This window comes from Pongo pygmaeus, chromosome 12 (genome assembly GCF_028885625.2).
Source record: "Pongo pygmaeus isolate AG05252 chromosome 12, NHGRI_mPonPyg2-v2.0_pri, whole genome shotgun sequence".
Taxonomy (NCBI): Eukaryota; Metazoa; Chordata; class Mammalia; order Primates; family Hominidae; genus Pongo; species Pongo pygmaeus.
This window is the reverse complement of record NC_072385.2, coordinates 105,138,561-105,282,739: the sequence shown is the minus strand read 5'-3', so window position 1 is coordinate 105,282,739 and position 144,179 is coordinate 105,138,561. Positions and strand designations below refer to the sequence as shown.

Here is a 144,179-nt window from a genome sequence, read left to right as displayed (position 1 = left end):
CTCCTTGATTCCTTCTCCAGCTTCTCCCAGCCAGGACCACTGCTTCCTTTCCAGCACTGCACATGAGAAATAATACTGCATATGAGAGTTTCTTTTTCCTTTTTTTTGTTTTTTTTAGATGGAGTCTTGCTCTGTCGCCCAGGCTGGAGTGCAGTGGTGCAATCTCAGCTCAGTGCAAACTCTACCTCCCAGGTTCAAAGATTCTCCTGCCTCAGCCTCCTGAGTAGCTGGGATTACAAGCATGCACCACCACACCTGGCTAATTTTTATGTTTTTTAAATTTATTTTTCATTTTTTGAGATGGAGTCTCACTCTTATTGCCCAGGCTGGAGTACAGTGATGCGATCTCAGCTTACTGCAACCTCTGCCTCCCAGCTTCAAGCGATTCTCCTGCCTCAGCCTCCTGAGTAGCTGGGATTACAGGTGCCCACCACCACATCTGGCTAATTTTTGTACTTTTTAGTGGAGACAGGGTTTCGCCATGTTGGCCAGGCTGGTCTCGAACTCCTGCCCTCAGGTGATCCACCCACCTCAGCCTCCCAAAGTGTTGGGATTACAGGTGTGAGCCACCATACCTGGCCTAATTTTTGTATTTTTAATAGAGAAGGGGTTTCACCATGCTGGCCAGGCTAGTCTCAAACTCCTGACCCCAAGTGATCTGCCCACCTTGGCCTCCCAAAGTGCTGGGATTATAGACGTGAGCCACTAAGCCCAGCCTCATACGAGATTTTCTTGTTTCGTGTGTCTTCCCTAACACTGGGTGGGTAGGTTTTTTACTGCTGTTCTTACAGGGAAATTGTGCTATGTTTATGGACTGATTGATTGATCCCACCTTTACTTCTGGACCAATGTCCAAAACAAACTTAAATGCTTTGTTCCCTCTAAAATATTGTGGCTATAAACTAGCCAACCGTGCCCACAAACAACTTTTCACTTAGCTTTCCAAAGATCAGGTGATTTACGTGTGTTTTGTGCCTACAAAATCTTAAAGGAAATAGAAAGAATTACAAAATCTTAAAGGAAATAGAAAGAATTGCAAAATCTCTCACCAGGTAGCTTAACAGAAGATTTCCTTTGTTCCTTGCCTGGAACAATCACCAGAATCTTATTGACATAAACTAAACATAGGCCCTTTTTGCCCTTTGCCAACTAAGGATCTATTTCTAAGTCTTTTTTTCCAGTAACCACTTGAAAACAACCTAGTAGATCAGAAACCTGTTCAGCTTCCACCCTGGCAATGAATGTGGGTCTACTCATGTGACTCACACATAGTAGGTAGAAACCGAGGGAAGAGTGAAGGCTCTGAATGAGTGGAATGCACTGATGTCCTGAATGGACTAGGGCTTTGATCTCGGCATGGTGAGTCCCAGAGCCTTCCCAGATCGGGCGGGGCAGGGTATATACCTACAGCCAAGGCAAGTTGGAGTTAAGAAGGTGTAATACGTATAAGGCTAGATAAAGTGGATCAAGCCACATGCCAAGGAGCAACATGAGTGGGTAGGGGACCAGGAAAGGTGGCTGGAGTTAAGGAGATGAAGGACAGGGCAGAGAGCCAGGGAGACCAAGAGGAAACACTTAGGGTTCAAGGCTGAAACCAGATCAGCACCATGAGAGGCATGTGAGTGAAGAAACCCTGAAGGGCCAGTCTACTTTCCTTCCCAGTGAGATTATCTTCTTGGAGTTTCTGTCAAAACCCTCTCCTTTTTTACCAAGATGATGGCATATCAGGAGGGCCTAGAGTTTCCAGACAAAACATAGGACATTTAGTTAAACTTGAATTTCAGATAACCAACCATTTTTTAGTATAAGTGTGTCCTATGCAATATTTGGGACTTACTTATACTAAAAAATTGTTTATCTGAAATTGACATATAACTGGTCATCCTGTCACCCTAAATCTGCCAACCTTAGGAAGGGCAGAGTTTCCTTATCGAAGAGTATGTTTGTCATGTTTGTCTAAGAATCTCAGCCTAACAGGAAGTTCCCACCCAATGGCTGGGCACAGTGCCTCACGCCTGTAATCCCAGCACTTTGGGAGGCCAAGGCAGGAGGATCACTTGAGGCCAGGAGTTCAAGACCAGCCTGGCCAAAATGGTGAAACCCCATCTCTACCAAAAATACAAAAATTAGCTGCGCATGGTGGTGCGCACCTATAGTCCCAGCTATTCGTGAGGCTGAGACACGAGAATCACTTAAACCTGGGAGGCAGAGCTTGCAGCAAGCTGAGATCGCACCACTACACTCCAGCCTGGATGACAAAGTGAGACTCCATCTCAAAAACAAACAGACAAACAAACAAAACAACAACAACAAAAAAAACAGCTCAAACAGCAAGGTACAGATGTAGACAGAGTGAGACCAGGAGGAAGCAAAAGAGAAGATTTGAGGAGAGCAAGCAGGAGCATTGGGAGATTGGAGAGAGAACAGCAAATGTGGGAAAAGGGAATATCAAATGAAATTAAAGATATAGAGCAAGAGCAGAAAACTCCAAATGATATCAGCCTTACAGGGTATCAAGTTACTTGCAGAGGGAAGTAGTAAGCCCAGGCTTAGACTCCGGGCAAAATAAGTGGACTCCTTCTCGAAGAAGAGGGAGCCAGAAAAATGAGCAAAGTCAAACAGGACAGCCCAAGATCAAGAAGAGAAGGTTAGGTCCAGATTCAGCACGGCTTGGAGATTAGGTAGACAAGCTCCAGAACAAGCTTGCCTGTCCCCAGTACACTGTTTTCTGGCTGTGTAATCCTGGACAAGCTATTTGACCTTTCAGTTCTCAGCTGTCAAATGGGTATTTAAAAACAGAGCCTGTTTTATACCCTAACTCTTGCACATGTATCCCTATAGATTTGTTTTACCTTTTCTAAAATTTTCCATAAATGGAATCAGAATAGGCACTCTTTGATGTTTGGCTTAACATTTTTGAGATTCATCTACATTGTGAGTCTTTTTCATTGTGTTTTTGGTTGCTGAGTAGTATTCCATTGTACAGATATACCTCAGTTTATTTTGTTCACCTATTGTTAGACATTTTGGTAGTTTCCAGTGTTGGACTATTGTGAACAAAAATGCTATCAACATTGTATACAGTCTTTGTGTTAGATATATGTTTCATTTCTATTAGGTACACATCTATGAATAACACTGCTAAGTCATATGACAAGAATATATTTAACTCTAAGAGAAACTGCCACACTGTTTTACAATGTGGTTGTGACATTTTGCATACCCATCAACAGGGTATGAGGGTTCCAGTTCTCCCACATCCTCACCAACACTTGTTATAGTTAGTCTTTTTAATTTCAAAAGCACAGGATTAACAGTCAGACAGCCTTTAAATTCTAGTTCAGCGACTTGCTAACTCCATGACCATAGATAAGTCCATCTGATCTTAATGAGTCCAGTTTCCTCATTTTTAAAATAACAATTTTCAAGCAAGGGAATTTTATGCAACAAGTAAAAATGAAAACTGTTCAATTCAATTAACATATCTAATTACATCCACATTATATGTATTCAGTACCTATTATATATATTCCACATATATTCAGTTCATCTCCATTCCTTTGTCTGAAGTTCTAATATAAAAGCCTCATCAAGATGTTTTTGTACAAAAACTGCCTGAAATAAAATGCAGGCTGATGCTGCGGGGCTCACTGCAGTGTTGCCCAGCCTCAGGTGGAGCCATTAGTTCTTCCTGCACACCTGTCCCCAGGTAGAAAGGAGAGGCACTTAACCTCCAGATCAAGGTTTTTACATTCACCTGGAACCTGGCATCCAAGCACTGGAGAATAGGAAACTCACGGGACTTAGAGTCACAAGTAAATGTCTTAAACCTTCTGAGCACATATAAAACGGGGCTAATGATATCCCATAGGATTATTGTTGAAAAAAAAAATCAACATTTGACAAACTACAAGTGATTGTTTTTACTTCCACTAGAGAGAAAAAACAATATACCCAGGTAGGGATCATCTTAAAACCAATTAAAGGGCAAATGTATGTTCTTCTGAACTTTTGCAGCCCAGTTGCAGTGATGAGTTTTCATGAACACAGGCAGTTGAGGGGCCTTCATCCCAGCATCTCTGCTGGGCACAGGCGAGAGGAAACAGGCCACCAGAGGCAAGGCCTGGGAGAGGCAGGAGGGATGTTGATCCCTGGCAATTTTGATTCATTTGGTCTGAAATGAGCCCCAGGAATCCCCTTTTGTTGAACCAGGTCAGGTGTGGGGGCTCATGCCTGTAATCCCAGCACTTTAGGAGGCCGAGGCGGGCAGATTGCTTGAGCCTAGACATTCGAGACCAGCCTGGGTAATATGGTGAAACCCTGTATCTGTTATAAAAAAAAATTAAAAAATAAACTTTTTAATGAAGTGTTTTAAACAGTAAGGAAATTTAAAATAAAAAATAAAACCAAGCTTCCCAACTAATTCAGGTTTGGAAACTACAGACCAGTAGTTCTCAACACGTGTTCCTTAAGCCACCAGCGTTAGCATCTTGCAGGAATTTATGCAAACCCTAAGGTTTCATCCTAGGCCTATTCAATCAGAAGAGAAATTCTGGGGCTGAGACCCAGCAATCTGGTTTTTTTTTTTTTTTGGAGGCAGAGTCTTGCTGTGTCACCCAGGCTGGCATGATCTCAGCTCATTTGCAACCTCCACCTCCCGAATTCAAGTGATTCTCCTGCCTCAGCCCCCTGAGTAGCTGGAATTACAGGCTTAAGCCAGCACGCCCAACTAATTTTTTGTATTTTTGGTAGAGAAGGGATCTCCCCATGTTGCCCAGGCTGGTCACAAACCTCTGAACTCAGGCAATCCACCCACCTCTGCCTCCCAAAGTGCTAGGATTGCAGGTAGGAGCCACCACGCCCAGCCCCAGCAATCTGGATTTTAAAAGCCTCTAGGCAGCCAGGCACATTGGCTCATACCTGTAATCCCAGCACTTTGGGAGGCGGAGGCGGAGGTGGGCAGATCACTTGAGGTCAGGAGTTTGAGACCAGCCTGGCCAGCATGGTGGAACCTGGTCTCTAATAAAAATACAAAAATCTGCTGGGCACGATAGTGCGCACCTGTAATCCCAGCTTCTTGGGAAGCTGATGCAGGAGAATCACTTGAACCCAGGAGGTGGAGGTTGCAGTGGGCCAAGATCATGCCACTGCACTCCAGCCTGGGTGACACAGTGAGACTCTGTCTCAAAAAAAAAAAAAAAAAAAAATTGGAAGGAAACACACCAAATCAGAGGTGAAAGGGTGGACTAATTCTTAAAATCACAGTACTATTCTATTCAAGTGTCTAACCCAACCCCTTCCTCCAGGATAGTCATGGTAAGGGAAAAGGCCAGGGGTCAGGTACAGAAAGCAGATAGTGTTGCAGGTTTGACCACTGGCCCAGGAAAGGAAGGGTTGGACTGACTTTTCCAAACTGTGTTCCGGATGTTAACATGTGGACCAAGGTCAAAAAAGCTTGCAAAACTCTGCTTTCAATAGCTTTCCCTTGGAAACACACACTGCATTTCTTTAAGATGCAGAGAAATGTTGTAATAAAGGAACCTGTTGAACTTCATTGGGTCCAGTATTTCCCATCTTTATTGAGCACAGACCCTTCTTGACACAGAGCATCCTGCAGAGATGCTCTGTTCTGCATTCTGCATTCTACAGAGACATTCTGTTCTGCAGAATGTCAGCTTGGGAAACACAGCCTACAAAAATCATCTGTCTGGAACTTCCCTGGCCTCTCACTGCCGTCCACTGACCGGCCTGCCTTCCTCCATGGACTCGGGCCAACTTAAACACTTAAACCTAGTTCTGTTTTGGACAGGAAGCCTAGAAACAGCCTCTGCTCTATGCAAGGCTCAGTATCAGGCTCCACTGTTGGTATTCTTGGTCTCTTGCCTAGACTCCCTCTGGTTTTTTTGCCCAGTCTCTGTGGCCAGATATGAGTCCCTGACCATTTTTCCTGGAGAATTCTGAGCCTGGCTTCTTAAAACCCAGACTTTGGACCTGATCTGCTTCTTCCAGGCCTGCCGGTTGGCACACCTCTACCTGCTGCTCCCTCCATCTCTGGGTGTGACCTCTGATCTACTGGTTTCCAGTACCTGTGCCCCTCCCATCTAGAAACAGCCCTGCCCCTCCCCTGGGCATAATATCTCATCACTCCAATGCCAGCTTAGCTCTCTGCACACTTTGTTGGTTAATCTTCACATGTTTTTCTAAAGAGTTGCATTTTTTTGATAATAAAATAAGCAATGACAAATTGCTAGTAATAAATCTGTCAGGGCTTGGGTGGAGTCCGCTGGATGGCAACACTGTGTCCAAGGCAGGCGTCAACTCCAGTGTGTACAATGTGGTCAAAAGAATTGGAGGCAGACTATTTACATGCTGGTCCTAGACCTGTGACCTTTAACCTCTCTGAGCCTCAGTTTTCCCATCTGTAAAGTGAGAATACTACCTGTCCCTGGCTACCTTAAAAGGAGGCATTCAGAGGATTAAGATGAAATAAAGTATTAAGGGCTTTTTGAAAGTGCACATTGCCAAAACAAAGCAAGGTGCTTATTATCAGTGCTTTATGACTTTGTATCTTTCTGTCCACATCACAGAGTCAGGATGGGGCCAGAGTGAAGCAGTTGTTGATTTATTTTGAGACATAAATAAATGTTTTTCAAAGGTTGACTCTACAAGTTTAAGCTATGAAGTGATGGTGACATCACTGGCCACACCCCCATCCATTCCAGTGAATTGAGTTCGTGTGAGTGAAGTGACCCATTCAGTGTCTGCTTCGGCACAGAAGCATGGCCATAAACCAGCCGGGGTTGACCACTGTGCCCAGGGAGGTTTGAGTTCCCTCTCTGGATGAGATCAGCACCATGCCTAGGGCAGGAGTCTTTCTCCAGCCCCCCACCAGAGTACAAGCTGAAGACCTGGTGACGAGACTGCAGAGGGAGAGGGATGTAGCACCCCCTCAGCGTCAACACTGGGCAGAGAGAGTAACAGCATTTGCTCTGGAGTCAGAAGACTGATTTGAGCTGCAGCCCTGCCACTCACTAGCTGTGAGACCTCAGACACAGGACTTAGTTTCTCGGGCCCTTATACTTCTTTCAAATGGTGATAATGGTGCCTACTTCATAGGCTGAAGTGATAGCAGTATTAAAACTGCCAAAGCACTGTATGAATGCAAGCTGGAGGTGGTGGAGGTGGTGCCGGTGAAGCTGCAGAAGTGGTAGAGGCAGCAGTAGTAAAATGTAGGTGGAGATGGAGGTGTTGTTGGTAGTTATGTATAACTAGGATTCCAGAAGAGAATAAGTGAGTCTGTCCCAAATCACCAGAATTAATATCCAAGCTAGACAAGAACCTTGGACCTCAAAGAGCCCAGAAGATGGCAAAGACCCCTAGCAAAATGATCATTGGCCTCCTATGCCCGTGGGACTCTATTGCCCACCTCCCTGGAATTCAAGAAGGCTTTAATTACAATGAGTGCACAGTACAGGCTGCAGGAAAACCTCTTTACTGTAGAAATGTCCCAGGCCACCAGCAGAGGGAGGAGAGCAAATGCTGGCTTTTTCTTTTTGTCTGGTGCTGGGTCACTGGACTACAGAGCTCAAGAGGCTACAGACAAGGCTGGGATCTAAACTTGAGTTCCAACCTACAATCTTCCACTTCCTGGTGAAGTCACCTTCAGCCTTTCTAGCAGCTTCTCAAGTGAGGCCCATGAGGGACTTTAACAAGATCCTCAGGAGATTAATATGCACATTAAAATTTAAGAGGCACTAATATCAGGTGCTGTGTCTGCGCTTAAAGTCCCTCATTGGTCTCTGGTGTTCTTTTTTCCACAGTATTCAATTGAATATTCATTCCTGTTCATTCAACAGATACTTACTATGCACCTGCCTCGTGCTAGACACCGGAGATACGGCAGTAAATAACACTGACAGTCTAGGTCCTCATACAGCTTATGGCAATGTTGTCAAAAGAAGTGAAAACCAAGATCATGGTCCCAGCCATCCCATTACTGGGTATATACCCAAAGGACTATAAATCATGCTGCTATAAAGACACACGCACACGTATGTTTATTGCAGCATTATTCACAATAGCAAAGACTTGGAACCAACCCAAATGTCCAACAATGATAGACTGGATTAAGAAAATGTGGCACATATACACCATGGAATACTATGCAGCCATAAAAAATGATGAGTTCATGTCCTTTGTAGGGACATGGATGAAATTGGAAATCATCATTCTCAGTAAACTATCGCAAGAACAAAAAACCAAACACCGCATATTCTCACTCATAGGTGGGAATTGAACAATGAGAACACATGGACACAGGAAGGGGAACATCACACTTCGGGGACTGTTGTGGGGTGGGGGGAGGGGGGAGGGATAGCATTGGGAGATATACCTAATGCTAGATGACGAGTTGGTGGGTGCAGCGCACCAGCATGGCACATGTATACATATGTAACTTACCTGCACGTTGCGCACATGTACCATAGAGCCTAAAGTATTATAATAATAATAATAATAATAATAATAATAATAAAAAGAAAAAAAAACAAACAAAAAAAAGAAGTGAAAACCAAGATCATGGTCATAGCCTATTTGCTGGGGCGGATGCTTACCTGGCTGAACTCGGAGATGCCCAGAGTACTGGACATTCATCATGACACCTTCCCCTGAAGACACCTCACCTTGTTGAATAGCAGGGCACAGAAAGCTGTTTAGTTTACAGGTACTGGAATACAGTGAGGGCACAGTATGCGGAGCTGAATTGCTGTAAGGAACATGGCTGTGCTTTGGTCAAGGACAGGCCGAGGTATACATCCAGAGTGACTCAGCAAGTTTACAGTGCAGGCGTATAACTCCACCTGTTATCACAGCCATGTAGCCATAACACAGGAAGGCTTATCATTTGGGTCTAAGCCACTATTGTAAAGGTATAATTGTCCTGCTGACACTGTACAGGTGTGCTCGAATCCAGAGAAAGAGAGAGAGAGACAGAGCTGTCCGTCTTTGCAGATGAACAGAGGGGAGCCAGGACACAGCTCAGCCTGCTCGTGCCCAGAGAAAGAGTTAAGCTGCTGACCCTGAAGGCAAATGAGAGCCGGCTGTGCAGCTCAGTGTGGGAGTGGCCACAGCAAGCAGCCTAGACAGAGCGGACAGTGTAAGAGAACTGCTGATGAGAGATGCTGAATAAAGCCACATCTCATTTACCTGCTGTCTCTCGATGTTCTTTCAGCCACTGCCCCCCGCCGCCCCATTGTTCTTCCAGCACCCTCCCTCACTTTGCCCCATCCACCCACTCCCCTCAGATCTCAGCTGGGGCTGGAACCTGACAATTCCTGAGCTGGGACCTCTCTTCCTGGCCACCCTCCCCTCCTCCTGGTCCTCTCTCTTCTCTACTTTTCCTCTCCCATCCTCTTCTTTCTCCTCTTCCAGAATTGTCTGACCCCAAAGACGGCTCCTATATTCTTTCCTACCATTTTTTTCTCCTGTTTCTTCCAGAAATCTCCACATGTATTTTACCAGTCTGTGTAGCAAAAACAACTGGGCATGCTACAGCTCTCAAAAGTTTCTGTTTAAAGCCAGGATGACACACACACGTGACATACCCCTCACACACAGCACTTAGGAACAGCTATAGCTTTGCAACGTTGACTCTTCCTTTTGAACACTCTTTGGCTCAAATGCATAGTTGGGGCAAGCCAATCATCCGCCCACAGGCGCCAGGACGCTGGGAGGCCTCCAGCTGCTCCGCTCCAGGAAGATTAAGTACAGCTGCGATGCTCTGCTGTGCCAGGCAACCCTGAAGTTGAATTACATTTTGAAGGTCCAGAGGCCCTCCCCTTGCTCTGGCAGATTCTGCCAACAGCAGCAAATGCAGCTCAAACTCCCGTGGGGACAGGGGGAGAACACGGAGCAAGCAGGGCTGTTTGAAGCAGCAGAATCCAATTCATGTCTTGGCTATGAGGCAGAAATTTCAGAAATGTATTCCTACAGAGTGGAATAAATCACTGAGTTGTCTTGAACTTGTGGTACAGAGTGGATGGGCTGCCTGAGTGCCTGAGCCCACACTCCACCTCGGCTCCTCCCAACATGAAACCAGAGCTCTAGCTGTTTGTCCACGATCAATGTTGTGGATGAAGCCCAGATCCCAACCTCTCCTGTAATTGTGATGGATATTGTGTGACCAGACTGTGCCCAGAGGACTGAACTTGATCTCCAGGATAGAATATCTGACATAGATTCTCTCTTACTAAAAGGAAAGAAACAAAATTGCCTCTAGCTTTCCAAGTGAAAGAAACTTAGCTGGACTCCCTCTTTCCAAGCCCCCATTTACAACAAAGCTAACATGAACAGACTAATAACGTGTGCACCTCAAGGCATTTGGGTTTTTAAGTTCTGGGGTACAAGTGCAGGTTTGTTACACAGGAAAACGTGTGCCATGGTGGTTTGCTGCACAGATCAACCCATCACCTAAGTATTAAGGCCAGCAGGCATTAGCTATTTTTCCTGATGCTCTCCCTCCCCGATTCCCCACACAGGCCCCAATGTGTGTTGTTCCCCTCCGTGTCTACATGTTCTCATTGTTCAGCTTCCACTTATAAATGAAAACATGCGGTGTTTGGTTTTCTGTTCCTGCATTAGTTGGCTGAGGATAATGGTTTCCAGCTCCGTCTATGTCCCTGCAAAAGACATGATCTCATTCCTTTTTATGGCTGCATAGTATTCCATGGTGTCTATGTACCACATTTTCTTTATCCAGTCTATCATGGATGGGCATTTGGGTTGATTCCATTTCTCTGCTATTGTGAATAGTGCTGCAGTGAACGCACATGTGCATGTGTCTTTATAATCTGCTCCCTCTTCCCAGTCCACATGCATCATAGGGGGCAGGAGTCCCTCTCTTACTTTGAAAACCCAAATGCCAGAGGCTCTGTATTGCATGATTCTAGCCCTATAATGCATGTGGACTGGAAAGAGGGAGCAGAGGGAACGAGAGAGGACTGACATTGACTCCCAGTCTTCTCCATCATGCCGTAGGTGCTTGATCTCCTTCATCCTCATTACTGAAATAATATTTGTAAGACATGATGATCCCATTTTATAGATGAGGAAACTGAAGCTGAGCAAGATGAAGAGACATTCTCTTGAAAGAGCTGAGTTTACACAGCAAAGTCAGGATTCAGAGCCTAGTTGGCCTGATTCCAAAGTGCTTTCCACTATAACTCACCATGTTCGAGAGAAGCCAACAAAGTTTCAGAAACCTCCTCCAGGGAGAGCATGGGCAGGGCCATGGACAGGGGAGGTAGACTTGTAATTAAAGCTTGGAAAATCCATGACATCTTTGGAAACTATCTGATAATTCACCCCACGTTGTTTCCCAGCAATGGAATTGGGGCTCCGGCATTGGCAGTCCTGCCTCCTGCAGGCCCTGACACCTTTCACCATCCTGAGCCAATTCTGGATAAGAGTGTGGCCAGTCGTGGATGCCGGAGTTACCGTTCCAGCCACACATCTATTGCAACAGATGCCACATGTCCACCAACTGTCTTTACACCATCCTGGTTATCACCCTAGTTCCTGGGTAGCTCCTTTTTTGAGGCCTGGAGCTGCTGCATATTTGGCTGGTCTCTAATCTGAAGCCTTGCCCTCACCTCCCTCAGCTCCAAGTCTGATGGGCTTTCAGGTGGTTACCTGCCTACCCTTGTTTCTGACCAATGCAAGAGACTCTCTTTCCTGTGTCCCACAGCTGGACCCTGAAAAGCCCACATCATTTTTCAAACTGATGTAGACATAGTGATTTTTTGGCCACCTCCCTCAGAGTCCAGCTCCACATATGGGTCACCCCTCCTCCCCCAGTGCCTTCTTCCTGTTGCCCTCCTATTTCCAACCTCATCCCTGCCTCCACTGCCACAATGCCTTTCAGCCAAGCCTGTCTGAGCCATTCCTGTTCACAGGTACAGACACAGTGACTATGACGTGCTAACAGAGGACTGATGCATTATTTAGCGTAAATGTGCAAAATAGACATGTAGAACAGAACATTCCCTGCCCGACAGTAGGAATGCAGTTACAGGATTTAGTCACAGCACTGGAACAATTTATGATTTCTCATCAATAACTTTTCATGAAAATGACTTATTGACTTTAACAGGACACGTCTAACTCAGGCATTCCTGACACACGTCACCTCAATCTCTCATTCATCTTCCCATTGCTGGAATGACATAGCTCTAGGAGGCAAAGATGTGAAATGAAAGCCTGAATCAAGTGGACAGTGCTTGTATCATAACATCCAACTGCACCATCTTGGAAGGATGTGCTGTCCCACATGACCACGGCGAGCCAGTGGTGGAAAATGAGTTATAAGAGATGTGAGAGCCTGGGCACAGTAGCTCACGCCTGTAATCCTAGCACTTTGGGAGGCCAAGGCGGGTGGATCACGAGGTCAGGAGTTCAAGACCAGCCTGGCCAACATGGTGAAACCCCGTCTCTATTAAAAATACAAAAATTAGCCAGGCGTGGTGGTGCATGCCTGTAATCCCAACTACTCGGAAGGCTGAGGCAGGAGAATTGCTTGAACCCATGAGGCGGAGGTTGCAGTGAGCCGAGATTGCGCCACTGCACTCCAGCCTGGGCGACAGAGCAAGACTCCATCTCAAAAAAAAAAAAAAAAAAAAAAAAAGAGGCATGAGAGGTGCCCAGTACACTGTGAAATATGGAGAACCTGAATTGCTCATTGAACATGTTTGCTCATGCAAGGCAGCTGTGAAGGGCATTACCCAATAACCAGGCAGGAATCTATAACTCCCTGTCAGCAGGGTGGCCTGGAATCTTTAACATGTACCCAAGAGCATAAAAGAAAGCTGGCCAAGAGACCAGTATCTATGCTGGCCCAGCCTGCACTTTAGACATTGATGCGCCTGACCAGGCCTGCCTGTCCCAGCTGTTTCTCTATGTCCCATCCCCTCAGTTTCCCTACCTGTTGTCTGTCCTTTGCTGCCCATGGCTTCTCCTTCTGAATGAGCTTTTTCTTCCCAGGAATCAGGGTGCCGTGGAAGGAGGCCTTCATGCTCCCAAAGCCAGCACCCCAGATAGGCAGGGACATACCTCACCAACCTCCTCATGGCCCTCACACAGCCCAGAGAGTCTGCCAATTCTTGCTTACTGCCCTTTTCAACTTTCACCTGGGCACCTACAAGAGCAGTGTTTCTACGAATCACCTGGAAAGCTTGTTAAAACACAGATGGCAGGCCTCCATCTAATTTAGCAGGACTGGAGGGAGTCTATGAATTTGCATTTCTAACAAGTTCCCAGGTGATGCTGATGCCACTGGTGCTGGGACCACACTAGGAGAATCACGTGTGCAAGACAATGACTGAGAGTGCATTGAATCGGTGGAGGGGACTCCTTCACCATCCTACAAAACTTGACTGACATGAGCCCAAGAAGGAGCCAGACAGGAAAATGCATCAACAACCCTGCTATCTCATCTAATACAAGGCATCATTCACCCTGAGCAGAGGCCTGGCTATAATATTGCCCTTGCGTTCCTGTGTTGGGGCAATCAACAATTAAATGAGACCTTTATGGCACTTTAATAATACACCATGTAGGATGGGCCCAAGACAAACTTCCTATGAAATCCATGCAGCAGCAGATTCCAGGTTCTTGGCCTCCTGTGGATTACAAGGCTGGTGATTGCTGGGGGCCTGCTAGGGGCAGCCCCACCTGGGGAAGACATGCCCTGAATTTCCTTTTGGGGACTCTCCGGGAGTTGCTGTTTCCTCCTGAAGCAGGCCTCCAGGCCTCCGTTTGTTTACAAAGCAAAAGGATTTCACCATGTTGGCCAGGCTGGTCTCAAACTCCTGACCTCAAGTGATCTGCCTGCCTCGGCCTCCCAAAGTGCTGGGATTATAGGCATGAGCCACTGTGTCCAGCTGAAAAAGTGGACTTTTATGTTATTTTAAAACCACTATTATTTTGGATTTTCTCACACACACACTACTGAGACTAATTCCAATTCAAGGCCAAACTAGGACTTTGAACTTCATTCTATAGGCAATAAGGAGCCTATAAAATAGACAGTTTATAAGCTGTGGAGTAACTTGTGGAAGAGAAAAAGGAAGAAGGAATAGAAATGACCCAAGACTGAAGGAGACTGTGGAAGCATCTTTCCATTGATAGGCATGAGCAACTCTGATTTGGGGAGAAGGGTGATGAGCCTGGTTTTAGATGAGCCTGGTGGCGCATGCCTGTAATCCCAGCTACTTAGGAGGCTGAGGCACGAGAATCCCTTGAGCCCAGGAGGCAGAGGTTGCAGTGAGCCAAGATCATGCCACTGCACTCCAGCCTGGGTGACAGAGCAAGACTCCATCTCAAAAAAATAAGACAAAAAGCCACGTTTTCTCAGTATCTTTGAAGCAACTGCAATGCATCTGTGTCAGAGAATCCAAAGGGAGGTGGAGGCGCAGAAACAAATCTTAAGAGAAAGGTAAGAACTGGAGCTACACATCTGGAATCACTCATGTGAAAATAATAGTTAACATGCTAGGACATAGATGAACTTTAGGACATTATGCTAAGTGAAATAACCAGTCACAAAAGAACAAATGCTGTAGGAGTCCACTTTTATAAGGTGCCTAGTATAGTCAAACTCATAGAGACAACAGTAGAGTGGTGGTTGCCAGGGGTTGAGAGAAGAGGAGATGGATGGTGGTGGTGGCTGCACAATCATCTGAATGTACTTAATACCACTGAACTGTACATTTTTAAATAATTAAGATGGGTCAGATATGGTGGCTTACACCTGTAATCCCAGCACTTTGGGAGGCCAAGGCAGGCAGATCACTTGAGGTCAGGGGTTCAAGACCAGCCTAAACAACATGGTAAAACCCCGTCTCTACAAAAATTACAAGAAAAAATTAGCCAGGCATGGTGGCACATGCTTGTAATCCCAGCTACTCAGGATGCTGAGGCACAAGAATTGCTTGAACCTGGGAGGCAGAGGTTGCAGTGAGCCAAGGTCGAACCACCGCACTCCAGCCTGGGAGACAGAGCAAGAAATTCTGTCCCCTCCCCACAAAAATTGATTTAAGATGATAAAAAATACATACATACATAAATGAAGGAAATATTTAGTAGCTTAACAAAAGCAGTAGCAAAATCCCCAAAAGTAGATGACGCATCCTGGAAAAGAGGGAAGAGAGAGCCAGAAGGACTCACATTTGAAGGACAGCAGAAGGAAGCAATTCCAAAGAAAGAGAGACAGGTGGTCTGAGAGGCAGAAAGAAAGGGAGGAAAGATCTCATGTCACAAAAGCCAGGGAGGGAAAGAATTTGTGACACCATTAGCAAATTTTTGGAAAGTAGCAATGCCAGAGGGTGGAGGAAGGGGTTTATTCAACAAATTCTAGCCAAATTGTTTTGATAACAAAGGAACCTCTGAGTTAGCACTGAGTGCAAGGCTGAAACTGCAGGTGGTGACCATCTAAATTGGATTTTTTTCAAAGCTGGTCAAAGAAAATGTCATGTACAAGACTGGGCCTGCATGAAGAGCAACCCAGGCATCTATTTCATTGTCATCATTTTCAAAGTAAAAGGCTGCCTGCACGAAGCACAATGGAAAATCCATCAAATTAGAAGTGAGTTTCTGGGCTGCGGTAGAAACTCAGCGATGTGGAATAAAAAGTACTTGCAGCATGCTGGGGGAGATGCCAACGAACAGGGAGGTAAAAGATGGTCCCAGAGAGAAAGGACTCTGGAAAAGAAGCCTCATTGTCTGAAAACAGCTTCCTCCACTTTGAATTTGCATGGGGAGGTGACATTTAACACATGATGAATGTATGGTCACTTTAAGGACTAACTGAGGCATGTAGAAAAAAAAACTCAGCTTAACATCTGGAAACAGAATTCCTCTTAGAGATGAAAATGTTTTGCCATAGCATAATACCTTTAGAAGCCTTGAGATGGAAGGTAAGTCTGGGAGCTTAGGCTCTCAGTAGGCAAGCTAGCAAAAGAGAAAGCTCAGTGGAGCTGCATCAGTGCAGGAGTAAGAGGGCAGAGAGGGAGCAAGCCACTCTGCAGAGGCACCAAACAACTTCTAAGAACAGAAGCTTCTTAGAGGCCGTTGTCTGTGATGTTAATGAAAATATACACCCATTGTCTCCTCAAATTTTAGCAAAGTGGGGAGGTTTGGGGGAAAAGGAAGGAACAAATATGACTTCCGTGTTGGCACAACATCAGGGTAGCAATAAAGGCAGAGGCCCAAGGCAAGTGCAGGGGAGAGGAGCTCATTGGAGAAAGGAAGCTGGAACCAGATGTGACTGTGAAAATGACACCAAGAAGACCCCAAGCAGCATCTGGGGTATATTACCCTTAAAGGATCAGCTTAGCTGTGTTGGGGTTTGGGATTGATGTAATCACCCATCTCTTCAGCAAGATATCAGTCCTGTCTCCTGCAATCCCACATAACAAACTGTGAGGGTGCAGGGGTGGTCCACAGTGTCAAGTAAAGCTGAGAGATCAAAGGAAAGGGGAACTAAGGAAAGATCATCAAGCTTGCAAAACAGCAAGTCATCAACAACAGTGGAGGGGAAATTTTCAGCAGGAGTGGGGCCAGTGTTGCTATATGCAGTGGTGTGGATTATGCACTGCACGAAGTCAGCACTCTACAGGGCACGTGATATGGTTTGGCTGTGTCCCCACCCAAATCTCACCTTGAATTGTAATAATCCCCACATGTCAAGGGTGGGGCCAGTTGGAGATAATTGAATCATGGGGGCTGTTTCCCCTATACTGTTCTCGTGGCAGTGAATAAGTCTCACAAGATCTGATGGTTTTATAAGTGGGAGTTCCCCATGGATGAAGCTGGAGGCCATCATCCTCACCAAACTAACACAGGAACAGAAAACCAAACACTGCACGTTCTTACCCATAAGTGGGAGCTGAACAATGAGAACACATGGACACAGGGAGGGGAACAACACACACCAGGGCCTGTCAGTGGGGCGAGGGGAGGAAGAGCATCAGGACAAATAGCTAATGCATGCCAGGCTTAATACCTGGGTGATGGGTTGATAGGTACAGCAAACCACCATAGCACACATTTATCTAGGTAACAAACCTGCACATTCTGCACATGTATCCTGGAACTTAAAGTAAAATAAAACTTAAAAAAAAAAAAATGGGAGTTCCCCTGCACATATTCTCTTGCCTGCCGCCATGTAAGTTGTCCCTTTGCTCTTCCTTTGTCTTCCACCATGATTGTGAGGCCTCCCCAGCCACATGGAACTGTGAGTCCATTAAACCTCTTTCCTTTATAAATTACCCAGTCTCGGATATGTCTTTATTATCAGCATGAGAATGGACTAATACAGCATGGCTCCCTTCACAGACTGGAGATTTATGACAATTTTCCAGCCAAAGGGAGAAAAGCATCTTGAGGAATGAGTCCCTTTTCATAACTGGCACAAAGATGCCTTACGGGCTAGCAGCAGCTTTGATGGGGAGAGAAGGCATATGACAAGAAGGTTATAAATGAGTGGCTAGGGAAGAAATGAAAGCTGTGTATTTCCAGTTCCTATATGGGGATACGTATTATTTATCAATTGCTGCATAACAAACTACTTCAAAATTTAGCAGCTTAAAACAACAGCACATCTCACCTCACCGTTCTGGGGGTCAGGAATCTAGGAGTGGTTAAACTGAGTGATTCTGGCTCAGGGTTTCTGATAACATGGCCGTCAAGCTGTTGGCTGGGGCTTCCGTCATCTCAAGACTCAACTGGGGTTGAAAAATCCACTTCCGAGCTTACTCTTTGGGAAGTTGGCAGGTGTCAGCCCTCACAGGCTATTGTACTGAGGATCTCAGTTTCTCACCACGCTATGTGGGCCTCTCCGTAAAGTTGCCCACAACATGGCAGCTTGCTTGCCCCAGTGTGAATGATCTGAGAAAGAGAAAGAAGAGGAGGGCAGGGGAGGAGAGGGAAGGGGAAGGAAGGGGAGGGAAGGGGAGGGAAGGGAAAAGGAAAGGAGTGGATATCTGATACAGAAGCCACAGTCTTTTTATAACCTAATCTCAGAAATGGTGTCCATCCCTTTTGCTGTATTCTATTTGTTAGAATACGTGAATAGCTCAAGGGGAGGGCCTTACACAAGGCCATGAACACCAGGAGGTGGGGGGCATTGGGGGCCATCCTACAGGCTGTGTCATCAGGATATATAGGCTCAACCACTCTTTCAAAAGGCAAAATCTTTCTCTCATCCTGGGGGTGAAATCATCAAGATGCAAACAAAATTCAGGAAAAGTGGGAGGTTACTATGAATCCAAATGTCAAAGTCAAGGGTAGAGACTGACATGAGATCAAAGCAAAAACATGCAAAAGACTTAGCATCTGAATTAGAGAGCCATGGCTAATGCTCACTGTAAACCAGGACCAAGGTGTGCTCCAGTTAGTGACATGGTGGCTGAATTGAGCCAGATGGCAGGAAAAATGGCCACTGGCTGCCCCTCAGGGAAGGCCTCATCATTGGCTGCACAAGGCTTTAGCTTTGGTGCCCCAAGTGAGTTGCCTGCACCTACCTTATGTGAGTATGAAGAAAGCTCATGAAGGCTGAGAGGTTTCTAACCCAGAGTGAACAGCCTATGCAAAAACATAAAGAGGTATTCAAGGGAAACAAAGAACTTCACAGGTGGACACTGCTTCTGCTTTCTGTGTGGACAGAGCCTATCACGCAGAGATGTGGAGGTAAGAACACACCAGATCAGCCAGTAACAGGTAGGACCTGTTCCCAGCACTTCCAACATCCAGAGCCATCCAGGCCTCCCAAAGGGCTGGGCTTGAGGCTGCAAATTATTCCTAGATATACAAGTCCTGTATGGAGAGCTGCCCCCTTGGCCCTCCCTGACTCACCCACCATGAGACTCTATGCTTTCTTTTAAATTTCTGGAGCACAGAGAAGCACAGAGATGAAAAGAGTTATTTTCAACTTGGAACATATCATGATATGACAGCCAACTCTTCTGTATTCTTTTAGAGGCTCCTGGAATTTCTGAACTGCTCCTGAGTTGATTCAACTTCATAAATATTTATTGAAGGCCTGTTATCATGATGGGTCAGCTCTAGGCCATGGTTACTTCAGATGAAGTGAGCCAGGAAAAAGGAGAACTAGGAGGTAGACCAAGCTGGTGAGTATAGTGGCAGGAAGTTGCCATGCCCGAGATTGTAGCTGGGGGCCAGTTCATCAGGGAGGTTACCATGAATCCAAATGTCAAAGTCAAGGGTAGAGACTGACATGAGATCAAAGCAAAAACATGCAAAAGATTTAGCATCTGAATTAGAGAGCCATGGCTAATGCTCATCAGTTCCAAGAGAAAAGGGAAAACACTGCCTAGCCCTGGCCAGAGGGTAGCAGCCTGAAGCCAGCATCCAGTCCTGAGAGTGGGGGTGATGTGTCACTTGTTCAGCATCCTATCCCCAATACCCAGCACACTGATAAATTTAGGTGCTCAAGCCAGGCAGGAGAACACAGGGGTGTGGTCAGTGGTCATCCATGTAGGCTCCCATAAATCAGGATTTGGGATCCAATTTGGGATGAGCATCAGGAAACAAACAGGGAATGGAATGGTTTCCAGACACAGAGACTGGGAAAGGCAACTCAGGATCCAGAACAGATGAGTAGGGACACCTAACAGCCCGAGTTATGAATGCTGATGCCAGGGCATTCCGAGGATTAATAATAGAAGTATGAATGGCTCATGCCTGTAATCCTCAACTTTGGAAGGCTGAGGTAGGAGGGTCACTAGAGCCCAGGAGTCTGAGACCAGCCTGGGCAACATAGCAAGACCCCTTCTCTATAAAAAATTTTTAAAAATTAGCTGGGCATGTTGGCATGTACCTGTAGTCCCAAACACTCAAGAGGCTGAGGTGGGAGGATCACTTGAGCCCAGGAATTTGAGGCTGCAGTGAGCTATGATTGCACCACTGCACTCCAGCATAGGCAACACAGCAAGACCCTGTCTCTAAAAAGATTTTAAAATAGGAAATAAATAATAAATTCCAGGATGAATCATTTTAAGCAGCCTTTCTGCTTCTGCTAGACTGAGGACGAAAGCCACGTCTGTCTTGCTCATTGGGTGTCCCCTGGCCTAGCACAGGGCCTGGTATGAAATGGGTGCTCAGTAAATGTGTGTGGAGAGAGCATCTACTCCCAGAGAAGAGTGGGAATCTGCAGGGGATGGAGCACAGACTTAGGACTCAGAAGTCTTCAAGGTCAGTGCTAAAGTAAAGATTGTTTTTTTCTTCCAGGTTATAGGAAATCAAGGTGGGGGAGCCCAGATTTCAGATTTCAAAGAGTGACCAATATGATGCCAATCTATTCCATGTTCCTCACTCTGTCACCCTCCTGGGCCTCCTTCAGAGTAAAGCATAGGATAGAAATGACAACAGCCATTCACTTTTCTCAGGACCTAATCCCCAGATTGTGAATATACGTAGGCAGAAACCAAGCTAACAACTTCAACGTGGAACTGTAGAATATTCTCTCTACCCTTAACTAGGCAGGTGGCCTTGAGCAGATCATTTCAACTGTCTCTATCATAGCCCCAAACTATGTCCTCATCTGTAAAATGAGAGAATTAGACTAGAAAGAAGGCTCTGGGGTTCTCTTTCTTTTCTGACATTCTGTGATTCAATTATTCTGGTTTGTTTTGAAGAGAACATGGATTAGGACTGACCCACCACGAAAATATGCTGTGGCTCATCAGCTTCTAATGAGAACTGGAGTGGCCCTAAAAGAAATGCCATATACACACTCTGTCCCTCCGTTTCCATGGAGCTTGGTTCTCCTGGAAGCCTGTGTCTGTGGAGGAAGGCGAAGCATATTTCCTGTAGGCAGTTGCTCCTGTTTCCTAAGCCCTCTGGGGAAGAGGCAGCATGATATGGCTGAAAGCTCATTGGACTTGAAAATGAGGAGACCTGGATGCTGGTCCCAAACCAAGCATGTGAGCTTGGCAGTCCACCTGTCCCCTCTGGGTCTCCATTTGTTCATATGTAATGGACAGAACACCTGCCCTGGCACCCTCCTAGACTGCTATAAGCAAAAGGCTTCTGCAGAACATTAAGTGCTAAATCTATGTGTAATACTGCTGGGGAATCCATCAGAATGGCTGATTGGACATGAGAGAATGTGTGGGGCAAATAGCCCATACTTCGGAGGCACAAAAGACGTTTTTTTTTTTTGAGTTGGGGTTTCACTTTTGTTGCCCAGGCTGGAGTGCAATGGTGCGATCTCAGCTCACTGCAACCTCCACCTCCTGGGATCAAGTGATTCTCCTGCCTCAGCCTCCCAAGTAGCTGGGATTACAGGCATACACCACCATGCCTGGCTGATTTTATAGTTTAGTAGAGACAGGGTTTCACCATGTTGGTCAGGCTGGTCTCAACTCCTGACCTCAAGTGATCCACCCACCTCGGCCTCCCAAAGTGCTGGGATTACAGGCATGAGCCACTGCGCCCGGCCAGGACTTCTTAAATATTTATACATTCTAGAAAATTAAGCTTCAAGCCGGCATTCGTGAGTCTGTCTGGTAGGAGGCAGCATGACATGGATGCCTAATTGGCAGAACCAGAGGATCACGGTTCCAACCCTGCCGCTTACCAGCTGGGTGACTGTGTGCATAGCACTTTACCTCTCTGAGTCTTCGTTTTTTCATCTTTAAAATGGTTATAATATTCTTACCCTGCCTACTTCCCAAATCAGTCACCTTGATTGATCAAACATGATCAAGTGATCAACTAAGGTCATGTTTCTAAAAATATGGCCCATTTTAAAGGGGCCATACAAACTGGTCACATAAAATGGGCACCAATGCTCCTTGGAGTGTTAGGCACTTTGTAGGGGCGCTGAGCAATCAATCCTGCTGAGTCAGTGAGGCATAGCCCAGCCTGCAATGCCAGCTCTCTGAGCACACAGAATAGACAGACACCTACATGGGATGATCTGTGGGCAACTACAAGGTTTCATCTACCCCCAAAACTTTCCCTTCCTTCTCCAGCCTAGAGTTCTGCCCATTAGAATCACTCCTGTAAAGTATCTGTGAGATAGCTCAGAGCACAAAGGTCTCCAGGGTAGAGGAAAGTAGGGACTGGAATCCAACCCAAACTCTGCCCACCAAGGCCCATGACTGCCCAGAGGGAGGGCGCTTTTCTCTAATTCTTAAGGGTGGCTTGCCACATGAGCCAGCATATACATTGCCTGGAGGTTAGAAAACACGTTATCAGGGTTTAAATGAGCAAATGCTACCTGAAATGGAAGGATCACTCTTCTCTTGCCTCCCATTGAAAAATACATGGAGCTGAGCTCTGGGAAAATGAAACCCCAACCAGTGAATTTCACGTGCATGTGTGTGAGAGAGAATGAGAGTGTGTGTGAGAGAGAATGAGAGTGTGTGTGTGCATGTGCGTGCATACACATGCTCGATACATGTGTATACACATTCATATGCACAAGTATGTGTGTGTAAATCTTAGTCCTGAAGGGTATGGCAAGGGAATGTAGGATGGTGGGACCCCCAGGCAGCCCAGTGTTAGCCCTGAGGAGCTGGAAGCCATGAACAAATGCTGGATAAGGGGCCAGGACAGCAAGGTTCTCATCTGGGTTCTGGGGTGAGAGGCACAGAGGGAGGTTTGACCAACACAAACTTGTCTGACCTCATAATCCTGCTGAAGCTCAGCCTTCCAGCTTAGACTATAGGGGAATAACTACAGCCTGCGATACTACATGAGGAGTCACAAGACTCCACCCTCTGACCTTTGAGATGAGCCCTCAGCCATCCCTCCAAGCACCTGCTGGAGCACTTCCTGCCCCTCTTCTTTTTGGCAACACGGTCAGAATCCTGACCACTACCAGCTGGCTTCGGTCAACATGAAGGAGCAGCCACAGCCATTTCAAGGTCACTTGTGGCATTGTGTCCATGTGGACTCTGGTGACTCCTGTGCTCTTCCTTTTGCTCCGAATGAGACACTTCATTGTTTGAGGTCTGAGAATTCTCCAGGGAGTTCTGGGAACTGGATGCTGGGCAAGACAATAAATAGAGATGGCGGAACATGCCATTCGTGGGAAGGGAAAGAGATTTGCCTTCAGGGAGGGCAACACAATAGCCCAAGGGTGTAGCTTCCTATAAACCTTGGCAGCGTGGCCCACAGCACCAAGGACATGGTCACCTACAGCAAGAGGGTGGGGTCTGTGGCCAAGCAGCTCCCCATGGGGAGGAGTAAAAGGAAGAAGTCATATGTAGGGCAAACTGCACACCCTCCCTGAACCTCCTATTTTGGGAAATGAGGAATAAAATGCTACTTGTTATAGGCCTTATTGGTCTGGATGAAAGCCTTCAAAAGCTTCATACGTAAATTCTTCAAAGCATTTTCAAATGGTTGCTTCAATTTTAAGGTAAAATTGATCAGAAGGCCAAAGAGTCACCTGTTTCCAAGAATGTCTATCATGTTATCACAATAGTGCAGGTGATTCTCTGACCCTCACTGACAGCCCATTCACATTCCCCATGCTATTGTCTATGCTTTTTGATGTGTCTGAACATTCATAGGCAGTGGGAAAAAGAAAAGAGAAAAACAGTCACACTCTTGCAGTCATTTCAGTGGGTGATTCTCTGTCTTGTTCATCAGGGTTCCCCTTGGTGCTCTCGTAACAGATCACAGTGACAAACTCCCCTGATATCTGTGGCACCCAGTGCAAGAGTACAAATGGAGGCCCTCAGACATAGGTCTAATATTTTAAAATTATACATCAAGCTAACAAACTTAAATATGTTCTACTAGCCTATCTTGAAAATATATATGCACAATGACTTAGAAGGCTACTTTCAAATTTAGAATTCTCACTGTCCTAGAGAATGCTGGCTCCCAGATGCTTAGTCCTGGACTCATGGACTTATCCTCCCATCTCCCACTCTACTTGCCCCCAGCCCAACCCACAGGCCCAAGCTCCATCCACATGCCCCACTCACAGCCACCCCTTTGCTATTCCTTAAGCCTAGGGGTGCACAAACTAGCCATACTGGCTGTGACCTCAGTCTTTGGGAGGATAGATCTGGGAAAGAAGCCTGGAAAAGGTTGGAACAGGCTAGGAGCCTTTCGGGTGGGGAATTCCAGGAATTATTATATTTGCTCTTAAAGGGAGAGGCCTGGGTCAGGGGAAATGAGCGTAAGTTGGAAGAGGAAAGTGCAAACTGAAGGAAGGGCTGGGTGTGATGGTGCACACCTGTAGTCCTAGCTACTCCAGAGGCTGAGGCGGGAAGATCACTTGAGCCCAGGAGTTCAAGACTGCAGAGAATATCCAGAGAATGTTTTAGAAGGGAGGCATGGGCTTCACAGGGTCACATCTCCTTGACCCTGTAGACTCCTTACCCACAAGGAGAGGCACGGCTAGAAGAGGGTCAGGATGGGGTCCTCTAAAGGAGCAGCCACAGCCATTTCAAGGTCACTTGAAGATCCTGTGAGCCTGAGTTCAAGACTGCAGTGAGCTATGATCGCTCCACTGCACTCCAGCCCAGATGCCAGAACGAGACCCTGTCTCTAACAAGACCCACCCCACCCCCCGAAAAAAATGAAGGGATGAAGGTCAATCCCACAATTCATGAGTATTAAGATTGAGGCAGGGCCAGGCATGGTGGCTCTCGCCTGTAATCCCAGCACTTTGGGAGGCCGAGGCATGCCGATTGCTTGAGCCCAGGAGTTCAAGACCAGCCTGGGCAACATGACAAAACCCCATCTCTACCTTAAATATACATATATATACAAAAGTTAGCCAGGTATACTGGTATGCGCCTGTGGTCCCAGCCACTCAGGAGGCTGAGGTGGAAAAATCACTTAGCCTGGGAGGTCAAGGCTATAGTGAGCATGCAGTGAGCAGTGATCATGCCACTGCACTCCAGCCTGGGCACAAGAGTGAGACCCTGTCCCAAAAAAAAAAAAAAAAAAAAAAAAAAAACAACAGATTGAAGAAGGCAGCAGGTGTTTGGGAACAAGGTTTCTCACCCCATGTGGTTAGCTGGCCCTCCTAGGACCATGGCTTACTATTTGACCTTGGGCAAGTTTCTTAATTCTCCAGGCCTCAGTTTTCTCAGCATTTTCCTTAAATGAGCCTTCTGAAGACTAAAAGAGATAACACCTGTTAAATGCCTGGCCCAGAGGAAGCAGTTGGTAATTGGTAGGTATTAGTATTATTTTCCTCTCGAGTGGGAGAGCAGGAAACAGAGAATGGCCAAGCTGGAGCCAGATCAGCCCTGGTGTCTTCTCTAGAAGACAACATGCTGCTCCCCAGCCCTAAGCACATCAGTCTTCAGGTCCTGCCAGGTACAGGACAGCTTGTAGTCCCACATGGCAGTCGGTCGGCCAACCGCACCCCACAAGCCTCATCCAATATTGATGCAATGTCTAATGTCTCCCGAACACAATACACTGCTTCTCAAACAAGCTCCTGCCCTTCTATGACCCAGAGGAGGCGGAGGACTCTTGACAACCCTTAAACAGCTACACACCTGGTAAATTTTGCCTCTAATCACAGGCAAATGTTATGCGAACCATTTCTTTCCAGGCCGGATGAAAGGTCCCACTGCCTGCTTTCAGGGTTTTCCTCACTACTCTGGCTCTTCCAAGAAAGGAAAGAAAGGAGATGAAAACCACAGTTGGAAGCACCTCCTCTGTGCCAGGCACAGGACAAAAGGCTGTGCATGCATAATCTAATCCCAACAGGAATCCTTCCAAGTGGGTGCTATGGGCTACCATTTATAGATGGGACTGAGATGTAAGGGGGTTGATTAGGTCACTCAAGCAAGATCACACCACTTGGATGGGGCAAAGTTAAACTTTAGATTCCGCATCTCAGACTGGTGTGCCCTGCAGACGCTACTCAGGAAATGAGACTGAAGCGTATGGGAAATCCCCACGCCCCAGCAAGCAGGCCTGTGGCCGGAACCACTGCCTAGGGTCAGGCTCACTTAGCTGCCCTGCGCCACTTTCCTGGAAGGTTTCATCATTGAAATTAAGGAATGATTCCTTATAGTTTGCCACAGAGTTAAGCCAAGTCAAAACTTTTAAGTTCTACTGGCCCCTGCCAAGCAATTGCTGATCAGATCTCCTCTCCTGCCCCCAAGGAGCCGCCTTTGTTTCCTTCTTTGTCCTGTCACAGCCCTCCCCCAAAGCAATAGATTCAGAAAGGCCTGGCCACTTGGGGCTGGGGGTGGCACAGGGGAATGAAATGCTTGGAGAGAAAAAAAAAACAACAACCCTGACTAATACAAAAGAAATTTCCCAACCATATATGCACCATATAATTACCTACATATATACACATACATAATGAAGGAGATCTTAAAGCATGCATTTAGTAAGGCTTTACAGAATAAATGTATTTGAGGGCAGTCTTCCAGTAAGTGAACATTAGTCAACAGAGAACAAGAAAGATAAATATTCTACCCAGCAAGCCAAGGGATAATAATACCCCTCATAGGGCCAGAGAAATTGAAGGGAGAAGATCATGAGTTGTTTTCTTTATGCTCAAATTAAAGGTGGGACAACTAAATGTATTCCTTCTTCAGCACCTACTATGTGCCTGAACCAAAGCAAAGCAAAACAGCCAAAAACAAAGCAGACACTGTGGGTACATGGTAGGTTTAGGACCACAGGAGGCCAAGGGGACAGAAAACGGACGGGGATGTCGGGGGGCCTCCCCGGTGTCCATTCCTGGTAAACCCAGCTTCCTGTGCAGCTCAGGCCTTGGGAGAAGCCAGCCCTGCACCCCCCACCTACTCTGGGGCAGGGTCTCACCCCCTGACTATAGGTTTTGTTCTGAGGGTCAAGACATGAGCTGGTCAGAGATCGCTTGGCAAGAACCAAGAGAGCTTAGAGAGTTTTGACTTGTGACAAACCCTGAAGGAAAGCACTGCACTAAGTGGGCCTGACCCCAGGCAGGGGCCCTGAGCACAGACCCATTGTGGGGACTTCCACATTCCTCGGTCCAAGGGCCACATCCTGACCCGGCTTAGGGCCATGGAACAGCAGGTGAGGTGTGCCAGGTGCCTCGGGGAAAGCTTCCCTTGCTCTTCTGGAACCATTCCCCGAAACCCTGTCTATCTCTCCTGAGTCAGGCCGGGTGTGTATGTGAAGCCAAGAGCAGTGGAAGCCATGTTACCACCCTGAGGGAAATCAGACTCACGATGAAGCAGGGCCCACAGAAGGTGGAACAGAGAGACACAGAGATTTTGAAAAAGGAGCTGTCATCTATGCCAATCTTCCTGAGACACTGATGAGACAGAAATGAAGCAGGGTCCCCAGTTCCTGCATTAGATGGTAGAGGATGACTGAAACCCTGAGTAGCATCAGGGTCCTTAAAGGATGCTGTTCCCAGATCAGGGGCCCCCAAAGGAAGGCAAACTGGGCTCCTTGTCAATGGGTTCCAAGGACCAGAGCGGCCTTGGTCACTGAGGAGGTCCCATTGTGAAATAGCTAAGAGCTTTGGCATCCGCGGCCTGGGCTTGAGTCCTGGCTCTGCCCCTAGCTCATGTCTTAGAAAATGACTTAACTTCAGAGAGCCTCTGTTTTCTAAACTGATCAATGGAGACAAATACACCTACCCCAAAATACGGCTGTACGGATTCAACGAGGTGAAGCGCATGCAAGGGCCTGGCGCATGGTGAGTGTCCCATGAGTGTTAGTTGTGCTGCCTGAGGCCCAGTGTTCCAGGGGGATGCCATAACCAAGTGTCCTCAAGAGCCATTGGCTCCCAGGGAGAGAGTGGACATGAGGTCACACACGAAGAGCTCTTGGCAGGGTGCTTGCTCATAGCAAGGGCTCAGCAAACGGCAGCTGCTGGAATGATTACCACTATTTTAAGCTTTCTCTACTCAGGAGCTAGATCGCTGTTTGGACCCACATGGGCTCCTTCTCAGTAGGTGCAGGCCAGGCAGAGCAAACCAGGCACTCAGCATCATGCCCTTTGGCCCCAGAGGCCTGTGTCTCCCTACCTCTGCACAGCCCCAGACATTAGCCTCCAACTCCAGGCCCTGGAGCCTGGAGAGAAACCTGCTTCTCAACATTACTCCCACATTCCTGCTGCGGGAATGCCTTTATATGGCAAAGTCCTGTGGGCTGGGATTTAATTAACCCTTTACGTGCCTTTGCAAAACACCACACCAGAGAACAATTCTTCCTCTATCCTTGGAAGGTACTGATGCCATGAGAATGTTTTCATTTGGTTATTATCTCCTGTCTCCTCTTGAGGAGATGCTGTCGTGCCGGTTATCCAAGGCAAGGACCTGTTTGAGCACCTCAGAAGCAGAACTGAGTGATTCTGGAAGTAGAAGAGAGACTTTGGTTGGGTTTGAGGTCGCCAAAAACTTTGCCTGCCTACTACGTACAAAGCACGGTGTGGGATGTACAAAGCTGAAAAACATGCAATTCTTGACTTCAAGATAGTCCCTAAGACAAGAGAGTAATGAATCTACAGCCATACCGCCCTGAATGCGCCTTATCTAGGAAGCTAAGCAGGGTCAGGCCTAGTTAGTACTTGGAAAAGAGACAAGAGAGTAAATAAATTGTGGTGAATAAAAAAGGAGAAATAATCTGAAAGGAAGGTAGAACCCTAGACCATTAAGCGCTTGTAAAAAATAATTATAATAATGATAACACCACTAGCAAAAAACAAAAACCCCTAGTTTTGGAGCAGAGGCCTGGTTGGAAAGAGAAGAGCCAGGTGCAGATATTTGATCCTCTCCACTCTCACACAAAGAGCTTGGAACAGGATAAGGTCAAACACAAGAGGATCACCGCTTATCAGTGACACACCTGCTAAGCTGCAGTCAGCGCCTGCCTGCTTGCTACCCTCTGTAACCCAGCCCGCCTTATCAGGAGCTTGGTCTGTTTCCGCGAGTGAGGGGCAGCACAGCAAGGAGACCAGGTTGGTGGCTCCAGTAACCATCAGGAAGATGGGCCACTCAGCAACAGCCCTCTAGGAGGTCTCCGTGGTGCCAGGGGCTCTCTACTCAGGCCACACTAGATAGGGCTTCCACGCTGAACTCTCCAAAAGCCAGTTTGAGTCATGTCAGTATCAGTCTGTCCCCAACCCTCAACCATCAGTGGCTGCTTCCCTGTGCCAAACTCCTATTTAAACTCCTCAGCCCAGCATCTGGTGCCCTTCACCATCTGACTCCAGTTTGCTCTTCCAGCCTTACCCCCAGTACTCGTGCTGATTCCTTCACCTAGAACACCTTGCCTGCCTCACCTGGGCTCCACTGTTGGAGTCCTGCCCACTCTTTCAGATCTGCCTCAGATACCTTTTCCCTTAGAGAGACTTCCCCGATCCACCCAGAACCCCTTCTTCCTCCCCACCCCACCCATTTCCTGAAATGACCTCCATCTCCTCTGACTTCTCCTGTATTTTAGACCTGGCTGGTGTCACTTGTCACACCCCACCTAGGATTGGGTCTCTCTTATTCCATTTACTTGGAAGCTCCCTGAGATGAGACTGTCTATCTTACTGTCCTCCATCTCCCAACCCTGGAGGTTGACATGCCAAAGGTTCTCTCCCTTAAAGGATGGACTCGCCGCTGTAGCTTCCACCATTTTGTCAAAGTGGCGGACTCCAAAACTCAAGTTCCTATCTCCAGACAGCTCTCTGAGCATTGGTGCTTGTACATGCAATTAGCATCTTGGAATCAGCATGCTATAGCCCCCATAATACCTGAACTTCCTTTACTAACATAAATCCATAAGTGAAATCTTTCTCCTCTTCCTTGACTTCCCTATTTCTGCCATGGTGTAGGATGTACAAAGCTGGGAAACATGCAATTCTTGACTTCAAGGTAGTCCCTTGAAGTCACTGCCCAGTGCATGCGGGGCTATTGAAACCCCATCCTGGCCCCCAAATTCTCACAGCCACTCATGGAACGGGCATTCTGAGAAAATTCATTCCTGAATGCCCTTTCACCCTGCCCATGCCTGTGTCCCCTGTAGCCTTCCCCTGTAACCCATCCATCTTTTTCAGGCCACTCCCTCCTGTGTCATGCATGCAAGGACCCTGATGTAGTTTGGATATTTGTGTCTGCCCAAATCTCATGTTGAATTGTAATCCCCAATGCTGGAGGCAGGGCCTGGTGGGAGGTGTTTGAATCACGGGGGCAGATCCCTCATAGCCTGGTGCTGTCTTTGTGATAGTGAGTTCTTGCAAGATCTGGTCATTTAAAAGTGTATGGCACTTCCCTCTATTCTCTCGCTCTTGCTCCTGCTTTTGCCATGTGACACACCTGCTCCCCCTTTGCCTTCTGCCATGGCTGTAAGTTTCCTGAGGCCTCCCTAGAAGCCAAGCAGATGCCAGCACCATGCTTCCTGTAAAGCCTGCAGAACAACGAGCCAATTAAACCTCTTTTCTTTATAAATTACCCAGTCACAGGTATTTCTTTATAGCAATGCAAGAACGGCCCAATACAGACCCTCTTCCCTAGCTTTCAACTTTCTTGCTGTTTTCCAGCCTCAGACTTGAGTTTCCTCCTTTCCCAGGCCTGGCTGTGCCTGAGAATGAAGTAACAGACCCCCATTCCGTGGGGTCCTTGTCCTCACTCTGTTCCCTGCTCTTGGTGACCCTAACTAGCTCAAGCACGTCTCCAAAAGATGCCTTCAGTTGTCCAGGCTGAAAAGCCCAGAATCAGCTTTAACTCCTCTCTGTCCTTCAGTGCCCAGGCCCATTTACTCCTCTGGTATAAAGACTTTGGAATCTCCCTCTTGGGTCCTATCACTCTTCTTTGTCAAGACCCCGAAACATCCATCAGTACCAATTACTCCCTCCCTCCATGGGCTCCCCTGAGTGAGGTCCTCCTTCCATTCTAGTCCTAAGCACTTGGCTTATGAGTCTGTGTCTCCCTCCATACTGTGAGGATGAAGAAGGGACTAATCAATCCCGTGTCCCCAGTGTCTACAAAGGTCTTTTTTTTTTGAGATGGAGTCTTGCTCTGTTGCCCAGGCTGGAGTGCAGTGGCGCAATCTTGGCTCATTGCAACCTCTGCCTTTGGGTTCAAGCAATCCTTCTGCCTCAGCCTCCCTACTAGCTGGGATTACAAGTGCCGGCCGCCACACCCAGCTAATTTTTGTATTTTTAGTAGAGATGGGGTTTCACCATATTGGTCAGGCAGGTCTCGAACTCCTGACCTCAGATGATCCTCCTGCCTCAGTCTCCCAAAGTGCTGGGATTACAGGAGTGAGCCACCGCCCTGGCCTACAAAGGTCTTTTTATAGTAGGTGCTCAATAAATGAAGACATATTGGATAAGTGCCCGCCTGCCATGTGCAAAATCCAGTGTTAAGTGCTAGGGGAACCCAGAAGCCCTGCTGCCTGGAAACCATTAGATATGGATTTACAGGATGGATAATGTAAGAACAAAGTTCAGACTGGTGCTGCACGGCTTCCGAGAAGAGGAGGCGACCCAACAGCACACAGTAAAACAAATATACAGGGAGGAGCAGGGGAGTAGAGGGGAGAGCTCAAAAGGGAGAAATGGTGTATGGCTAATAAGAGACAATGAATAGACCGGTTTGGGGAGGCCAGGTTGGAGAAATGCGCGGAGTCCAATTGCAAGGGCTGATGAATACCAGGCTAACGGCAATGACTTTAGCTAACTTTCATTGAGTACCTGCTGGATACCATACACTAATTTATGTTTTGTTCATGGATTATCTCATGTATTCCTTATAGTCCTATGAGGCAATTAACTATGATTACACAGTCTGGGTATGATTATACCCACTTTGAGGAAAGAGGATGAGGAAACTAAAGCATGGAAAGGTTCTCCCACTCACCCAGGCCCACACAGTGGTTAAGTGGTAGAGAAGGGAAGGGTTCAAACCATGAGAACTTGGTGCAAGAGCCTATGCTCTCAGCCACTACCCTCTCCAGTCACTCAGGCTAAGCCTTGGTCTTTATTCTGAAGGCAGCAAGGAGATATGGAAAATGGGGAGGAGAAAAAGGTGAGCAAGAAGATTGACACACACCACTGGAGGTTATGGGGTCTTCATCTACCAACTCTCTGTAGGGTAAATTTGGAAAGGAAAAGGGAAAACTGAAGTCTAGGGGGTTAATTTAGAGGAAAGGGACAAAACAGTGCTATAGAAAAGCCCTGGACTTCAAAGGGAAACCTGAGTTTGAGCTCCATATCAGAACTTCATGGGCTACTCAGCCCTTTCTTAGGGACTCTGTTTTCCCATCTGTAAATGGAGAGAAGAACTGGGATCCCTGCCAGCTCTGAGGTTCTGTGGTTTGATGGGGATTTTGTAATGTGAGGAGATGGCCACCTCAATTAATCCACGGCATAGAAATCAGCTAAACCCCGGCTCCAGCCTCACACCCCTTATGGAGCCTTCCTGATTACAGCCTCCAACTCCCGTCCCTGTGTCTGAACCACACGTTGGTGACTTGGCGTATACTGTCTCATGCCATTATGGGTCTTTGAAGATTATGTCCTCAGCTAAACACACAGCCCCTGGAGGGCCAGGGGTGGTTTTGTCTTGTGTTTCTCCATGGGTTTTTCTCTCGGCATTTAGTTCTGTGCGTATTATACAACAGACCTTCACTAAAGTCATATCAGGTTTTAAATAACCCACAGGGTGTACAGGTCAGAAGTTACCCTGCTGGGGCCAGGTGCAGTGACTCACGCCTGTTATCCCAGCATTTTGGAAGGTCAAGGAGGGTGGATCACCTGAGGTCAAGAGTTCAAGACCAGCCTGGCCAACATGGTAAAATCCCATCTCTACTAAAAATACCAAAAAAGTAGCCGGGCGCGGTGGCACATGCCTGTAATCCCAGCTACTCAGGAGGCTGAGGTGGGAGAATAAATTGAACCCAGGAAGTGGAGGTTGCGGTGAGCTGAGATCGTGCTACTGCACTCCAACTTGGGTGACAGAGCAAGACCCTGTCTCAAAAGAAAAAAAAAGAAGAAGAAGAAGAAGCTCCCCTGCCTGTGTTTTTAGGCCTGTCATTTACATCTGTGCCAGATAACCAGGACATATCCTGTGACAGAGTTGGAAACCGCAGAGGCTTTGTACCCTTGTCACAGTCACAGGCATCTTCTCTGGATTCAAGGCCAACAATGCTTCTTCTTGGATGTAATGTTTAATCTCATCTATAAAATAAGACTAGCAATCCCTACCTCTGAGTGTGGTTGTGGGGACTGAATAATGTTTTATGTGTTTATGTATTTTGCATCCTATAAAATACTACATCAATATAAGGTCATGTAAATTCTCCAAGGCACTGAGCTGTATTTGTCCATTTTCACACTGCTATAAAGAACTGCCCAGGACTGGGTAATTTATAAAGAAAAGAGGCTTAATTGACTCACAGTTTCACATGGCTGGGAAGGCCTCAGGAAACTTACAATCACGGAGGAAGGTAAAGGGAAAGCAAGACACGTCTTACATGGTGGCAGAACAGAGAGAGAGCAAAGAGGGAAGTGCTGCCTTTAAATCATCAGAGCTCAAAAGAACTCACTCACTATCATGAGAACAGCATGGAGAAAACCACCCCCATGATCCAACCACTTCCCACCAGGTCCCTCCCTCAACAAGTGGGGACTTCAATTCAAGATGAGATTTGGGTGGGAACACAGAACCAAACCATATCATGAGCCAAGTTCAAGTTCTGACTCCAAATTGCATGGCTTTGGACTAGCCATTTAATCTCGAGTCTCTTGTACTGCATATGGATCACATCCCTTTAAAATTGTGCTCAAATTTTACATGCCCATTCCCACCCCTCCCCTACTTTCAGGCTCCAGGGATTAATTTCTTTCTCAGCCCTCACAGCCTGGCTTAAAGCCCTGATGCCCATTCAAGTCAGAATTGATTCTCTCTCTTTCTGGGCCATCATTTTAAATGATCTCTACCTCCTCTCCAAAGAGCTTCACCCTGATTATGTAGCCATCTTCCAGGGTCAGCAAACTTTCTCTGCAAAGGTCCAGATAACAAATATTTTGGCTTTGTGGGTCACATGGCCTCTGTTGCAACTACTCAATTCCACCGTTGTTGTGTGAAAGCAGCCGTAGACAGTATGTAAATGAATAGACATGACTGTGTTCTAAAAAAACTTTTTATTTACAAAACAGGGGGCAGACATGGTGGCTCACATCTGTCACCCCAGCATTTTGGGAAGCCAAGGTGGGAGGATCTCTTGAGGTCTGAAGTTCAAAACCAGCCCGGGCAACATAGCGAGACCTCATCTCTACAAAAAATTAAAAATTAGCTGGGTGCAGTAGCACACACCTGTAGTCCTAGCTACTCAAGAGGCTGAGGTGGGAGGATCACTTGAGCCCAGCAGGAAAAGGCTGCAGTGACCCATGATTGCATCACTGCATTCCAGCCAGAGCAACAGAGCAAGACTCTGTCTCAAAAATAAACAAATAAATAAAAATAATTAGCCAGGCGTGGTGGCATGTGCCTGTAGTACCAGTTAGTCATGAGGCTGAGGCAGGAGAGGATCACTTGAGCCCAGAGTTGAAGGTTGCAGTGAGCTATGATCACACCACTGCACTTTAGCCTAGGAAACAGAACAAGACCCAGTCTCAAAACAAAAAACAAAAAAATGAGTACTGGCAAAATTGACCCTCAGGCAGTAGTCTGTCCACCCCTGCTCTAGATTGTCACCTCTCTAAAGTACTAACAGGACATTTATTTATTTTTTATTGGAGATGGAGTCTCCCTCTGTCGCCCAGGCTGGAGTGCAGTGGCACGATTTTGGCTCACTGCAACCTCTGCCTCCTGAGTTCAAGTGATTCTCCTGTCTCAGCCTCCTAAGTAGCTGGGACTACAGACGCATGCCACCACGTCCAGCTAATTTTTTTTGTATTTTTGGTAGAGACAGGGTTTCACCATGTTGGCCAGGCTGCTCTCAAACTCCTGACCTCAAGTGATCTGCCTGCCTCCGCCTCACAAAGTGCTGTGATTACAGGCATGAGCCACCGCATCTGGCCCTAACAGGATCTTTTTTTGTTTGTTTGTTTTGAGACAGAGTGTTACTCTGTCGCCCAGGCTGGAGTGCAGTGGCACAATCTTGGCTCACTGCAACCTCCGCCTCCCAGGTTCAAGCAATTCTCCTGCCTCAGCCTCCTGAGTAGCTGGGATTACAGGCGTGTGCCACCACACCTGGCTAATTTTTGTATTTTTAGTAGAGACAGTGTTTCACCCTGTTGACCAAGCTGGTCTTGAACTCCTGACCTCGGGTGATCTGCCCTCCTCGGCTTCCCAAAGTGCTATGATTACAGGCATGAGCCACTGCGCCCAGCCCCTAACAGCATCTTATTCATCTCTGTATTCTCACTCATAGTCTTGAGGCCAAGCACAGAGTTTAACCCCAAGAGGTCTCAAAAAATAAATAAATAGCAGTAATAAAAATAGTGCCTTTTACTGAAGCCTTATAAGGTACAAAATACAGGCAGTCCTCAACTTATGATGGTTAGACATACAATTTTTTGACTTAACATTAAGTTTATCAAAGAGCTTCTTATGACTTGTAGTGGGATTACAGTTTGTACTGAATACTTACTGCTTTTGCATCAGGATGAAGTAAAAAAGTTATAAGTTGAACCACCATAAGTCGGGGACCATCTGCTGTGTTACCACCATCAAATGCATTTTCAACTTCGGATATCTTCCACTTCTGATGGATTTAGTGGGACACAGCCCCATCATAAGTCAAGGAGCATCTGTACTTGGAACTCTATAAGTTTGTTTTTTGTTGTTGTTGTTTTTGAGACAGAGTCTCCTTCTGTCGCCCAGGCTGGAATGCAGTGGTGCAATCTTGGCTCACTGCAACCTCCATCTCCTGGGTTCAAGCCATTCTGCCTCAGCCTCCTGAGCAGCTAGGACTACAGACGTGTGCCACCATGCCCTGCTAATTTTTGTATTTTTAGTAGAGATGGGGTTTTGCCATGTTGGCCAGGCTGGTCTCGAACTCCTGACCTCAGGTGATCCACCCACCTCAGCCTCCCTAAGTGCTGGGATTACAGGCATGAGCCACTGCGCCCAGCCAAGGTTGGTATTCATTATTCCATTGTACATATGAGGAAAATGAGATCAGGTAATTTGTCCAAGTCTGCACAGCTGGTAAGTATCAGAGCAGGAGATCACACCCAGGTCTATGCAAAGCATAGCTGCCATGTCACACTACATGCGTTTGCAAAGGCTCATTGGATTAACTATGAGGGATGAGGTTGAGCCAGGTATCTTCTAGTCTCTCAGCAGTCAGCAAAAGAATCATCAAGTCCCAGTCTGGCTTCCAGTGCAGTCACAGGCTGTCCCACTGGGCTGGGGAAGCACAATTTGACATGCTCTTTTGTCTTCTTGTCACTTGCCCAGAGCTAGTCCCCGCATCTGCTCTGACACACAGCGCTCAGCAGCAGGCATAGTGACCTCTGAGTATAAGCACAGCCTGTCTGGGGGGCTAAGCCATTGTATGCCCAACAGCCCATTCTTTCTCAGAAGCCCAGAGAGTGAGAACAGCTGTGAGCGACCTCCAGGCTGCTGGAGTGGAGCCAGCATTCCACACACGGCAAGAGCCAAAAGGAATTTATGGGAAGAGGGAGAGCGGGAGGTGGGGTCAGGGGCCAGATCTGAGTTCAGTTACCCAACTTCCTGCTGCCCAGTGCTGTCTCAAATCATGGTAGGATCCCAAGCCTTAAAGGGACAAAGATAGAAGCCAGGAAAGCAGTTTTAGGGAGCAAGACTGAGGGTACGTACCATGCCTTCAAAGTAAATCATCTCCTCCCCTCAACCCTAGACACACACACACACACACACACACACACATGCACACAAACACACCTTCCAGGCATGGAGAATAATGCGGACTCCAGTTTTAAAAACGTGCAGTATAAGACAAGGCTTGGAATTACACAGTGGAATTTGATCACTACCCTCCTAGGGGCCACTAGAACATTTTGGCACAAGCAACTGAGTTGGTGATTTGGGATAAGTTCCTGGAAGCAGTGGCCAGAAAACCAGTTAGCAGGCTGTTCTCACAGAAGAGCCATTCGGAAGACCTCAGGCATGGTGACAGTAGTGGAGACAAAGTTCCACTTGATCTTTGTCAGTACTGCCCACAAATTCCATTCCACCTATCCGTTCCACTGTCTCTATTCTCTCATTCATTCAACCAGTATCAGCTGAGCCAAACTATGTGCTAAACATGGGCACACCTGTTTCATTCTCTGCCCCTATTTTTTCCTTTCCTTTCCTCCCTTCTTTATGCCACAGTCTCTCTTTTCACCAGCACCTTGCTTCCCCTGATATCCTCCTTTATGCTACCTTTCCAACATGAACTCAGGGACTGGGCCCGGAGCTCCCATCTTCTCCCCTGGGGGCAAGAGACAGGGGTCAGAGGTCAGGCAGAGTCTCTGAAACCCAGATGGCATGTCATTTATGAAGAACTTGCACAGTGGGCCCTTGGAGCTCAAAATGAGCAGAGGTGTGGCCTAGCAGACCAAACAAGTGTACCCAACTCTCCCTATCTAGTTTAAAACAGACGCACCACTCCACCTTACCACTCAATATCCTAGAAAAAGACAAAAATACGCCATCTCCTCCAAAGTAAACATCAGTGACCCTACAAGGGAATTTATAAACTAAACTGGTATAGTAGTTGGGGTCCAACCAGGAAAACGGAAACCACTCTAACTCTTTACAACAGGGAGGACATAGTGCAGGGAACTGGTTACACAGGTCACAGAAGGCTGAGAAATCAACTAAGAGAAGAAGTGGCAGCCCAGAGCATCTGAAAGCAACAACCATCCCCAAGGGATGGAGGGACAAAAGATGGCAGGCAGTGTTATCTGAGCCCAGGGACCAGATCACCTGCCAAATGCTGGAATAGTAGCAGGCCTCTCCAGCAATATCAATAGACTCAGAGAAAGATAGTCACTGCCAGAAATACCACCAAAGCCGAGAGGGACATGGAGATATACCCTGGCTTCTCCCCTCCTCCCACCCTCCAACTTCCCCCCCAGCACTTCCCAATGGTCAAACCCAGCCAAGAACCACTGATGCAGCGCTTACAGGGGTCAGCCTCCCTGATTCCAGGCAAGAGATGGGCAAGAAATGAATCTGGGAGCAAAAGGGCTCAGATGGCCTGGCTTTGTATTTTCTCTTACCAGGTACCTCTGCCAGGCCTCCAGAAGCCCACCTTTCTTTGCCTTTGATCCACAAGATTAGGGCCTGGAAGTCAAGGAGAAGTCATTTTCATCCTGCTGGGCAGATGTCACTGTGGGTGCCATCGTCCTACCCCCTTGGATGTTGGCTTCTGGATGTTCAGATGTGTTTCCATCACACCATTTGTTCTTCCTTCCCTCTTTCCTTCCTGTATTTCTCATTCACTCACATGATCACTTGATCACACAGATCATTCTCTGTCAGGCACTGGAGACATGCTGGAGAATGAGAAATACTCCCTTCCTTCAAGGAGTTTGCAGTCTAGTGACAATTTCACATGTGCAGCACAGGTCCATATGTGCACCCCAAGAAGCAGGTCCTGGGTGAGCAGCAGCACAGGGAAAGGAATGGGCAGTTCCGCCTGGGTGGTGGGCAAGAAAGGCCGCACAGAGGAACCTATGTTTCAGCTGAATCTTGAAGAACAGTTTATAGCTAAGTGAGCAGAAGTAGGGTGTTCCTGTTAGAATGAACAGCATATGCAAAAACATGAAGCAAGAAAGAGAAGAATTATAATCAGGGGGAGCACAGTGTGAAGGTGCGGAGAGAGATGGGGTGACATGAAAGAGATAAGCAGAGCTGGTTGTTGGAGGGCCATACAAGAATATTTCTCCTGGGAGCTACCGAAGTGTTTTAAGCAAGAGGGGAAGTATTTTAGACTGTTAAAGCTGCTCTAACAAAATGCCCCAAACTAGGTGGCTTATAAATAACAGAAATTTATTTCCTACAGCTCCAGAGGCTGGAAAGTCCAAGATCAAGATACTGGCAAATGTGGTGTCCGGTGAGGGCCACTTCCTCGTAGACAGCATCTTTTCACCGTGTCCTCACATGGCAGAAGGAGCAAACAAGCTTCCTTGGGCCTCTTTCATAAGGGTACCAAGCCCATTACTGAGGACAGAGCCCTCATAATCTAAGAATGTCCTAAATGCCTCACCTTCTACCACCATCACCTTGAGAGTTAGGATTTCAACATGTGAATTTTGGAGGGACACAAACATTCAGACCATAGCAGGAAGCTTATCAGAACTGAGCTTCAGAAAGATCACTCTGGGCAGCACTGTGGGAGGCCGAGGCGGGCGGATCACCTGAGGTCGGGAGTTCGAGACCAGCCTGGGCAACATGGTGAAACACCGTCTCTACTAAAAATATAAAAATTAGCCAGGCATGGTGGCGTGCGCCTGTGATCCCAGCTACTTGGAAGGCTGAGGCAGGAGAATCGCTTGAACCTGGGAGGTGGAGGTTGCAGTGAGCTCAGATTGTGCCACCACACTCTAGCCTGTGTAGAGGGAGAGTCTGTCTCTAAATAAATAAATAAAATAAACAAAAGAAAGATCACTCTGGCTACAGTATGGAGGAGGGACCGGAGGTGAGACCCAAGGTTGCAAGATGGGGGAGAAAGCTGGTATCCAGGCAGGAGTCCACACTACAGAGGGTGAAATCAGCATCCTCAGAGGAATTTGCAAGGACCTTGTTACAGTCAAGGCTTGCTTATGTACCAAAAAGAAAAAGAAAAAAAAAAGAAGAGGGAAGGGAGGGAGAAGGAAAGAGAGAGGGAAAGAGGGAGAGAGAAAAAGAAAGGAAACCTGCTCGGAGAAAGTTAAGCTTTTTTCCAATAAATCAGTTGTCAGGGGCTCAGGTTGCTAAGCTACAGGGAAAGTGGAACAGCCTGTGCTCGCTAAAAGGAGCTTTGGGGGAGGTGAGTGTAATCAGTCAAGTTGTTCCCTCCTCCAGGCCCAGAGCCCCAGGCCTCACCCTGTGCAGGGTGGGAGCAGAGAGCTGTTCCACCTCCAGGCAGGGCCCACAGGGTTCAAACCATGCAGCACCACAGCAGGGAGAGAAGTTTCAGGGCCCTGACTGTGACAAGCTGAGATAGAAATTAGAACTCAAGGCAGAAATCACAAGGCAGCCTCCGCATCCCCAGACACCCGGGTGAGCTGGGTGTGCGCCTGGTCTATTATTCACTGTGGCCACATACCAGGCCGCCATGCACCCCTCTCCCAGGGCAATTAGCGCACCACTGTTCCGCCGCTATTGGGGGTCACAAGTTCCAATCATTCTTTTAATGTGTGTTTAGGCCATGGATTTTTCTAGCGCTCTATTATTCTGGGTTTGCCCTGGGTAACCAAAGTGGTTTTTTGGGCTAGGCACAATGGCTCATGCCTATGGGAGACACAGGTGGAAGGATTGCTTGAACCCAGGAGTTCGAGACCAGCCTGGGCAAATAAATGAGACCCTGTCTGTACAAAAATTAAAAAACAACTATCTGGGCATTGCATTGTGGTGTGTGCCTGTGGTCCCAGCTACATGGTAGGCTAAGGTGGGAGGATCGCCTGAGCCCAGGAGGTCAAGGCTGCAGTAAGTATAGTGGAGCACCACTATACTCCAGCCTGGGTGACACAGCAAAACCCTGTTTCAAAAATAGAAAAATATATAAAACAAAAATAACAAAGTGGCTTTAAAAAAAATCACCAACTGGCTTGACTACCAGCACCTGTAGCTTCTTAAAGAAATTCAGATAATGGGGAGTGGGAGAGTGGCATTGCATCAAGAAGCCCAGAAGTCAGGGCTTAATTTACTCTCCAAGGTCTGGAATGGACAGTTTGACCCTGGAATTCAAATATGAAGCCCCACAGCCTGATGCTTCCAATACATGTGGGAGCAGGGACCTGCGTGTGACCAGGAGCCTCCAGGTGCACATTCCTTCAACCCTGTTTCCCTACCCTGGGCCTAGCTCACACAAGCTCTGTGTATTTGCTTTATAATAGTTGCTTGGAGACAGGGTAATCTTAAAGGTAACCACACCCAACCTCCCACCTTCTATCTGACATGCAGATGTCCCTTCAATCTCTGTCAGGTCTCTTTAAGCCAAGTGCTCCCTGGAGGTAAAAGTAGGAGGTAAAAGTTTGGGGACCTGGGAGCCAGGCATGGTGACTCATGCCTGTAATCCGAGCGATGGGAGGCTGAGGCAGGAGGATCACTTGAGTCCTGGAGCTCGAGGCTACAGTGAGCTGTGATTGCCCCACGGCACTCCAGCCTGGGCAACAGAGCAAGACCCTCTCTAAAAATAAATAAATAAAGTTTGGGGAGCTGAAGACAGTACAATTTGCCTACCAGAATCAGACTCAGAAGTTAGGATAGTAAGATAATGGGGCGCTGAGAAATAGAGAAATCAGAGGAATAAAAGACAGGAAATTAGGATTCCATCTGTCAACACGTGGGATGGGGATTGTTGAGGGATGATGAACTCAAGACCTGATCAAGATGGTGCAGCTGCTGTGGAAAACAGTATGGCAACTCCTCAAACAATTAAAGATAGAGTTCACATATGATCTCACAATTCCACTTTGGGGTACATACTCAAAAGAATTGAAAGCAGGATCCCAGAGATATTTGTACACTGACATTCATAGCAGCATTATTCACAATAGCTAAAATGTGGGAACAACCCAAGGGTTCATCAATAGATGGATGAACAAATATGGTATATACAGACAATGGAATATTCTTCATATTCTTTAGCCTCAAAAAGGAAGGAAACTCTGACACCTGCTATTACATGGATGAGCCTTGAGGACATTATGCTAAGTGAAATAAGCCAGTCACAAAAGGACAAATGCTGTATGATTCGACTCACATGAAGTACTTACAGCAGCCAAAATCATAGACAGAAAGTAGAATAGTGGTGGCCAGGGGTTGGGGGGAGGGGGGAATGGGGAGTTATTGCTTAATGGGTACAGAGTTTCAGTCGTACAAGATGATAAGAGTTCTGGATGAATGGTGGTGATAGTTGCACGACATTATGAATGTATTTAATACCACTAAACTGTGCACTTTAAAATGGTTAAGATGGTAAATTTTATGTTATGTGTATCTTGCCACAATTTAAAAAATGGAAAAAAAATGATCTGATTGAGGAAAGTTTGACGAGAGATAAACTGAGTCACAAGAGCTGCAGTTCAAAAACAGCAATAAGTAAATCATAGCCAGATATAAAAAGAGAACCCTCTTGGGGAAAATGACCAAGGCAGGGAGGATCTAGAAGAGGAAACTGATCATTGTCAACATTCCCTGCTGAGCTCCCACTCTGAGCAAAGACCATGCAAAGCACAGTGGTGGCACAAGGCCAGCTCTTCCTTAAACCTTGCTGGTCTCTCTACCCCAAGTCAGACTCCCTGTCTTAGGGGTTTATCTGTACCTCTCTTACTGAACATAGCTTTCCCACTTAGTATCTATGGGATATTTTGCAACTTATTTAGCTTTCCTGTGCATTGTTTTCTTTTTTCCTTTTTTAGAGATGGGGGCCTCACTATGTTGTCCAGGCTGGTGTTGAACTCCTGGGCTCAAGCAATTCTCCTACCTCGGGCTCCCAAAGTGATGGGATTACAGGCATAAGCCACCATGCCCAGCCTATGCATGGGCTTCTTATCTGTAAAGTAGGAATAATCTCTATCTAACAGTTGTTTGTGTGTGTGTGTGTGTGTGTGTGTGTGTTTCCTCCTCCTCTTCCTCCTCCTTCTCCTCCTTCTTCTTCTTTTTCTTCTTTTTAAAAACAGGGTCTCACTCTGTCACCTGGAGTACAGTAGGACGATCATAGCTCACTGCAACCTTGAACTCCTGGGCTCAGATAATCCTGCCTTTGCCTCCCATAATGCTGGGATTGGCATGAGCTGCCACTCCCAGCCAACTATTACAATTTTTATCATCATCAGCATCATCTGTTTATTTAATGCTCAAAGTGTGAAATAAATGGCTTCAAAAAAAAGTGTAAGAGATGGGAACTCTCACCCTATTCTATAACTAAGCAGAATGAGAATGAAGGGCTCAAATACTTATATAAGACACACAATAATTCAGTGTTGGAGCCAAGAGTCAGACTTGGATGTGCTGGACCTAAAGCTCAGTTTCTTTCCACTGTGTCATGTTCATTTCTCTTGGTACCTTGTGTCATTGAAAATGATGGATGCGGGAAGCAGCCACACGCAGGTGGGAAGGGCACAAACCGTGGAGTTGGAGCACCTGGATTCCAGCTCCTACTTGCTAACTGCATGACCTGGGACACATGACTTCTGCTCTCTGGACCTCAGTTTTTCTGTGTAAGATGGATAATAATACCCATATCTGAGGGTGGTTGTGTCCTCACAACAGTAAAGCTATCACAGAGCATATTCTGTGTCTTGTCATAGACAATCTATTAAGTGGTTCTAAATCTCCTTCCCGGCTGGGCATGGTGGTTCATGCCTATAATCCCAGAACTTTGGGAGGCTGAGACAGAAGGATCACTTGAGCCCAGTAGTTCGAGATCAGCCTGGGCAACATAGTGAGAACCCATTTTTACAAAAATAAAATAAAGAAAAATTAACTGGGCATGGTGGTGCATACTTGTAGTCCCAGCTACTTGAGAGGCTGAGGTAGGAGGATCACTTGAGCCCAGTAGTTTGAGACTACAGTGAGCTATGACCATGCCACTGTACTCCAGCCTGGGCAACAAAGCAAGAACTTATGTCAAAAAAAAAGAAAAGAAAAAAAATTAGGCCGAGCACAGTGGCTCACACCTGTAATCCTAGCACTTTGGGAGCCCAAGGCGGGTGGATTGCCTGAGCTCAGGAGTTTGAGACCAGCCTGGGCAACACAATGAAACCCCGTCTCTACTAAAATACAAAAAATTAGCCGGGCATGGTGGTGTGCACCCGTAATCCCAGCTACTCAGGGGGCTGAGACAGGAGAATTGCTTGAACCCAGGAGGTGGAGGTTGCAGTGAGCTGAGATCACGCCACTGCACTCCAGCCTGAGCAACAGAGCAAGACTCCTTCTCAAAAAAAAAGAAAAAAAAAATCTATCAATCCATCAATCTCCTTCCCACTACATGCGGAGCCCCCATTCCTTTCTTCTGGCTTCATCTTTACTTCCTGCCCAGGAAAATCATTTCTACCTGAATTTCTGAAATACTATTCCACCCTTTGCTCATTCTATGTGCTCCTGTTTTCTTTCCTTAAAAGTTTGCATCCATTTCTATGGCTCCAGTCCCTGCTTACAGTTAATGCCTAGATCTATGTGTGTACCTGGGCCTCTAACTGAAGAATTAAAACACTGGCTCATTCCAAGGACCATCCTGAAGTAAAATGATGGTTTGAGTAGGCCTGGTCTTCAGTCTTCAGCTTCTCCATATTGTGCCCCCAGCCTGCTGCGGTCTTCCTCCTCCCAGCCCCTGGCACCTGAGATCTTGGGTTTTTCTCCCCTTCTAACCAGACTGATCTTTGGACAGAATTTGAAATTCCTTCCCACTCAGATGAAAGTAACAGACAACCACTAATACCTCCCAAGAGTAGTTATCTTTTAATGAAGGCCAGGACCTGGAGCCCAAGCCCTGAAATCACACTGCAGAGTTTCACTTTGGTGCCTCTCCATGGGGAGGATGCTTGTTTCCATGCCCAGGGTCTTCCCTGGAGAAGGCTTGCCATGTGGGCCAAGGAACCCTCCTCTGCTTCAGCCAGGCCCCGGTGATGGATCTGGAATGCTACCTTGCTTTTGGAGGCAGTATTGTAGTCATACTTGTCACACCTATGACGTCTCTTATCTTTGTATCTCAAAGAGCTCTGAAAATGTTAATTAATTTGAGACACTGTCTAAACAAGCAGACTTGCAGGTGGCAATCTCCAACTACAACTGTAGTTTCTTTTATACTCACAAGCCTCCATTAAGAAAGAAATTCAAAGTTGCTAAAGTCCACATCACCTGAAATCCCAGCACTTTGGGAGACTGAGGCGGGCAGATCACCTGAGGTCAGAAGTTCAAGACCAGCCTGGCCAACATGGTGAAACCTCGTCTCTACTAAAAACACAAAAATTAGCCAGGCGTGGTGGTGCACACCTGTAATCCCAGCTACTCGGGAGGCTGAGGCAGGAGAATTGCTTGAACCCAGGAGGCGGAGGTTGCAGTGAGCCAAGATCATGCCACTGCACTTCAGCCTCAGTGACAAAGCAAGATTCCATCTCTAAATTAATTAATGAATTAATTAAAGCCCATGTCAGCCCTCGTTCTAGCAAAGAGGTATTATGTCCCAGTGATTTGACTACAGTTTTAGTTATGCTCCCAGGTGATTTCTAAAAACCATTTCATTGTTATTATTCCATTTGTATTAGGCACCTACATCAGCATATGGGCTCAAGCCCCAGCTCCCAATTCCAACTGTGTGACTCTGGGTAGGACTTATGAACTTTCTGTTTCAATTTCCCCATCTATAAAATGAGATACTACCTAACTCTTGGAATTGTTGTGAGCCTTAAATAAGATATTATCTACAAAGTACCTACCTCTATGCCTGGTACTTAGAGACACTGGGTAAAAGTTAGTTCCCTTCTCTTTTCCTCCCCCACATTCACACGCTTTGCTACATAGCACTGTAGAGAAATAAACAGAAAGATACATTCACTGCTCTTCAGTTCTGTGTGTTCCAAAAGGGATACATTTGATCATTAAAAACCACAAACGCAGTGGCCGGGCGCGGTGGCTCACGCCTGTAATCCCAGCACTTTGGGAGGCCGAGGGGAGCAGATCATTAGGTCAGGAGATCAAGACAATCCGGGCCAACACAGTGAAACCCCATTTCTACTAAAAATACAAAAAATTAGCCGGGCGTGGTGGCAGGTACCTGTAGTCCCAGCTACTCGGGAGGCTGAGGTAGGAGAATGGTGTGAACCTGGGAGGCAGAGCTTGCAGTGAGTGGAGATCGTGTCACTGCACTCCAGCCTGGGCAACAGAGTGAGACTCCATCTCAAAAAAAAAAAAAAAGCACAAACGCAAATTCCTTTTGTCTAAAAACTTTTCAAGTGTTCAATTTCACCCTTTTCTACTCTTTACTAGGAAAGAGAAGAAAGCGAAAATAAAAGATGAACTGAAGAGAAGTTGTGGAGAGCTGTGTGTGATGATCATTGTGTTAGACACATTAAAAATAAGCAGAGTGCTTTGAACAGATAGTTTATCTACAGTCTACAAAGTGGAATTATTAACCAGGCCTAAGCTGCAATGTATAAGAAACAACCAGGGCCAGGCACGGTGGCTCATACCTGTAATCCCAACAGGTGATTTGGGAGGCTGAGGCAGGCGGATCATCTGAGCTCAGGAGTTTGAGACCAGCCTAGACAACATGACGAAACCCTGTCTCTACAAAAAAGACAAAAACTAGCCAGCCATGATGGTGTGCACCTGTAGTTCCAGCTACTTGAGAGGCTGAGGCAGGAGGATCACCTGAGCCCAGAAGGTCGAGGCTGCAGTGAGCTGAGATTGCACCGCTGCACTCCAGCCTGAGTGACAGAGGGAGACCCTGTCTCAAAAAACAAAAAAAGAACCAGCAAAGCATCCCTGTTTAAGGAGACACTGTGACAACTAAGCATTTGGTATGGCTGACATTCATCTCAAGATCACAGTACCACAGAAATCTCATTCAGCTCATCAGAGCCTTCTTAAACCTGCTCTGGACAACCCCATTCTCCTAGAGCCAGGTAGGTGAGGCAGGTCAGTAACTAGAAATCACTAGCAGCCTTTCGAGCTCACATCAGAACCAGGAGAGCCAGAGCAGTGGTTAAATCCATGAACAAACATGAAGCTATATTCAGGAGGTGAAGCAGGATGTCAGGAGCCCAGGTCAGGAAACAGAGTTGTAAATAGTGGATGAGGCCTGGGATGGGGTGCTGGCTGAATGGAGCAGTGTCAGCTGATCCAAAAGTGCCAGGCTGGGCCAGGCATGCGGAAGAAGCCAAGTGCCAACCCTGAAAAGGGAGGGGAACAGATGGGAGAGGAGCAGCAACCAGGAAAGAGCCAAAGCTGAAAACAAGCAGAACAAGAACAGGTCAAGGTCAGAACCTCCACTGTCAAATCCAAGCGTGAATGACGGCAAGAACAGAGTCCAGAAGCCAGGCTCAGTGCTGGAACAGCTCCTCCAGACTGGACATACTGTGAGGGCAGGGGTCCCAGCCGCCTTGCTAAGTGCCGTGTGCTCAGAGCCCAGAGCAGTGTTTGGCAGGAGACAACACGGCCTACATAAATACTAGTTGTCCGTGCCATTGTCGAAATTGGCAGAAGCCAGTGAATGAACAACATGAGGGAAACAGGGATGGACTAAATTGTGTGCACAACCTCTGAAAGTGAGCCCTTCTCAGTGAGTGCCCTGACCTGTCTTAAAGTGCTGGGATTGATCCAACCGTTTTCATTTCATGCACTTCAAACCTTCCCTCTCTCCTTCCTGACAGCCTGTATTAGTTTCCTGTGGTTGCTGTAACAAATGACCACAAAATTCTGTTGTTTCTAGCTTAAAACAACAGAAATGGGCTGGGCGCCATGGTTCATGCCTGTAATCCCAGCATTTTGGGAGGCGGAGACGGATGGATCACTTGAGGTCAGGAGTCTGAGACCAGCTTGGCCAACATGGTGAAACCCTGTCTGTACTAAAATTAGCCAGAGGTGGCAGGCACCTGTAATTCCACATACTTGGGAGGCTGAGGCAGGAGAATGGCTTCAACCCAGGAGGCGGAGGTTGCAGTGAGCCAAGATCGCGCCACTGCACTCCAGCCTGGGTGACAAAGTGAGACTCTGTCTCAGAAAACAAACAAACAAAAAAACAAAAAAAGAAAAACAGAATTCTGTAGAGACCTGAAGTCCAAAGTCAGTATCATAGGGCCAAAATCAAGGTGTGGGCAGGGCCACATTCCCTCCGGAGGGTCTGTAAGGGATAAGCCTTCCACACCTCTTCCAGCTTCTGGTGTCTCCAAATGTTCTCTGGCTTGTGGCTGCATCACTCAGATCTCTGCCTCCATCTTCACAGGGCTGCTTTCCCTCCACGCCTTCTCTTCTCCATGTGTCTCTCTTCTGTGAGTATCTCTCTCATAAGGATGCTTGTCAAGGCAGTTAGGGCCCACCCATATCATCCAAGATAATCTCATCTCCAGATTCGTAACTCGACTGTATGTGCAGGCACCCTTTTTCTAAGCAAGGCCACATTCATAGGTTCCAGCATGTAGGCATATCTCTTGGGGGCCATCATTCAACCCACTACACCTCCCCTGTCAAAATGTACCTGTCTTAGGCTGGACACAGTGGCTCGTGCCTATAATCCCAGCACTTTGGGAGGCAGAGACAGTCAGATCACATGAAGCCAGGAGTGTGAGACCAGCCTGGCCAACATGGTGAAACCCTGTCTCCACTAAAAATACAAAAATTAGCCAAGTGCGGTGGTATACGCCAGTAATCTCAGCTACTTGGGTCGCTGAGGCATGAGAATCGCTTGAACCCAGGAGGCAGAGGTTGCAGTGAGCTGAGATCACGCCACTGCACTCCAGCCTCAGGAACAGACAGAAACCCTGTGTTAAAAAAAAAAAAAAAAAAAAAATTACCTGTCTTGTGCTTCATTACTTTAGGTCCCATGAGATATTATATTTTCAGCAAAAATGTTAATGATGTAATGTGTTTCCTTTCTGTTTTATATCAGATAATTCCTAGAGATGTAAGGCCTTGGTCAAGAAAACGGCTGTCTAGGGGCTAGGATTTCAGGCCCCACCTGGGCCTCTGAAGAGGCTGGCTTGGAGAATAGGCTTTTTTTTCTCAGCATCAACCCTTCCATCAGCTCACAGTTTGCACGGGGTTCGCCCCTGTCATCTGGTCACTGGAAATCATGGGAGAGTTGGAAGTACTGTTGGAGCATTCCATCTCCTCCTGGCTTTCTAACTAACTTTTGCATCTTTCTAGTCCTAATCCTTCCCTGTAAAACTAGTTAATAGAAGCTCTGTACTGTGCTAAGCAATTTACAAGCATCTTATTTAATCATCGTAACATTCTCTATGAAGTGGTTACTATCATTTTTTTACTTTTCAGAGAAAGAAATTGAGGCTTAGATATGAAATGGCAGAGCCAGGACTTGAACCTAGGTTCTCTCACTCCAAACCCCATCCTTTGAACCACTCTACTGATGTACCTCCTACGGATCTTCGGATAGCATTTTCTCAAAACTGGGCTGTCAGAAGCATGATGGGCGTGGCCAAGGGAGGATTACACAAGCTAGTGAGCTGCGATGGAGAGCCGCTGGTTCTGCTCCCAGAAAGTCAAGGATTATGGAGTGTGATGGTTGCTGCCTGGGGTGAAGAGTGTGCATGTATATTGATTAGTGCCTACCATACTAAGAAATTCCCTTCTCTTTAGAAGTGAACAGTCTCAAATTGGCAAAATATAGAAGGACAAAGGTGTAAAAGGACTGAGCAGAATTTGAAGTTTTCCTGTGAGCATGGAGATGGGGCAGGGAGAATGAAGAAGAAAATACAACTGAGAAAATAAGTCTAGTTCTTGGTAAGGTGAGATGTCCTTGACATTCATGAAGGAACTTCCTGTTCCTTCCTAGCAGGAAGAACATTTGCCTGGTGATGGTCTGTCAGACTAAACTGCCTTACCTATAAAGAAGGCAGGAAACTAACATTTGAGCATGTAGGTTTTCAGACTATTTCCCTTGGATTATTTCACTTCATCATCAGAGGAAGATGTTCATATTGCAGATAGGGCAATGGGGCTCAGAGAGCTGGAGTGGTTTGCCCAACATCACTCAACTAGTAATGGCAAAGCTGAGATTTCAGTTTGTCTTCTAACTCCAATCTCAGGGCTCTAATTTAGATTGCAGTTCATCATTTATTATAAAACCCTGGCAATACTTGATTGCCTGTTTCAGTGTGAAGATGAGTGCACTTGTTTCACAGCAAGGCGAAATCAGAAAACGTGCAATGTCACTAGCCTCCCCAACCCTGCCTGCCTTCTTGTCTCTCAACTCCAGCTTTGTCCACCTCTGCCTAGAAAACTCCTTCTCAAACTTTAAAATCCACCTCATGCCTCCTCTCTTTGAAACTTTAGATCCACTACCTTCTAGCTCCAGGTAAAATAGCTGTTCTTTTACATGTTCTCTCAGACCCATATGCATATGTGCATTACTAATAAAACACTTTTAATATGCCTGTCTCCTCCACTAGGATGTGAACTGCTCAAAGACAGGGACTATGTCCTATTCCCTGTGGCCCAGCCAGGTCCAGCTCAGGGAGGTTAGGCAAAAGCTGTTGGGTCTAAGGCTCTCAGTGCAGTCTACCTTGGCTCTGAACTTCACCAGTGCAATCAGGTAAACCTTGGTCTCTTCCTTCCCCTAGCTAGATGTCCAAGTGACTCATGCCTTTTCCTAGAGGCCATAAACATGTCCCTGCTCAGATGCTAGTGCTGAGTTCCACTCTGCTATGTGGCTTTGCTGGTGTCCCATTGCCTATCTCCATGTGGTCTCCATATGTCCCCTATATCCCTGGTCTACCCTGATCTGTCCCTAATCATACAGGCTAGACTTGGCTTGACTTTGCCACTGCTCTGGTGACATCTCTCCTCTCCTTCTCATCACACTCCTGTCCCTGCCACATCACTCCAGGGAAAAGCAAACTGAAATCCTCTCCCAACCACTGGTGCATTAGGCCCTATGACAGGCATGATACTGGCCCTTAAAGATATCATGCCCTAATCCCTGGAACCTATAAATATTACCTAATAAGAAAAAGAGGCCTTTGCAGATGTGATTCAATTAAGGATACTAAGGCCAGGTATGGAGGTTGAGGCTGGTGGATCGCTTGAGCTCAAGAATTCAAGACCAGCCTGGGCAACGTGGCAAAACCCTGTCTCTACAAAAAAAGAGAAAAGAAAAATACAAAAATTTGCTGGGCATGGTGGTGTACACCTATAGTCTCAGCTACTCAGGAGGTTGAGGTGAGATGGACTGCTTGAGCTTGGGAAGTCGAGGCTGCAGTGAGCCGTGTTCTCACCACTGCACTCCAGCCTGGGTGACACAGTGAGACCCTGTCTCAAAAAATTAATTAATTGATTAAGGATTCTGAGATGGAGAGATTATCCTGGATTATCCAGGTGGGCCCTAAATGAAATCACAAGTGTCTTATAAGTTAGAGAATGAGGAGCGCTACACGCACACACACCCAGAAAGAGAGTGAGAGAGAGAGAGAGAGCCATGTGAAGCCACAGGCAAAGACTGGATGCAGCCATGAGCCAAGGAATGCCAGCAGCCACCAGGAACTGCAAAAGGCAAGGAGCAGTTTCTCCCCCAGAGCCTTTGGGAGGAGTGCAGCCCTGCTGGCACCTTGCTTTTGACCCAATGATACTGATTTTGAACTTCTGGCCTCCAGAACTGTGGGAAAATAAATCTCTGTAGTTTTAAGCCACCCAGTTTGTGCTAATTTGTTACACCAGCCACAGGAAACTAATACAGGCCCCAAAAGGATTGACCTTGCTCTCCTAGTTTTTGTTTGTTTTTTTTTAACCCCGCTAGTTTTACAACTGGCTCAACTGCCTCACTCCTCTGGCTTCTTACAGCCCCTTTCTCTAAGGACCTGGACCAGTAACCACCATTTATTGAGCACCTACTACACGCCAGGTACTGAGGCTTCACATGGGCTACATCACTAATCCATGCAATAACCCTGTGAGATGGGTATTGAGGCCAAAAGAAGTCAGGTGACTTGCCCATGATCACACAGCTGCTAGAAAATGCCAGAGCTGGGATCTAAAAACAGGTCTAACTCCAAAGCCTATGGCTGTGATCCTGCTGCCTCACTACTCAAGTAGGGGCCATCTCTAGTTGACTGACTGCCAGTTCTCATGTGTTCTTCTCCAAAAGCCTATTGGCATCTCATACAAATTATAAGTGCTATTATATGGCAGGCATTGTGCTCAGGACTTTACATACATTATTTTATTTTTCTCATCAGTGCAACTCCATGAGGTAAGAGCTATTATCATCCCTTTTTACTGACAAGGAAATTACTGCTAAGTGGTAGACCCGGCACCAGGCCCTGGGTTTCTGGGGTCCTGGACCAGTGTCATTTCCTCTGATCTGCTCAGCCTCTCATTTGCACCAGTGCCCTGGGCTGTAATTTGACTTGGACTTGGTTCAGACTTCTGAAAGGCCTCTGTGTTGTCCAAAGTTTGGAGGACTTCCATCAAGTTTATGTGTGGAGCTTGCTTGTTAGTTTCCAGAGGGTTCAAAACACCCACAGTGCTGCATAAATATTCCACTGCCCAGACATTCACAAACACCCTCCCCACATCTTTAAAAGTCTCTCTATCTAGTCCTATCTGTGGCCTCCTTCTCTCCTCATTAGAAGCCTTGAGATAGATACATTGCAAAATTAACATATTAAAACAAATTTGCAAAATATAAATTATTGTAATGCATTATAACAATGATAATATAAAAATTGGGAAAGAAGAAAAATGTTAAGGACTTCATCAAAATATGTGTCCTAAGTAAAGTCTTCTATAAAAATGCATCTCAGTGGAGGTGGATAGAGGGAAGAATGCCAGGGAAGACAGAAAGAATGAGGCAGAAAGCAAGATTCTCTATATTTATAAACCCTGAATACCTAAATGGGTTTATTTAGAATCAGTGGTCATTTGCATGCCTTCATATGAAATGTTGAAAAACTTAATTGAAACAGCAATTCATACAGCACAGCCAACAGACAACAAACTGCCTTTGGAAGTGAATGAGGACTCCCTGAATTTCCTGGATCATCTTGGTTCTTTATAGACTTTGCAAAGGAACAAGAACCCAACAAAAGGGAAAAAGAACTCTCCATGATTGTCGACAGCTGTATAATAATGAAAAGAGACCAGGACCTGGCCGGGTGCAGTGGCTCACACCTATATTCCCAACGCTTTGGGAAGCCAAGGTGGGTGGATCGTTTGAGCTCAGGAGTTCAAGATAAGACTGGGCCACATGGTGAAACCCTATCTCTACCAAAAATAAAAATTAGCCAGGCGTCTCAGCTACTAAAGAGGCTGAGGTGGGAGGGTCTCTTGAGCCTAAGAGTTGGAGGTTGCAATGAGCCGAGATTGCACCATTGCACTCCAACCTGGGCGACAGAGTGAGACCCTGTCTCAACAAAAGAAAAGAGAAAACAGGACCAGGAACAGAGAAATCTGGATTTCAGTCCTACTTCTTCCCTTACATGCTGTGTGATCTTGGACAAGGCACTTCCCAACTCTGAGCTTCAGTTTTTTCCATCTGTAGGTAATCTTTATGGTACCTTCAAATTCTACCAGAATATTTTTAACTAAAATAGCATCATAGCTATGCTTCTCACTTTTGCTTTTGCTTTTCTTCTCACAGTCACATAATCAACCAAGAGAATGAGGCAAGGAGTTGTGGTTGCTGCTGAACACACACATTTATCTAGAGGGCAAATGTAGACTTTGGTTTAAATTCTTCTGATGAAACTGTGTCTCACACCCAAATCCCAAGTTCAATGGACTGCTCTTGAGATGCCAGCCATGGCGGCCTTGCTAGGGAGGAGGTCCATGATGGCCTGTGTCTGAGTCTGTTTCATTGCAACACTCCCAGAAAGCCAGCCCTGTCATTAAGCTCACAAAGTAAACACTGTCCTCAGCAAAAGCCTGAGTTAGCAGTCACCTAAAGGCAATTGTGCTCCTTTAAGGGGAGAGCTTTCACCATTCATTGCTCCACCAGTGCCGGCCTTAAAACCTGAAATCAAACGCAGGGCTCCCAAGGCGCTGGCCTTTCATCCAAAACCACCGAAGGCTGTGGGCAGGATTCAGAATTGTTTCACCAGCTGGTCCAGGCCGCAGTTTGTCTGGGGAGAGACACAGACACAGGCAACAAAGAGATGGAGGTGGGAAGGTGGTAAGAAAAGGGCCTTTCTGCTGTTATTGCCACAGAGCTATGGGTGGTATTAACATAATCAGAATATTTTACCCAGAAGTCCAGAATGTAGATGTATCAATAAGCATTTGTTGCCCTAAACATTTATCGTAGGCATATCGGGTTTTTACCATGTCATTTTGGTCTTTCTTTTTTTTTTTGAGACACAGTCTTGCTCTGTCACCCAGGCTGGAGTGCAATGGCACAATCACAGCTCACTGCAACCTTCACCTCCCGGGTTCAAGAGAGTCTTCTGCCTCAGCCTCCTGAGTAGCTGGGATTACAGGCACCCACCACCACACCTGGCTAATTTTTGGTTTTTTGTTTTTTTGTTTTAGTAAAGACAAGGGTTTCACCATGTTGGCCAGTCTGGTCTCAAACTCCTGATCTCAGATGATCGCCCTCCTCAGCCTCCCAAAGTGCTGGGATTACAGGCATGAGCCACTGCGCCCAGCCTGTTCTTGTTAAATAATATGCTTCTTCCTCATTATGTTAAAGCTGCATCTTGTGTGCGTGTCCTGAACCCCCACCTAGCTGGCAAATTCTTCAAAGGTAGGGGAAGTTCCCATTGTTTAGTTTCCAAGCCCAACAAGGTGATTGGTGCTGAACTGAGCCAAGACAGGCAGACTGTCTTCACCAGGGAATCAAGAGCAGCACCTTGGTGCATCCCCAAAGCCCTTCTCCGGGGGTGTCCAGTCCATCCCCGTTATTTTTGTGGCCCACAAGGCAGTACCTCCTCCCCCAGGTCTGAGAAGACTGAGGAGGATGTTATTAGGTTCCTACGTGGCCCAGACTAGTTGATACCCCATCTGGGACTTGCTGAATAATGATAATAATAATAGCTAACATTTATTGAGCACTTACTATGTGCAGGCTCTGCTAAATACTTTATCTTGCAACACAATCCTCATGCCAGCCCTCTGAGAGAGCATTTTTATCATCCCCACTTTAAAATGAAAAAACTGAGACTCAAAATACACAGCTAGGAGATGGTAGACCTGAGATTCTGGTCAGGGCTGACTGACGTGAATCCTGTGTTTGAACTCCTAGCATACACTGCTTCCCAAACTAGTTTGTAAATTCTTTTGAGAGCAGAGATTCTATCTTTTTCTTTTCTGTACTCACAGAGCCTAGAAGAATCCTGAGCAAAAGTGGACTCTTAGCATCTACCTGTTTCCTGACTGACTCATGAGCGATCCATGCTCATGGCAGTCAGAGATAAGAGTGACAAGAGGTTAGAGAGGGATCTGGCAAAGAAAGTTTGGAGAGCTGCTTATAGCCAGGTCAATTTAGGGTGAGGGAGTGTAGGCACAGAGGCCCCTCTCAGCAGTACTCAGAAGCTTCCAGAGCATCCTGAGCAGGAAGGTGGCCTTCCCTTCTCAAGGAGGACTCTCTAAGGAATAAGGAAGCATCCGAACATAGCAAGGGCACAGGAATGGCTATGGAGCCAAACCTCATTCAATGTCTCTGTCTTGGTGATCACTAAGAAGCCAGTGTTGCTCTCTGCAACAAGCTGCTCATCTGTTGTCCTGATTGACCTCCAGTTTAGAAAAATGCACAGTACCCAACTGTTCCTACACTTTGACTGCTCTGCAGGATTTTTTCCCTCTTCCTGTATCGAACATGTGAAGGATTGCAGCCCTTTTTTTTTTCTAATGGCTTATGTTTTGATGTTTTACCCGTAAATCAATTATTTGGAACTGATAACACATTTCCCATAGGAAATCATGTTGCTTAAAGAGGTTAGGATCTCAGGCTATGTCCTAATAGTCTTATTTTACCCATTGTTTATTCACTTATTTTTTTAAATTTTCTTATTTTAAGAGACAGAGTCTCGCTATGTTGCCTCCCACTTCAGTCTCCCAAAGTGCTGGGATTACAGACGTGAGCCACTGTGCCCAGCCTTTACCCATTATTAATAGCAGTGAGCCTGATGTACATATCACCTACAAATAATCATGTTCATAATAGGAAAAAATGTATTAGGTTGGTGCAAAGGTAATTGCAGTTTTTGCCATTATGAAACTGCAATTACTTTTGCACCAATCTAATATATTCCTAATTCTAACTCAGCACCCCAGGACAGGGTTTCCCCTACCTGGAGAAGTAGAGATTTCTGGAGATGAGGTTAGCAGCACTCTGCTACCTCATAACTTTCTAACTGGGTTTGCAGAAGAGATCAGAACTTGAGGATATAAGATCATGCCAGCCTTATCAAAGAAGTCATGTCTGCAGAAGCAACAGGTTTGCAACACAATCATTGCAGCAATGATCCAGATACACACTGATATCTGTTGATTCAGGATGACACACATGAGGGTATGAGTCACACATCTGACCTCCTCAAGACATCTTAAAAGTTCAAAGGGAGGCCAAGGCAGGCAGATCACGAGGTCAGGAGATTGAGACCATGCTCGCTAACATGGCGAAACCCTGTCTCTACTAAAAATACAAAAAATTAGCCGGGCGTGGTGGCGGGTGCCTGTAATCCCAGCTACTCACGAGACTGAGGCAGGAGAATGGCGTGAACCCGGGAGGCAGAGCTTGCAGTGAGCCGAGATCACGCCACTACACTCCAGTGTGGGCGACAGAGCGAGACTCTGTCTCAAAAAAAACAAATAAATAATAAATAAAGATCAAAGGGATTTCCACCATACTCAGCTTGTTAAACCTCTGAAGTGGAAAGATCAATACTCCTCTAGCCCAACTCCAGCCCAAGACTCCTTCCTATGCCTACTACTCTGTGCTGAGAGACAGGGAGTTGCAGAAGGAACTCCTTCAAGAAGCTTCTTATTCATTTAAAAAAGAAATCATTATAATAGCTACTTCTTTTTTTTTTTAGTACTAACTTGAGGCCAGAGGCTTTATATGTTTTAATTTGTTAAATTCTCATAAAAACCCTATGTTTAGATTTAGCTTCACTTAGAATATAAGGAAACTGAGGTTTAGCATGATTAAGTAACTTGCCTTACCTCACACAGCTAATACACGGAAAAATCAGGATTGAAAACCCAGTCCGTTGGGTGGGCACAGTGGCTCATGCCTGTAATCCCAGCACTTTGTGGGGGCCAAGGCAGGCAGATCACTTGAGGTCAGGAGTTCAAGACCAGCCTGACCAACATGGTGAAACCCCGTCTCCACTAAAACATACAAAAATTAGCCAGGGGTGGTGGTGCGTGACTCTAGTCCCAGCTACTCGGGAGGCTGAGATGGGAGAATTGCTTGAACCTGGGAGGCAGAGGTTGCAGTGAGCCAAGATGGCGCCACTGCACTCCAGCCTGGGCAACAGAGCAAAACTCCATCTCAAAAAAAAAAAACAAAAAACAAACAAATAAAAAAAAACTCAGTCTGTGACATCACACTATACCCCATAAATATGTACAATTATTGTGTCAATTAAAAACAAAATTTTAAAAATAAAAAATAAAAATAAGTAACATTTAAAAAAACCCAGCCTGTTTGCAACTCCAGAGTCCAGGCTATTAACTGCTATGGTATGCTTGTTTTTCCAGAGGTATGGAGGAAACATCAAAAGATTATAAAACATACTCACTGTTAAGTATGTCAAACTTATGTATTTTTATTTAAATAATAATCTTGAAATTGATACAGTATATGCTGGATCATCAGGCAGTGCAACTATAACTAAGTCCTGTCACACAATATAAAGGCTCCCTTTTCTGTTGATTTCTAGCTAAGAGGAGGCCAAACGAATACCATGATGGCTCACTGAAAGAATGAGGGTTTTAGGCCGGGCATGGTGGCTCATGCCTGTAATCTCAGCACTTTGGGAGGCCAAGGCAGGAGGATCACCTGAGGTCAGGAGTTCAAGACCAGCCTGGCCAACATGGTGAAACTCCATCTTTACTAAAAATACAAAAATTAGCTGGGCGTGTTGGCAAGCACCTGTAATCCCAGCTACTCGGGAGGGTGAGGCAGGAGAATTGCTTGAAACAACCGGGAGGCAGAGGTTGCAGTAAGCCGAGATCACGCCATTGCACTCCAGCCTGGGTGACAAGAGCAAAACTCCGTCTCAAAAAAAAAAAGAATGAGGATTTTACAGTAAGTTGAACAGAAGCAAGTCATGGGAGCTTCTCCATGAAGTCACGTAGCACACAGCAGTACAGGCATGCTGAGCGCAGAAGGACCTTCCCTTAGGTGTCGTCCTCACACTGGGAGCAGATATATTACACAGATCTCATTATACTGTAACCAGCATTGCACACCATGTTGACTCATCATTTTGAGAATGAGCTACTTGGCTGTTAAACTGCCTCAGTCTCTAGTGAGAATTGTTGAAAAATAAAATTTTTTCCCAAGTCTCCCCTTAGCTATTTTTCTTTCTTTTTTTCTCTTTTTTTTTTTTTTTTTTTTTTGTTAGTAGAGACAGGGTTTCGCCATGTTGGCCACACTGGTCTTGAATTCCTGGCCTCGAGCAATGTGCCTGCCTCGGCCTCCCAAAGTGCTGGGACTACAGTGTTTTTCTTTCTTGATGATGCAATATTTAGTCATAAATATCCTCTGAAATCTTCTCATTGTCCTAATTAAAAGAAGAAACTTTTAAGAAACCAGAAGATAGAAGCCTGCTAGACCAATCCTCCCATATGAGTAGAACATCAAAGTCATTTATGAAAAAGGAAGAATCACAAAGTTTCAGTTTGTTACAACATTAGAAAGAGCAGGAGAGAAAGAAGCATAGAAAAAGCAGTACAAATAGGAAGCACAAAATAAGGTTATAGAAATGAATCCAAATTTCAGTAATCATAATAAATGTAAATGGATCAAATTGGCCTTTAAAAGTACAAAAAGTTAGAGTTTTAAATATTAGAAATCCAGATATATACTTTTTATAAGAGGCTTGCTAAACTGTAAGGATCCAGAATGACAGAAAGTATAAGTATGTAAAAAATAGAGGCTGAGCACAGTGGCTAACATCTGTAATCCCAGTGCTTTGTAGTACTGGGAGTTGAAGACTAGTCCTGGCAACATAGTAAGACCCCATCTCTACAAAAAATACAAAAATTAGCCAGGCGTGGTGGTATGTGCCTATGGTCCCAGCTACTGGGGAGGCTGAGATGGGTGACTTGCTTGAGCCCAGGAGTTTGAGGCTTCAATGAACTGTGATTGCACCACTGCACTCCAGCCTGGGTGACAGAGCAAGACCCTGTCTCAAAAAAGTAATAATAATAATAATATATATTTTTTAAATTAGCTGGTCACAGCAGCATGTACCTGTAGTCCCAGCTACTTGGGAGCCTGAGGCAAAAGGAGTGCCTGAGCCCAAGGAGTTCAAGGCTTCAGTTAGCCAAATGCCATTGCACTCCAGCCTGGGTAACAAAGCAAGACTCTGTCTCTAAAAGGAATTAAAAATAAAAGTGAAAATAAAACATGTCTGGCAAATATCCACCCCTTCAAAAAAGCTAATGTTGTTGTTATTAATATGAGACAAATGAATTTAAGACAAAAAGCATTTTTAGGGATGAAATGGGTCACCATATTTGAAAAAAACTTCATTGGAGGCTGGACGCGGTGGCTCACACCTGTAATCCCAGCACTTTGGGAGGCCGAGGAGGGCAGATCACGAGGTCAGGAGATCAAGACCATCCTGGCTAACACAGTGAAACCCCGTCTCTACTAAAAATACAAAAAATTAGCCCAGCGTGGTGGCGGGCACCTGTAGTCCCAGCTACTCGGGAGGCTGAGGCAGGAGATTGGCGTGAACCCGGGAGGCGGAGCTTGCAGTGCCTCCCGAGATAGCGCCACTGTAGTCTGGCCTGGGCAAAAGAGTGAGACTCTGTCTCAAAAAAAAAAAAAAAAAAAATTTCATTGGAGAGCTATGACAACTCTAAACTTATATGTCCTTAATAACATATCTTCAAAGTGTGTAATGTAAAAATTGATAAAACTTTGTTTCAAATTGAAAACATACATGGTGATGAGGATAAAAAAACTGAGGAAGGAAGGAGAAAATAAACGTATGTTGAGGGCTTACTATTTGCCAAGACTGTGCCAAATGCTAGGGAAACAAGGATGTGGAGACATAGTTTCTCCCCCCATAAAACTTCCATATGGAAATAATGTATAATGTGATAAAGGTTATAACAGTGGGATATACACTCTTTTTTTTTTTTTTTTTGAGACAGCATCTTGCTCTGTCACCAGGCTGGAGTGCAGTAGCACAATCTCGGCTCACTGCAACCTCTGCCTCCCAGGTTCAAGGATTCCCCTGCTTCAGCCTCCCGAGTAGGTAGGATTACAGGCACGTGCCACCACACCTGGCTAATTTTTTGAATTTTTTAGTAGAGACGGGGTTTCACCATGTTGGCCAGGGTGGTCTTGATCTCCTGACCTCGTGATCTGCCTGCCTCGGCCTCCCAAAGTGCTGGGATTACAGGCATGATCCATCACGCCCGGCCCAAGGGATATACACTCTTATAATGAATGATGGAAGACAGGATGAAGTTACTATCTGAATCAGAAGAGGAGGAGGTAAAGGAAAACTCACATAGAAATATTTTGAAATGGTCTTAAAGGATGAGTAGGAGTTCACCAGATAGACAAGGGGCAGAGGGGAGAGGACTAGGGAGAAGAGCATGTCAAACAGAGGAAACAACACACACCACCAGCCAGAGAGGTAAGAAAGCATAGCATGTACAGAGGTCTAAAGCATTGGATAAGTAAATTGAGGAAGAAAAAACATTTTTACTGGTAACAATTTCACATGCATGAAGCCTTAGTTTCAGTGACATTTACACACACCAGAAAGAAGAACTGGACAAGGTTCCTCTTCAGCATAAAAGTCACTAGAAAAATAATACTAATCACATGGGGGATGGGAGGAGTTTAGAAAGCTACCAGTTTAATTTTCCTTGGCAAATCCTGCAGTGATTTGCTAAGTTCCAGGGTAATGCACTCTGGTGATGTCATTTTATCCTCGGATGATTGCACATCCGAAACAACCATGTGACTAATACCCTCTGGCTGTTACCAAAAGGTCTAAACAATACGAGCAGCAGTGCTCAGCCTCAGCGTGCTAGCAAGCTGCCTTAGTTCCTCACTTTCAAATTACAATCCGACTTGTTACATGTAATAAACAGGAGGTAAGAAAGGAGAAAGAAAAACAAGTGTGGAAAGTATTCCATACTAGTGCTATGACCTAACACATCCATTTGATTTCAGTTGGCAAGGGAAGCAGAAGATCCAGTTTGACACAAGAAATCAAGAATGGTTGCACAACAGGCTGAGTTGGGAACATCCTTTATATATTTTCAGTCTCTACCATGGCCGGTAATTCACTCAATTGTGAACAAAATATCTTACAGAGTAGCCAAAAAGTTTTAGAAAATAATGTGCACTTTTTTTTTTTTTTTTTTTTTCCCCTGTCATACCTAGTCCGGCAGAATAATCTGCACTTTAGAAGGGACTGCTTTTCTTTCTTTCTTTTAGACAAAACTGTGCCCCTTGATTTTGGATCCCATTTATGCTGATACTTTTAACTAAGCAATTTTCTCATGTGCAGTGGGAATTGACACCTATCTAACCAATTTTTATTTTGTTGATGAAAACTGAAAGCGGAAGCTAGAATAGGGGGATTGCCCTCTTTTCTATATATTTTTTCTTTTTGATGTCCTTTACTTCAAGTTAAGCCTGGTGTTTGCTTTAATCACAGCAGAAAGCATTTTCCATTTCAGGGAAAGGAGAGAACAGGCCATAAACGCTGTCCCCTGTTTGTTCTCCAACTACCCATTTTTGTCCTTTGCCCTGTCATGTCTTTTCCCCTCTTGTTTGCTTCTCCTTTCTTTGTTGATTTCTCAGTTCTTTTCTGGCCTCACTCAAAATGGCAGAAATTATGCAACCTAGTACTTTTTTACACAAGCTCCTTTAGTGTCAAGGATTCATAAAGTGCCTGCCATGTGCCGGCACTGTTCTAGACGCCGAGAATACTACCATGAATGAAATAGACAGAAATCCCGGCTGTCATTGGGCTTTGTCTGAGGGCCATTGGGGAAGGCCTCCAAAGGAAGTGATAGCTGAGCTGGGATCTGAGTCATGAAGAGGAGTGAGCCCAGGGGACAACAGCTTCAAGAGTGTTCCAGCGGGAGAGACCAGCCCAGCAAAAAGGAGAAGCATCAGTCTGGTGCATTCCAGGGACAGGAAGGAATGGGGCAGGGTGCCTTTAAGGGAAAAGCATCAGTTTGGATGAGGAGGGATGTAGGGTCGGGAATACAAAATAGAGAGTAATTATGGCTGGGCACAATAGCTCACACCTGTAATCCCAGGACTTTGGGAGGCCAAGGTGGGCGGATCACTTGAGGTCAGGAGTTAGAGACCAGCCTGGCCAACATGGTGAAACCCCGTCTCTACCAAAAATACAAAAATTAGCTAGGCCTGGTGGTACGTGCCTGTAATCCCAGCTACTCGGGAGGCTGAGGCAGGAGGCAGAGGTTGCAGTAAACTGAGATCGCGCCACTGCACTCCAGCCTGGGCAAAAGAGTGAAAGTGTGTCTCAAAAAAAAAAGAGAGAGAGAAAGAAATTAGCTTAGAGTGAAAGGCATTTTGCCCACAACAAAGGAGGGATTCCTCTAGATCCACCAGATGGAGGAAGGTTTGAGAGAACAAAGATGACGGTTGGGTTCCAGGGTCTGAGTAGAAGCAGGAGAAGGAATCCTCTTTTTTTTTTTTGAGACGGACTCTCTCTCTGTCGCCCAGGCTAGAGTGCAGTGGCGAGATCTCGGCTCACTGCAAGCTCCGCCTCCCGGGTCCACGCCATTCTCCTGCCCCAGCCTCCAGAGTAGCTGGAACTACAGGCACTCGCCACCACGCCCGGCTAATTTTTTGTATTTTTAGTAGAGACAGGGTTTCACCGTGTTAGCCAGGACGATCTCGATCTCCTGACCTCGTGATCTGCCCTCCTCGGCCTCCCAAAGTGCTGGGATTACAGGTGTGAGCCACCGCGCTCAGCCGGAATCCTCTCTTTCTTTAGAGGTGTGAAGAGTGGGAACTGGGGACCAGTAACTCACAGAGGCAAGGCCAGGTTCATGGAAGACTGGGGGGACAAATGGACTGATGGCAACACACAGAGACGCACACTTATGCAGTCACATGTGCACAAAGCGACAGCAGGCGCCTTTTCAAAGTATGCCGGGTTGAGTGAAATGACCTAAACGTATCTTTTTATACAGTAAGCAGGAGGGCAGAGACCCTCTTTTTATAGACTACATTCTCAACATTTTAAAAAACATTTGTTCCTGGCCAGGCGCGGTAGCTCACGTCTGTAATCCCAGCACTTTGGCAGGCTGAAGCGGGAGGATCACTTGAGGTCAGGAGTTCAAAACCAGCCTGGCCAAAATAGCGAAACCCCATCTCTACTTGAAAAATAAAATACAAAAATCATCTGGGCATGGTGGCACAGGCCTGTAGCCCCAGCTACTCGAGAGGCTAAGGCAGGAAAATTGCTTGAACCTAGCAGAGGGAAGTTGCAGTGAGCTGAGATCGCACCACTGCACTCCAGCGTGGGGGACAGAGTAAGACTCTGTCTCAAAAAAAAAAAAAAAAAAAAGAAAAGAAATGAAAAAATTGTTCCTTTTCAGTAAACATAAAAACCACATACCCTTGTTTAAAATGGTTTGAAATTTCAAACTTAATAGAGTGACTAGAAAAAACATGCGGGCAATTTCAGAGTATGTTTCTTCAAGTCACTTAAGCCTCCTCCACCCAGACTTTGGTCTGGAACCTTCTGATCTACCCGCTTTCCAGGTGAATCCCAGCTGAGCTGCTACAGCCTGGTAAGTGTGGCCAGATCTGCATAGCAGCCTCAGGCTGGGCTCATTAACTCAAAAGGAAAAAGAAAAAGGCAACAACTGAGTGGGCTGCCAAAACTGGTTCTTTCGTTTGTTTTTGTTTTTGTTTTTAGGCAAGATCTCACTATATCGTCCAGGCTGGAGTGCAATGGTGAGATGTCACTCACTGCAACTTCCACCTCCCAGGTTTAAGCCATTCTCCTGCCTCAGCCTCCTGAGAAGCTGGGATTACAGGCGCCCACCACCACACCTGGCTAATTTTTGTATTTTTTAGTAGAGACAGGGTCTCGCCATGTTGGTCATGCTGGTCTGGAACTCCTGACCTCAAGTGATCCACCCACCTTGGCCTTCCAAAGTATTGGGATTATAGGGGTGAGCTACTGCGCCCAGCCCAAAGCAGTCTTTAAAAATATATCTGTGGATTTAGCCGAATGAAGGAGATGAATGCTGAGTTCTGAAGAGAGCTTTGCCTTGCTTCAGAGAGCAAAGTTTGGCTTAGTGACTAAAAGTTTCTGGAAAAAAGTTTCAGAAAAAGATTTCATTAAAAAAAAAAAAAAAGTCAGCTGGGCACAGTGGCTCACGCCTATAATCCCAGCATTTTGGGAGTCCAAGGGGGGCAGATCGCCTGAGGTCAGGAGTTTGAGACCAGCCTGGCCAACGTGGTGAAACCCTGTCTCTACTAAAAATACAAAAATTAGCCAGGCGTGAAGGTGCCTGTAATCTCAGCTACTCGGGAGGCTGAGGCAGGAGAATTTCTTGAACCCAGGAGGCAGAGGTTGCAATGAACTGAGATCATGCCACTCCACTCCAGCCTGGACAATAACAACAAGACTCCATATCAAAAAAGAAAAATAAAAATAAAACCCACCAAAGATGAGAACTTTCTGACAAGTGGAAGTAGTTGACACCCAGCACTGCAGGTGAGCTATGGTATAAAGCAGGTACCTGACCTGGGTCTAAGGTCCCTTCTAATTTTACATTCTATGAATTAATCTGTATCTAAAGACCATGAGCACAGTATTGAATGAAGATGTTCATAAATATTGTCATTCTTTCTCTCTCTTCAGAAATAACTAGATAAAAAGAACTATCAACATCACTAGCCATCAGAGTAATGCAAATCAAAACCATGATGAGATACCACTTCCCACTCACCAGGATGGCTGTAATAAAAAAGACAGATAATAACAAGTGTTGGTGAGGATATGGAGAAACCAGAACCCTCACACATGGCTGGCAGGAATGCAAAATGGTATCGCCAGTTTGAAAAATAATCTAGCAATTCCTCAAAAAGTTAAATGTCTCCCAGCACTTTGGGAGGCTGAGGCGAGTGGATCACAAGGTCAGGAGTTCAAAACCAGCCTGACCAACATGATGAAACCCCGTCTGTACTAAAAGCGTAAAAATTAGCCGGGCATGGTGGTGCATGCCTGTAATCCCAGCTACTCAGGAGGCTGAGGCAGGAGAATCGCTTGAACACCGGAGGTGGAGGTTGCAGTGAGCTGAGATCGCACCATCACACTCCAGCCTGCATGACAGAGCCAGACTCCGTCTAAAAAAAAGAAAAGAAAGAAAAACAAGAAAAGAAAACTACTCTCACAGAAAAATGAGAGGCAAAATTTCAGCACGACTTCTATTTGTAATTTGCTAATTAAAGTGGGCATTCTACCATGTAAATATCTATGCCTGAATTCTGACACAGGCATTTTTTAAAAGAATGATTTATCCTAAACTTCCAGATAGTAGCACCGTGAAATGCAAACAGCAAAGACCTCTGACCTGTATTCCACGTTTAACAAACACACACAAAGCTGATTAAAAGACATGGAGATGGCCGGGCACAGTGGCTCACGCCTGTAATCCCAGCACTTTGGGAGGCCGACACACGTGGATCACCTGGGGTCAGGAGTTCAAGACCAGCCTGGGCAACATGGTGAAATCCCGTCTCTACTAAAAATACAAAAATTAGCTGGGCGCGGCGGCGTGTGCCTGTAATCCCAGCTACTCAGGAGGCTGAGCCAGGAGAATCACCTGAGCCCAGGAGGTGGAGGTTGCAGTGAGCCGAAATTGCGCCATTGCACTTCAGCCTGAGTGACAAAGCAAGACTCTTTCTCAGAAAAAAAAAAAAAAAAAAAAAAAAAAAGACATAGGGGTGCCTCTGGCCCTGGGATCCAGCCCTCCATGCTGGTCCAGTGCAGCTCATGACCCTAAACATTTCTTCTTGAGATAACACCATTCAGGATTCACAGAAACACTTCTGTATCTCTCTTGCCCTGTGTCTTCAAAACAAAAAGCTTTGTGGGTTGTGTTGCTGCTGACATTAGGGGAAAAAAATGGCTTTGGAAAGATCTGAGTGGCAGAAACTCTTACGTAAAAAAGGACAAATTAATTAAGTTGTCAAATTCCTCCTCTCAGAGAATATGAATGCAATAGATTCTTGCATTACCAAGTATCATTGGCTAGGAATGCTGAGGATCCCTTTTCCAGCTTCTCTGTTTTCCAACTCTGAGTTCTGGAGGTACTTGGGAATTAAGTGGCATTTGCAACAGCTGCACATTGTGCACTGTGACTGAGGATATTTTGCAATAGCAAACAATTCTTATTACATTTTTTTTTCCCCAAGACAAGGTCTGGCTCTGTCGTCCAGGCTACAGTGCAGTGGCACAATCTCAGCTCATTGCAACCTCCACCTCCTAGTCTCAACCATCCTCCCACCTCAGCCTCCCAAATTGCTGAGATTACAGGCGTGCACCACCACGCCTGGCTATTTTTTGTATTTTTTGTAGAGATCGGGTTTCGCCATATTGTCCAGGCCGGTGGCTCGTGCCTGTAATCCAGCACTTGGGAGGCCTCGGTGAGAGGAGAGCTTGAGCCAAGGACTTCAAGATCAGCCTGGGCAATATAGTGAGACCTCTTAAAAAAAAAAAAATGTTCAGCTTTATTTAAATAATTTTTATTTAAAATGTTGGTATTCATATATTTTTATTTTGCCTTCTAATTTTAATAGATATAAATATTTTAAAACAATAATTTTCTTGAAGATATACAAAGTAATTATGATCTTAAAATTTACAATCACTTTAACTTACATTTTGATGAAAATATGCTCAAATTTTAAACACAATTACCTTCATTTTTAACTTGTTACATTATTACTATCAATTGAACACAAATTACATGAAAATCTTTATTGTAACAACATAGTGGTTTTCCTGAAATGGAGAAAATAAAATAAATGTTGTGAAATACATAAATAAAAACATAAATAATGACTTTTATTAATCATAGAAAATGTCACTAGCTCCTCTAAACATGTGCAATAATAACTAAAAATTAGCCATCTTTTTTGCAGTTTTTCATAATACTTTATCAACACCATAGCTTTACAAATGTTTTTAATGGACCAGGCACAGTGGCTCATGCCTGTAATCCCAGCGCTTTGGGAGGCTGAGGCAGCCAGATCACTTGAGGTCAGGAGTTTGAGACCAGCCTGGTGAGGTGGCGGGTGCCTGTAATCCCAGCTCCTCAGGAGGCTGAGGCAGGAGAATGGCGTGAACCCGGGAGGCGGAGCTTGCAGTGAGCCGAGATTGTGCCACTGCACTCTGGCCTGGGCAAGAGACTCCGTCTCGGGGGGAAAAAAAAAAAAAAAAAGAAAAAGAAAAAGAAAACTACATCCCCTCCAGGCAGACATAACACAAAGGAGGCCCTTTCTTCCCTGCGGAATCAGCCCTGCGCCAGGAAGCCAGGCTCAACAAGAGAAGCCAGGGCTGGATTTTTATCCCTAATGTCCCTCTTGGTTGGGCACCTGGCACAGGGCACAACCTGCACTCCCATATATGTGGCTCTGGCCTAGGCAATGGCATCACACTGGAGTAAGGAAAGTGATCCAACTTCTAGTGGCAGGCATATTACAGCGGAGATTCCAAAATTTCATTTCATATATTCCTAGGTGCCTCTGACCCCCACCCCCAAACCACAGATCAACCACAGGAGGTCCTTTTCACTTGCTGTGTAATAGAGGGTTTTTGTTTATGTTTTTGTTTTAGTGGAAGGGATTTTACAACTTCTAAAACATACGTATATATGTTTAACCCCTGATCTACTCCCGCCACACAGCCACATCATGGTCCCTGGAGGCAATGGAATAGGAAGGACAGCAGTGGGGGCTGGGAGGGCAGGGGGAGGGAGACTTTTCAGGGACATCCACAGCCACTGACTTTTGTCGCCTACTCCAGTGGGTGTGCTCCTCTCCTTGACCCCACCAGGTACCATACTTTACAGTTACTTAGAATTTTTGAAGACCTTGGCTGGGGGGTCTCTCTGAGAAATCCAAATTACTACGCTTTTGTTAAACCTTTTACATGCCAAAGCAGGCAAACAACAGATATTTTTTAACATCTACATTTGAAAACTATTCTGGGTATACTTCACTGTAATATAGAGCCAGCAAAGCAACCATAACATTTCCTCATTTTCCTGACTAAATTTAGAAGCAAACATTTTCAGAATATGAAATTAAATAACGAAGGTCATAGGACAATGAATAATATGCTGTGTGTGTGGTTAATTACACTTGTTCTAAAAAAAAGTCATCCTAGCCTCTCCATAAAAATTGTGTGTGTAGCTATTTCACTTTGAAATGTCATAGGGTTATTCTGTTTCAAAAAGAAAATGGAAAAGCATAAAGATATTTATGTAACCCTGAAAGAAAATATTTCTTAAGAGAATGTAATGTTTAATTCTATATTGTTTCCCTTTGTCCTGTGGCTGGTTTATAAATATGGAAGGCACAATTCTTTGTTCTATTGAAATTCAGGGTTCACAGTAATTTTTTGTCTTTTCAGGGAAAAGAATCAAACAATTTAGATACAGAAAAGATAGGATTCTTTCAACAGCTACTAAAATCTGACAGGCCATTTTAATCATAACGTAGATAGCATTATAATTTAATCTTTTCCATGATGAGATAATCTGTACTTTTAACTTCAAACAAGATGCTTAATACTTAATACTTCAGATTTCAAAAGTGAAACATGTCTGAAATACTTGAATGAAAGTCACTTGTCTACCTATTTTTTATTTCTGCTGTAATTAAAGCAGGGAACTTAATTGCAAGTGAACTCATTCTAATACTCCAATAAGACAAAATAAGCAAGCCGTGTTATTAATAGCGATGACAGAAGTGATCTCTCTGGGCAGTCTGGCAAATGCTTACCTGTGACTGGGAGGTTCACCTAAAAAAAGCCACACTGAGGTCACTTTTGCTTTTTTGGGTAATTTCACCCTACCATGCTCTGAGAGATCAGAGAAGGATTTTTCCTCTAAACTTTTTCTCTTATTGTCCTAGGATTTACACTCTTGCTTCTTCCAGTTGGTGTATTAAACATTACTAGACACCTACTAAGCGCCAGACACTTTCCTAGCTGTTAGGAATAGAAAGAGAAATAATATGGTCTGCAGTCCAGGAGCTCAGACTAGAGCATTCTATGCTATGTGCTATGCTAGAGGCATGCACAAGGCTCCTGGTCCAGCCCAGCTCTCAGATTCTGAGTCCAGAGCAGAGATTCAGTTTCTTCACCTGGAAAATTTCTCTAGGGTCGATCTAAACTCTAAAATGTATATAATTTCAGTTAGCGGCTCATATTATTTCAAATAAGGTGTTTAATAGCTATACTGTATGCAGCTATAGTTACTTCTTTTTTTGTTTTGTTTTTTGTTTGTTTGTTTGTTTTCGGGACAGGCTCTCACCCTGTTGCCCAGGCTGGAGTGCAGGGGCACGATCTCATCTCACTGCAGCCTCCACCTCCCGGGTTCAAGAGATTCTCATACCTCAGCCTCCCGAGTATCTGGCATTACAGGCACGCACAACCACGCCCAGCTAATTTTTGTATTTTTAGTAGAGATAGGTTTTCACCATGTTGCCCAGGCTGGTCTCAAACTCCTGAGCCCAAACGAACTGCCTGCCTCTGCCTCCCAAAGTGCAGGATTACAGGTGTAAGCCACCGCACCTGGCCGGCCATAGTACTTCTATAATGTTGATGCCAGAGTCTCTTCTTGGCTCCTCTGAGTGTTTTCTTTATGTTATTAACCTACTTAAAATCTCACATTTACATTTTATTTGTTGGGGGGAGGTGTTGTTGCAGGTAGTTTGAGAGTGTGTTACCCCTTCAATCCACCTTCCTTTGATGGAGAATGATTTTATCTTATTCAAGTTACCCATTTGCCAGATTCATATTCTAAAAAAATTTACTTGTCTTTGATCCTTTTGCAATGAACACAATGAGTAGGAGACACACTCCTCTCTTCTATTTTAGAAAAGAGAGGACTTAAAGTGGTTCTATCTTGCGATTTATTAGGCGGGTTCTTGCCAGTGAATGAAGCTGATTCCGGCCACAGCTTGGTTTGAATCATCCAAGCTCATGGGGTTTGCTGATTCAGGAATCACTCTGTTCTCTATAGCTCTTCTGCTGGCCACTTCTGAATAAGTAGAACCATTCTCCAGCTTGAGTGTTATTTTTTTGTTTTGTTTTGTTTGAAGAGGTTTCAAGAAGACCAAGGCAAAATCAGATGAATTGTAGATCAGTGAATTTCAACCAGGAATTAAAAGGGATAAAATCTTTTTCAAACTACACAGAGCTCTCCACCCCACCCCTGTCCCCATCCCTATCCACAGCAGCATTCAAGAATCACTGCAATAAAGAGTGAAAATAGGCCGGGCGCGATGGCTCACGTCTGTAATCCTAGCACTTTGGGAGGCCGAGGTGGGTGGATTGCCTGAGCTCAGGTGTTTGAGACCAGCCTGGGCAACATAGTGAAACCCTGTCTCTACTAAAATACCAAAAAAAAAAAAAAAAAAATTAGCCGGGCATGGCAGCGTGCGCCTGTACTCCCAGCTACTTGGGAGGCTGAGGCAGGAGAATTGCTTGAACCCGGGAGGCAGAGGTTGCAGTGAGCCGAGATTGTGCCACTGTACTCCAGCCTGGCGACAGAGCAAGATTCCGTCTCAAAAAAAAAAAAAAATAGTGAGTGAAAATAGGAGTCAGAACCTGGAGCCCAGGGTTCCATCGACGGTTCTGTCACCACCTCTCCGGCTGCTCTGTGATCCTGGTTTATTTTCTGGTCATACATGAATCTGCTCATCTGCATATTTTGAGTTAAAATAAATAAAAATTTTAAGTAATTTAAATTCCAAAGAATAAAATATGTAATGAAAAAGCTGTAATAGGAATGATATATTTAGACTGCCTACTAAACTTTTCCAAAAAAACAAACAGCAAAGTTGGTTTAATTCCTTTCTTTCAGTAAGTCTTGTTCCCCACTCAGGGAAATAATTTATTTAACTATAGCTGGGTTCCAGAAGATCCAGTTTCCAGCGATCCCCATTCATTGAGGTGCAATTTGGATATGTTCTCCAAACTCCTAGGGCAGTTCCCTTTACCTGGATGAATGGTAGAGAGCTGATAGGGCCCCACAGAGCCAGGCATTTACAAGTCCACAGAAGGGTAGGTGTGTAGCTGAGAGGCCCTTAGGAAATATCTCAAAGATCTTTGGGATTCCTGACCAAAAGCATTTTCTCCTTAGCTTTATCTAGGAAGTCTTATCTTTAGTTGAGACTTTATTCAGACAATGCTTGTTCTCCAAAGTGTTCTCAAAGACAGCAGCTCTTGTCCGGCCCCTCTTGGGGTCACATGTCTCCTTGGCTAGCCACCCCGCACCATGCCAGTACAAAACACTCTCCTGCGACCCACCCAGTTTTCACATTTGATTATCTGGCCTCACAGACTGGCAAAGTTAGTGGTCACACACCTGGAGTGGAATAAGGCAAATTATGAAGGTACTGTTTATGAATAAATTAATTAAAATAGCTTGTCTGTGGTCTCCCCATAAATGAGTGGCCAGCTCAGGACTAGAGCAGGGGTCACTGAACTGCACCCCTTCGGGCCAAATGTGGCCAGGAGCCTGTTTTTGTTCCAGGAGCAAAAAATTGTTTTTATATTTTCAAAGGGTTGTATAAAAAATAAATAACAGACTGGGCGCAGTGGCTCATGCCTATAATCCCAGCACTTTGGGAGGCCAAGGTGGACAGATTACTTGAGGCCAGGACTTCCAGACCAGTGACTAAGATGGCAAAAACTCGTCTCTACTAAAAATACAAAAATTAGCCAGGCATGGTGGTGCATGCCTGTAGTCCCAGCTTCTATGGAGGCTGAGGCAGGAGAATTGCTTAAACCTGGGAGGCGGAGGTTGCAGTGAGATGAGATCACGCCACTGCACTCCAGTCTAGGTGACAGAGCAAGAATTTGTCTCAAAATAATAATAATAATAATAATAATAATAATAATAAAAAGGCTAGGTGCAGTGGCTCATGCCTGTAATCCCAACACTTTTGGAGGCAGAGGTGGGTGGATAACTTGAGGTCAAGAGTTAGAGATGAGCCTGGCCAACATGGTGAAGCCCCATCTCTACTACAAATACAAAAAATTAGCTGGGCGTGGTGGCGCACATCTGTAATCCCAGCTACGCAGAGGCCGAGGCAGGAGGATCCCTTGAACCTGGGAGACGGAAGTTGCAGTGAGCAGAGATCGCACCACTGCACTCCAGCCTGGGTGACAGAGCGAGATTCTGTCTCGAGAAACAACAACAACAAGATAACAAACATGTAATAGAGGCTGTATGTGGTCCACAAGCCTAATAGATTTGTTTTCTGGCCCTTCACAGAAAAAGTTTGCTGACCCACGGACTAGAATATCCACATCTTATCCATTGGGGTCTTTTGGGTTCTTGAAGGTGAGTCCAGCTAGTATCACACTCCCGGCCTTTAGTCTTCCCCTCATTCTATGTCATGTGAGTCATACAATTGGTGAACTTGAAAGGGAACTGAGTTTAGATCAGTCCTTAATGGCAGTGTCTTCTCAGAGCCAACCTGGATTTGTGGTATAAATTCTGGTCCACTGTCTGCCACATAGTATGGACCCAACACAAATCACAAGACACTCTACTCTGGAACTTTATCTCACAGGTAAACTCATACTAACCCAAGCTCACAGAGACTGCTGTATAGCCAGAATTCAAATTCATTCCATTTTAACCATAAATGCAACCAGCTAACAGGTGAGCCTTCACATCAGCAGACCAGAGTCTTTGCTTCCTATAATCAGGCTTGAGCACACAGGGAGCCATGTGGAGTATGAAATCTGAGTAAGGAGAGGTGGGTAGATGATTTATCCAAAGATACATTTGCCACAGAGACCTAAGAGCTCAAATCCTTAGGCCAAGGCCCCTTCTCTCTTGAACAGTAGTTGGGAGTGTGCTACCCACTTCTTGCTTCTTAGGTTGAGGTTTTCCAAGCTACAGGCTGACAGCTCTCTGCCTACATCCTCTGTTCATCCAGACTTTCTCCATACAACAGATTAAATTAACAAACACATTCTGGTGATTGCCCTCCTGGATTACCCGCAGGTGACTGAAGGTACACACTGGTTATCTCTCAGTTTACTCCCTCATTGGGTTTAGCCTAATCTCTGTGTGATTCTGTGCATGTTCACATGCGTGCACATGTGTGCACGTGTGTGTGTGTGTGTGTGTGTATGACTGGTTTAACTCTCAGAAGGCAAATTTATTTCCTATTTTCAGGTTTTTTGGAAGATACTTTATTATTACTCCCTTTGCTGCCAACAAAGTATTTTTGAGCTATTTTGAAAGAAAATCTGTAGTACAACTGTTTTTTATTATATTTTGAGACTTAGCTACTTGAATTCAAACACATAAGCAGTTTTTCCTGATTTTCTATTGTAATAACTTATGAGACTGAGCTCATGATGACAAATATCTAGTAAAGCCTCTCAGGATAACTCATCTGTTTTCACAACCACTGTTAAATAGTCTTATGTAATCAACTCAAAACATCTTTAAGATCTCTTGTTTCCAAAGGAGGTGGATAAAAATATTTTGCTGTTAAGCAAAATAATAACCAGTTGGATGCCTCCAACAATCAGCCTCAGATCAGAAAAATCCTTCTCAATTGTCTTCCTTTCTTTCCTTTCTTCCCACCTTCCTTCCTTCTTCCCTCTCTCCCTCCCTCCCTTCCTTCCTCCCTCCTCCCCAAACATGTATAGAGCATCTCCCCTGTGTTAGGGATAGTTTTTGGCACTGTAGATGTAATAATGAAAATACAGTGTAATAAAAGAGTCCTGCCCTATCAGGGCTTACATTCTAGTTGACAGGAGATAGATTATTTAAAATAAATAAATAAATAAGAAAAATATCAGCAATGGGTAAATGCTATGCAGAGAATAAAACTGAATGGTGTAACAGAGTGATTACTTCAGATGGGATCATCAGTGAAGGCCTTTCTGCAGCATAACATTTTAGATGAGACTTAGGGACAAGAAGGAGCCAATCATGGGAATCTAAGGGTAAAGAACATTACAGCTAGAGCAAGGCCCCAAAGACCCAAAAGGAAGAACAGGCCTGGGGAGTGCTGGGAATAGAAAGAAAGGTAATGCAGCCAGAGTATGGCTGATGGGCAAGGAGGAGAGTAGCAGTAATAATAAGTTTTCCATCAAGAACACAGAAGAAACTGGGCACAGTGGCTCAAACCTATAATTCCAGTACTTTCGGAGGCTGAGGTGGAAGGATCGCTGGAGGCCAGGGGTTTGAGACCAGCCTGGGCAATACAGGGAGACCTCGGTATCTACAAAAAAAATTTTTTTAATTAGCCTGGCACGCACCTGTGGTCCCAGCTACTTAGGAGACAAGAGGATCACTTGAGCCCAGGCAGTCAAGGCTGCAGTGAACTGTGATCATGCCACTGCACTCTAATCTGGGCAATGGAGGAAGACTCCTGTCTCAAAAAAAAAAAAAAGCACAGGATGTGGAGTGTATCAGCAGTGGCAAATACCTTTGACAATTTCCTCATTTACAGAGACCGTGGAAATTGTCATTGCTTTACCCTGCCTCATTTTTTTTTTTTTTGCCCTTGCAAAAAAATATATAATGAGGAAAGTTAGGTGTGTAATATGGATTGGTTTAGTCTCCACAGCTTTGTTTCTGGCAAAGTTCATTTGTGTGTCTTTTCCAGATTTTCTAGGTTATACCTCATACCAAATCAGATTATAGCTTTTTTTTTTTTTTTTTTTTTTTTTTTTTTTTTTTTTTTTTTTTAGGCAGGGTCTTACTCTGTCGCCTAGGATGGAGTGTAATGGTGTGATCTCAGCTCACTGCAAACTCTGCCTTCTGGGTTCAAGTGATTCTCCTGCCTCAGCCACCCAAGTAGCATGGATTGCAGGCATGTGCCACCACACCCAGCTAACTTTTGTATTTTTAGTAGAGATGGGGTTTCGCCATGTTGGCCAGGCTAGTTTTGAACTCCTGGCCTCATGTTACCTCCCTGCCTTGGCCTCCCAAAGTGCTGGGATTACAGGTGTGAGCCACTACGCTCAGCCACAAGTGTCATTTGAAAAGAGCAAAAGCGCAAAGATGTTAAAAATGAATCATCATGCCCCTCAATATCCCAGAGGTCACAGGCGTTTGAAAGTCACAGGTAGAGGAGGACGACCCAGGTGAGTGATGTTTTATGAATTGTTATTAAACTTGATAAACTTACCCTTTTGAAGGCATGGAGGTGTCAGGATTCTGGGTCTCAAAATGTGCCTCCCAGCTTAGTGATGTGGGTATACTAAGGAAAGCATAAATGAGGCCTCAAAATATGTGCTGGGCCCAAAGATTGCAAATTCATAAAACTCATTTTTCTCCATTTATTTAAAAGAGAGCTGGCTCTGAGGAATTGATTTATATTAATCAGAGTTACAATAGACTGATTAATAAAATACAATGTCATTTATTCATTACCTGTGAATGTTATAACTACCAGGCTGAAATTCATGTCTGTTGGTCAGCACATGCTCTTCCTGGTAGGAAAAATCTATTTAAGAAACCATATTAAAATCAGAAGGTTAAATGTTATATATGGAAGCTGAACAAATCAAGTTGGATGTTTCGAAAGGCTATTTTCAGCCAGGCGCAGCGGCTCACGCCTGTAATCCCAGCACTTTGGGAGGCTGAGGTGGGTGGATCATCTGAGGTCAGGAGTTCGAGACCAGCCTGGTCAACATAGTGAAACCCCGTCTCTACTAAAAATACAAAAAATTAGCTGGGCATGGTGGCGGGTGCCTGTAATCCCAGCTACTAGGGAAGCAGAGGCAGGAGAATCATTTGAACCTGGGAGGTAGAGGTTGCAGTGAGCCGAGATCATACCATTGTACTCCAGCCTGGGCAACAAGAGTGAAATTCCATCTCAAAAAAAAAAGAAAAGGAAAAAAAAAAGAAAGGCTATTTTCATTAAGTATTGGAGGCCTGATACAGCCTTTTTTCACTACAAGGACATACAGTCCCAGCTAGGCCGATGACCTGCTATGTGGCTGGACAGGGAAGGCCAATCAATGCTGGAGAAACACTAGAAAATTTCAACTCCCAGCCTCTCCTTTTCCTAGGTCTAGGCCACTACTTCCCAAAGAGTAGTCTAATGGCCTCCTACAGTTGATTTGCCTTGGGGATTTATTTTATTTTTATTTTTGTTTATTATTTTTTCTTAAAGAATGGGTCTTGTTTTATCACCCAGACTGGAGTGCAGTGGTACAATCATAGCTCACTGCCACCTCAAACTCGTGGGCTCAAGCAATCCTCCCACTTCAGCCTCCCAAGGAACTGGGACTACAGGCACGTGCCACTGTATCCGGCTAATTTTTAAACTTTTTGTAGACACAAGGTCTCACCACTTTGCCCAGGCTGGTCTCAAATTCCTGGCCTCAAGTGATCCTCCTACCTCAGCCTCCCAAAGTTCTGGGATTATAGGCGTGAGCCACCACACCTGGTTCCAGGGATTTATTTTTATTTTTTATTTTTGGAGACAGGATCTCACTCTGTCTCCCAGGCTGGAGTGCAAGGGCATGATCACAGCTCACTGCAGCCTCAGCCTCCCAGGCTCAAGTGACCCTCCTGCCTCAGCCTCCTGAGTAGCGGAGACTACAGGCATGTGCCACCATGCTCAGCTAATTTTTTAACTTTTTGTAGAGACACAGTTTCCCTATGTTGACCAGGCTGCCAGGGATTTATTAAAAATGCATGCATTTTTCTTTTTCTTTTTTTTTTTTTTTTTGAGACAGAGTCTCGCTGTGTCACCAGGCTGGAGTCCAGTGGCACGATCTTGGGTCACTGCAACCTCCAACTCCCTGGTTCAAGGGATTCTGCTGCCTCAGCCTCCTGAGTAGCTGGGACTACAGGCACGTGCCACCACACCCAGCTAATTTTTGTATTTTTGTAGAGATGGGGTTTCACCGTGTTGGTCAGGATGATCTCAATCTCCTGACCTCGTGATTTGCCTGCCTCGGCCTCCCAAAGTGCTGGGATTACAGGCATGAGCCACTGCGCCCAGCCAAAATGCACTTTTCTAGACCCCATCTCACACTTCTAATCAGAATGTCTCGTCTTGAGCCAAGATATGAATTTTAACTAGCTTTCTGGAGAAGTGTAATGCACACTAGTGTTTTGAAAACCACTGCTAGCTGGTAAGCTGTATAACCGTAAGCAAGTTAGTTACTTAACTTCTCTAAGTCTCAGTTTCTTTGTCCATAAAATAAGGATAATAGTAGGTTCTATCTTCTAGGGTTATTGGTGGGATCAGATGAGTCAAGACGTATAAAGCTCTTAGAACAGTGTCTACCACCTAGTAAGCCCTCAATACATGATGGCTATTAGTATTTTCACCATCATCATCTTTTTTTTTTTTTTTTTTTGAGATGAAGTCTCGTTCTGTTGCCCAAGCTGGAGTGCAGTGGCGCCATCTCAGCTCACTGCAATCTCTGCCTTCCCGGTTCAAGCGATTCTCCTGCCTCAGCCTCCCAAGTAGCTGGAACTAGAGGCACGTGCCACCATGCCTGGCTAGTTTTTGTATTTTTATTAGAGATGGGGTTTCATCACGTTGGCCAGGCTGGTCTCAAACTTCTGGCCTCAGGTGACTCCCCGGCCTCGGCCTCCCAAGGTGCTGGGATTACAGGCTTTAGCCACCATGCCTGGCCCATCATTTTCATTTTCATTATTCAGCCCACCACATTTTTGTTTGCTCACAGACTTGATTTTTTTTTAATCAGGCAAAACCTAATGCATTGGTTACTACATAAAGGGAGACTACACCCTTGACAGAGTCTTAGTGCCATCTCCCAGACTGGTTTTTATTGACAATATTTCAGGGTTTCTCCTTCTCAAGAATGGAAAAGATAGTATCCTAAGCCATCTGTGAATTATGAAGCAGGATGGATTTATTTTAGAAAGGTTTCCAGTCCAGACATTGTGGTTCATACTTGTAATCCCAGCGCTTTGGAAGGCTGAGGCAGGAGGACCACTTAAGGCCAGAGGTTTGAGACCAGCCTGGGCAACAGAGCAAGACCTCATGTGTCCAAAATATTTTTAAAAGTCAGGTGTGGTGCATGTGCCTATAGTCCTAACTACTTGAGAGGTTGAGGTGAGAGGATCGCCTGAGCCCAGGAATTCAAGCCTGGAGTGAGCTATGATCACACCACTGTACTCCAGCCTGGGCAACAAAGCGAGACCCTGTCTCTAAAGAAAAAAAAAAGTTTCTAATGTTATTCATAGTGTTTGGCTTAAGGCTTACATTTGATCTCAGAGTTTGGCACATTTTTTCCCTATCTTGAAAGTTGTTTTGCATCTTAGTTGTGGGCTAAAAGTTCTCTATTTGCTGACAATAGCAACATACCAACTTGTTTAGTGTCATTCCTCCAAATGCCACTTGTTATAAATCACCTCATATTTATACCTTCCTTTTAAAAATGAACAAAATGGCTGGGTGCAGTGGTTTACACCTATAATCCCAGCACTTTGGGAGGCCAAGGCGGGCGAATTACCTGAGGTCAGGAGTTTGAGACTAGCCTGGGCAACATGGCGAAACCCCGTCTCTACTAAACATAAAAAGAAATTAGCTGGGCATGGTGGCGCATGCCTGTAATCCTGGCTACTCGGGAAGCTGAGGTGGGAGAATCACTTGAACCCGGGAGGCAGAGGTTGTAGTAAGCTGAGATTGCACTACTGCACTCCAGCGTGGGCAACAGAGCAAGACTCCATCTCAAAAAAAATAAAATATTAAAAAAAAATTTTTTTAATTTTAAAGAATTAAAGTGAACAAAATGTAGAAATAGAGTCCTCTAAATTGTCTGAGTGGCAGTGATTCTAACTAAATCAGGGGGATCTTGGAGTTGCCATGCTAGTATATTTGGAAGTAGAGTACCAAAAAACAACTTCAAAATTTGCTTTGTAACTTGCCAGAGTTTGTAAGTAGAACTTAGACCACCACCATTTCTGTCAACTGTCTCTTCATCTAGATACTTCAAAGTGGGTTATGAACATTAGTTAAGCCTCTAAGCATCCCTGTGACGTGGATAATTATACTAGCCATCCCTGCCTTTTGGATGACCACAAGAAAGGAGGAGGAGGTTACCTGAAGTGAATTCCCGAGGTTAAGCTGATTTGGCAGCAAAACCACCCAGGGAACTTTTTACGGTTGCAATCTAAATAATTCTGCACCTGCTTTCCCCAAACATAAATATAACTTGTTTTTTTTTTTTTTTTTTTTTTTTTACAGTCTTGCTCTGTTGCCCAGGCTGGAGTGCAGTGGCAGGATCTATGCTCACTGCAACCTCCGCTTCCCAGGTCCAACAGATTCTCCTGCCTCAGCTTCCTGAGTAGCTGGAATTACAGGCGTGTGCCACCACAGCCAGCTAATTTTTGTATTTTTAGTAGAGACAGTGTTTCGCCATGTTGGCCAGGTTGGCCTTGAACTCCTGACCTCAAACAATCCACCCGTCTCGGCCTCCCAAAGTGCTGAGATTACAAGCATGAACCACCGCACCCAGCCTCCCCAAACATAAACATAACATTTTTACATGAATTGTTGAAAAAGGAATCCAAATTTACCAAATCAAAAATTAAAAGTCTAACCTGGTGAAGAGAAAATGCAGGTATACCCTGGGATTAGTCAGAGTTTAGCTGCTCAGAGTTCCTTTCTGTCCAGTCTGCTTCCCAGTGGACTTTTGTCCTTCCCTCTTATTTCCATTTCCCAATAAACTGAGAGCCCACGGTGCTGGCCTGTAGTGTGGGAAACAGCCTGAGTTACTGATGCCAGGCATGGCCTAAACAGTCTCCTGTGGGAGAGCTATGCCTACCGGATCCAAAGTGTCTACTTGGCTCCACCCCATTTCACTCGTGTGCCAGTTTCTGCTAAACATAGCCCAGCTCCCAGCTGGCAAGGCTCTGAACTATTTTTAGCTGGGTCCAGGGCTCAGGCCAAGAGATCTAGATAGGTAGCTGAGATTCAGCTCTAGTGTTTTAAAAATAATAACCTTTATTGTTTTTTTTCTGATTATAATTTATGTCTTCAGTTTAGACTTTTGGAAATATAGCCGAGAAAAAGGTGTGACCATTTAGAAAACAGCAAAAAGAAGAAAATTAAAATTTTCTGTAATACTCTTTATCAAGGTATAATATATACAGCAATGTGCACCAATCTTAAATATACATTTTGGTACACCTTTATGTAAGTATATTCTTGTTTAACTGCCACTTCGATCAATATGTAGAAGACTCCACATAGTGGGACACCATCTCTACAAAAAATTTAAAAATTAGCTGGGCATGGTGGCACACACCTATGGTCCCAGCTACTTAGGAGGCTGAGGTGGGAAGATCACTTAAGTCCGGGAGGTGGAGGTTGCAGTGAGCCATGTTCACGCCACTTCCCTTCAGCCTGGGTGACAGAGCAAGATCATATCTTAAAACAAAACAAACAAACAAAAAGACAAAAAGAAAAACAGGACATTCCAGCACTCCAAAAAGTTCTCATTCGTCCCTTCCCAGCCAATATCCCTATGACCCAGAGATAAACCCTATTCTGACTTATATCACTTTTGATTAGTTTTACCTATTTTGAATTTCATAAAAATGAAATCATATGTACTTTTTTTGGAAAAGGGTCTCACTCTATTGTCCAGGCTGGAATGCAGTGGCATGATCACAGCTCACTGCAGCTTCAACCTCCCTGATTTGGGTAGCTGAGACCATAGGTACATGCCAACATGCCTGGCTAAATTTTTTATTTTATTTTTTGTATAGATGGGGTCTCACAATGTTATCCAGGCTCGTCTTGAACTCCTGGGCTTAAGCAAACCTCCCACCTTGGCCTCCCAAAGTAAAGGATTACAGATGCAAGCCACTGTTTCCAGCCCATATATACTTTTTAAGTCTGTCTTTGTTCACTCATAATGTCTGTGGGGTTTATGCATGTTGTTACATGTAGTAATAGATGGTTTCTTGTCTGTTTTTACTGTGTAAAATTCTACCACATGAATACACTATAATTTATTAGTTCTCCACTGAGAGTTATTTGGCTTATTTCCAAATTTTGGTTATTAAAAATAAAACTGTCATGAACATTTTGTCCACATCTTTTAATGGTCATATGCATTCATTTTGGGGGGGTATATACCTAGGAGTGGAAGTGCTAAACCATAGAGAAGGCTTAGATCTAGCTTTCATAGATGTGCCAGTTTTCCAAAGTGGTTGCACCATTTTACAGTCCCACCAGCAATGTATGGAAGTTCTAATTGCTCTATATCCTCACCAACACTTGATATCATCAGTCTTTTTAATTTTAGCCATTCTGGAGAGTGTGAGTTGGTATCTCATTGTGATTTGCATTTGCATTTGCCTGGTGACTAATGATGTCTTAAGTACCTTTTTCACATACTTACTAGATATTTGGACATCCTCTTCTGTGAAATGCTTGTTCAAGTGTTTTGCCCATTTTATAATTGGGTTGTCTGTCTTTTCCTTATTGGTTTATAGAATTTGAATTCTTCACTGGAGAAAGAGAGGTGGATTGCAAATACCTACTCTCAGTCTGTGACTTGCCCTTTCACAAAACTTCTTAATTTTAATGAATCCAATTATCAATCTTTCCTTTTATTTTTATTTTTTATTTTTTGTATCTTGTTTAAGAAATCTGGCTGGGTGTGGTGGCTCATGCCTGTAATCCTAGCACTTTGGGAGGTCGAGGCAGGCAGATCATTCGAGGTCAGGAGTTCAAAACCAGCCTGGCCAACATGGTGAAACCCCGTCTCTACTAAAAATACAAAAATTAGCCGGGTGTGGTGGCAGGCGCCTGTAATCCCAACTGCCCAGGAGGCTGAGGCAGGAGAATTGCTTGAACCTGGGAGGCGGAGGTTGCAGTGAGCCGAGATCACACCACTACACTCCATCCTGGGCAACAGAGACTCCATCTCAAAAAAAAAAGAAAAAAGAAATCTTTGACTGCCGTAAAGTCATGAAGATATTCTTCCATGTATTCTTCAGAAGCTTTATTGTTTTGCCATTTAGGTCTACGATCCATCTCAAGTTAATTTTTCACATGTGGTATGAAAAAAGGCCAAAGCTCATTATTTTTTTATAAGACTATCCAATTACTCCAGAATCATTTATTGAAAAGACCATCTTTTCCCCACTATATATATGTGAGTCTGTTTCTGAACTCTACACTCTCTTCTATTGATTTGTCTGTTCTTGTACTAATATCACACTGTCTTAATTACTGTAATTTCATATTAAATTTTAAAATCTGATAGTATAATCCACCTACTTTTTTCTTTCTCTTCAAGATGGTCTTGTCTATTTTAGATCTTTTGCAGTTCTATATACATTTAAGAGTCAACTTGTCAATCTGGGGGTTTTGCAGGGGTTGTTTTGTTTTTGTTCTTTGTTGTTGGTGGTTTTTTTTTTTGAGATGGAGTCTCACTCTGTTGCCCAGGCTGGAGTGCAGTGGCGTGACTTTGGCTCACTGTAACCTCCACCTTCTGGATTCAAACGATTCTCCTGCCTCAGCCTCCCCAGTAGCTGGGATTACAGGTGCCTGCCACCATGCCCAGCTAATTTTGGTATTTTTAGTAGAGATGAGGTTTCACTATGTTGGCCGGGCTGGTCTCGAACTCCTGACCTCAGGTGATCTACCCACGTCAGCCTCCCAAAGTGCTGGGATTACAGGTGTGAGCCGCCATGCCTGGTCTGGAGCCTTCTCCATTTTAGTGGGAAAGAGTAGACCACATTCATTTATTCCATGAAGTTTGGATTGTGAAAATTGAAGGAGAATCTCAAACTTGAAAAACCAACAAGGAAAGATATCTTGGAATCATCTTTGACTCATGATTCTCCTTTGTCCCCCTGTGAATCCTGGGCCACCAACTTCTGGCAATCCCAGCTCAAAGGCAACTCTAGATGCTTCCTCTTCTCCATTCCCATCACTGTGGAGTAGCCTGGGTCAGCCCATTCCTGCCTAACCTGGTCAGATACCAGGCGAAGAATGTACTGTTCTTCGCTCATTCTGCTGTTTCTCTGATGAAGCGTTCTGAGAAAGGATTCTTTAGGATTTTCTAAGGCAATGGCTTCCTAAGCGGTCTTGCTGCTTCCACTTGTTTCCATCATCTTCTGCTCTCAACCTTCTTGTGGCTCCCAGCACACTCCGAATGTAATCCAGTGTCCTTGACACAGCTCGCTCCATCTGGCCCTTCTCTACTTCAGACCTCTTCTTCTATTCCTCCAACCTTTCTACCTAATTGCTGATCTTCATCTATGCCAAGCATGTTTCCAGCTGGGGACCTTTACAAGGTAGTTATTTTTGCTGGAAATAATCACCCCCTCCCGAACCCACTCTCAGATATTTACATGGCCCACATTCTCATTTTTTTGCAGATTGCTGCTTATTTATTTACTTATTTATTTATTTTCAGATGGAGTCTTGCTCTGCTGCCCAGGCTGGAGTGCCATGGCGTGATCTGGCTCACTGCGACCTCCACTTCCCAGGTTCCAATGATTCTCCTGCCTCCGCCTCCTGAGTAGCTGGGATTAAAGGTGTCCACCACCTCACCCCACCAATTTTTGGATTTTTAGTAGAGAAAGGGTTTCACCATGTTGGCCAGGCTGGTTTGAACTCCTGACCTCAAGTGATCCACCTGCCTTGCCTCCCAAAGTGCTGGGATTACAGGTGTGAGCCACTGTGCCCAGCCAGATTGCCGCTCATGTGTCACTTCCTCAGAGAGATCTTCCGTGACAACCCTGTCTAAAGCAGCATTCTTCTTTATCCCAACCTCTTACCCTGCTCCATTTTTCTTCCTAGCCTTTAGCACTACACACACACACACACACACACACACACACACACACACACACACACACACAGTCTTATCTCCTAGAGAACCAACCATTCTGGTTTATCCAGGGGGTTCCTGGGCAGAATTTAAGTGCTAAAAGCAGGAATGTCCCAGGCAAACTGGGATGGTTTGGCCACTTCTCCCCTTCTACCAGAATATAAGTTTTATGAGGGAAAGAGCTTTATTTCATTCTCCACTGTCTCCCCAGCACATGACACAGTACCTGGCACAGAGTAGCTGCTCATAAATATTTATTGAACAAATGAATGCATGAATAATTTCTTATTTCAAACAACATCTGGATTAAACTCTCTGACCTAGCATTCCAATTTCTTCTTGACTTCCCCATCTTAATTACCCCACCCTATTTCCTACCATTTCCTCTGATGCACCCTCTGCTCCAGGGACCCCAGTCTCCTCTCTTTCACAATCCCTTCACATGAAGAACCCTCCCCTATCTCTTCTAGCTAAATCAGTCTCTTTCACATCTTTTATTTTTTGAAATCTTTATCAGTGAAAAGGCCTGAGGGATGAATGGGTCCCTATCAGAATTCCCTTGAATATTATTACAAAATATATCCTCCTCCACTCCCAATGCTGAGAAATAGTTATGATGTTCTTGGGGAAGGAGGAGAAATTAAACTTTGATATTTTGAAAAAGTTCCCTAGGTGATTCTGACAACAAACATGCAGCTACTTCAAGCAAAAATCACTTATCTAGTCCATCAATGGACGAATGGATAAAGAAAATGTGGTATATATTCTGCAAAGGAATACTATTCAGCCATAAAAAAGAATGAAATATGGTCATTTGCAGAAACATGGATGAAACTATAGGTCATTATGTTAAGTGAACTAAGTCAGAAGACAGAAAGACAAATATTGAATGTTCTCACTCATACATGGGAGCTAAAAAAGTTGATCTCAGGGAGGCAGAGAGTACAATTATGGTAGCTAGAGGCTAGAAAGGGTTGGGGGAACGGTGGTGAAGAGAAGTTGGTTAATGCGTACAAATGCACAGTTAGAAGGAATAAGTTGTAGTGTTCAATAGCACAGTAAATGACTATAGTTAACAACAATACACTATACACTTTGAAATAGCTAGAGGAGAAGATTTGAAATGTTCCCAACACAAAGAAATGATAAGGTTTCAGGTGATATATATCCTAAACACCCTGGCTTGATCATCACACATTGTATTCATGTATCAAAATATCACACATACCCCATAAATATACAAGTATTATGTATCAAGAAAGCCACCAATCCAAATCCCATAATATTTCACAACCCAGTTCAAATCCTTTAGTGGCATCACTGCTATTAAGGCTTTGCCTGACCTCATTGCCTCCCCCTCTCTGGGATTCTAAAAAGCTTAGGATCTGAACCACACCTCTTAGCACTGGTCATACAGGTCTGGCATAGAAATGTGGACAAAATTTCTCCAGCTTTGTTTTTTGCTTAGGATTGCCTTAGCTATTCTTTTTAGGTTCCATATAAATTTTAAAATAATTTTTTCTAGTCCTGTGAAGAACATTGTTGGTAGTTTGATAGAAATAGCATTGAATCTGTACATTGCTTTGGGCAGTATAGCCATTTCAATGATATTGGTTCTTCCTATCCATGAGCATGGGATGTTTTTCCACTTGTTTGTGTCTTCTCTGATTTCTTTGAGCAGTGTTTTGTAATTCTCATTGTAGAGATCTTTCACCTCCCTGGTATTCTGGGTATTTTATTTTTTGTGCGGCAATTGTGAACGGGATTACCTTTCTGATTTGCCTTTCAGTTTGATTGCTGTTGGTGTATAGGAATGCTGGTAATTTTTGTACAACAAACCCTGGTGACATGTGTTTATCTATGTAACAAACCTTCACATGTACCACCAAACCGAAAATAAAAATTTTAAAAAAAGGAATGTGGACAAAAGGGAGTTGCTTATTGTGAATGTCTGTCTGGCCAAGAAGCCCCTCAGATGTGCAGGGAAGGCACTCCCTACCTTTCTCCTGGAGGTAGCTGGGGATGACCTCTCCTTCTCATTCCTGAAGACTGTCCCGCTGCCAGAACCACCCATATTCTGCTCCTCCTCACCCATTTTCCTGCTGTAAGTTAACAATCCTTGCCATCAAGTTACATCCGCTGCCCCACCCCACCGCCACTCACTTTTTCTCACAACGAGTCCCAGAGCTAGTCCACCTAACTAGCCCAGCATCTCTAAATCATACTGCCTGGGTATTCCAGCCAGGGCTTTAGAATTGGACTGACCTAGTGCCTAAAGACAAGTCAAAGCCTCTGAGTCCTGATTCATTCCCACATCTATAAAAGGGAAACTACTTACTTCACAGGATTTTCTGAGGGATTAATTGTGATCATGTCAGTAAAAATTCCCAGCACATGATACACTTATGAACCTCCAGCCAGGAACCTTTCTGACAAAGGAGCAATGCCTGTCACCTGGGCATGGGGACACAGGATCTCCCAGCCAGGTTGGGCTCTGTCTTAATAGGAATGTCACTACTAGAAGTACCTAAATGTTCCTAGAGCTTGGGATCACTCAATCACAGTCTCTGGGTGGTTTGTTAAAACCTGGACTGGACTATGAGGGGCGAGAGCAACCTCTTTTTAGCAACAATAAAGTTATTCTTTGAGCTGACTGCACTGTTAAAACACACAGGGGCAAAACAGAAAAATGCTGTGCTCATTGCTGAGCAGGTTGCCCTGAAAAGCAGAGAATGAAAAATAGGAATAAGGGTGGGCATGGGGACCCTGGGTTCTAGGGTGCTCTTGTGCAGGAAGGAGAGGGGACAAAAAGAGTAGGCTCTTGCACAGTATGAAGGCTTTCGAGTAAAAATCTGAAGGATATGGAGAGATTGAGATTCAAGTCCTAGTTTTGCTAGTAAATCAATGCAATTTAACTTTGTTTTTGTTTTCTAGAGACAGGTATTGCTCTGTCACCCAGGCTGGAGTACAGTGGCATGATCATAGCTCAACAGATCCTCAACCTCATATGCTCAAGGGATCCTTCTGCCTCAGTCTCCAGAGTAGCTAGGACTACAGGTGCACACCACAGGGACTGGCCAAGTTTGAATTTTTTTAGTAGAGATGAAGTCTTGCTATGTTGCCCAGACTGGTCTCGAACTCCTGGGCTCACGCAAGTCTTCTGCCTCGGCTTCCCAAAGTGCTGGGATTACAGGCATGAGTCACCAAGCCCAGCCATAATTTAACCTTTCTAGATCACAACTTCCTCAATCGCAAAGTGAGATTAAAAGTAATTGTATCTTTTTTTAAAAAAAGTTCCCAGCACAATATATTCACTCCCTTTCTTCCTTCTGCCTTCACATTCCCTATCCTTTGGTTTGGGAGCCAGCTCCTTCCTGGCAACCAAACCCCAAGATGTCATGAACTATGCTCAGCCCACCATGCTCTGCCCCCACTCCCCCCCGCCCCCAAAGGATTCAAAGGTATCAGAGCATCCCTTGCCCTCCATGCTGCCAGCCCAGCCTTTGTCTCCCATATAGGGTCCAGGTCTGTCTGTAAATTGGAACTAGAATTGTCTTCACGCCTATTGCTCAGGGTAGTAGAAAACACTGAGAGATGTTTTCTGCCATGCCAAATAGGAATCCTCAATAGATATTCCCCATAAACTCTGTTATAATTGGTGGCTAGAGTCCATATTGCCATGGACACTCTTCTATAGTTACATTAAGGACTAAATTGATTTTGCAGACTGATCTGAGAGTTTAACCACCATTTGTACCACAGTCTCTGTGGGAAAATATATTCCATGTTCCAAACAATTGACCCTTTGGAGTTGGTCCAGTTCCTGAGCTGGGGACGGCATGTACAATATCATGTTACATTTTGGGCTTTATTTGTATGTCTTAGAATCAGAGACTTGTTTGAGCTGGAAGAAGCTTTGGAGATCATTTATTAATGGGCACATTTTGTAGGTAATGAATCCAAGGTTCAGAAAGGTAGAATTGTCTAAGGTTATTCAGCTGCTTTGTTCTCCCACCTCCAAGCCAATGCTTTTCCCACTACCCAAGTCATTTTGTGGTCATTTTCCCACATACTCATTAAACAACTTGAAAGTTGGGAAGTCATGCCTTCTTCAACACAGACTCAAACTCACTAAGTGTTTCATAAATACTTAATTGGTTCATTATTCTTTTTGCTTCAGAAGTCCATTCACTGTAAGGTTTTCTTAAATAACAAGTACTATAGAGCATTTCAATTAAGAACTTATTATGATAGACCGGATTTGGTTTAAATCAAGATTTAAATAATAATTAATAAATATTCTATTTAATCAGTGTTTCCTATATAAAAGACCTATTGGTGTTGGATGTAACTCTGATGAATATATTTCACAGCTCACAAATAGTTTGGCTTTAGTTTTAACAGACATATGCTATTAATTTTAATGCGGTCTTATATATTATGAGAAGCTACTCATTGTATAACTACATAGAAAAAGTAATGCTTTCCTTGTCTTATCTACCAAAACCCAATTGAAACAGAGACATAAAAACCAGTTAGGGCCAGGTGCGGTGGCTCATGCCTGTAATCCCAGCACTTTGGGAGGCCGAGGTGGGACGATTGCTTGAGCCCAGGAGTTCGAGACTAGCCTGACACAGCGAGACCCTGTGTCTACTAAAAATAAAAAAAATAGCCAGGCATGGTGGCACATGCCTATGGTCTCAGCTACTAGGGAGGCTGAGGCAGAAGGATTGCTTGAGCCTGAAACGTCAAAGCTGCAGTTAGCTGTGAATGAGCCACTGTATTCCAGCCTGAGTGAGGCTCTGTCTCAAAAAAAAGAGAAAAAATTAAGCTATTTAGCGGTAAACCTCCAACTGAAAAGGTGAATTATATGTGATTTGGATATACTACCGGAGACACAGAGCAACAAGAAACAAAACATTTACAGTACACTGTTTCATTTGAAACAAATATTCACATATTGTACACTTTCCCTCACCAAAGAGTTATTTCCTGGTATCCGTTTCTGTGAGCAGGATGGGGGCGGGGGGAAGCAATAAAAGAGCAACATTCTTACCTGTGTAGATGACTTGCTTTTATTGTAACAAAGGCAACTGGCCCTGTAATCTAATTACAAGAAAAAAAGGTCACAGATAAACTATTCAACAATTAGTCATTACTTTTGGTAGCTGTTCACCTAGCTTTAATTGCCTTATAGTTAACAGTTCTAAATAGCCAGTTAACTCCTTCAATTACGAGACATTTATTTTTCAATCACTTTATCTTGAAAGACATGGATATACTATGGAGATAGCTTAAGACAAACTGAGAGAGAGAGAAGAGAGAGTTGGTTGGGGCCACAGGGGAGGTTACTGACCAAGGGCAGGGAAGGAGGCATTTATTTATATTTGCCTTATAATTCTGGGGGGCTAAATTGGCTGAGGACATGCCTTATGGCTTAGCTATAATTTTGGCTATTTTCATATGTATAATGAAATGAAACCAAAACTAAATCTTAAGAACAAATCTTGGCCCTGCCTGGCTGTACCACCTAGGCCTGGCTCTGTATTGAGAGGGGTGGCCTCCTAATGACGCATATATGTCTTTGTCTGGTTTTTCAATTTTCTTGAATTGAGCTGACTATAAAAGCTTAACGCATGCGATATAAAGAATGGCTGCCCTCCAGATACAACTAGTAAAATTTAAACTTACCGCTACTTGAGACTTATTAAACACTTGATTGAGAAGAATCATATTCATGGAAGGACAGCCCAATGAATGTTGATTGATTCATTTAAAAGTCATCTTGGATTAAGCCAGGGCAGCAAAAAACTATATATCACCCCCTCCACATTTTGCTACCTAAACTTACTCACTTTCACACAGATTGGTTACTGGCTAATACTGAGAGGCATATAAGAAAAACATCCCTATGAAAGTCTTTGCTGTGTTTACTAACCGGAGTCACCAGGCTGCTGTTTACTGTGTTCCAAAATGCCTTCTCTAAGGACAATCCATAGAGACAGCTCTCTGGTCTCAACACAGAGATGGTTGGGTTCCTCTGAGCACTGGTTTGCCTTTATCTGATAGGCACAGACATTACCTATTAGTAAAAATAAAATAATAATTTTATTAAGACCCCTAAATCATGATGCCCAAACCCCCTGCAATCAGGAAGTCTAGATAAATAACAGGAGTTTCCCTTCATAGACATTTCTGGAATTACCCAAGGATATTAACATGCATGACCCAGATGCCTCCCTAAGCCTTATGGTGTGCTGGCAAATGTTTAACAACCATTATTCAGAAATAAGACAGGAAAACTGCCATCTGACTGATAAGATTATAGGTGATTTTTATATTTTTTTCTTCATTTTCCCAACTTCCTTCAGTAAACACATTGTACTCTGAAGGGGCTGAGGGTGATGGCTAATACTTGGGATTATGGTGAGCTGCCCTAGAAACTATCGGGTTATTAAGTAACAATATTTGTACCAGTTTCACTTCAAAATCTGAAGCATTCTGAACTCTTAATTATTTTGGAGGGATATCCCACAAAAAAGTTGGCTGGGCCCCTAGTGATAAAGCTCTTTCTTACAGTGGCCCATTCCTGCCCAAGACTCCAGGCACTGGAAAACCTGGTGGCGGTGGATAAGGTAACATCCGCAGGCAAGTACTCAGAACCACTCTCCTATCTCCTACCTCTTCTTCTCACGACCTCCAAAACTCTGCTGAGACCGGCCTCCCTCTGCCTCACTTGTGGTGATTTTCTCTCGGATGCTCGCTTTCTCTCTGCGCAATCTTTCCTTTGGGTGTCCCTTGTCCTTTAAACATGTCTGCATATACTTGAACTCTAATTGTGGACAGGGTTCGAAGTTATTTTTCATGGGATTCATGGGCCCCATGAAAATTAGAAGCTAAGTAGGCACCTAAGTAGGAGCGTTTACGTGCTCCCAGGCATTCTGTTACACTTAAAGAGGCTCATGGAAGAGATGTGGGCAAGTGGCGTAACTCTACAAGCTGCTATATTCAAGTCCTAGTTCCAGCTTAGCCAAAACACCTACTCCACTTGCAACTGATCTTTTTCTTGGTTGCTAGAAAACTGAGAGTCATATGTGTGGCCTACCTCCAGCAAACCAATAGGACCTTACACCATGCATTTTGCATACAAAACTGCTGGCTTAATCTTATCTTTCACACTCACGGTTTTCTTTTGTCCTATTTTTCTCTGTACTTATTTTAAATTTACCCTGCTGTACACATTTATGTAAACTACGTTAAATCCTTTCCTCTGGAATAAAGTAGGGTGTAAATAAATTTAACAAAACAACAAAGAGTGATGATGAGCCAGGTCTTCACTCCTGAAGGCCTCAAAACGAACTGGCAGTGATCTGTGAAAACTACAGAGAACTGCCAATTCATCTCCACAGATTACTGCAGAGTCTGTGAAAACGACTCCAGCCAGGACCACCATTATAGCTTGCTGCCTGTTGTGTTCACAATCGATGCACAAACTCAATCCTGAAATGGAGAGAAAAACGGGAAAAAAGGCATTAGGAAATCCTAGTTCTATGTCATCTGGACATCAGAAAGCACTTGGTTGGACAAAGCTTTTTCTCCCCCACAGCACATGCCTGTTTCAGCATCTCAGCCCACATTCACGGAGAGGGAGAATATAGCAATTGTTAAGAATGCAGGCTCTAGCACTACATGCCTGTGTTTGAATCCCAACTCTGCTGCTTATTTGTGTGATTTGGGCTAGGTTTTTTAACCGTCTGTGCCTCGGTGAATCCCATCTACAAAGTAGAGATAATAATACTACCTACCCCACAGGGCAGTTGCAAGGATTAAATGAGGTAACGCGGATGTAACATTTAAAACAGTGGCAGAGTACATACAGGGATCTGAACAAATGTTAGCTACTATTAGTGATATGCGAGTGGGGGAAGCACACTGCCTTGGACTTGAGGCAATATCAAGTCTGAGTTTCTGGAAAAACACTTGTGGAATAAGTACGGGCTGGCCACCTCCTGAAACAGGACAAAAGATCTGGCTTGCCTAGATCCTTAGCCTGACTGCTTCTCCTCTTTCCTTTCTAGAGGCAGTATTACGTGATGGAAATACTTGGTGGGTGCTGTGGGCACAAAGATAAGTTAGTGTGTTTTTATCCCCTAGGAGCTGAGTCGAGAGTAGGAGAAAAATGCATAAATAATTACCAGGTAGGATGATTAAGCAATATACTGGAGGCAGCAACAGAAACACACCGTGGAAAAAAGATACCCACGGCGTGGATGGAGATATGAGATGTGTGAAAGCGCTAGACACAGGCAGCCATCTGCACCCATGTAAAATTGTATTATTGCTGACTCCTACAGGGCCCACTTTAACGCTTCTTTCAACCAGAATCCCTGCGGAACTAATTTTGTAGAACCGCCGGGGATAAAGACCTTTATTTGCAATGTCGAATTCCAGCAGAGTAACCCCTTCTTGCTTTCCACACGCGCAAACCCAGGTTCCAAACGCTGCAGTTCGCGTTTCCCGGCTAACGGAAAAAACACGAGGAGCTGTTTGCACATCTAGGGGATGAAGCCAAGAAACGGAAAGCTAGGCCGAAAGGGCGCAACCACCACGTCTGGAAGAGGCCAGTTAAGTAGAGAAAGGGGAAGGTCAGCCCTGCCCCAGCGCGCTCTGCGTAACCGGGACTTCCTCCGCGCGGCAAAGCCGGGGAACCTCCCTGGCGCCTGCGCCACCGCGGCGAGACTCGGCGCCGTGGACGTGGAGAGAGGGCGACGCACCTGCGCGAAGACGGCAGCGGGCGAAGCCGCTCCAGTGCGGTTGCGCGGCGGCCCAAGCGTCGAGGGGAGCCTCGGCGGGGAGCGCGCCGCGCGCCTGCGCGGAGAGCTGCGTGATGCGGCGGCGCGCAAGGGACGTGTGGAGTGAGTGGCGCTGCGGGTGGGGCCGTCGGCGGCGCTGGTGAGCTTTGCGGAGCTGGGCGGTGCCGAGGAGGAGGAGGTGGCGGCCTGGGTCTGACGCGGCCCTGTTCGAGGGGGCCTCTCTTGTTTATTTATTTATTTTCCGTGGGTGCCTCCGAGTGTGCGCGCGCTCTCGCTACCCAGCGGGGAGGGGGTGGGGGGAGGGCCCGGGAAAAGGGGGAGTTGGAGCCGGGGTCGAAACGCCGCGTGACTTGTAGGTGAGAGAACGCCGAGCCGTCGCCGCAGCCTCCGCCGCCGAGAAGCCCTTGTTCCCGCTGCTGGGAAGGAGAGTCTGTGCCGACAAGATGGCGGACGGGGAGCTGAACGTGGACAGCCTCATCACCCGGCTGCTGGAGGGTGAGTGCGCGCCTGGCCGCGGGACGGAGGGAGGTCAGGCACCGCCGCCGACCCCTGCGTCCGTCTCTGCCGCCGGACCGCGAGGGGACCCCTTTCTCGCCCCGAGACGAGTCTCTGGGAGCGCGGCGCGGCGGACGAACCGAGGAGGGGCGAGGAGGCTCTGGGCGCGGGGGAGCGGCCTCTGGGAGCGCGGTCAGGGGAGATCGCGGGAGAGGGGGCCGTTCCCGCGGACCCTCGGGGGCCAGGCCCGCCGGCCGAAGGCTGTGCGGAGCGGGTCTGCGGGAGACAGCCTTTCGGAAAGGCCGCCGGGCTCCGCGCGCCGTCGTGCTCGCCTCCGGTGACCCCTCCGAGGAGGGGGAGAGGATGCCTGCCACCGGGCTTTGTGTGTCCGTGGAATTACTGTTTCTTCTCTGTTCTCTTTGTGCGTTGCCCTTGGCTGCCTCCGATTGTCGTTCCGGGAGTGAATTTTACGTATATATATAAAAACCTGTCCTTAATAGGACTGCTTCGTCTGCTCTGCATTTTTACACAATGCTATAGAATGGATTCGTCTTAAAGAGAGGATAAAATTAGCGGGAATTAATCTACCGTTTGTTACTTGGCCTAAAAAAATTGTAAGACAAAATATTTGATCAGGTTGAAGATGCACGTAAGAAATGTGATGTATGTAGATGGGTTTGCTGAAGGGATTGGCTTTTGCGTTTGATTTGAGCAGAGCTTAATTTCTGCACAAACTTAGTGAAAATCTATTTTTAAAGCCTGTCTTGTATTCGAAAGGTATTTGCAAGTCTACACAGCATTTGAACTTTCCGGGCCCAGGTGTCCTTATTGAATAGTTTTATGTTGGTGGGAAGGCAAGGGGGGAAAACGAAGAGGTGGACTAGCCGGGAGTTAAATGTATTGATTCATTGCAGGATATTATTCAAAGTTAAATGCAGTTTTCTGCCAAACAGTCCGTCTACCGTAAAGTTTTCGTCATCAATAATTGTTTTGTGAGTGTGTAGAAAAGCCTTTAATCCTTTTTAAACAATTTAGAGGCCTCTTTGTTAGCCGCCGTCCAACGATTGCATATGTACTGTTTGCTTTCAAATTACTTTAAGATAATTGCTAGAGTGAAGCAATATGTACTTATATTTCGAAAATCATCAAAGAATATTGTAATGGGGGAGGGGTAATTCCTTTTTCAACGAATGTGTCGGTATCTCAAACCCAAGTTCTGTGAGTACCTGTTCTGTAACTAAATACTGTATATTTGCTCCAGATGTGAAAGCCATCCAGCAGTCTTAAGACTGAATAGGAAGCAAAAGTTTTACCAGGAACTCTTATTTACCTTTTCCTTTATTATTAAGTTATTCCTGGGAGGCCCCCTGGTGCCTGCAGTCAGTGTTCACTACCTAAGACTGTTTCAGATGTGAACATCTTGCTGGGTCTTTGAGAAATTTGCTTTGAAAATAATTGTATTTTGTAACTGTTTTATGAGGGAAATACAGTTAATTTAAAAATGTGTATGTGTATGTCTTGTTTACATTTGGGAAAGTAGAGGCCTAGTCCTTTTTTTTTTTTTTTGAGACGGAATCTCACTCTGTCACCCAGGCTGGAGTGCAATGGCACGGTCTCAGCTCACTGCAACCTCCGCCTCCCGGGTTCGAGCGATTCTTCCGCCTCAGCCTCCTGAGTAGCTGGGATTACAGGCACCCTGCCATCATGCCCGGCTGATTTTTTTTGTATTTTTGTAGAGACGGAGGTTTCACCATCTTAGCCTGGCTGGTCTTGAGCTCCTGACCTCGTGATCCACCCGCTTCAGCCTCCCAAAGTGCTGGGATTACAGGCGTGAGCCATCGCGCCCGGCATATTTTTATATATTTTAAACTTTGCTTGTAAATTTAAATATTTTAAAAATATGTTTGTATCTCAACTTATTTATATTTTATTTCATTTTCCATATATTTTGTAGGCATAAAACAGATTTCTGTTTTAAAATGTTTGTATCCTTTTAAATTAGACGCACCTTTATATGATTACAGGTACTTTAACTTCACGAGTGGGTTGTGCAAGGTTACTGGAAAAGACACTGGGGGAAAAATAGTCTAAGTGATTCCATTTGTTTTTGTGAATTCAAATTAAATATTTGGTTTTGTACAATCTGTTTTCCTTTTTTTTGGGGGGGGGGGTGGGTAAGAATTGTAGTCCAGACACATTTCTCTCTTAATTTAGCGAGCGTTAACAAGTTGACCTCCTCCTTGCCAGGCACCAGCAATCCTAAGATAAGACACAGTCTCTTCACTCAAGGAGCTCCCAGTCTAAACAAGTGTCTTTCAGGCTTTTTCAGCCTCCTCTCTGTCCTATGTTCAGCACACATTCTGTCAGTAGGTTTCAGTACTTCTTCATCCTACAGAAGCATATTTAGTTTGACAGTGCCTCCAAGGGATTCTTAAGTATTCTAGATTTTTCAGCTCCTTCCCAGATCTAGACCTGTTGAAAGACTTGTCCAGAGCAGACTTGAATTTTCTAGTAAATAATTATTTTTAATCTTCAAAGAAAATTTTGTCCACCTGGATTTTCAATGATATTAGATGCTAGTTAATGATATTTTGTAAAGCTGCCTAGCAAGAATAACTATGGTTAGTGTTTTTAGTGTCAAATGAACGTGTAAGTAAAAATTTGGCAAGAATTTATCTGCATTAGGGGAAAACATTCAGCAGGACCTGATCTCATTTTAAAATGCTGATTGTAGCCCCACAACATATTCCTGATTGTTTTTTCTTTTTTACTGTATTAAATCGCCGATCAGCTATACACACTTCTGGTGACTATATTTTATGAGTTGCTTTTTGTTTTTCTTTTTTAGGTGGGCGTATTATTGATAAGTTTTTTTTTTGTTTTTTTTTTTAAGTTGTTTTTTTGAGACGGAGTTTTGCGCTTGTCACCCAGGCTGGAGTGCTGTGGGGTGATCTTGGCTCACTGCAACCTCTGCCCCCGCAGGTCCAAGCGATTATTCTGCCTCAGCCTCCCAAGTAGCTGAGACTACAGTCGTGTGCCACCACGCCCCGTCTAATTTTGTATTTTTAGTAGTTTCACCATGTTGGCCTGGCTGGTCTTGAACTTTCCGTCCTCAAGTGATCCGCCCGCCTCAGCCTCCCAGAGTGCTGAGATTACAGGCATGTGCCACCCCGCCCGACCTTGATATGATATTTTCAAAGAGTCCTTTAGGTCATTTTAATACATACATGCCATTTAGTGTAAAACAGAAATATTGATTTTATTATTTGGATGGTGCATATTCTTTCGGTATGTTTTCTTGGATTAACTTTTGCTTAGAACTAAAAACCAAAGACTTCTACTTTATCCCCTGTAGTGACCCTATTGGCCACATTCTTGTGGCTTACCATAGTGTTTTGATCATTTAAATTGAAGCTAGTTTGTATGAGTATTCTGGAAAATCCGGTAAAAAGCTTCTTTCTTAAATGAGTGGTTCTCAAAGAGGGGTGGGAAATGGGAGTATAGCAGAATCATCTGGGGAACTTCATTCATACTATAAGTGCTAAGTCTATTTTGGAGGAAGTGAAGTGGAATGAGTAGAATCTAATGCATTTGGGAGGAGGTTAGTATGGAAAACTGCTGCTGGGTGAATAAGAGTGCCAGCTCTGTTCCCAACCACAGTCTTGATCCAGGTATTTAAAAACTGAGATGTGCCAGTTGATATAGTATGTCTATTATGTATCATATATGTGATAATATGAAACTGTTTAGAATTTGCTCTTTCCTGATTATGAAAGGGCAGCATTCTTTCAAGAAGTCCCCTGTAATTCCACAATCCAGAGATAACTGTTGTTGAAATTTTGATATATTTTTGTTTAAAGATACTTCACATACTTTGTAAAATTCACATGCTTTACATCATTAGAATATTCTTTACATAGCTTTATGAGTTAATTTTTCATGTAGTATTACATCATGAATATTTTCCCTTGTCATTGAAATGTCTTCAAAAATACCCAAAAGCGATTTGCTGTGTGATAGAAAAGTTTTTCTTAAAGTATTTTTTTAACATATTACCACGAAGCTGAACTTGACTATTACAATATGAGTTATAGAATATTAGCACTGTCTAAAGTTCCATAGCAAAATGTGATTGTGTTACATTTTTGGCCCACTTACAGTTTTATGAAAATCTTGGGATGTGTTTGTACCTGTTTTGTTTTTTAAATTCATTTTTCATTTAACTTTAACCTGTCAGATGTCTGAATTTGTGACACTGCTTGTGATCTTTTAGTGTGTATCTCCCTTTTCTTTCTTGTGAAACAGGTATAGTACTCTTAAGATTTAGTTAGGCTGACAGACTACACTTTTAACTTTTCCTTTTCAAGACAGGCTGGAATGCAGTGGCTTGATCATGGCTTACTGCAGCCTCGACTTCCTGGTCTCAATCAATCCTTCTGCCTCAACCTCCCTAGTGGATGGGACCACAGGCACATGACACCTTGGCTAGCTAATTTTTTTATTTTGGTAGAGACGGTGTCTCCCTATGTTGGTTGCCCAGTCTGGTCTTGAACCCCTGTGCTCAAGCAATCCTCCAGCCTTGGCTTCCCAAAGTGTTGGGATTACAGGTGCGAGGTGCTGCGCCCAGCCTATAGTGTCCTTTTGAAGGTTAAAAAAATAAATGAATGGATTTGAAAAGTGAAATCGATTAATGAAAGCATATTAAAGCCCTCCATTTTAAAATGACAGCTTTATCCAGATATAATTCACATACCATACAGTTTGCCTATTTAGAGTATACGATTTTTAGTATACTATAGAGTTGTGCAGCCATCACCACAGTGAACTGTATAACATTTTCATACACACATACCCCCCAAAAAACCCTGTTCCCGGTAGCAGACACCCCATTTCTCTCCATTCCTTCCTGGCCCCCACTAATCTACTTTTTTTTGTCTCTTAGATTTACCTATTCTGGACGTTTCATACCAATGAAATCATACAGTATGTTGTCTTTTGTGACTGGTTTCTTTTAATGTTTTTAACATTCATCTTTGTTGTAATATGTATCAGTACTTTATTCCTTTTATGGCTGAATAATATTCCATTGTATGTATACACCATATTTTTAATTCATTCATCAGTTGATGGACATTTTGTTTTCTTTTGGCTATTGTGAATACTTGTAGTGCTGCTGTCAACATTTGTGTACAAGTTTTTTTTGTGGGCGTATACTTTCAATTCCCTTGGGTATGTAGCTGGGAGTGAGATTTCTAGGTCATGTGGTAACCGTATGTTTAACTTTTTGATGAACTGCCAGGTTGTTTAAGGCCTCTTTACCGATTAAATTGTTTTAATTCTGACCCAGCAATCTAAAGGTTAGGCAGTTGGAAAGAAGTGTCAGTTGTTCCTGACAACCTCCACTTCTGTAGGGAAAGTGTTTTGTGTGGATCCGCAGCTAGACTTGTTAGAAAAAAGAGCATGTTGGGGAATGGGGGAGATCACCCGAGGAATATTTTATCTCCTTGATTCTTCTGGATGAGATACTAGAGGAGACATAAGGTCGTGGCATATGTTTTAACTGATTCAGAGATTAGGTGTTTGTTTTCTCTGAATTAGTTCAGCAAGTAAGGGAAACTGACAGTTTGAAGAAGTTGCCCAGAGGTGTTTTTATTTTGCTATCTGAATGCAGACCTGGAGCTTTTCTGGTAAATATCTAAATCCAAGATGAAGATTCATTGGGATTTAATACATTATTTAAATTGAGTCTAGAGACAAAGCCATATTAAGAGTCAGGATTCGTGGGAAAGATAGTTGCATCTAGTAGGTCTTTTTCTTCCTTATTGTCCACGTTTATTACTTTTAAAAGAGTATACATTCCAATGCCATGCATTTTTAACTTTTTTTAAATTAATTTATTTTTTTTGGAGGCAGGGTCTGGTTCTGTCACCTGGTTGGAGTGCAGTGGCATGAACATGGCTCACTGCAGCCTCAACCTTCTGGGCTCAAGTGATCCTTCTACCTCAGCCTCACAAGTAGCTGGGACCACAGGCATGCACCACTAATTAAAAAAAATTGGTAGACACAGAATCTTACTTTGTTGCCCAGGCTAGTCTCAAAGTTCTGGGATTACAGGCACCCAGCCCCATTTTCAAACATTTCTAACAGGTAAAATAATACAGGTATGAAGGAATGTTAAGATATTTAGAAATACTGACTAAAATTCTGTTATGTATTTCTGAAAGGTTATTCTGGAATCTTGGTGGCATATAGGGAGGCAAGGGGAAGAAATAGTTTGTAAATGTCAGTAGGTTTAGCAGTGGTGTGGTAGATGGGGATTCCCAGTCGAGTCTTCTAGGATTTGTGATTGGATACAAATTTATACGCTTAGGCAGCAGCCACTGCTTCTAGCAGCTTTAAATAGCCATTTCAAGGCTTATTCAAGTATAAATAACCAGTAGCCAGTTTTTTCCTGGTTTGATAGAGGAAGTCAGTCCTTGGTCTAGATGGGTACTTGTCATACAGTAGGAAAAAGGGCGGGGGCAGTTGTCGTTTATTCTGCCTCTGCACTATTCACATGTAGAGCACAGTGATTTATTAGAGTATGTATAACCTTCATGAACATCACTGGCCTCAGAACCCTCTCTTGCCAAACTTACCTCCATCTGTGCAAAGACAAGTGGAGATATTGATGATATGTGCATATCCCAGAGGGAATAGCGTTTGGTTTTTGCTGCATGCCCACACTTGCATAATTGGGAGGTTTTAACATAGCATATTTCACCATAAAGGAATTTTATTCTAATAATGTTAATCAGAATATCCCTAAGTAACAGAAGTTCCCATCTGGTCAGTTACAAGGTGACCAAAACACTTTCTTGGTTTGAGTATAGTCATATGCTCCATCAAATGATGTTTTGGTCAACAGTGGACTTCATGTAAGATAGTTGGTGGTCCTGTAAGATTAGAATGGAACTGAAAAATTCCTGTCACTTAGTGACATCATAGGCATAATGTCATAGTGCAATGCATTACTCATGTTTGTGGTAGTGCTGGTGTAAACCTATTGCACTGCCAGCTGTGTAAAAGTACAACACGGGCCACGCATGGTGGCTCATGCCTGTAGTCCCAGCACTTCGGGAGGCCAAGGCAGGTGGACCACTTGAGGTCAGGAGTTCGAGACCAGCCTGGCCAACATGGTGAAACCCCATCTCTACTAAAAATACAAAAATTAGCTGGGCTTGGTGGCATGTGTATGCCTGTAATCCCAGTTACTCAGGAGGCTGAGGCAGGAGAATCACTTGAACCTGGGAGGTGGAGGTTGCAGTGAGCAAAGATTGCACCACAGCTCTCCAGCCTGGGCAAAAGAGTGAGACTGCATCTCCAAAAAAAAAAAAAAAAAAGTATAACACAATTATATAGAGTACATAATACTTGATAATGGTAATAAACAGCTATGTTATATATTTACCTTTTTTTTTCTTTTTTTTTTGAGACAGAGTTTCGCTCTTGTTGCCCAGGCTGGAGTGCAGTGATGCAATCTCAGCTCACCACAACCTCTGCCTCTCAGGTTCAAGCGATTCTCCTGCCTCAGCCTCCTGAGTAGCTGGGATTATAGGCGTGCACCACCACACCTGGCTAATTTTTTGTATTTTTAGAGAGACGGGGTTTCACCGTGTTAGCCAGGATGGTATTGATCTCCCGACCTCAGGTGATCCGTCTGCCTGAGCCTCCCAAAGTGTTGGGATTACAGGCTTGAGTCACTACGCAGGGCCCTGGAATATATTCTTATTTTAAAAAACTAGTTAACTTAAAACCGACTCAGGCATGTCCTTCAGGTGGCATTCCAGGAAAAAAAGCTTCGTTATCCTGGGAGGTGATGGCTCCATGCATGTTACTGCCCCTGAAGACCTTCCAGTGAAGATGTGGAGGTGGAATATAGTGTTATTGATGATCCTGACTCTGTAGGCCTAGGCTAATGTGTGTGTATATGTCTTAGTTTTTAACAAAAGTTTAAAAAGTAAAAAATATTTTTAAAAATAGGAAAAGGCTTAATAGGATAAGGATATAAAGAAAATATTGTACAGCTGTGTGATATGCTTTTGTTTTAAGCTAATCATTACTAGAAAATTCAAAACGTTTAAAAATTTTTTTAAGTTTCTAAAGTAAAAAATGTTAAGTAAGCAAAGGTTAATTTATTCTTGAAGAAAGAAAAATATTTTTATCTTTATGACTGTATATACGTTGTGCCTTTTCTGTGTTTAGATATGTTTAGATACACAAGCACTCATTGTGTTACAGTATTCAGTACAGTAACATACTGTGCATCATGCTTTGTAGCCTAAGAGCAATAGACTATACCATCTAGGTTTGTGTAAGTCCACTTTATGTTTGCACAACAACAAAATCACCTCACTGTGCATCTCTCAGGAAGTTTCCCTTTGGTAAATGATGCATAACTGTATTATCTGACACCATTTTAACCTTCCCCCTAGTCCTACCTCTCATTCTCAAGATTTGGAGAAATCAAAATCTAAGTTTTCATAATAAAAGGTTAGGTATATCGGATGTTACATAGCTTCCACTAATGTCATATCTAGCAGTTGTAATCACGTATTTTAAAACTTTAAATAGTAAATTAAGAAGGAATCTTTATAGGTACTTGTATGTTTCCTCAATGTGGTTTGAATTGAGCCTGTTATTTGAATTACTATCAAATACTTGAGCCAAACTAGCGAGACAAAAAGACCAGACTTTTTCTTTTTTCCGAGACAGAGTCTCACACTATTGTCTAGGCTGGAGTGCAGTGGTGCAGTCTCGGCTCACTGCAGCCTGTGCCCTAGCGATTCTCCTGCCTCAGCCTCCTGAGTAGTTGGGATTACAGGCGCCCGCCACCATGCCCAGCTAATTTTCTGTATTTTTAGTAGAGATGGGATTTCACTATGTTGGCCAGGCTGGTCTCGAACTCCTGACCTCGTGATTCGCCCACCTTGGCCTCCCAAAGTGCTGGGATTACTGGTGTGAGCCACCGCACCCGGCCAAGACCAGACTTCTGAGGGGGAGAAACTTGCAAACCTGTCAGTGAGAAAGAGTGAGGTCTGATTTTAGATGACAGAAAGGAATAGCTTTTGTGAATTTCAGACCCCCAGCTACTAGAATTATGTGAATCCTGAATGATAACCAGATGTTTACTCAGTTAAGTGTTTACTCAAATATTAGTAAGTATTGATACATTGGGATGCCATCTTATATAATGGTTAAGGACACAGATTCTGGGTGTATTTCAGCCCTGCCCCAGTTTCTTCTGCATATATGATAGTGCCTTCAAACAATTCTTGACACATTAAAGGTCAGAAAATGTTAGCCGTCATTATTGCTTGGTACAAATCTGAGCTAGGAAATACTAACAGAGAGCTCTTTATGCCACTGAGTCCTGGAACTTCCCCATACTAATTTTGAGAAGGCTTTCTTGTAAGTATGTGACAGTTACAGTTTCCTCCACTTTCTGTTTATTGCATATAACCACCATTCTTGTATGTAAGTATGTATAACAGTTTCTTTACTATTCCCATTATTCAGCGTTTATAATCTGGTTTGACATATCAGTGTTGGTGCTGAGAGGGAAAGGTATTTCTAGGTAGGATAAAATGGTGAAAAGTGATTCAGCGCTGTTGTATGCTTGCTTTTGGCCAGGAACTATAGGGCAGTGTATCTTAAACTTTGAGTCTTGAGACCCTCTTACACTCAAATTCTCCATATATGTAAAGAATTGAAAACGAGCTTTTATTTATGTGAGGTATTTAACAATATTGCATTAGAAGTTAAAACTGAGAATTTAAAAATTTCTGTTCTCGGCCGGGCATGGTAGCTTACACGTGTAATCCCAGCACTTTGGGAGGCCGAGGCGGGTGGAATTGCTTGAGGCCAGGAGTTCAAGACCAGCCTGGGCAACATGGTGAAACCGCATCTCTTCTAAAAATACAAAAAAGTTAGCTGGGCGTGGTGTCACATGCCTATATTCCCAGCTACTTGGGAGGCTGAGGCACAAGAATTGCTTGAAGCCGGGAGGCAGGGATTGCAGTGAGCTGAGATTGCGCCACTGCACTCCAGCCTGGGCGACAGAGCGAGACTCTCTCTCTAAATAAATAAATAAATATCTGTTCTTTAAGTAGCAGTGTATTACATTTTAGCATAAATGTTTTTTATGAAGATAACTTTTCTAAAGCAAAAATGTGAGAAGAGTGCCATCATTTTATGCAAATCTAATGTCTTTTTAACAGAAGACAGCTGAATTCACATCTGTTTTGTTTCAGTCTTTTGATACCTTGTTTTAGTTGAATATGAAGAAAGTCTGTAGTCCTACAGATACGTAGTTAGAAAAAGGAGTAGTAGTTTAATAGCTGTTCTAGATAATTGTGGGTATTCTCTGATGTTATTACCAAAAATCAGCAAGTGGTGGTTTTTTAAAGGTGAATTTTAAAAGAGATGTGGAATCTGAAATTATATCCATGAATTTTTATGTTCTCTTACATTAAAATCCATTGATCTTTCTTGTACTTTAAATGGATCTTACACATGACTTTATAATACGCATTGTTCATTTGGGTAATATTGATTCAGCTGAGTTATGCAGATGTCCAGATGTTGAAACAGCTTATTATGTAATACAGTATCCAGAAATGACATTTGTTAATGTTACAAGATCTCATCAGAAGAGTCCTTAATTATGGAGAAGCTGTCAGATTTATGGTGCTGATTACAAGGTTTCTAGAATTTTAGTTTGTAACTTGAAAGCTTGAATTTTATCATTGGCAACAAGTACTGTCAGTTGTTTTCCTTGAAATGACAGGGTCACTTTGTTCATGTTCACGTGTATCTGTTGAATATCTAAGTTTGAATAACCATAGTTTGTCAGTTATACTTTCCAGTAAAAGTGTTTAGTGAAAAAAAGTGTCTAGGTCCGCTTGGAACTAAAACAGTCACAGGAGTGCTTTCCTTTGCGACAACCATTGTACTCTGGGATGGAGCAGGAGTGCTTTGTGGGCATTTCCATTTTATCATGTAGATTATTAAAGAGATGTATTCAAAGATTGAAGTTTAATAAAATTGATCATTTCTACTGCTTTACCAAAGGGCATACATGAAGCTGCCTTTTTTGTGTTTCACTGCATGTGTGTTGCAATGAACAACACAGTGACTGACTACCAGTGGGGTTTGGTGCCACTGACTTGGTATGTATTGAGACACTAACAGTTTCACCCATCCTTGCTTTTGTATTATCAAAGCAGATGTCAGTGCAGTGAAAAAAAAAAAAGTCCTTTATTCCTGAAATGTCTAGCCCTCACCTGTATCTGTCACTTTTCTTCTTCACTCTTTTCTCATTATACTTGCTATTTGTTTACCAATGTACCTGAAATGACTTTTTACTTATGCTTTGTGAATTCATGAAAGCCATAGGCCTTCTCAGAAAAATATTTTTATATATACACAATATTACAGACAATTTGTGGTATTATACAGAGCCAATAAAGGCCATTTTGGTCTCTGAATGCACATTATTCTTTTGTTTTGAGACGGAGTCTCACTCTGTCACCCAGGCTGGAGTGCAGTGGCACCATCTCAGCTCACTGCAACCTCTGCCTCCTGGGTTCAAGCGATTCTCCTGCCTCAGCCTCCCGAGTAATCTGGGATTACAGATGCCCGCCACCACACCTGGCTTATTTTCGTATTTTTAGTAGAGACGGGGTTTCAGCATGTTGGTCAGGCTGGTCTTGAACTGACCTCGTGATCCGCCCACCTCAGCCTCTCAGAATGCTGGGATTACAGGCATGAGCCACCGCGTCCGGCCCACATTAATTATTGTTAACAGGCAGTCCTAAGATGAGAGGGAAGTACAGCAGCTGCCTAATTTTTTTTCACTTAAAACCGTGTGTGTGTTGTGTGCATAGAGAAAGATGGGGAGGAAAGGAAGACAGAGTGGGAGAGGGAGAGGGAGAAGAAAAGCAAGAGAGAAAGAATGAAAAAGCAAAGGGGGCTGGGCGTGGTGGCTCACGCCTGTAATCCCAGCACTTTGGGAGGCCGAGGCAGGCGGATCACGAGGTCAGGAGATCGAGACCATCCTGGCTAACATGCTGAAATCCCATCTCTACTTAAAATACAAAAAGTTAGCTGGGCATAGTAGCACCCATCTATAGTCCCAGCTAGTCGGGAGGCTGAGGCAGGAGAGTGGTGTGAACCTGGGAGGCAGAGCTTGCAGTGAGCTGAGATTGTGCCACTGCACTCGAGCCTAGGCAACAGAGCGAGACTCCGTCTCAAAAAAAAAAAAAGAAAGAAAAAAGAGTCTCCACATTTTAGCCAATTGTAGAATTTTTATTTTTCTGCCTTTTTGTTGCTTAACAGCAGGCTTTTGTGCTAAATATGGAGAAAATGCTAGGAAAAAATTAGGATGTCTAGATTTAACTGCCATTAATTAGTATGTAATCTTGGGGGTGGGGATTAAGTGAGAATTAGAATACCAGTGGTCAGTGAAGATTACTAAGATTTTATGAGGCCAAGGCGGGTGGATCACTTGAGGTCAGGAGTTCGAGCCTGGGCACAGGGCGAAACCCCGTCTCTACTAAAAATACAAAAAATTAGCTGGGCATGGTGGCACACACCTGTAATCCCACCTACCCAGTAGGTTGAGGTAGGAGATTCACCTGAAGCCAGGAGGTGGAGGTTTCGGTGAGCCAAGATCATGCCATTATACTCCAGCCTGGGCGACAGAGAGACCCTGTCTCAAAAAAAATAAAAAATAAAAATTTATGAGACACCATGCATAGGTGTTGGAATTAGTGCTTTTTTCTTGCCATCCTTTCTGTTTTAGAGAGGTAATGATAAGTAAGAACTTGTTGGGGAAAGTAGCAGAAGGTTAGTGAAAAATAAAATTTAGTATACACACAACACACAGACACGTATATATCACATACCCTTGGATATGTGCGTTGGAAAGACAAACCTGCAATGGAAAAATTTTTACACTGATATAAAATGTGAAATATAATGGTTGAGTAAAGGACAGAATTCTTTTGGGAGAGGATAAACATTTTGCTTAATTGAGATTCAGAGTTAATGTTCTCTGTCATCAAAATTGATTGCAAGTGGTCATCTCTTGATGCTAATCTGTAGTGAGATTCTATGTATTTCATCTTAGAAGATGTCATTTTACACAGGGACATACTGCATATTCATCACTTGGAAAGCATTTATAGAATTCTCCTGATACTTGCCTTTTAGCATGTCATTACATTGCAGATTAATCACTTCCAATAGAGGGTTAGGTGGAAGTTCCTCAGCTGCACAGTTAAATGGATTTTGATATATGGAAATTTTTTTTGCACTTGAGTCAAGGTTTGAAGAATGCTAGTTTGAGTTTGAAAAAAATATATCTGCTGCAAAATTGTGTGGGAATGAAGATCTCACTTGTCTTACTTGGCAGCACGGGTTATGTATAAAGCAGTTTGCTGACTGGGTACAGTGGCTCGCGCCTTTAATCCCAGCACTTTGGGAGGAGGAGGCAGGAGGATCACTTGAGTTCAGCAGTTTGAGACCTGCCTGGGCAACATAGTGAGATCTTGTCTTTACAGAAAATTAAATTTGCCAGGTGTGGTGGCATGTGCCTATAGTCCCAGCTACTTGGGAGGCTGAGGCAGGAGAATGTCTTGAGCCAGTAGGCTGCAGTGAGCCTGATTACACCACTGCACTCTGGCCTGGGCAATAAAGCAAGACCCCATCTCAAAAAGTAAAAAATTAAAAAATAAAGCAACTTGCTTTAATTCAGACAGTATTAGTTGTCAGAATGACTTACCACAATAGAAGTTTCTCATATTTTTTTGCCTTATAATTTTAGGCTGAATTTATTAGAAAACATTCAGGGCAGCTTTCATTCTATTTTGTAGAATGGAGACTACCTCGAATTAAAAGGGGAAAAATTACTAGATCTGCCACAGAATTTAATTTCTAAAACTCTTCTGTGTTTGATAATAGTGATTGAGGGTGGTTCTTCTTGTTTAGAAAAAATTCAGTATCAGCCCTGAATACAAATAAATTACAATAAAGCTGTCACTGCTAAGCCATCAAAATCCTGAGTGGCTGGCCAAATGAGGATATTCAGTTTTTATTACTAACAAATACTCATGAAACTGACGGTGGTTAAGTTCATTAGAGCAAATGAAGTTGACCGTTGATGCCTCTGGTTCAGTAATACCTGATTAAGATATTTTTCCACAAAAAAACTGCACCAGACTTCAAACATCCTACATTTTCTCAGATTTTGTAAAACAGTCCAACTAAGTATTTTTCTACTTTGCCATCATCAGTTGTGACATATCTTAGCAGATTCCACTTCAGGTTGTACTAAAATAGTTTTTCTCAGCTGCTTTGAGAATATTCTTGCCTCTAGTTGTTCCACATAGATTATTTATAGAGGGTAACTTTTCAGTCACTTCGAATCAGGATTGGCTCCCCAAATAACAAGTATTGGTAACACCTGTCATCAAGAGCCAAGGAACACCACTCAGAACCATTTGGCTTGTTTTTTAATTGTTTACTAATTTTGCTCCCAGTGTCCTCAACTCTTCAAGCACCATTTTTACAGAAAGGCTAATGGCCTTTAAAAGTTTATTGTCTTGGCTGGGGAGGTGGCTCACGCCTGTAATCCCAGCACTTTGGGAGGCCGAGGCGGGCGGATCACAAGGTCAGGAGGTCGAGACCATCCTGGCTAACACAGTGAAACCCCATCTCTACTAAAAATACAAAAAATTAGCCAGGCATGGTGGCGGGCGCCTGTAGTCCCAGCTAGTCGGGAGGCTGAGGCAGGAGAATGGCGTGAACCCGGGAGGCAGAGCTTGCAGTGAGCCGAGATCGTGCCACTGCAGTCCAGCCTGGGCAACAGAGCAAGACTCCATCTCAAAAAAAAAAAAAAGTTTATTGTCTCAAGACATACATAGTTCTTCAGTTTTTCCAATCAGATACAATTTAATTAACCCACCATTGATAAATGACTTAACTTGGCTAACAAATGGGCCACTTGGAAACTTGAGTTGCAGACACATTTTTATTTTTGTGAAGAAATTCTGCTGTGATGAGATTTCGTTTTAATTTTTTAAAAAGTTCCCTCACCATTGCTTTACTATGAATTGGTAATGCTGTGGTGAGTGCTCCATCTGGTAACATCAGTATATGTTGTGTTTTTTTTAGCACAGCTACATAATGACTACAATGCCTTAGCACCCAGTTAAATAACATAATCCTCACTTTATTGTGTCTTAAAAACACAACATTCAAAGTTCACTTTTCTTGCTTTGACATGATGAGTATGCACTGGTAGTAAAAGTAAATAAAATGTTGCAGTACAGCAATAATCGTGACACCCATGACGCTGCCAGGTTGTAACTGCATCTCTATAATTTGTGATGCACCGAAAAGCAGTGTGAAGTGATGAGAGTACCATATGTGGTCCATCACAGCTGCTCAGCTCTGCCATTGTAGCATGAATGTGTCCAGTGATAAATAAGTGGCTATACTTCATTAAACTTTATGGCCACCAAAATTTGAGTTTCATATAATTTTTATATGTCACAAAGGATTCTTTTGTTTCGCTTCTTTGCAATCATTTAAAAAATGTAAAAAATTATTCTTAGGCCCCAAGCCATGCAAACACTGGCGTTGGGCTAGATTTGACCCCTTGGCCTTAGTTTGCTGAATACTGGTATAGTTTTTCTGCCTTTCCTAATGTAAACATGATTGTAGAAAGATTACCTTACTGGAAGTCAGGGAACCTTGGTGCTCCCACCAAAGTTGTGTGACTGATTAAGTCAGGTGAAATAAATTGGGGTTAGGAGCCATGGTGTCTAGTCCTTGACAAGTCATTCCTCAATTTTTTTAATGTAATCACCTGAATTTCTAGTGTATGCATAATCACATTTTGTGTGCCTCTCAGCAGCCATTCCATTGTTGAAGAGGCAACCAACACAGAAAATTGTTGAGGGGTTTTGATCTTTGACAAGGGAAGCATATAGTGTGAACTCACCAGTCACCCTGGCTTTTTTCCCTGGAGACATTTCCTAGTTTGTGCCATAGGGGAAATAGATCCCAAATAAAAAGTGATGGTCTCACTGGGCTAAGGAAGAAAGGTGGAAGTTTGGGGCCACTAAAGCAGTTGAAGCTTAAGTCCAGGAGAGGAGAGAACCACATAAAATCTAACCTCAATCTGCAGTCAGATTCCTCTAAAGTCATTGACTGACTTCAGAGGTACACATAAGCAAGAGAAGAAACCCAGCAGAAAACAGTATCTGAAAAGCTAAAGATCTGAGCAGACGTTTCAGTATCTATCTAATGCCAGAGAGGCAAAAATGGAAGTTCAAATCCTGCCAAGTTAGAGGGGCCTTATTACACCGTGAGTTTTCCACTGTGGCCCCATCATGACCACTCCCTACGATTGAAGGCAAAACTAAAACAGACCAGCCCTCAGGAAAATGAGTTATTGCTGTGCTGCTGCTAAAAGGAAACAACCTTCGTTGGAGAAAGGTATTATCTAAAACTTCTACATTTTTGTATCCATAATTCAATATTTCATTCACCAAATAGGATATGCTGTTTTGGACAAGCTGATGAAACTGAATTGACCAAAAACCAATAGAAATTATCTAGTGCTGACAGAAAAAAAAAAATGTACAGAAGAAAGCATGAGAGATTAATGTATTGCTGATAGACAGTGGAAAGGTCTATCATGTATAATAGGAATCCCAGAAAGAGAGGAGATAGACATACAATGGGATGGAAATATTGACTAATAATTTTCCAAAACAGAGATATCAAAGTACAGATTAAAGAAGCTGTGTGATTCCAAGCAGGGTAAATAGAAAGAAAACCATATTGAACATAGCTGCTAAAAATCCAAGAGAAAGAGAAAATGTTAAATGCTGTCAGAAGAAAAAATTCATTATCTTCAGGGAACAATAATACGAATGATGGGTGATCTATCACCTGAAACAGTGGAAGACAGAAGACAATAGAATGGTGTTCTCTTTAAAGCACTGAAAGAAAAAAAATGACAACCTAGAATTCTTTATTTATTTTGAGATGGAGTTTTGCTCTTGTGGCCGAGGCTTGGAGTGCAATGGCATGATCTTGGCTCACTGCAACCTCTGCCTCCCGGGTTCAAGCGATTCTCCTGCCTCAGCCTCCCGAGTAGCTGGGATTACAGGCATGTGCCACCATGCCTGGCTAATTTTGTGTTTTTAGTAGAGGCGGGGTTTCTCTATCTTGGTCAGGCTGGTCTAGAATTCTAAATCTAGAATATCCTTCAATAGTAAAGTAAAATGAAGACAAACTAAAGCTGAGAAAATATTTTGCTGATATGCTGGCACTAGAGAATATTAAAGTAAGTTCTTTGTGTTGAAAGAAAATAACAGATAAAAGCAAAGAACTGCAGAAAGAAATGAACAATGGTAAGGATAAATGTGAGTAAATACAAATTCTGACTGTTTAATAGTTGTGGCTTGTGGGATTTAAAATATGTGGAAACAAAAATACGACAACTGTAGAACAAAAGGCTGGAGGGGGGTGGTTATTAGTCAAAAGTGTATTTGTAATCTCTAGAGCAACCTCTAAATGAAAAAATATATAACGAAAAGCTAATAGAGGAGAAAATTGAATAGTAAAAAAATAATTGATTACTCCAAAGAAATGCAGGGAAAGAGAAAGCAATGAAGAACAGATGGGACAAACAGAACAGATGACAGAATGGTAGACTTAAACCCAACTTCGTCGATGATTATATTAAATGTAAAAGGAGCAAACAGGCTGGGCACGGTGGCTCACACCTGTAATCCCAGCACTTTGGGAGGCCGAGGCGGGTGGTCACTTGAGGTCAGGAGTTCAAGACCAGCCTGGCCAACATGGTGAAACCCTGTCTCTACTAAAAATACAAAAATTGGCTGGGCGTGGGTGCCTGTAATCCCAGCTGCTCGGGAGGCTGAGGCAGGAGAATCGCTTGAATCTGAGAGGCAAAGGTTTCAGTGAGCTGAGATCATGCTGCTGCACTCCAGCCTGGGTGACAGAGTGAGACTCCATCTGAAAAAGAAAAGGAGCAAACATTGAAGTTAATGCAAAGCTCAGAAGACCTAACTATTATAGATACTGTTTACAAGGGATATATTTTAAATCTAAGGGCACAAATGAGGAAGTGAAAAAAAAGGGGGGAGGGGGCGGGGGGAGACAATATCATGCACACATTAATCAAATGAAAGCTGACTTGGCTATATTTATGTTGGAAAAAGCTCTAAAACCAGAAATAACACTAGAGGTAAAGAAGGGCATTATATAATGCTAAAAGGATAAATTTAATGGAAAAATATCTAAAATTTTTATATATGTGATAGTATAGGTCTAAAACTAAAAGGAAAGTTTGACAACTATTATAAAAAGTTAAAATAGACAAAACCACAACCATAGATCAGTGCCCCTCTTTCAGTAACTAGTAGAACAAACAGGAAAAAATCAGTGAGGATAAAGATTTGAACAACACAGCCACCCTGACCTACTTGGCGGACATAGAACACTTCACTCAATAATTTCAGGATATATATGCTTTTCAAATATGTATGAAACATTTACTAAAATATACCATATGCTATACCATAAAGCACCCCTCAGTACATTTGAAAGAAATGACATCACAGATGTCAGCCAAAATCCATTTAATGAAAAACGTGAAAGCCTGCCATACTAGAGTATACAACATTGCTGAGAGAAATAAATAAAAGGAGAGATACCATGTTTGTGGATTGGAAGACTTGAAATTGTGAAGATATCAATTCTCTCTAGACTTACCTACTTATTCCCCCCACCCTTTTTTTTTTTTGAGGCAGTGTTTCACTCTTGTTGCCCAGGCTGCAGTGCAATGGCGCGATCTTGGCTCACTGCAACCTCCGCCTCTTGGGTTCAAGCGATTCTCCTGCCTCAGCCTCCTGGGTAGCTGGGATTACAGGCACCCGCCATCACACCTGGATAATTTTTGTATTTTTAGTAGAGGCGGGATTTCACCATGTTGGCCAGGCTGGTCTCTTCCTGACCTCAGGTAATCCACCCGCCTCGGCCTCCCAAAGTGCTGGGGGTTACAGGCATGAGCCACCGTACTCGGCCTTATTCCCAGTTTAAAACCTCACAAGTTTGGGGGTGGAGGGGATAGACACAAGCCAATTTTAAAACATATTTGAAAGTTCAAAAGGAAAATCTAAAGAACAAAACTGGGATGTTTATATTACTAGATACCGAGACTTTATAAAAAGCCATAGGAATTAAGACATTGTGGTATTGATGCAAAAATAGACAAATGGGGTAATGAGCTATATAGTGGCTAAAAACAGACCTGTTCCTGTATGGTCACCTGATTTTTCTACAAAGCTGCCATTGCGGTTCAGTGGGGAAAAGGATGATCTTTATGATAAATGGTGCTGAATCAACTGGGTATCTGCTTGGATAAAAACCTTGACCTTTACATCAAACCATACACAAAATTAATTTGAGATGGGTTATAGAATGAAGTGGGCTAAAACAAAATATCTGGAAGGAAACATAAGGAAATATGTTTAGAGAAGGCAAGAATCTCTTGAATAAGATGCAAAAAGGCTTAACCAAAAAAAGATTGACTAAGATTTTTTAAGATTTAAATTCATTAAAGAACTTCTGTTCATCAAAAGATAGCATTAAGAGATGGAAAAAGTCCAGTTTTAAAGAATGAACAAAAGACTTAAAACGAACTTGTCCAAAAAAAAAAGATAACCTAAATGGTCTATTAGGCACATGAAAAAGATACTCAATGGCCAGGTGCAGTGGCTCATACCTGTAATCCCAGCACTTTGGGAGGCCAAGGTGGGGAGATTGAGGTCAGGAGTTTGAGATCAGCCTGAGCAACATGGTGAAACCCTGTCTCTACAAAAATTAGCTGGGCATGGTGGTGTGCACCTGTAATCCCAGCTGCTCAGGAGGCAGGAGAATCCTTGAACCTGGGAGGTGGAGGTTGCAGTGAGCCATGATCATGCCACTACACTCCAGCCTGGGTGACAGAGTGAGACTCCATCACAAAAAGATAAAAAAGGGTACTTGACAACCTTGGTCCTCAGGGAGATCAAATTAAATCCAACAAATACCACCATATACCCAACAAAATGACTAAAATTAAAAATACTGATAATTTGCAGTATCAGTAAAGATGTGGAGCAACAGTGTTAGGAGGATTATGAATTGGTATAGCCACTTTGGGAAACTGATGGTATCTACTACTTAATGAAATAAACCATCTCTGTGACCCGAGCAGTTCTACTGCTTTGTTCTATACATACCTAAGATAAATATGTCTATGGATATTCATAGCATTTGTAATAGCCCCAAACTGGAAATAATCCAAATAGAGTAGTAAAGATACTGTCATATGTTCATACAATGGAATACAGGTTGAATATTTTTTTATCCAAAATGCTTGGGACCCCAAGTGTTTGGATTTTGGATTTTTTTCAGATTTTTGAATATTTGTATTATACTTACCAGTTAAGCATCCCTAATCCGATAATCTGAAATCTGAAATGCTCCAATGAGCATTTTCTTTGAGCATCATATTAGCACTAAAAAAGGTTTGGGTTTTGGAGCATTTTGGATTTCAGATTAGGGATACTCAGCCTGTATTTCAAATGACGGTTAAACACAATTATATGGATGTGTCTCACAGATGCAATAATGAGCAAAAGAGCATTCTCATGTTTCTTTTTATCTAAAAGTCTAATTCATAAATACATCAAATCAATATATACTGATAGCAATAAGGATAGTAACCTCAGGCATTACTGTCATTGGTTAGGGCACAAGGGAATCTTCAGGGTTGCAGGAAGCATTCTGTATCTTGATCTGGATGGTGGTTACTCAGGTATATAGATAGTTTAAAATTCATTGCGTTACATCCATAAAGTTAGTATACTACATGTATGTGTTAAAATATTTTCTAAACAGTAGTAAGTATTGTAGATATTTGCTATCATGGGATTTTATCTGGTCTGAAATTACTACATGCTGAAAATTTCTAGGAAATTTTTGATCCAAAAATTTTATGTGGTGAAGTGGAAAAAGTACTGGGCTTTAAGTTAGAAGACTGATTCTGAATCCCTCTCTGCTGCTTCTCACTCCCATCCGTCTTACAAAACCTGGGCACCGTGATCTTATGTGAGTTATTTAATCTGTCATTGTACAGTGGAAATAATAGCTTCCCTTTTCAATTCCTGGGGTGTGAAAAGGATTAAATGAAATGATTGATGTGAAGGTGCTTTGCACCTAATGAAGTATGCTGATTTATAATATCTTTATAATCCAGCAGGGTTCGGATATCCAAACACTGGAATCCCTCATGGATGCTGTGATAGCAGTCTAGTTGCCCTGTGTAACAGGTTGCCCGGATGATTTCTTCCTTTTTTCAGAAGTCTTGAGAGTACATAAAGGAGCAGGACTTTTGAATTGGAAGACAGCTGGAATTGCCCTGGGACATCTGCCTTATTCTGTCCAACCTTTGGCTAATTTATTTCTAATTTCTAAAACTCTTGTCAGAGTTTTAAACATTGGGAAAACCTTTAGCTTCTCTAACTGCATTCATCAACTCTTAAGATGTGACTGATTATTAAATGCACTTTTATGTGCCACTAAGTTGGTGGGGGGGCTGCCAATTACAATTGTAAGAAGCTTTTAATTGCAAGAGTCTCACAACTTCAGAGACATTAGTTAAGGAAGAAATGTGCATCCTACAGTCAGTGAAATGTAAAAAGTTTCTGTGCAGTGTGTTTTTGTTTTGGTAAATTTTTAGTTTCTGTGGATTTGCTTGACTTACAAGTTGAAGCACTTCATAGCTCTGTAAAAATGTTAGTTACACAATTACTTGAGAAGTCAAAATTATACAGAGGGAATAAAATAAATACTAGGTAAAATATTCACCACTGTCATTTGAATATTTTAAATTGACATACTGAAGTGACCCACATTAGTCTTTTGACTTAGTAGTCAAGTTACAACTAAGTTTTGATAATGTACTGTTGTTTTTGTTCATTGTTATCTCTATAAACAACTAATACACAGTAGACTCTCAAACATTTGTTGAAGAGTTAATACAGTTTGTAAGTACTTTTAGCTGTGTGTTTGTTGTCTGAAAGCAGTTTGAGACCTTTAATTCTTCCAAAGCGAATACTTTTTTTTTGAGACAGATTTTCGCTCTTGTCTCCCAGGCTGGAGTGCAATGGTGCGATCTCGGCTCACTGCAACCTCCACCTCCTGGGTTCAAGCAGTTCTCCTGCCTCAGCCTCCCAAGTAGCTGAGATTACAGGCACCCGCCACCACTCACAGCTAATTCTTGTATTTTTAGTAAAGACAGGGTTTCACCATGTTGGCTAGGCTGGTCTCAAACTCCTGCCTTCAGGTGATCCACCCACCTTGGCCTCCCAAAGTGCTGGGATTACAGGCATGAGCCACTGCAGCTGGCCACATTTTTTTTTCCTTAAACTAAAATCTTCCACATTTAACACTAAAGCTGAGATGTCTTTTTGGTGTTAGAAAAACCCAAATATGCATCAGAAGTAGGTAATTGATGTTTGAGAACAAGCACTAATGAAGCTATATCAGTTCCCATAATAAAAGCAGTTCTGCTGATCATTGTTTTGAATTTCAGGGATAGTCTTCTAAACTAGCATATTTGCTAAAGCACATTGGATGTTGTCTGTGTCTCCTGTTTATTGCCTCCTTTTGACTTTTATATTAATATATTAATGGAATATATAGCTTTTGCATGTGGAGGCCTTTTTTTTTAAAGCCTCTTATTGACCTGACAAAGGAATCAGCAATTTTTAGCAAGAAATATGTGGAATTTTATTTTATTTTATTTTACTTTGGAGATGGGGTCTCACTCTCACCCAGGCTGGAGTACAGTGGCACGATCTCAGCTCACTGTAGCCTCCGCCTTCTGGGGTCAAGTGAACCTTCCACCTCAACCTCTGCCTTGAGTAGCTGGGACCACAAGCATGCACCATCATGCCCAGCTAATTTTTTGTATTTTTGGTAGAGATGGGGTTTCATCATGTTGCCCAGGGCGATCTTGCACTCCTGAGCTCAAGTGATCCACCCACCTTGGCCTCCCAATGTGCTGGGATTACAGGTGTGAGCCACTGTGCCCGGCCTTTATTTTTATTTTGCAGAGACAGGGTCTTGCTCTGTCACCAAGACTGAAATGCCCTAGTGCCATCATAGCTCACTGCAGGCTCAACCTCTTGGCCTCAAGCAATTCTCTACTATGCTAGGCTAATTCTGTTTTTTAAAAAAATCTTTTGTTGACACAGGGCCTTGCTTTGCTGCCCAGGCTGGTCTCGAACTCCTGGCTTCAAGCAGTCCTCCTGCTTTGACCCCTCAAAGTGCTGGGATTACAGGGGCAAGCTACTGCTCCCAGCCTATTTTCTTTTCTTAAATGCTCTTTCACTTAAGATTAAATGAGAGCTCAGCAGTAAATTTAAGGTTAAAGGGAGTCAGGGGAGATGGTGATGAGAGGAAATGATTACAAGTTGAGTTCAGTGGGGCAAATAAGGAACTCTTTTCTCTCTCCATGCACCATTCTACTCCCCTTCATCCCACAAGTTACTGGAAACCATATTATCTTATGGCTCAGTAATGCAAAAGTGCCTCACTCCATCCAAATAGCCTTTAGAGGTTTAATATAATGCTCTATTGGGAATGTAACGATAAGTTAATTTTTAATACATAGCTGATATCTTTTTTGTATTTGTTTTGATCAGAAAGTAGAGATAGGGGTTGCTAAAATTTTGGAGACTGCTGGTGACATTCCAAGAAAGTGTGTGAAGCTAAATCACCTACTGACAATTACTATTTAATCTCCCTTTGTTCATAGCACATTGTTCTTAATGATGCTGTTTTGATATCCTACTAGATGTGAGATAAGCAGGCCAGACCTTAAAGGGTGCGGGCTCTGAAATCTTTTTTTTTTTTTTTTTTTTTGAGATGGAGTCTCGCTCTTGTTGCCCAGGCTGGAGTGCAATGGGGCGATCTCAGCTCACTGCAACCTCCGCCCCCCGGGTTCAAGCGATTCTCCTGACTCAGCCTCCCAATTAGCTGGGATTACAGGCATGCACCACCACGCCTGGCTAATTTTGTATTTTTGGAGAGATGGGGTTTCTCCATGTTGATCAGGCTGGTCTTGAACTCCCGACCTCAGGTGATCCGCCCACCTCAGCCTCCCAAGGTGCTGGGATTATAGCCATGAGCCACTGCGCCCAGCCCTGAAATCTTTTAGGTCTCTTTGGCTACTAGGCCCCAGGTTGGTCACAGGACAGCAAAAAACAGGACTGCATTTGATCAACAGCAGACTTGAGGAGCATCATCAGGAACCAGTAACAATGAAAATAGAAGTCAAAGATCATAGAATAACATTATTTTAAACCATGGGACCAAATAGGGTAATTTGCTGCCTGTGTGACTTTTCTGATTTTTAAAATATGGGCATGACTCTTTTTGAAAGATTATTATGAGTAAATTTTAGAAAACTCACTGTTTTATTTATTGTTTATCAGTACGAGGATGTCGTCCAGGAAAGATTGTGCAGATGACTGAAGCAGAAGTTCGAGGCTTATGTATCAAGTCTCGGGAGATCTTTCTCAGCCAGCCTATTCTTTTGGAATTGGAAGCACCGCTGAAAATTTGTGGTATGTAAATGGGTAAAGTTGGAAACAACTCTTTTGAATCATGTTTTTCCTCCCATGTTTAAGATCTAGAGAAAACATTTTTTGAAAATTTTGTATAAAACAGATCAGTAGGCTTTACTAAATAAAAGTGTATAAAAATTGAAACTTATAAAAATGACAAGTTACAGACAAGATGAAAGTACTTGCTGTATATCAACAGATAAAAGGAGTTCTATTTATAATATATAAAGAGTTCTTATAAATAAGAGAAAGACGATACAATATAAAAATAACATAGGAAGAGGAAGGTCTTAGAAGAAATTCAAATGGCCAGTAAACATAAGGACCTCAGCCTCTTTTTTTAGTAATCAGTGATGTGCAATTTAAAGCAAGTCTCCAACTCTAGTCAGATTATAAAAAAATACCAAAGATTGATGTTTAGCGTTGTCAAGGATGTCAAGAAAAGGGCATCATAGTACACTGGTTAGAAAAAAATAGGTGTATAATTTAGAGGGTCAATATGGCAATATCTGTGGTCTTCTAACTTTGATGTTATTTAAATTTGTTTTGAAGATGATACTACTTTATACCTGGTATTCTTTTAAGTTTTACAGTGGCTTTTTTACAATCCTTTATACATTGCCCAGCAAATAAGAGATACTAGCTAAGTAAATGTTTCTTTTTTGTTTGTTTGGTTGGTTTTTCTTTGAGACAGAGTTTCACTTTTGTTGCCCAGGCTGGAGTACAATGGCACAATCTTGGCTCACTGCAACCTCCACCTCCCGGGTTCAAGTGGTTCTCCTGCCTCATACTCCTGAGTAGCTGGGGTTATAGGCGTGTGCCACCACATCCAGCTGATTTTTTGTATTTTTAGTAGAGACAGGGTTTCTCCATGTTGGCCAGGCTAGTCTCGAATTCCTGACCTCAGGTGATCCACCCGCCTTGGCCTCCCAAAATGCTGGGATTATAGGCATGAGCCACCACAGCTAGCCAGTAAATGTTTGTTGAATGGATCAATTAACTTAGAATATCACTCCTTCAAGTAAGAGGTAGTAATTCAGAATTTGGGGGAACTAATCAATCCCCTGTATAAACTTAAATGAAGCAAATGTAGTTACTTAGAGGTGATCCTAAAATGATTAGAATTAAAGTATTCTTTGAAGGTGTTCTTTAAAATATAATATAGAAATAACTTGAAGGTAATGGAAGTTATTTATACTACATATTTCTAAAGGTTTACTATTTGTCTCCATATTTGGCGTTAAAAAGTGACGTAAGTTGAACTACCAGATAATAAAATTGTTTTAGTTATCTATTGTTGTATAATAAATCATTCCAAAACTTTGTGGCTTACAGCAACATTAATTTACCATCTCACAATTTCTGTGGGTCAGGAATTCAGGAACAGCTTAGTGGGTCCTCTGGCTCTGGGTCTCTCACAAGGCTCCAATTAAGGCGTGATCTCGGGCTGCAGTCATCTGAAGGTTGAACTGTGAAAGGATTCAGTTCCTTATAGACTGATGGACTAAGAGCCTCAGTTCCAAATGAGCTGTTGGTCAGAGGCCTCCCTCAGTTCTTTGCTACGTGGGATGCTTCATTAGACAGCTGGTTTCATCAGCAAGCATGGAAGAAGGTGAGAGAGTGCAAGCAAGATGAAAGTCACAGTCTTTTGTAACTTAATCTTGGAAGTGACAGCCCATCTCACTTTTGCTTGTTAGAAGTAAGTTACCAAATATAGCCCATACTCAAGGGTAGGGGAGGATTTCACAGGATGTGAACATTGGGAATCATTTCATAGAAGCTGCTTATAACAGTAACCAATTTTTCTAAAACTGACTTTTTCTCTTTTTAGGAGATATTCATGGACAGTATACAGATTTACTGAGATTATTTGAATATGGAGGTTTCCCACCAGAAGCCAACTATCTTTTCTTAGGAGATTATGTGGACAGAGGAAAGCAGTCTTTGGAAACCATTTGTTTGCTATTGGCTTATAAAATCAAATATCCAGAGAACTTCTTTCTCTTAAGAGGAAACCATGAGTGTGCTAGCATCAATCGCATTTATGGATTCTATGATGAATGTAAGTGAAAATAAAGACTTAGAAAAGTAATTCATGGAAACATTGCCTAATAATTTTCTGGTTCAGAAGAGTTCCTTTGATTCAGAGTTTTTTCAAAATAAGATCTATCAGGCATAGGCCAGGAAGAAGAACCAGAAACTGGGAAACGTGTTACTAATTAAATTGGTTCCTTGAGATCTCCTTGGTCATATTTCAGATTGACTGCAGCTTACTTGGCTGAAGAGGCTCTTTTAAAATTAGTTTATCTAGTAAACTATCCAGGTGAAACAGAAGTCACCGTAGGCAGTGGCCCCTGGTTTTCTAGTGTCCATTAAGGTTTTAGCTCTCAGCATTCTTGTGGTATGACAGCTTTTATTAGTCCTGTGTCACAAGAATTATTGAGAAGTTCTGTGAAACTATTTAAAAGTCAAAGTTTTATATTATTAGAATTTAAATCTGTGTCTATAAACCTTGAAAGACAAAGATACTGAATGCTCTGGGGTATCCTTATTTTACTCTCTTCTTCATTAGTAGGTAAATCACCGATTTGGTATTGTGTGTTTCCAAGTGTTATTATTAAAATACCCTACTAGGTTCAAATTTGGTCTTTTGGTTTTATTAGAATACGGGAGTAAGTATTTATTTGGTTAATTACTACTTAGAATCAATTATAATCTTCAAATTGAATTTTTTATTGCTGTCTTCCCTGTTAGAATCTACTTTTGCTTTTTTTCAATCCTTAATTATGTTAGAGACCTATTCAAACTCATATCTGCTTGATTTATGTAATGATTTGACCAAGTTTGAGGGTATGTTATATGTGCAGGCACTATTGTGAACATAGTGCATGAAGCAATACACAATACAGATGATCTCTGTTCTCATGGAGCTTACATTTTTTTTCCAAGTGTTTCTCCAGCATTGATTGGCCTTCCCTGTCCAGCCAAATAGCAGGTCATCGGCCTAGCTGGGACTGTATGTCCTTGTAGTGAAAAAAGGCTGTATCAGGCTTCCAGTGCTTAATGAAGTTAGCTAGTTAGCTTTTCCTTTTTCTTTTTTCTTTTTTTTTTTTTTTTTTTTTTTTTTTTTGAGACGGAGTATCGCTCTTCTTGCCCAGGCTGGAGTGCAATGGCATGATCTCAGCTCACTGCAACCTCCGCCTCCCGGGTTCAAGCGATTCTCCTGCCTCAGCCTCCCGAGTAGCTGGAATTACAGGCATGCACCACCTTGCCTGGCTAATTCTGTATTTTTAGTAGAGATGGGGTTTCTCTGTGTTGATCAGGCTGGTCTTGAACTCCCAACCTTCAGGTGGTTTACCTGCCTTGGCCTCCCAGAGTGCTGGGATTACAGGCGTGAGCCACTGCGCCCAGCCATGAGCTTACATTCTAATAGAAATGATTCTGTATTTGATTTTGTATTGTATTTTTATTTCTGAGATGTAGTGTGTGGTTTGAATTATTTAAATCAGACTAGCAGAGAGGAAGTGAGTTGGAGTACATCAGACTACAACATTCTTCCTAAAGCTACATCAGAAATGGAGGTATATTTTTAAAGGATAAAAGATGGGCAAGAATGTCCTTGGGGATAGAAATGACATCAAATGAAATAATGCATGGGAGAGCAACTCATAAACAGTGCTTTGAGTTATGTACTTACTCATTAAGGGGCAGGTTGCGGCATAAAAGCACAGGAAGTTAGTACTTGTGTCTTTCATCCCTTCCCTAGCTTAGTAGTTGTACCTTATTACCAAATTCAGGAAAATCGAGTAACTCTAAAAAGGTGAACATACACTTGAGGTTGTCTTTGTCGTAGCTTTTTATGCTAGGCTACAGGAAAATTATAGTCTTTGTGCCTCTATTTATACTTGCTATAGTGCCAAGTTGTAATTCACACAAAAGAGAATACCAATTAAACACTTGGAAATTTTCCTTCCTTGGCAATAAGTTTATAGTGTGTTAATCAATGCATTAGTGTTAAAATGGACAGTTTCCAGAGGCACCTTTTCACTTCTGCTTGCTTGTTTGGCTAGGTATTTAACTAGTCCACATATTGAAGGGAAAAAAATGAACTAAGAGCCTATTAGACTGTTTAAAAATTGCTATATTATAGTGATCTTAAAAGACAAAAATTGTTTGATGTATTTCATAAAACACCTAGCACAGTCTTTGGGATTTTTTAAGTGTTAAATTTGATTAGGTTTATTTTATTTGTCAGAAATTGTATGTATTTATGATGTACAACATGATGTTTTGAAGTGTATATACATTGCAGAATGGTTAAATCCAGCTGATTAAACATATGCATTACCTCAAAAAGTTAGCATTTTGGGAGAAAACAACACTTAAAATTTACTCTTAGCATTTTATAAAGATACAATATAGTGTTAACTGTAGTCACTATGTTATACAATCAATCTTCTGTATTTATTCCTACTACCCAACTGATACTTTGTATTCTTTGACCAAAATCTTCCTATCCCACCCCTACCCCCAGCACAATCTTTGAAGTCTTGGTAACTTTACTGAAGGTATTGAATGTTTATTGTAGTTATTGCCTTTTTGAAAGTATGTAAATAACATCTATGCATTATAGAAAAAGTTCTTCTTTATAGATAAACATAAAGAAGAAATGAAGAAAATTGAAATCATTCATAATCCCTTGGCTTTGAGATAACTGATGAGAACAGTTTTAGATTTTTTAATTTATTCTATCTGTTCTTTTTATAGGCAAACGAAGATTTAATATTAAATTGTGGAAGACCTTCACTGATTGTTTTAACTGTCTGCCTATAGCAGCCATTGTGGATGAGAAGATCTTCTGTTGTCATGGAGGTAGACTAGTAAATTTGCCTTACAGAATTTTTTATTCTTCTATTATTCGGAAAATACCTATAATAAGAGGCTATGGGAAAACAAAGCAGTGCTTGTATGAAAACTCAAGTGATTAAAACTGTTTTAAACATGGCTAAACCTCTTTTAATAATTAGAAATTTATTTATAAATGAAAATGTAATGCTGCTTTAAATAGTTTCACATATAAAGAGGGTAACTAGAGTTGTTTGAGAAGGTCTCCTTTGCCTGAAGTTTTAACAGAAAGACGCCCCTGCTATTTATTAGTAAAAATGAGAGGATCGTTATCTTCCTGCCTTTATTGAAATCTTTCATCAGAATCCAAATAAAATTGAGTTTCATATTCACATATATCAAGAATTCTAGGCTTCATATAATATATTTGCTTTAGTATTAACAATAAAATAATAAAATAATCTTTGGTAGATTGGTAAGTTACTCTGTATGGCTTATGAAATAAGCTTGAAGTTTATTTTGAAAGTTTATTTGAAAAATTAATGTATATGTCTAACACCTAGCTAGTAGATAGTGTATGATCTGACCATCTTGAAGAGTTAAAAACCTGTTGCTAAGATATATTTATGAAACAGATAATTGAGTAATAAAAGGTATTAAATATGTCAGAACTTAATAAGACACTATGAGAAGTCAGGAGGAGGAAAGACTGGGTACATGTGTGTATGGAGACATGGGTTTTAGAGGATAAATAGACTTTGGAGAAGTTAAAAGGACTTGAGACACTCTTTGTTGTCTAGTTTAGGGAATGTGTAAGAACTGGCCTGACTAGAAGGTCAAGTACATGCTGGGAAATGATGGGATCAGATTATGGAGATTTGAATATTGAGCAACGGAGTTTGTTGAATGATTTAATAACCATATTGGGTTTTTGTACAGGGAAGTAATTTAATGGGAATAGTGTAAGAAAATTAGTTTTTCATCAATATACAGGAAGAATTAAAGTGGAAAAACGCTGAAAAGATAGATGCACTTGCCTAGGCCTGAGGTAATAAATGGTTTATTCTCTGGCAGAACATAATTCACTATATTAATTGAAATATGTTTTCCAGTAGATATTAAACACGTAATGAATTGTAGTTCTTGTACATTAGTTTAGCTAAGGATAGAAGTGTAGCAGTATGGATATGAACGTTTAGCATCATTCCTTGTAATGATACTTGGATTGCCTACCAGAGAGAAATAATAGCTTATATACCACTTCAAAGATTGCAAAGTATTTTTGTGAGCTTTTCCTGTTAATCCTCTGATCAATAGTTTATGACTTCATGAAGATAATAAACATGTTGGAGTGGGATGTGGAAAGAAGGTCTTAGGGAACCAAGTGAGGCACTTTCACTTAGAAGTTAAAATGTTGAAGATTAGTGGTAAGAACTGGCAAAAGTGGTAGGAAGGGTTGCAGTTGATTATGTTTCTATGAAGGCCAGGGAATGATTCGAAAAAAAAATGGTAGTTTTTTTTTTTCCTTGGGAAGTCTTTTGAAATATAAAGGAATTTCATTTCCCTGGTAGGGAAAAATGGAAAAAAAACAATTATAATGCTCTATTATATCAAAGTGGAATTCCTAATAACTCTGTGTTGCCCTTTAAGACATTAAAAGGGGCCGGGCGCGGTGGCTCACGCCTGTAATGCCAGCACTTTGGGAGGCCAAGATGGTTGGATCATGAGGTCAAGAGATCGAGACCAGCCTGGCCAACATGGTGAAACCCCGTCTCTACTAAAAATACAAAAATTTAGCTGATATGGTGCGTGTCTGTAGTCCCAGCTACTCGGGAGGCTGAGGCAGGAGAATCACTTGAACCCGGGAGGCGGAGGTTGCAGTGAGCTGAGATCGCGCTACTGCACTCCAGCCTGGGTGACAGAGTAAGATTCTGTCTCAAAAAGGAAAAAAAAAAAAAGACATTAAAAGGAACACTTTTCAGTATCTCTAATTTCACATAGTGAATCTATTTTGATTAAATGCTTTTTATTCAGTGACTATTAAAATATTAAAATTTTTAGCTATTAGTACTATGTCTCATCTTTTTATTTATAGGATTGTCACCAGACCTGCAATCTATGGAGCAGATTCGGAGAATTATGAGACCTACTGATGTCCCTGATACAGGTAAGTATAGAGAGAAGTTTAATTGTTTTGTGTGAAGTGTTGTCATATTTGAACCTGATTACATTTAGTGGAAGTAGGATTGGCTTATGTAATAAATAAAAGAGCTTTTTTCATAGTCAGTAAGCCAGCTACAGATTACTTTATTTGCAGTAATACACAATTTTTCACTTTTCACTGATCCTCAAAATGCGGAACCTTTTTATTTATAGTCATAATGTAGTTCTATCACACTTATTTGATCACAAAAAAGATTTTGCTATTGAGTCCTCATACCTATTTTTCTAAATTCCGTCATTCATACTGGCATTGGTTCTTCAAAAATTTGTTAAATTAGCCAAAAGTTTTTTAATTAATCTATCCTTTGCTTCTTAGGCAAGGATACAACTACCTTCTTTTCAAATGTCTAGTAGTTTTTTGTTATTTTCTATGGCCTCTATTTCAAATTTTTAGAGCTTTTTTTCAAGGGGGTGTGGGAGGGATTTCAATCTGTTGCCCAGGCTGGCCTCGAATTCCTAGGCTCAAGCAATCCTCCTGCCTCAGCTTCTGAGTAGCTAGGACTCCAAGCATGTGCCATACCTGGCTTAAATTTTTAGAGCTCTTAAGGTTCTAGAGACCTGTGGTCAGTTTTGTGAAAATTACATTGGAAATCTGTGGGAAGGCTGGGAGCAGTGGCACTCACTCCCATAGTCCCAGCTCTTTGGGAGGCTGAGGTGGGCAGGATCACTTGAGGTCAGGAGTTCCAGACCAGCCTGGCCAACGTGATGAAACCCCATCTCTACTAAAAATAACAAAAATTAGCTGGGCATGGTGGTGCGTTCCTGTAATCCTAGCTACTCAAGAGGCTGAGGCACGAGAATCGCTTGAACCTGGGAGACAGAGGTTGCAGTGAGCCGAGATCACACCACTGCACTCCAGCCTGGGTGACAGAGTGAAACTGTCTCAAAAAAAAAAAAAAAGAAAAGAAAAGAAACAACAATCACCACAAAAAATGCTGCTCAGAACTACACATCAACCATTATGAATGGTATAGATCCTCTGATGTCAGTAGCCATGTAATACACTGTATGTTGTAATAAATTGTGTTAGGAGCTTTTTTTTTTTTGAGACGGAGTCTTGCTCTGTCACCAGGCTGGGGGGCAGTGGTGCAATCTCGGCTTACTGCAAGCTCTGCCTCCCGGGTTCAAGTGATTCTTCTGCCTCAGCCTCCTGAGTAGCTGGGACTACAGGCGCCTGCCACCACACCCTGCCAATTTTTTGTATTTTTAGTAGAGATGGAGTTTCACCGTGTTGGCCAGGATGGTCTCGATCTCTTGATCTCGTGATCCACCCACCTTGGCCTCCCAAAGTGCTGGGATTACAGGCGTGAGCCACCACACCCGGCCTGCGTTATGAGCTTTTTTACATAACACGACTTGTTGTGTTGATTACTTTTTAAAGTATGCATTTTATCACAGTTTTTTATTGTAATTGTAGAATACATTTGATTAAACCTAATAGAAACTAGTATTTAAATAGTATTTTATTTAAAATGCTGTTTTTAGGCCTGGTGGACTAGTTCATGCTTGTAATTCCAGCACTTTGGGAGGCCAAGGCAGGAAGATTACTTGAGGCGAGGAGTCAAGACCAGTCTGGGCAACGTAACACCCATCTCTACAGAGGAAAAAAAAAAAATTTTTTTTTTAATTAGCCACATGTCATGGCGCCCTGGCTACTCAGGAGGCTGAGGCAGGAGGATCACTTGAGCCTGGGAAGTTGAGGCTGCAGTGACCTGTGATTGTGCTCCTGCACTCTAGCCTGGGTGACACAGTGAGACCCTCTCTTTCAAAAAACACCCAAGGTGCTATTTTTAAAATAAGGTATAATATAAATATGTATTACTAGTCATTCTTCAGAATATCTGTTTATAGTACAGATGTAAATTTCAAGTGTGATATGCTAGACTTCTATTTTTCGCATATTTTATTTATTTTAGCATATTTTAATGAGAAGTTTTTGAGATGCTGAAAACAGTTATTTTGATCTTTGATAGTGTCTGCAACATTCAGAAATTTAATTTATAAATTAATACATTATTTGAAACAGCCTAGTTGATTGTGATGCTAGCTCATTAAACAATGAATCTTGACTCTGAAATTCTTTTTGAGACAGAATTTCACTCTTGTCGCCCAGGCTGGAGTGCAATGGCTTGATCTCGGTTCACTGCAACCTCCACCACCTGGGTTCAAGCAGTTCTCTTGCCTCAGCCTCCCAAGTAGCTGGAATAACAGGTGCCTGCCACTGTGCCCAGCTAATTTTTGTATGTTTAATAGAGACGGGGTTTCACCATGTTGGCCAGGCTGGTCTCGAACTCCTGACCTCTGGTGATCCGCCCACCTTGGCCTCCCAAAGTGCTGGGATTAGAGGCGTGAGCCACCGTGCTTGGCCTGAAATTCTTATCTTGACCCTGTTAAGGTTAAAGAATTCCAGATTGTTGTTAATACCATTATTTGATTTTTTTAATGCATCCAGAGTGTCATGTTTCCTAAACCTCAAACTGTATTCTAATTTTATACAGTTTTATTGTCTCACTGAAATTATAGATTCTTGAAATTGAGACCATCCTGGCTAACATGGTGAAACCCCGTCTCTACTAAAAATACAAATAATTAGCCGAGTGTGGTGGCGGGCGCCTGTAGTCCCAGCTACTCGGGAGGCTGAGGCAGGAGAATGGCATGAACCCGGGAGGAGCTTGTGGTGAGCCGAGATCACGCCACTGCACTACAGCCTGGGTAACAGAGCGAGACTCCGTCTCCAAAAAAAGGAAATTATAGATTCTTAATACCTTTGCTTTCTACTGGAAAGAGGCTGGAAAGTATGAAAGCATTATTAAGCACTGGATGGGTGTATATTTTCGAAGAGTCAGCTTCAACCAGAAAGGGCTTAAGAATTGAGACTGACTATTCAGTGGATTTTGTGTGCTAGTGAATTTCTTAAAACATCATACAGGGAGCTTGGGATATATCAACGATAGAAATTGAATACATTGCCACTAATTCTACAAATGATTTTATAATGCCTCTATCAAGATATGATGTACTGTAACTGAAAATGAAGATGCCCTTTCCTCCTAAACCATACTATGATGTTTATGGATTATTTAAAATTCTTAAAACTGACTTAACTCTTTAAAAAATATCTTCTTGGCTGGGCACGGTGGCTCACACCTGTAATCCCAGCACTGTGGGAGGCCGAGGCGGGCGGATCACGAGGTTAGGAGATCGAGACCATCCTGGCTAACACAGTGAAACCCCATCTCTACTAAAAATACAAAAAATTAGCCAGGCATGGTGGCGGGCGCCTGTAGTCCCAGCTACTCGGGAGGCTGAGGCAGGAGAATGGCGTGAACCCGGGAGGCAGAGTTTGCAGTGAGCCGAGATTGCACCCCAGCCTGGGCAACAGAGCGAGACTCCATCTCAAAAAAATATACATATATCTTCTCTTAGCCACTACAATTCTTAGAAAATCACTATCACCATCTCAACATCCACCCTTCTTTTAATATCACTACAGTTGGACTTTTACCCACTCTGTTACCCTCAATCACCAAGAAACTTGCATTGAGGTCTGATGATTTAATTGTAAGTGGCACATTTTTGGTCTTGTCCTGCTGCCCTTGTTCATGGCACATTTCCTACTTTAGGACGATGGTTTCCCTTTTCAGGATACGTTTACTGTACTAAGCCCTTTGTCTTGATCATTCCTTCTCAATACCTAATGCTCATTCTCCCTCATCTACCTGCCTATTAAATGTTTGAATTCCTCAGAATTCATTTGCTGGCCTTCTCACTTTGTATTCCCAAGGTGGTCTGAGTCCCTCTTAAGATTTCCACTACCATTAATATGATGACAATACTCAGGTAAATGTTTTTAACCCTGACCTCTTTTCCAAGGCTCCAAACATTACCAAAGTCAAGGATCTAATCTGATTTTGTTCTTCCACATTTAAAAAAAAATCCTCAGGGTCTCAGTAGAAAATGTTTTTTTTCGCTCAAGTGATCTGTAGATCAAATACAATTCCAGTGAAATCACAATTGAGTTTTTTATGGAATTAGGCAATTGTTTTTAATGTTTATGTGGAAGAACAAAAGATCAAAAAGTAACCAAGACAATCTTGAAAAAAAAATGGAGGATACTAGCCCTACCAAATATAAAGACATATTAAAAAGCTCTAGTCGGTTATTGGCTCAGGGATAAATAAAATAGACTAACAGAATAGACTGTGGTGCTCAGAAACAGTGGAACCATAAGGAAAGGATGAACTATTGAGGAAATACCACTGGGTTCTTTGGTTATTCATATGGAGAAACTACCCAAAAGATGAACAGCCTTTTCCATGTATTGTGTGCTGTAAGTGCCATACACATATTTCCTATATGTGGAAAGGGTTGGAAAGTACTACCTTAAGAGGCCATGGAAGATTATATTTGTATGGTTTGTATGGTTGCTTTAACAAAAGTATAAGTTACATAGACTGGAATACTTAGGCAAGTGATGGTCATTGTTTAGTAAAAGGTAAGAGGGCAAGAGAGGAACTGAAATTTGATGTAGATGTGCTATATTCTATAAATCTGTAAATTTTGTTCTTAATTGCTGTATTTCTGTCCTTTAAAGGTTTGCTCTGTGATTTGCTATGGTCTGATCCAGATAAGGATGTGCAAGGCTGGGGAGAAAATGATCGTGGTGTTTCCTTTACTTTTGGAGCTGATGTAGTCAGTAAATTTCTGAATCGTCATGATTTAGATTTGATTTGTCGAGCTCATCAGGTATGAAATATAAAACTCTTAAGCTTTTTCTTTTTTCTTTCTTTTTTTGGGGGGCAGACGGAGGGGCAGACAGAGTCGTGTTCTGTCACCCAGGCTGGAGTGCAATGGCGCAATCTCTGCTCACTGCAACCTGTGCCTCCCGGGTTCAAGCAGTTCTCGTGCCTCAGCCTCCTGAGTAGCTGGGACTGTAGGCTTGTGCCACCACACCTGGACTCTTAAACATTTATTATTTGTTAACTTCACATAAGCCCTCTCGTTTTGAGGAAACATATCCAAGAAAGCTAAATGAGTTGTACAAGGAAAGCAGTAGGAGAGGTGGCAGAGCCAGTTCCTGGATCTCACACTTAACAATCTAATGATTTGTTAACCTTTTATCACCCTAAAAGAGGAAATGTTTAGAAATATTTTGGGGCTGGGCGTGGTGGCTCACATCTATAATCCCAGCACTTTGGCAAGCTGAGGTGGGTGGATTGCTTAAGCACAGGAGTTTGAGACCAGCCTGGGCAACAAAATGAGATCCCATCTCTACAAAAAAATCAAAAATTTAGCTGGGTGTGGTGGTGCGTACCTGTGGTCCCAGCTATGTGGGAGGCTGAGATGGGAGGATCACTTGAGCCTAGGAGATCAAGGCTGCAGTGAGCCATGTTTATGTCACTGCTCTCCAGCCCTTGTGAAAGAGCCAGACCCAGTCTCAAAAAAAAGAATATTTTTGTAGTATACAGCAAACCTAACAAAATTTTCAGTGCTGCTTTGAAGCTTTGTAGATATGATTTAGATTTTTTTTTTTTTTTTTGAGATGGAGTCTCACTCTGTCACCCAGTGGCACGATCTCTGCTCACTGTAACCTCCGCCTCCCGGGCTGAAGCGATTCTCCTGCCTCAGCCTCGGGAGCAGCTGGGATTACAGGCATGCACCACCACGCCTGGCTCATTTTTGTATTTTTAGTAGAGACAGGGTTTCACCATGTTGGCCAGGCTGCCCTTCAACTCCTGAGCTGAAGCGATCTGCCCGCCTCGGCCTCCCAAAGTGCTGAGATGACAGGCATGAGCGTGAACCACTGGCCCAGCCTCATTTTTGTATGATCTTTATGCATAATGGCGATTTTGATAAGAACAAACCACACTTTAAAAAAGTATTTTTGAGACCAGTGAAGAATTTGATTGTGGCTCGGTGCAGTGGCTCATGTCTGTAATTCCAGCACTTTGGGAGGCTGAGGCGGGCGGATCCTTTGAGCCCCAGGAGTTGGAGACCAGTCTGGGCAACATGACAAAACCCCGTCTCCACAGAAGATACAAAACAGCCAGGTGTGGTGGTGTGCACCTGTATTCCCAGCTTACTTGGGAGGCTGTGGCAGGAGAATCGCTTGAGCTCGGGAGACAGAGGTTGCAGTGACTGTAGGTCCTACCATTTCACTCCAGCCTGTGCAATGGGTGTGAAACTCAGTCTCAAAAAAGAACATTTGATTGTAGACTTGGTAATAGGTATGAATTATTTAATCTTTTAATTTTTTGTTTTTGTTTGAGGCCGAGTCTCACTCTGTCACCTAGGCTGGAGTGCAGTGGCGTGATCTCGGCTCACTGCAACTTCCGCCTCCCAGGTTCAAGTGATTCTCCTGCTTCAGCCTCCGGAGTAGCTGGGACTACAGGCGCCTGCCACCACGCCTGGCTAATTTTTGTATTTTTAGTAGAGACGGGGTTTCGCTATACTGACCAGGCTGATCTCAAACTCCTGACCTCAGGTGATCTGCCCACCTCAGCCTCCCAAAGTGCTGGGATTACAGGTGTGAGCCACTGCTCCTGGCCGGTATCAATTATTTTAGCTGTGTCATAATCATTAATTGTTATGTAAGAATAATGTCTGTGTTTTTCCAGGAATGCATACTTGAGTGTGTAGAGGTAAAATGACATGCCTGGGATTTGCTTTAAAATAATATCAGCAAAGAGAAAAGGAGAGGGGGAAGATAAATGAAAGAAATGTAGCAAAATCATGAAAAGTATTGAATTAGGCTGATGAGTTAATGGGAGTTAATTCAAGTCGTCTTGATCTACTTTTGTGTATATTTGAAATTTTTCATTATAAGAACATTTATACAGTTTAGGGTTTTTGGTTGTCTTTTATGTCCACCACCACTAGATTGTGTACTCTAAGGAAGGGATTACGACTTGTTTTTGAATCTCTGTTGCTTTGTATAGTTGCTGACATTGTAGCATATTGTATCATGCACACATAGTGTTGAATAAATTAATAAAAGCATATTTAATTAAGTATATGCTGTCCCACAGTACTTCCCTTTCTTTCTGGAGCTTTACTCCCCATGACACTTACTACTGCTGCCTCTTTCTTTGATCCTAAGTGATGACTGGCTTTTCATTCTTTGCATATTGTATATTACGTGCCACTTTTATTTAGCAGGATTTCTTGGTGGTTCCATTGAAATGAGGTCATGTTCCCACATCCTTTGCTTTTGGCAAAGTAGTTTTCTTTTTTTTTTTTTTTTTTGTGAGACAGAGTCTCACACTGTTGCCTGGGCTGGTGTGCAGTGGTGGCATCTCGGCTCGCTACAACCTCCGCCTCCCAGGTTCAAGCTATTCTCCTGCCTCAGCCTCTGGAGTAGCTGGGACTACAGGTTTACGCCACTAGCCTGGCTAGTTTTTGTATTTTTAGTAGAGATGGGGTTTCACTATGTTGTCCAGGCTGGTCTCGAACTCCTGACCTCGTGATCCGCCCACCTCGGCCTCCCAAAGTGCTGGGATTATAGGCATGAGCCACCACACCCGGCCTGACAAATAGTTTTTTAAATCAGTAAAACTGTGTTTGTGATTTTGATAAATATGCCTTCTATTAGATAACAAGGCAGAATTGCTAAGTTTCCTAACTAAAATGACCCCTGATAATCAGTTTTTTTCAGCCATAGATCTTCATTCACTGGTCTTTTCGAAAGTAAATGATGATTTTTAAAAATCAAGTTTCTGAACTACACTAGTTTGCATGGTCTTTTGTTTTCCAGAAACTGCCAAAATCCTCCTATTGTGCTTATTTTCAAATATTGTCTCTAAAATTCTAGAAATATTCCCTTTAAAAAAGAAAATTTGAAAGAATGAACAAGTAAGCAAACTAAAAAACCAAGAACTAGAAACATGGAGTCCATGACCAGCCTGGGCAACACAGTGAAACACGAAACCCTGTCTCTACAAAAAAATACAAAAAATTGGCTGGGCACCGTGGCTCACGCCTGAAGTCCCAGCATTTTGGGAGGCTGAGGCGGGTGGATCACCTGAGGTCAGGAGTTCGAGGCCAGCCTGAAAAACATGGAGAAACCCCGTCTCTACTAAAAATATAAAATTAGCCGGGCATGGTGGCACATGCCTGTAATCCCAGCTACTTGGGAGGCTGAGGCAGGAGAATCGCTTGAACCTGGGAGGCAGAGGTTGCCGTGAGCCGAGATGGCGCTGTTGCACTCCAGCCTGGGCAACAAGAGCAAAACTCCGTTTCCAAAAAAAAAAAAGAAAAGAAATACAAAAAAATTAGCCAGGCATGGTGGCACACACCTGTGGTCTCAGCTACTCAAGAGGCTGAGGTGGGAAGATCTCTTGAGCCCCAAGAAGTCATGACTGCAGTAAGCCAAGATTGCACCACTACACTCCAGCCTAGGCAGCAGAGCGAGACCCTGTCTCCACACAAGCACATACACACAGAAACAACTAAAAACATGAGTGCCATTTGCTATGTGGAGCAGGGGTCACAGGGATTAGATAAGGTGGCTGTGGTCTTAGGAGAAAAGGTTCATCTGAATTGTACCATAAGGTAATTTCAACAGAAGCATGTTCCTAGTACTGAGGTAGGAGTTATTTTAATAAGTAAATGCCTTTGTAATTGCTTTTTTATATTAGCAAGTGGTGTAGGATAATTTTGCTAATTAAAAGATATCTAAAATTTAAAAGTAATCTTGCCCGCCGTAAATAAATATAAAATATTTACGTATTATTGTGTACCTCAAATTTGTAGACTGAGAGAAAAATTGTTTAAATTACTCAGAAATTGACAACTGGTTCTAGAAATGTTAACTCATCAAGGCCAGGCACAGTGGCTCATGCCTGTAATCCCAGCACTTTGGGAGGCCAAGGCAGGCAGATCACCTGAGGTCAGGAGTTTGAGACCAGCCTGGCCAACATGACGAAACCTCATCTCTACTAAAAAATACAAAACTTCATTGGGCTTGGTGGTGGGTGCGTGTGATCCCAGCTATTTGGGAGGCTGAGGTAGGAGAATGGCTTGATCTAGGAGGCAGAGGTTGCAGTGAGCCAAGATCATGCCACTGCACTCCAGCCTGGGTTGACAGAGCAAGATTCCATCTCAAAAAATTAAAAATAAAAATACAGTCTGTTGGCAGTTAATTTAAGGAGCATGATCCGTGTAAATTAAACGCAACTTAGTAATGTTTTCAGTGTGTAGCCATATAATAATAATAGATATCTTAAAAGCAAAGCAAGAAGTAAGCTCTTCGCAAAGTGGTTCATTGTCTGGTTGTTGCTCATTTAATTAAGGATTCTGTAGTTGGATTATAATGCCCTCATCAAAGTAATAATTGATGTCCCTCTGAAAAACATGTAGATTAATTAAAATAAAATTAAATTTAAAACTTAAAAACAAAAAAAGTACTTAGTGTCCCAGCTTCCTGTAGTCATGATGCTATTAGTATATTTTGTTTCAAGGGAGCCTTGCAAATGGCATGATTTTTAAGCTTTCAGAAGTGATGAATTTATTATTCCAATTAAGCTAAATTGTTGCCATTATAGAAAAGGCACACCAATTTTAATGCTCTAAGCAAAGTTTAAGAATAAAAATCACAACTTCCAAAACAAAACAGGGTGGTTTGGGGGTGAGGTGGGGCACAGTCTTTGCCACCTTAACCTTAGTTAGTATAGATGGTTCAGAATTACCCACCAATAAATGTTTTTTCTTCTGACATTTCCTTTGACAGGTGGTGGAAGATGGATATGAATTTTTTGCTAAACGACAGTTGGTAACCTTATTTTCAGCCCCAAATTACTGTGGCGAGTTTGATAATGCTGGTGGAATGATGAGTGTGGATGAAACTTTGATGTGTTCATTTCAGGTATGATGTAAACATAAATATATAAGAACTAGAAATCTGATAAAAACTATTATCAGAATTCGTTTTAGATTTGTGAAGTTTCCTTGAGCAAGTGTTGAAAGTCTATTTAATTCAGAAGTGATTACCACTCAAACTCATTAGATATTTCTATTTTCAGTCACAAAGTTTCCAGCATTTGTGGTATATATCAAATATGACCGTTTTAGGGAACCTAAGTTACGTCAGTCATTCTTGATTCAGATGTTTAAATTGTTAAAATTCCTCTATGACCTTTTGAATAGTGGCTTACTAAAAGAATGTGAATGTAATGAATAGTTTAGGCTTTTGTTTTCTTTTGCAAAGTAAATGGGTGGAACAGACACTGGGAAAAGAATTACAAACTCAGATGAAAATAAAGTAAAATAGTTCCCTGGCTGGGCACGGTGGCTCACTCCTGTAATCCCAGCACTTTGGGAGGCCGAGGTGGGCGGATCATGACGTCAGGAGATCGAGCGTCCTGGCTAACACTGTGAAACCCCATCTCTACTAAAAATACCAAAAAATTAGCCGGGCGTGGTGGCATGCACCTGTAGTCCCAGCTACTTGGGAGGCTGAGGCAGGAGAATGACGTGAACCCGGGAGGCAGAGGTTGCAGTGAGCTGAGATTGCGTCACTGCACTCTAGCCTGGGTGACAGAGCGAGACTTGGCCTCAAAAAAAGAAAATAGTTTCCTAAGGAAAAAAACTTTCAAAGTAATATTAAACTACCCATTTATGTCATAGGAACATTTATTTATTTATTTATTTATTTTGAGGAAGCACATTGTATACCATGTATGGGGGGTTGTTTGCTCACTTTTATTATAATATTTTTGTTATTATAATTTATGTATGTACTAGGTTCAGGGGGTACATGTACAGGTTTGTTCCATGTGTAAATTACATATTGCTGAGGTTTGGTGTATGAATGATCTTATCTCCCAGGTAGTGAGCATAGAGTTTTTCATTTCACATCCCCCCTCACCCTTTCCACTCTAGTAGTCCCCAGTGTCTATTGTTGCCATCTTTATGTCCGTGCTTACCCAGTGTTTAGCTCCTGCTTATGAGTGAGAATATGTGGTACTTGATTTTCTCTTCCTGTGTTAATTGGCTTAGGATAAAGGCCTCCAGCTGCATCCATGTTGCTGCAAAGGACCTGATTTCCTTCCTTAATTTTATGGTCGCATAGTATTCCATGGTTTATATGTACCACATTTTCTTTATCCAGTTAACTGTTGATGGACATCTAGGTTGATTACATGTCTTTGCTATTGTGAATAGTGCTGTGATTAACATACAAGTGCTTGTCTTTTTTTGTACATACCCAAGTAGTAGGATTGCTGGGTCGAATGGTGGTGGTTTTAAGTTCTTTGAGAAATCTACACACTGCTTTCCACAGTGGCTGAACTAATTTACACTCCCACCAGCAATGTTTGAACATTCTTTTTCTCCACAACCTTGCTGACATCTATTATCTTTTAACTTTTTATTAATGGCCATTCTGACTGGTGTGAGACAGTATCTTGTGGTTTGATTTACATTAATAATTAGTGATGATGAGCATTTTTTCATATATTTGTTGGCTGCATGTTTGTCTTTTGAGAAGTGTCTGTTCATGTCCTTTGCCCATTTTTAATGGGGTTGTTTTTTGCTTGTTGAATTAAGTGTCTTATAGAGTCTGGATATTAGACCTTTGTTGGATGCATAGTTTGTATTTTCTCTCATTCTATAGGTTGTCTGTTTCTTCTGTTGATAGTTTATTTTGCTGTGCAGAAGCTCTTTAGTTTATTTTGGTCCCACTTGTCAATCATTGTTTTGGTTGCAGTTGCTTTTGGGGACTTGGTCATAAATTATTTCCCAAGGCCAGTGTCGAGAATGGTATTTCCTAGGTTTTCTTCTAGGGTTTTTATAGTGTGAGGTCTTATATTTAAATCTTTAATCCATCTTGAGTTAATTTTTGTATATGGTGAAAGGGGTCCAGTTTCAGTCTTCTGCATATGGCTAGCCAGTTATCCTAGCACCGTTTATCAAATAGGCAGTCTCTTCTCCGTTGCTTGTTATTGTTGACTTTGTTCAAGATCAGGTGGTTGCAGGAGTACAGCTTTATTTCTGGCTCCTCCATCCTGTTCCATTGGTTTATATGTCTGTTTTGGTACCAGTACAATGCTGTTTTGGTTACTGTACCCTTATAATGTACCTTGAAGTTGGGTAGTGTGATGCTTCTGGCTTTGTTCTTTTTGCTTAGGATGCTTTGGCTATTCAGGCTCTTTTTCAATTTCATACGAATTTTAGAAAAGTTTTTTTCTAATGCTGTGAAAAATGACATTGGTAGTTTGATAGGAAGAGCATTGAATCTGTAAACTACTTTGGGCAGTATGGACATTTTAACAATATTGATTCTTCTATCCATGAGCATGGAATGTTTTTCCATTTGTTTGCATCATCTCTGACTTCTTTCAGCAGTGCTTTATAGTTGTAGAGATCTTTCACATCCTTGGTTAGCTGTATTCCTTGGTATTCTTTTTGTGGCTATTGTAAATGCAGTTCTTGATTTGGCTCTCAGCTTGGATGTTTTTGATATATAGAAATGCTACTGGTTTTTATACATTGATTTTGTATCCTGAAACTGATTAACAAAGTTGTTAATCAGTTCCAGGCACGTTTTGGCAGAGTCTGTGGGGTTTTCTATGTATAGAATCATTATCGTCAGTAAAGATAGTTTATCTTCTTCTCTTCTTATTTGGATGCCTTTTATTTCTTTATCTTGCCTGATTACTCTGGCAGGGACTTTCAGTACTCTGTTGAATAGGGGTGGTGAGAATGGTCATCCTAGTCTCTTGTTCCAGTTCTCAAGGGGAATGCTTCCAGCATTTCCCTTTTCAGTACGATGTTGGCTGTGGGTTTGTCAGATGGCTCTTACTATTTTGTGTATGTTCCTAATTTTTCGATGCCTAATTTGTTGAGGGTTTTTAACATGAAAGGATGTTGAATTGTATTGAAAGCCTTTTCTGCATCTATTAAGATGATCATGTGGTGTTTGTTTTTAATTTTATGAGGTGAATCACATTTATTGATTTGCATATGTTGAAACCTTGCACCCCAGGAATAAACTCTTCTTGACTGGTGAGTTAACTTTTTGATGTGTTGCTGGATCCAGTTTTAGTATTTTGTTGACGATTTTGCATCTGTGTTCATCAGGGATATTGGCCTGAGGTTTTCTTTTTTCATTGTGCCTCTGCTAGGTTTTGGTATTACAATGATGCTGGCTTTGTAGACTGAGTTAGGGAGGAGGTCCTCTTCCTGGATTGTCTGGAATAGTTTCAGTAGGATTAGTACTAGCTCTTTGTACATCTGATGTAATTCAGCTGTGAATCTTTCTGGGCCAGGGCTTTTTTTGGTTTATAGGTTTTTTTATTACTGATTCAATTTTGGAACTTGTTATTGTTCTGTTCAAGATTTTAATTTCCTCCTGGTTCAGTCTTGGGAGTTTATGTGTGTTTCCATGAATTTATTCATTTCTTGGGAGGTTGTGTGTGTTTCTATGAATTTATTCATTTCTTAGGAGGTCATGTGTGTTTCTATGAATTCATTTCTTGGGAGCACGTGTGTGTTTCTGTGAATTTATTCATTTATTCTAGGTTTTCTAGTTTGTGTGCACAGGTGTTTATAATCTCTAGATATTTTGTATGTCTGTGGGGTTGGTTGTAATGTCACCTTTCTCATTTCAGATTGTGCTTATTTGGATCTTTTCTTAATCTAGCTAGCAGTCCATCTTGTTTATTCTTTTGAAGAACCAACTTTTGGTTTCAACATTTACATTTTTAAAAGAGGCCAGTTTTAGCTTTAGTGTGCTCCTACAAATTATTCTTGTTCACTGAGTAAAACAGCTTCAGTACTTTGCTTTTCCAAAGGCTATTCCATATCTTTGATGTACACACACTGTATTTCTCTTAAAATGCATTGGGGCTTTCCCATTCCTCTTTCTCTTTATCATAATATACTGTTCCCATCAATTAGTACAATTGAATGGTAAATGGTTGATTGCTAATTTACAAATTAAATGTAGTAACCATACCTTATCCTTCCAGCAGTTGTCGTAGTGGTGTTGGATTAATATATTCTCTTCACTAAGGCACTATTATGTTCTAAATACTTTTTAAAAAATACTTTGTAAGTCTTTCTATACTGTTTTATTTTTGGAAAATCATGACTTTTTTATGTATAATGTAGGTTAAAGCTCTATTTACATCCACCAGAATGAGTATAGTAAAAAAAGCCAGACTGTATCAAGTTTTGGCAAGGATTTGGAGGCATTAGAATCTTCATACATTAATGGTGGGAATAGAGTTCTCATATGATGCAGCAGTTTTACCTCTAGGTATATACCCAAGATATATGAAAACATGTTCACACAAAAACTGTTACATAAATGTGCATTATTCCTTATAGGCGAAAAATTCACACAATTCAGATGTCCATCAGCTACTGAATAGATAAATAAACTGTGGCACATCCATACAATGGACTGTACAATGTACAACTCAGCAATAAAAAGGAATGAAGGACTGATACTTCAAAACTGGTTTTGAAAAACCTGAGTGAAAGAAGCCAGTCACAAAAGACCACATATTATATGATGCCAGTTATATGAAATGTTCAGAATAGGCAATTCTGTAGAGACAGATAGTAGATTAGTAGTTGGTTAGAGTTAGAGGATGTGGAGAGCAGGAATGGGGAGTGACTGCTGATGGGAACAAGCTTTCTTTTTGGGGTGACAAATGTTCTAAAATTAGATTTATATCGATAAAACTGTTTTTTAAGTAAAAAGATATATTTATACGTAAATAAATAAGGTCTGAAGGGTTTGTGACTTGTAGGTTAGTTACCCTCCTAAGTTAATATATCAGAATTATGATGACAACATAGATCTTCTGACTCTTAAACCAGTGTTCTTTTCCTCACAACAGAGATACACTAAGTTTAAAAAGTTTTTTACTTAAATCTAAGGATTGGATAGTTGATGGAGTTAGTGTACTTTTGTTATTAAAATATGAGTGGAATGACAACGTTCAGACATTTGCACACTTTAAGAAATGTTTATGGAACTTTGCTATTCTGCATTTTTATTGCATTTTTGCAGTTTATGCCATTTATTGAAAATCACAATTGTAACAATTTTCTTAACTTATTGTACATGAAAGAATAACATTATTTGTTAATAATTTACTTTAAGATATTGAAACCATCTGAAAAGAAAGCTAAGTACCAGTATGGTGGACTGAATTCTGGACGTCCTGTCACTCCACCTCGAACAGCTAATCCACCGAAGAAAAGGTGAAGAAAGGAATTCTGTAAAGAAACCATCAGATTTGTTAAGGACATACTTCATAATATATAAGTGTGCACTGTAAAACCATCCAGCCATTTGACACCCTTTATGATGTCACACCTTTAACTTAAGGAGACGGGTAAAGGATCTTAAATTTTTTTCTAATAGAAAGATGTGCTACACTGTATTGTAATAAGTATACTCTGTTATAGTCAACAAAGTTAAATCCAAATTCAAAATTATCCATTAAAGTTACATCTTCATGTATCACAATTTTTAAAGTTGAAAAGCATCCCAGTTAAACTAGATGTGATAGTTAAACCAGATGAAAGCATGATGATCCATCTGTGTAATGTGGTTTTAGTGTTGCTTGGTTGTTTAATTATTTTGAGCTTGTTTTGTTTTTGTTTGTTTTCGCTAGAATAATGGCAAATACTTCTAATTTTTTTCCCTAGACATTTTTAAAAGTGAAATATGGGAAGAGCTTTACAGACATTCACCAACTATTATTTTCCCTTGTTTATCTACTTAGATATCTGTTTAATCCTACTAAGAAAACTTACGCCTCATTACATTAAAAAGGAATTTTAGAGATTGATTGTTTTAAAAAAAAAAAAATACGCACATTGTCCAATCCAGTGATTTTAATCATACAGTTTGACTGGGCAAACTTTACAGCTGATAGTGAATATTTTGCTTTATACAGGAATTGACACTGATTTGGATTTGTGCACTCTAATTTTTAACTTATTGATGCTCTATTGTGCAGTAGCATTTCATTTAACTTTAAGATAAGGCTCATATAGTATTACCCAACTAGTTGGTAATGTGATTATGTGGTACCTTGGCTTTAGGTTTTCATTCGCACGGAACACCTTTTGGCATGCTTAACTTCCTGGTAACACCTTCACCTGCATTGGTTTTCTTTTTCTTGTTTCTTTTTTTTTTTTTTCTTTTCTTTTTTTTTTTTTTTTTTGAGTTGTTGTTGTTGTTGTTGTTTGTTTTTAGATCCACAGTACATGAGAATCCTTTTTTGACAAGCCTTGGAAAGCTGACACTATCTCTTTTTCCTCCCTCTATACGAAGGATGTATTTAAATGAATGCTGGTCAGTGGGACATTTTGTCAACTATGGGTATTGGGTGCTTAACTGTCTAATATTGCCATGTGAATGTTGTATACGATTGTAAGGCTTATGTCACTGAAGATTTTTATTCTGATTTTTTCATAATCAAAGGTCATATGATATTGTATAGACATGCTTTGTAGTGAACTATAGTAGCAATAATTTCTGTATCTTATCAAGAGTTTATTGCAGCCTTTCTTTTCCTATTCTTTCTTTTTTTTTTAAGGGTTAGTATTAACAAATGGCAATGAGTAGAAAAGTTAACATGAAGATTTTAGAAGGAGAGAACTTACACGACACAGATTTGTGATTCTTTGACTGTGACACTATTGGATGTGATTCTAAAAGCTTTTATTGAGCATTGTCAAATTTGTAAGCTTCATAGGGATGGACATCATATCTATAATGCCCTTCTATATGTGCTACCATAGATGTGACATTTTTGACATTAATATCGTCTTTGAAAATGTTAAATTGAGAAACCTGTTAACTTACATTTTATGAATTGGCACATTGTATTACTTACTGCAAGAGATATTTCCTTTTCAGCACAGTGCAAAAGTTCTTCAAAATGCATATGTCTTTTTTTCTAATTCCGTTTTGTTTTAAAGCACATTTTAAATGTAGTTTTCTCATTTAGTAAAAGTTGTCTAATTGATATGAAGCCTGACTGATTTTTTTTCCTTACAGTGAGACATTTAAGCACACATTTTATTCACATAGATACTATGTCCTTGACATATTGAAATGATTCTTTTCTGAAAGTATTCATGATCTGCATATGATGTATTAGGTTAGGTCACAAAGCTTTTATCTGAGGTGATTTAAATAACTTCCTGATTGGAGTGTGTAAGCTGAGCGATTTCTAATAAAATTTTAGTTGTACTCTTTTAGTAGTCATAGTGAAGCAGGTCTAGAAAATAAGCCTTTGGCAGGGAAAAAGGGCAATGTTGATTAATCTCAGTATTAAACCACATTAATCTGTATCCCATTGTCTGGCTTTTGTAAATTCATCCAGGTCAGGACTAAGTATATTGGTTAATAAAAATCCTTTTTTTTTTTTTTTAAGACTAAATGTGAAAAATAATCACTACTTAAGCTAATTAATATGGGTCATTAAATTTAAAGGATGGAAATTTATCATGTTTAAAAATTATTCAAGCACTCTTAAAACCACTTAAACAGCCTCCAGTCATAAAAATGTGTTCTTTACAAATATTTGCTTGGCAACACGACTTGAAATAAATAAAACTTTGTTTCTTAGGAGAAAATTATTCTGTAATTCCAGTGTCACTAATTTATATTGTTCTTTCCTCTGATTTTTTTCAGGTTAGTGATTTTTTTGTATACAATTTAATCCAAATGTTATGACATTCAGAAATCATAAAACACAGTAGATATCTGTTATAATGTGGTGTATCACATGGATTATAAAGCAAAGTTATGGTCGATTTCTATTCTTGAAAGAATCAACTACAGTGAATCCTTTGCATTTGAAGCCTTAACATGCGTTGCTTTAATTTTGCCCAGGGACAAATTTTAATAATCAGCAAGACTGGTTTGTGCAAAGCGTTGAGTCATCAGGTATTTAGAGCCTAGCCAGCTACCCAGTATCCATGCTGCCATATCCCTTCATTGTAAAAAGTACCTAAACATTTGTGAAATGATTTTTTTTAGCTGAAAAATGCTGGCAAGAAGAATTTTAAAGCTTAAAATAGGTGGTAAATTTGAAGTATGAGTGTGTTCACGAGAAACATACGCTTTTCAAAAAAATTTTTATTCAAGGCAAAGCAAGGAACATCTTGAGATACGTCTCTTAAGAATATAAAGATGTATTATTTTAAGCCAAGGAGCTGAAATATATCTCAGTTTATAAATTCAGGTATATTCTTTTTGTCATGGCAACCATAACTTTTGAACCAAAAAAAATTGTTTTTACATCTTTATGCTGAAAATGTGTTTAGAGTAGGAATATGGTCAGGCTGAATTTGCTGTTGCTCCCTAACCAAATTCCACCTCTTGTTTTCCTTGTGAGTCTATGGCTAAATCAAAGCTGCCCCTGAGAAGAGACTTAATCCAAGCCTGATTGTACTAGTGGCATCACTTAGAAGTAGGCTTTGCTTCTTCCTAGTAGATCTTAATGTTTTATAATTCCTTAAAACAGCTGAAAATTGGGACAACATACTTTACGCAATGAACAGTAGTTAAATAGGAAATAAACTAGTTCCATATAAGTATACACCTAGAGTTTTAATTACCTTTATAATGTTTCTTAAGCAAAAGTGAAACTTAGATACAATTGTGATTGGATACTTAGATACTAAGTGAAACTTAGTGTAACAATTTTGATCTGTTAAATTGGATTTTACATGTACATTTGAATGCCAGAATTTTTAAATAAATCCCCTGGTTAGGACATTTTAAAAGTCAAAGCTTGTTTTCTTCAACCACTACCTTCTACATTGGTTGACTTAGACCGTAAGCTTTTTAAGTTTCTCATTGTAATTTACCTTCTCATGCAGATTGCTGATGTTTTATTAAACCTTATTTTTACAAAAATGACCATAAATCTTTGCTTCTTTCCTCTTAGGGATCTTTGCTAGTTTATGTGGTTATGAAATATCTTACTTACAACACCACATTGTTTGGGGTATACAGGGTGGAAGATA

At 42.8% G+C, this 144,179-nt stretch overlaps 1 protein-coding gene and 1 long non-coding RNA gene across 3 annotated transcripts; one reads left to right on the top strand and one right to left on the bottom strand.

The window, feature by feature from the left end:
* Positions 1–52,664: 52,664 nt before the first annotated feature.
* Positions 52,665–92,597, bottom strand: LOC134737863 (uncharacterized). Its single transcript, XR_010123260.1, has 4 exons — positions 92,470–92,597; positions 89,982–91,543; positions 89,100–89,149; positions 52,665–53,914 (listed from the first exon to the last, which is right to left on the bottom strand). It is a non-coding gene; the product is annotated as an uncharacterized LOC134737863 (long non-coding RNA).
* PPP1CB (protein phosphatase 1 catalytic subunit beta) lies at positions 92,452–142,784 on the top strand. Of its 2 annotated transcripts, none has more exons than XM_054474875.2 (9): positions 92,452–92,995; positions 93,213–93,351; positions 117,978–118,109; positions 119,941–120,171; positions 122,877–122,981; positions 125,050–125,121; positions 129,772–129,923; positions 134,905–135,039; positions 140,290–142,784. In XM_054474875.2, exons 2-9 carry the CDS (start codon positions 93,300–93,302, stop codon positions 140,392–140,394), a joined length of 984 nt encoding a protein of 327 aa, XP_054330850.1. In that variant the 5' UTR covers positions 92,452–92,995; positions 93,213–93,299; the 3' UTR covers positions 140,395–142,784. The 2 variants fall into 2 exon arrangements, with proteins under 2 accessions (XP_054330850.1, XP_063505493.1); XM_063649423.1 differs by having other exon boundaries at positions 92,758–92,958.
* Positions 142,785–144,179: the final 1,395 nt, after the last annotated feature.

Excerpts from the sequence above, each read along its gene's own strand:
- PPP1CB (XM_054474875.2), top strand. The coding sequence starts at position 93,300 with ATGGCGGACGGGGAGCTGAACGTGGACAGCCTCATCACCCGGCTGCTG. Across the intron at positions 122,982-125,049 it reads GATCTTCTGTTGTCATGGAG|GATTGTCACCAGACCTGCAA; the intron begins GTAGACTAGTAA and ends TTTTATTTATAG. Across the intron at positions 125,122-129,771 it reads TACTGATGTCCCTGATACAG|GTTTGCTCTGTGATTTGCTA; the intron begins GTAAGTATAGAG and ends TGTCCTTTAAAG.